The sequence below is a fragment of the Saccostrea cucullata genome, unplaced genomic scaffold, assembly GCF_032062105.1.
Source record: "Saccostrea cucullata isolate Sc308-1 unplaced genomic scaffold, CSIRO_AGI_Scuc_v1 ctg113, whole genome shotgun sequence".
Lineage (NCBI taxonomy): Eukaryota > Metazoa > Mollusca > Bivalvia > Ostreida > Ostreidae > Saccostrea > Saccostrea cuccullata.
This window is the reverse complement of record NW_026927961.1, coordinates 140,027-284,205: the sequence shown is the minus strand read 5'-3', so window position 1 is coordinate 284,205 and position 144,179 is coordinate 140,027. Positions and strand designations below refer to the sequence as shown.

Sequence of the window (144,179 nt, the reverse complement as noted above, 5' to 3'; positions counted from 1 at the left end):
CCGACGTTTGAGAGGATTCAGGAAAGTTGTCTTCAATCGTGAGTTACCTTGCTGTGCACTCATAATATTTAGATCATGGTTTATTGATCTAGTCAGAATGTAACGATCATGATTTGTTGACCTAGTCAGAATGTATCGATCATGATTCGTTGACCTAGTCAGAATATATCGATCATGATTTAGTGACTTGGCCAGAATATTAAGATCATAATTTGTTGATCTAGTCGGAGTGTTTTGGATCATAAAATGTTGAGAATATTCTGATGATCATGGTTTGTAGATTTAGTCAATCTGTGTAGATCATGATCTGTTGACCTAGTCAGAATGTTTAGATCATGAATTTGTCACATAGTCAGAATGTTTTAGATCAAGATTTAGTGACTTGGTCAGCTCCTTCATGATTTGTTGACCTTGCCGGAGTGCTTAATCATGATTTGTTGAAATATTTCGCTTCTTCTACAAATACTGCCTATTCAGATTAAATTGTTCCGATCATGATGTTTAATTTGTTGTTGATGTTCATTAAGGAATGAACTACTTTATTTCGCGATTTACCGAAAATAAACTAATTTGCGAATTTATTTTCGCGATCAATCCTTTTTAAAACTGTTTTAGTAGAAAAAGAGACTATAAAATATTCATAACTTAAAAGTTGGTTTACAGCAGTTTACGCTTTATAAACCGCGAAGAGGTTTATAAAAAAAGCGTAAACTGCCCCAAGTTTTGTTATATCGTATAACATAAGTTAAAATTAGCTTTATTCTTTATAATTTAATTTCAATGTAGACAATGAGACAATTTTTCCTCCAGAATAAGGCTTCAAATTTAGCATTATTTTAAAAGTAACGTCAAGCGGAGTAATACGTTTTTTACGTAACTCATTGTGACGTAGGCAAGTTATGTTATACAAAATATTATATGTTCCTCTGAATGATTCAGCCAATGAAATTGCTTGATACAAGTGAAATTAAATTATATATAAATGATTTGTTGACCATGTCGGGTTACTATATGATTTGTTGACCTAGTCAGATTGTTTCTTACATGATTTGTTGACGTCTCTCGTTGGAACAGACGGACCTTGTACGAAGACCCTGATTTCCCGGCAAGTGACAGATCACTCTTCTATAGTTACAGACCAAACATAAGACCCATCTTCTGGAAAAGACCGCATGTGAGTACCATTGGAAGGTCAAACAATTTTATATTTCAATCTGTTTTGTGTTGAAATTATGTTTAAGGATTCGCTCATTCTTTAGGAAATCGTATCATTCCCTAAATTCACTGCCAATGGATTCAGTCGATTTGACCTGCTACAAGGAAAGTTGGGTAAGGGTCTTATGTATTTTGGTTGTCTTTAATATATACACTGTTAACTCGGTATATGGTTTTGCCACTATGAAGTTGTGTTCGATTCTAGGTAACTGTTGGTTGGTTGCTGCCTTTTCTTGTCTTACATTGGCTCCAAACTTAGTTAAAAGGTGCATTCCAGAAAACCAAGGATTCACCAAAAAGTATGCAGGAGTCTTCCACTTCCGGTTTTGGAGATACGGAGAATGGATTGACGTTGTCATTGACGACCGTCTGCCGACCATCAATGGTAGATCATGATTATAGCTACTGAAAGTTTTAAGAATTCTGTACTGACCATACACTAAAAAGTTTTTTTTGGTAATAAAGTACGTTAATTAACATTCATTTCTTTACTTAGGAGAGTTGATCTATCTCAGAAGTTCTGATAAACAAGAATTTTGGCCTGCTCTGTTTGAAAAGGCTTATGCAAAGTAAGTAAGAGGGTAACTTGATGTGTTATTGCATTCTACAAAGTACAAAATGAGCCTCTATTACATACATCTATATTGCATTTTGCAAGATTTACTAAAATCCATTCTTATACAAATATTGAAACACAGATAGACAGATAGACAGGCTGATACTCTGACACGGAGTATTTATGTTCCTTTATCAATGTTTCGGCGTTAATTTACCAAACATTTTCAAGGACTAGCTAATGGTTGAAAAAGCTTTGTTAGCAAACTTAAATTTTTTCTATTTTAACTTTCAAGCATTTTTTTCTCCATAACATTTTAATGAAGCAATACACAGTTGTATGCACCTCTTGTAGATGTTACGGATCCTATGAGAACATCAGTGGGGGTCTGACGAACTGGGCCCTCCAGGATCTGACGGGAGGGATCACAGAGACCCACCAGGTGTATGAAAACCCCCGACTGATACAGAGGATACTGGACGTATCCATGACTAACGCGTCTCTTATTGGAACCTTCATATCTGTACGTACAAATTACTCCTTCTCTTCTTGGTACCTACATATCTGTATGTACAAATCACTGCTTCTCTTATTGGTATCTATATATCTGTATGTACAAATCACTGCTTCTCTTATTGGTATCTACATATCTGTATGTACAAATTACTGCCTCTCTTATTGGTATCTATATATATATCTGTACGTACAAATCACTGCTTCTCTTATTGGTACCTACATATCTGTATGTACAAATCACTGCTTCTCTTATTGGTACCTATATATCTGTACGTACAAATCACTGCTTCTCTTATTGGTACCTACATATCTGTACGTACAAATCACCACTTCTCTTATTGGTACCTACATATCTGTACGTACAAATCACCACTTCTCTTATTGGTATCTACATATCTGTATGTACAAATCACTGCTTCTCTTATTGGTATCTATATATATATATCTGTACGTACAAATCACTGCTTCTCTTATTGGTAACTACATATCTGTACGTACAAATCACTGCTTCTCTTATTGGTACCTACATATCTGTACGTACAAATCACCACTTCTCTTATTGGTAACTACATATCTGTACGTACAAATCTCTGCTTCTCTTATTAGTATCTACATATCTGTACGTACAAATCACTGCTTCTCTTATTGGTAACTACATATCTGTACGTACAAAACTCTGCTTCTCTTATTGGTCTACATATCTGTACGTACAAATCACCACTTCTCTTATTGGTACCTACATATGTATTGGATATATGCCGAATACAGTTCTTTGTATGAAAACCCCCGACTAATACAGAGGATACTGGACGTATCCATGACTAACGCGTCTCTTATTGGTATCTACATACAGTCAAACTTGTTTTAAGAGGCCACCTTTGGGAAGTCTGGAAACTGGCCACTTAAGACAGGTGGCCTCTTATCCCAGTTTGCCCTCAAAAAGACATCCGTGAATAACCAACATTAAGCATATAGTTAAATTAATCAAATAATAAAACAGGTCAATTTAACAAAGGCTTTTTTGTGTATATATAATAATTCAAGCTCAATAAAAAAAAATATTAAAGAATTAGAATTTTTTAAAAAAGTTTTTGTGCATGTTTCTGTTCCTAAATATTAGTTAGATAAGAAATACATACAGTGCCTGGTTATTATCCTTTTTTATAAAGAAAAAAAAATACACAAAATACATTTTAGTGGTAAATAAAATAAATCATAGAAATTTGAATAAGAATATGTCAATAAAAATTCCACTTGCATATGTTCAAAAATGGTCAGCAGTGTAACCCCCCCCCCCCCCCAAATAATTCATCGGCAATTAACTTACTTGCTGAATTCATTCATTCATGGTAAATTTTATTGTTTATAAAGCTGTCAGAATTTCTATGTAATATACACAAACACACAAATAAAATTAACCACTTGACCAGAGAGATGTATTGACGCAGTTGAAAATCATTCCATAACACAGGTGTCATATGCAGTGGAGCGTGACTAATCCCTATCGATTGTCTGTTGATTGAGAAATTCACGAGATAATCATGCCACATGAAGCACTTTGTTTTCACAAGAGTAGCAATTAGGGTTTCTACATGGAATCAAAATCTAAAAGGTGTGAATTTCTTTAGGTAGAGGAAAGTATCAATTGTATTTAAATTCTGTTCATTTTTTAATCGGCGATCTTGAAAAATAATTACAAATTCATCTAACAGGTTTTTTTTTCTCATAAACACAGAGTTCAGTGTATCCAATACTAATTTGTTTAATTGCATTAATAGCTGGGTTAAATTGGCAATCGGGATATAATTACCCGAGCGAATGAGTTTAAAAGACGTAATAGAATCGCAGCAAGTGACGAAATGGCCGCCTATTACAGTATCAATAAGGCTGTTGGGGGAGGATTTGAGTGGCCGCTGGCCGCGTTACACAGGTGGCCGTTTATTCCAGTTAAAATATATAGGAAAAATCGTCGGGGGGAACTGCTTCCGCAAGTGGCCGTTGATTTCGGGTGGCCGCTAAGACAAGTTTGACTGTATCTGTACGTACAAATCTCTACTTCTCTTATTGGTACCTACATATCTATACGTAAAAATCATTGCTTCTGTTATTGGTACCTATATCTATCTGTAAGTACAAATCACTGCTTCTCTTATTGGTATCTACATAGCTGTATGTACACAACACTGCTTCTGTTATTGGTATCTATATATCTGTATGTACAAATCACTGCTTCTCTTCTTGGTACCTATATATTTATACGTACAAATCACTGCTTCTCTTATTGGTTTCTACATATCTGTATGTACAAATACTGCCTCTCTTATTGGTATCTACATATCTGTACGTACAAATCACTGCTTCTCTTATTGGTACCTACATATCTGTACATGCAAATCTCTGCTTCTCTTATTGGTATCTACATATCTGTATGTACAAATCACTGCTTCTCTTATTGGTTTCTACATATCTGTATGTACAAATCATAGCTTCTCTTATTGGTAACTACATATCTGTATGTACAAATTACTGCCTCTCTTATTTGTATCTACATATCTGTATGTACAAATCACTGCTTCTCTTATTGGTACCTACATATCTGTACGTACAAATCACCACTTCTCTTCTTGGTACCTACATATCTGTATGTACAAATCTCTGCTTCTCTTATTGGTATCTACATATCTGTACGTACAAATCACTGCTTCTCTTATTGGTATCTACATATCTGTACGTACAAATCTCTGCTTCTCTTATTGGTATCTACATAAATATCTGTATGTACAAATCACTGCCTCTCTTATTGGTATCTACATATCTGTAAGTACAAATCACTGCTTCTCTTATTGGTAACTACATATCTGTACATGCAAATCTCTGCTTCTCTTATTGGTACCTACATATCTGTATGTACAAATCACTGATTCTCTTATTGGTTTCCACATATCTGTATGTACAAATCACTGCTTCTCTTATTGGTATCTATATATATATCTGTATGTACAAATCACAGCTTCTCTTATTGGTAACTACATATTTGTATGTACAAATCACTGCTTCTCTTATTGGTATCTATATATATATCTGTATGTACAAATCACTGCTTCTGTAATGGATATAAGCCGAAACCGGTTCGAGAGTGATGTCGAGATTTTTAGAACCCCCAGCGATAAGTCCGATAATGACACTGATACCATTTTGAATGACATTCTTGATCTGGAGAACTCCCATTTAAATTTTGAATTACGCGCTTCTCCGTTATTCGTAAAAATTTTCTGACATATCGGACTTTGAAGGTGATGACTTGTCATTAATAAAGGCTTCCCAGGAGATTGAAAACAGGGCGTCGACAAAGGAATGTGTTTCAACTCGTTTTTCAAAACCCCTTCAAGAGGCGGATCTGAAGAGGTTAGTCCAGTCTACGAAATCCAAAAACACCGAAAATAAAGCTAAATGGGCTGTGAATTTATTTGTTGAATGGAAAGAAAAACGAAACAAAAGTGTGCAGATTACGGAAGAACTGAATTCGACTTTTGTAGTGGGAGAACTTATGACCATATGTCGTTAGACAAAGCTATGCAGTTTTTCATCGCTGAAGTTCATAACAAATCCGGCGGAGAATACCACCCAAACACCCTTTATGAAATTGTCATTTCTGTACAACATTTTCTGCGAGCTAGCGGGAGGTTTGTTAGCTTTCTGGATGATACTGACTTTGTTAATATGCGATCAGTATTAGATGCAGAAGTGAAAGAATTATCAAGAAAGGGAATCAGGATCAATCGTAAGCAAGCAGCTATTATTTCAGCGGAACAGGAAAACGAGATGTAGGAGCGTGGGATTCTCGGATCTGACACTGCCAAAAAGTTGGTCGATACTCTGCTATACAGTATCGGATTAAACTTTGCTCTCCGTGCCGGGCAAGAACATCGGAATCTTCGAATTGGTACCAATTCATAGTTATCACTACACATCTCCAAAGATGATTTGAGACGGTACGTCCAATACACAGAGGATGTATCCAAAAGCAACACCGGAGGCTTAAATCATCGCAAAATTGCGCCAAAAGTCACAAGGGCATATGAAAATGTGGATGAGCCTGAACGTTGCCTTGTTAAAATTTTTGAGAAATATATCAGTTTAAGGTGAGAATATAGCTATCTGGATATTATTTCGAACAAGAATGTCTTATGTTATTTAAAAAATCATGTATATTATCTTGATGCATGCAGTTCTGAAAAAATGGTTTGTAAAGTTGCATATTCCTCTTTTTTGCGTACTATTCATATTATTTCCATTTTTTTAGACCACTTAATAGAAAATCGACGGCGTTGTATCTAAGACCCAAACAGAGGGCTACGGAAACAGTATGGTTCGACGACGTGCCGATAGGGGTTCATCAGCTTCAGCAAGTTGTCGGAAAATTGTGTAAAGCAGCTGGATTTCATGGGAATTTTACCAACCATTCTTGAAGGGCTACCGCTGCTACAAGACTGCATCAAGCCGGTGTTGACGAACAACTAATTGTTGAAAAGACGGGGCATCGCTCGAATGCGGTCAGGGCCTACAAACGTACATCAACGGAGCAGATGAAGGAAGTGAGTGACGTTGTGCAATCTAAGGCGAAGAAGAAGGTTTCCGCTGAAAATGATGGAGCTGCTGCTTCTGAAAGGAATAGTGCTTCCAGGGAAATAAATATCACTGCTGGCGATGTGTTTGTGCGTTTGTGATTTGTTGTGATTATTCCCGTTTCTGTATTTCTATTAAAATTATTTCAATGTTCATGTATTTGTTTTCGCTTTTCATTTCAGTTCACTCCACTATTTTCCAATCCAAAATTTTGTTAAATATTGGACTGATCGGACAAAGTATTGGATTGGTTGTATAAAATATTGGACTGATCGGACAAAGTATTGGATTGGTTGTATAAAATATTGGACTGGTAGGATAAAATAATGGACTGCCATACTTTTAAGGGGACATTCTTAAATATACTGGATAGAAACAAACAAAAGGTTACGTCACAAAAATGTTTTAACTTATTGGTAACTACATATCTCTATGTACAAATCACAGGTATCTATATACTTAGTATATATATCTGTATGTACAAATCTCTGCTTCTCTTATTGGTCTACATATCTGTATGTACAAATCACTGCTTCTCTTATTGGTAACTACATATCTGTACGTACAAAACTCTGTTTCTCTTATTGGTCTACATATCTGTATGTACAAATCACTGCTTCTCTTATTGGTACCTATGTATATATCTGTACGTACAAATCACCGCTTCTCTTGTTGGTACCTACATATCTGTACGTACAAATCACCACTTCTCTTATTGGTACCTACATATGTATTGGATATATGCCGAATACATGCAGTTCTGTATTTAAAACAATATCAGACAGTTTGAGGCCCGTTCGGGCCGAAAACTGTCTGATATGTTTTAATACAGAATTGTACGAGGCATATATCGTACGGTCAGAAAAATCAGTCAGAGAATACATGTAAAAGAATATTGGCCTTGTCATGATTTGGATTTTGCTCGTTTAAAGAACTTATTATTTTTTAATTTTTATTATTTTCTCATAAGAAATATTTGAGAGTGTTACTTTTATTTGTTTATTATTTTGTTCTTCGGGTTTCATGCATTTCGCCCGGTCCAGTAAATCAAAATTATTACCGGTATATATAAGTCATTTTGTGTCTAAACATATCATACCTAAAGAATTTGATTCATAGGCAATGAATTTTAAACAAATAGAAGGGGGGTTGAGATCTTTCACCGTCAGAAAAATCAGTCAGAGAATACATGTAAAAGAATATTGGCCTTGTCATGATTTGGATTTTGCTCGTTTAAAGAACTTATTATTTTTTAATTTTTATTATTTTCTCATAAGAAATATTTGAGAGTGTTACTTTTATTTGTTTATTATTTTGTTCTTCGGGTTTCATGCATTTCGCCCGGTCCAGTAAATCAAAATTATTACCGGTATATATAAGTCATTTTGTGTCTAAACATATCATATCTAAAGAATTTGATTCATAGGCAATGAATTTTAAACAAATAGAAGGGGGGTTGAGATCTTTCACCGTCAGAAAAATCAGTCAGAGAATACATGTAAAAGAATATTGGCCTTGTCATGATTTGGATTTTGCTCGTTTAAAGAACTTATTATTTTTTAATTTTTATTATTTTCTCATAAGAAATATTTGAGAGTGTTACTTTTATTTGTTTATTATTTTGTTCTTCGGGTTTCATGCATTTCGCCCGGTCCAGTAAATCAAAATTATTACCGGTATATATAAGTCATTTTGTGTCTAAACATATCATACCTAAAGAATTTGATTCATAGGCAATGAATTTTAAACAAATAGAAGGGGGGTTGAGATCTTTCACCGTCAGAAAAATCAGTCAGAGAATACATGTAAAAGAATATTGGCCTTGTCATGATTTGGATTTTGCTCGTTTAAAGAACTTATTATTTTTTAATTTTTATTATTTTCTCATAAGAAATATTTGAGAGTGTTACTTTTATTTGTTTATTATTTTGTTCTTCGGGTTTCATGCATTTCGCCCGGTCCAGTAAATCAAAATTATTACCGGTATATATAAGTCATTTTGTGTCTAAACATATCATATCTAAAGAATTTGATTCATAGGCAATGAATTTTAAACAAATAGAAGGGGGGTTGAGATCTTTCACCATGCCAAGAAAACTTTAGCGTTCTCTCCGTATAGCAAACTCAATAAAAGCCGAATTAACATTAATCTGTGATTCTTCCCCTGGGAGACGTGCGGAAGCAATTAATGTCTGCAGTTTTGAGGGAGGGATCTTAAAATTTACTGGGTTAGAATTATAGGTAGAATATTAGTTATTTAGAAGCCTTTGCCCCCCCCCCCCCTTGTCTTTTTCGGGTGGGGGGGGGGTGAACTTAATTATAGTAAAGTAATTCTTTAATAAAATAAGCTGCCTTTCAATTTTTTTTACGTAATTCAATTTCAAAATATTTTTTCTCAGTACAAATAAATTGACATCGGGTAGTTGTGGAAGTACCGCGTCGAAATATAAATAAAAGAGTACCAAATTTCCGGAAGTTTACATCATTTCCTGGTTGAGTTCAACCAGGAAATGATGTAAACTTCCGGAAATTTGGTACTCTTTTATTTATATTTCGACGCGGTACTTCCACAACTACCCGATGTCAATTTATTTGTACTGAGAAAAAATATTTTGAAATTGAATTACGTAAAAAAATTGAAAGGCAGCTTATTTTATTAAAGAATTACTTTACTATAATTAAGTTCACCCCCCCCCCCCCACCCGAAAAAGACAATGGGGGGGGGGGGGGGTGCAAAGGCTTCTAAATAACTAATATTCTACCTATAATTCTAACCCAGTAAATTTTAAGATCCCTCCCTCAAAACTGCAGACATTAATTGCTTCCGCACGTCTCCCAGGGGAAGAATCACAGATTAATGTTAATTCGGCTTTTATTGAGTTTGCTATACGGAGAGAACGCTAAGGTTTTCTTGGCATGGTGAAAGATCTCAACCCCCCTTCTATTTGTTTAAAATTCATTGCCTATGAATCAAATTCTTTAGATATGATATGTTTAGACACAAAATGACTTATATATACCGGTAATAATTTTGATTTACTGGACCGGGCGAAATGCATGAAACCCGAAGAACAAAATAATAAACAAATAAAAGTAACACTCTCAAATATTTCTTATGAGAAAATAATAAAAATTAAAAAATAATAAGTTCTTTAAACGAGCAAAATCCAAATCATGACAAGGCCAATATTCTTTTACATGTATTCTCTGACTGATTTTTCTGACGGTGAAAGATCTCAACCCCCCTTCTATTTGTTTAAAATTCATTGCCTATGAATCAAATTCTTTAGATATGATATGTTTAGACACAAAATGACTTATATATACCGGTAATAATTTTGATTTACTGGACCGGGCGAAATGCATGAAACCCGAAGAACAAAATAATAAACAAATAAAAGTAACACTCTCAAATATTTCTTATGAGAAAATAATAAAAATTAAAAAATAATAAGTTCTTTAAACGAGCAAAATCCAAATCATGACAAGGCCAATATTCTTTTACATGTATTCTCTGACTGATTTTTCTGACGGTGAAAGATCTCAACCCCCCTTCTATTTGTTTAAAATTCATTGCCTATGAATCAAATTCTTTAGATATGATATGTTTAGACACAAAATGACTTATATATACCGGTAATAATTTTGATTTACTGGACCGGGCGAAATGCATGAAACCCGAAGAACAAAATAATAAACAAATAAAAGTAACACTCTCAAATATTTCTTATGAGAAAATAATAAAAATTAAAAAATAATAAGTTCTTTAAACGAGCAAAATCCAAATCATGACAAGGCCAATATTCTTTTACATGTATTCTCTGACTGATTTTTCTGACGGTGAAAGATCTCAACCCCCCTTCTATTTGTTTAAAATTCATTGCCTATGAATCAAATTCTTTAGATATGATATGTTTAGACACAAAATGACTTATATATACCGGTAATAATTTTGATTTACTGGACCGGGCGAAATGCATGAAACCCGAAGAACAAAATAATAAACAAATAAAAGTAACACTCTCAAATATTTCTTATGAGAAAATAATAAAAATTAAAAAAATAATAAGTTCTTTAAACGAGCAAAATCCAAATCATGACAAGGCCAATATTCTTTTACATGTATTCTCTGACTGATTTTTCTGACGGTGAAAGATCTCAACCCCCCTTCTATTTGTTTAAAATTCATTGCCTATGAATCAAATTCTTTAGATATGATATGTTTAGACACAAAATGACTTATATATACCGGTAATAATTTTGATTTACTGGACCGGGCGAAATGCATGAAACCCGAAGAACAAAATAATAAACAAATAAAAGTAACACTCTCAAATATTTCTTATGAGAAAATAATAAAAATTAAAAAATAATAAGTTCTTTAAACGAGCAAAATCCAAATCATGACAAGGCCAATATTCTTTTACATGTATTCTCTGACTGATTTTTCTGACGGTGAAAGATCTCAACCCCCCTTCTATTTGTTTAAAATTCATTGCCTATGAATCAAATTCTTTAGATATGATATGTTTAGACACAAAATGACTTATATATACCGGTAATAATTTTGATTTACTGGACCGGGCGAAATGCATGAAACCCGAAGAACAAAATAATAAACAAATAAAAGTAACACTCTCAAATATTTCTTATGAGAAAATAATAAAAATTAAAAAATAATAAGTTCTTTAAACGAGCAAAATCCAAATCATGACAAGGCCAATATTCTTTTACATGTATTCTCTGACTGATTTTTCTGACCATGCCAAGAAATCTCGTCCGATTTCGACAGCGATGGAGTCAATAAAAGTGTAATTGATGCAAATCACCCATATTCCCAAAACGCCAGCAAGACAATTTACGGCAGCAGACTTCTGGGGGTGGATCCTAGGTTTTAAGCTTTCTTAGTTAAAGAAAAAATAAAGTTCTACCCCAGGAAGTGGTACAAATACCTAAAAAGTTACTGTCAAATATCTTTATTTACAAAATACGTTTATTTTAAAAAAATATTGGACTGAAGAAAATAAGAAAAAAACAATCAAAAGAAAATATTCACTTTAAAATGAAAATATACACATAGCCAATCGGGTAACGTCTACCCATTCAGTACTCGTCTCCATCTTGTTCAACCAGGAAATGATGTAAACTTCCGGAAATTTGGTACTCTTTTATTTATATTTCGACGCGGTACTTCCACAACTACCCGATGTCAATTTATTTGTACTGAGAAAAAATATTTTGAAATTGAATTACGTAAAAAAATTGAAAGGCAGCTTATTTTATTAAAGAATTACTTTACTATAATTAACTTCACCCCCCACCCCACCCGAAAAAGACAATGGGGGGGGGGGGGGGGGGGGGGGGGGGGGGGGGGGGCAAAGGCTTCTAAATAACTAATATTCTACCTATAATTCTAACCCAGTAAATTTTAAGATCCCTCCCTCAAAACTGCAGACATTAATTGCTTCCGCACGTCTCCCAGGGGAAGAATCACAGATTAATGTTAATTCGGCTTTTATTGAGTTTGCTATACGGAGAGAACGCTAAGGTTTTCTTGGCATGTTAAAACATTGCTTTTGATTTACCTGAGACAGTCCGATATTAGAACAAAAGACAAAACAAAGGTGTTAATGACCACTGAAGCAATTCTTTCAAGAATGCAGGCTTAAATGAATAGTACTCGGCTGCACTGTAAAAGGTATTTGAAATAATTTTATAAGGAGAGTGGGGACAAATTTTTTCTTCCTTTAAAACATATACGGAGATTAAAGCAGAGCAACGAATTATAATACAGACAATCTAGTGAATGATGAATTTGGAATGGAATAGAAAATGCAGATATGAAGAATAATCACAGAAAATTAAGCGGATGCTGGAGTTACATTTATTAGTCCATTTCATTTTGTAATGATTAGCGTCTATATGTACCTCTTTTACAGAAAAACAAACATAATCAAGGGGGTTTGAGGGAAACCTTGAAATGAAGTTCTTTAAATTTCTTTCAAAATTTGTTGCGAATCTGTCGAATTAAGTATTAATTATCATATACTAGGCCTAGCTACCTTGATTTTGCTTAGGCATTTTTTTTTCTATGAGAAAATGAAATCAAACTGTTTGAATGTTGTTCTTTGTATTGTCTGAAGTTTTTGTTTTATTTTGAATTTATTTTTTGGGGTTTTGAAAGTTTTTGTGCTTCTTTGGTGGCCCCGAATGCGCCTACTCTTTTTATAAAACCAGGGAAAGGGGTTGAAACATTTTTTTCAAGTTTAATAAGTTATTAGAAATTTACCAGCTTTGCTTGTTTGTTTGGGTTTTTAGCTCACCTGAGCCGAAGGCTCAAGTGAGCTTTTCTGATCACATTTTGTCCGGCGTCCGTCTGTCTGTCTGTCCGTCTGTCCGTCTGTCTGTAAACTTTTCACATTTTCGACTTCTTCTCAAGAACCGCTGGGCCAATTTCAACCAAACTTACCACAAAGCATCCTTGGGTGAAGGGGATTCAAGTTTGTTCAAATGAAGGGCCACGCCCTCATTCAAGGGGAGATAATTGGGAATTAATGAAAATTTGGTTGTATGTTTTAAAAATCTTCTTCTCAAGAACCACTGTGCCAGGAAAAAAGAAACTTATGGGGAAACATCCTCAGGTAGTGTAGATTCAAGTTTGTTCAAATCATGACCCCTGGGGGTAGGGCGGGGCCACAATGGCTGACCAAAGTTTTACATAGAAATATATAGGAAAATTCTTTAAAAATTTTCTTATCAAGAATAACGATGCCATGATTGATCATATTTATATGGAAGCATCCCCAGGTAGTGTAGATTCAAGTTTGTTCAAATCATGACCCCCGGGGGTAGGGCGGGGCCACAATGGCCGACCAAAGTTTTACATAGAAATATATAGGAAAATTCTTTAAAAATATTCTTTTTAAGAAGGACAAAGCCATAATTCATAATATTTATATGGAAGCATCCTCAGATGGTGTAGATTCAAATTTGTTCAAATCATGACCCCCGGGGGTAGGGCAGGGCCACAATGGCCGACCAAAGTTTTACATAGAAATATATAGGAAAATTCTTTAAATATCTTCTTTTTAAGAATAAAAAAGCCATAATTGATCATATTTATATGGAAGCATCCTCAGGTAGTGTAGATTTAAGTTTGTTCAAATCATGACCGCCGGGGGTACGGTGGGGCCACAATGGCCAACCAAAGTTTTACATAGAAATATAGAGAAAAATTCTTTAAAAATCTTCTTCTCAAGAATGACAAAGCCATAATTCATAATATTTATATGGAAACATCCTCAGATAGTGTAGATTCAAGTTTGTTCAAATTATGACCCCAGGGGGTAGGGCGGGGCCACAATAGTCGACCAAAATATTTACATAGAAATATATAGGAAAATTCTTAAAAGATCTTCTTCTAATGAATAACAAATCCATAATTGATCATATTTATACGGAAGCATCCTCAGGTAGTGTAGATTCAAGTTTGTTCAAATCACGACCCCCGGGGGTAGGGCAGGGCCACAATGGCCGACCAAAGTTTTACATAGAAATATATAGGAAAATTCTTTAAAAATCTTCTTCTCAAGAATAACAAAGCTATAATTGATTATATTTATTTGGAAGCATCCTCAGGTAGTGTAGATTCAAATTTGTTCAAATCATGACGCCCAGAGGTAGGGCGGGACCACAATGGCCGACCAAAGTTCTACATAAAAATATTTAGGAAAATTCTTTAAAAATCATCTTCTCAAGAATAACAAAGCCATAATTGATCATATTTATTTGGAAGCATCCTTAGGTAGTGTAGATTCAAGTTTGTTCAAATCATGACCCCCGGGGGTAGGGCGGGGCCACAATGGCCGACCAAAGTTTTACATAGAAATATAGAGGAAAATTCTTTAAAAATCTTCTTCTCAAGAATGACAAAGCCATAATTCATAATATTTATATGGAAGCATCCTCAGGTAGTGTAGATTCAAGTTTGTTCAAATCATGACCCCAGGGGGTAGGGCAGGGCCACAATGGCCGACCAAAGTTTTACATAGAAATATATAGGAAAATTCTTTAAAAATCTTCTTCTCAAGAATAACAAATCCATAATTGATCATATTTATATGGAAGCATCCTCAGGTAGTGTAGATTCAAGTTTGTTCAAATCATGACCCCCGGGGGTAGGGCGGGGCCACAATGGCCGACCAAAGTTTTACATAGAAATATAGAGGAAAATTCTTTAAAAATCTTCTTCTCAAGAATTACAAAGCCATAATTCATAATATTTATATGGAAACATCCTCAGATAGTGTAGATTCAAGTTTGTTCAAATTATGACCCCAGGGGGTAGGGCGGGGCCACAATAGCCGACCAAAATATTTACATAGAAATATATAGGAAAATTCTTAAAAGATCTTCTTCTAATGAATAACAAAGCCATTATTGATCATATTTATATGGAAGCATCCTCAGCTAGAGTAGATTCAAGTTCGTTCAAATCATGTCCCCTGGGGGTAGGGCAGGGCCACAATGGTCGACCAAAATTTTACATAGAAATATATAGGAAAATTCTTTAAAAATCTTCTTCTCAAGAATAACAAAGCTATAATTGATCATATTTATATGGAAGCATCTTCAGGTACCGTAATGTAGATTCAAGTTTATTCAAATCATGACCCACGGGGGTAGGGCGTGGCAACAATGGCCAATCAAAGTTTTGCATAGACATATATAGGAAAATTCTTTAAAAATCATCTTCTCAAGAATTGCAAAGCCATTGCTCATGGGACTACTTTTGGATTTAAACTTGTCAATAATAAACCAATTTCTACTTTTTCCTAGCCCCAGTGCTCAGGTGAGCGATGTGGCCCATGGGTCTCTTGTTTTCTGAATGATCTGGTCTGCTGCATTTTCTTCTTCCTGTTACAGTATATTCGGTGTGATTGAAAGTTTAATTTTTATTTAATTTTGCAATTCTGTAAGATCATTGTTTCAAAATCATCATTGTAGTGAGAAATTTAAATTGCTGTTTGGGGTCCTTCGGATGAGACCTTAAAAACTGAGGCCCCGTGTCAGCGGCAGACGTTGGCACGATAAAGATCCCTCACTGCTCAATGGCCCTGAGTGCCGAGTAAAGGTCAAAATTTGAAGCCCTTCACCGGCATACGGTGACGTCTCCATATGAGTGAAAAATTTTCGAGAGGGACGTTAAACAATTTACAATCAATCATAAATTGCTGTTTGTTAATTAATCACATTTTTTATTTCCGTAACAGTAACAGTCCAATTTTGCAAGATATCAGTACCGAAGCAGTCTGATATTACGATTAATATCGGACTGCTCACTAATATCGGACTGCCACAGGTAAAATTTTAGACTGCAAGAACAAAGGAATGACATCACAGCAATGTTTAACTGTACGTACAAATCACTGCTTCTCTTATTGGTACTTACATATTTGTACGTACAAATCTCTACTTCTCTTATTGGTACCTATACATGTATATATATCTGTAGTTATCTGTACATACAAAACACTGCTTCTCTTATTGGTACCTATATATCTGTACGTACAAAAGACTGATTCTCTTATTGGTACCTATATATCTGTACGTACAAATCGCTGATTCTCTTGACGTATTTTATGCCCATTATTTAACGAAATCTATTACAAGTACAAGCTTTAAACAACAGAGGACATTATGTAGCCAAACCCATTAAAGCAGTCCAACTGTATGATAAATTCGATACTGTAAAATTGATGAAAATGGGTACACGAGACAATTTCACTCTACATAAAAGTTGATAGATATAAATGAAGACTATTTTACAGACAAATATGACCCAAGGCCAGAGAAGAAGATTATCCAATGGTTTAGTGACGGGACACGCCTACAGTGTTACAGGCTACGCACAAGTGAGTTTATTCAAGGGCAATCACACCTACAATATCAGGTTGTATGCATGCAAGTTCCTTCAAGAAAAATGAATTATAAAGGTAATAGACAGTATCAAATATTCAGGCTCTTAAGTCCATTTAAACATCATTACGAAAAATCAGGAAAGATGCAAACATGGACCTCAAAAACATCAGAGGTGAATTCAGGTGACATGAATGAGTAAACATCCCCTTCCGGCCGGTTACACCCACTAGGTGCTCCTTGTCATGATCAGGGAAAAACGGAAAATAAAATCCCTGGGGCAGTCCAGTGTGTAAACAATTGCCTCACAATTATTATGAATATTTTCAGTCAGCATTTGACTTACTGATAGATTTATTTGCTGACAAGGTCATTGTATCGACCATAGAACTTGCGAAATGATTACTTTAATCGAGACTGTATTTACTTGTTCCGTCAACTTGTCTGTAAATAGCTTGAAAGTTGTTCATTCGTAGAGAATGTTCTCGATTATCGAATCAACTGAAAGACATAAACCTAAATACAGGTCATAAGGATAAATTCCTTCATAAGTCAAGGAAGTTGACGATTGAAAAATTGAAGTCATCACGTCTATCATATAGCTTCGAGGTTAGCTTACCACTAGTGTCTTTTTCTTGTATTATTATAGTAACCTTATATGAAATGAAAGTTACAGACTCAGTAGTATCTTTTATTTCAAGCTTATTGAGATATATTGAATCCACATATGAATAGACGTCGTCAATATATCTAAATGTCGAGTGGAAGGCAAGTGTTTTCTTCTCCTCATAAGCTTTTGAATAAATTCTACTTTATATAAATAGGAATAGAGGCCTAGAAATAATTGGTACCCATGTGTATTCCGACATGATGGAAAACATAATTTCCAAATTTACATAGAAATTGTCAACCAGAAAGCATCTTTTTAATACCGTACAGCGAGTTTTCTTGGCGGGTGTGAAATTTGTCGTTTTGCCTGATCAAAGGTATGCAATTAATTTTGGCGTACTTTAATTTAGCGGACGCAGGGTCTCCGCTCTTTGCAGATGGACACTAGATAGATTTTATCTATTTTAGCGATTAAAATTTTAGCGAACTATCATCAAAACGCCAAGATAATCCAAAATTAGCACCCCGCTAAAATAACCCGCTATACGGTATCAACATCAGAGTACTTGTGTGTAAAACCAGAATGTTTGTTGCAAATGGCCAGTACAAGGTAAGTACAAGGTAAGTAAATTTACGAAATCCATTGTTAGTGAAAAAGCATCAGTGATACAAAAGTGCCTGGACATTAATTGATCGTGGAAAATAGTTTAACGAAGTACTGGAAAAGTCATACGTTTTGATGCTATTGATTTAAGCAAAATTTGTTATTTCAAATTTTCTCAAAGTTCCTGGGAATTCTGAGTACCAGTATCCACAACAGTTTTACACAACTTCTCGAAAATATTGTTGTACTAACAGTATTTAAGCTTAACCCTTGATATTGCTGATGGATAGATGCAAAGAAATGTTCACAAAATTTGAACAGTAAAAGAAGTCAAAATAAATACATTTTTATCAGTTCTTCGTAATTTTTCTCCTTCCCAAATGAAAGTAAAAAAAAGTTAGATTGCATGATTGCTAATAAGATTGTTCTTGAATTTATTTATAGATTCCGGTGAAAAATGGCATGATCATTTTGATTCGCCTGAGAAATCCGTGGGGACATTTTGAGTGGAACGGGGCTTGGAGTGATGGGTACCCATCTTTAAACGTCAAATAAAAAGAGAAAGCTGTATCATAAATATGGTTATTGTTGTTTGTGAAGTGAAGGTTCTTGATTAACATTAATTGTTTGTTTTCTTTAATTTCCTTTTATTTTTGTTTAGATCACCACATTGGGGAGCTTTAAGTCAGGAGGTTCTACAAAAACTAAAACCAACAAATTCCGAGGACGGAGAATTTTGGTAAGAATAGAAAGAACTAATCTTGATATTAAATACTGACAACCATTTTGTACACTGTTTCCAAAGTGGATCATTTGAAGGAGAGAATTCCATTGATTCCCTTAGTTTTTATGATGAAATTTTTATTTAATTTTTCCAAAGACAAGCAGATAAACTTGTGAAATTAGGTTTAACACTATGAAAATGTAAAAAAAAAAAAAGACACTTTGGCTAACTAAGAAATTTAAGCCAAAAGTATTCAAAATACAAGTACATGTAATAACCGTTTTAGTTATCTTTCTTTGTCGGTTGGATTGTGCCATACACATGTAGAAGTACAAAGTAAAATGCAGAATAGATCCAAAATTGACCACCTTTTACTAAAATAAATTAAAAAGTAATTAAGCCCAAAAGTACAAACGGGAGAAAGAGAAATCACGGACACTTTGTAATTCTTAGGATGTCGTTCGTTGATTTTTCCAACATTTTCACAATGTTGGAGGTGTGTCACCTGGGTCCAGAATGCTGGAAATGTGAGCCCTTCATCCAGCACCGAAAGTCGTGGGGAGCCGCTGTAGGACACAGAGAGTGGAGGGTGGGGTACAACGCCGGAGGGGCAGCCTCCTCACGTCAGTATATCTCCAGAGTGTTCATGATTCATAACATATAAAAGGTGTTCGAATAATTTATAACATGTGAAGAGTGTTCGAATAATTCATAGCATGTTTAGAGTGTTCCAATAAATCATAGCATGTTTAAAGTGTTCCAATAATTTCACAATATGTTTATAGTGTTCCAATAATTCATAGCATGTTAGGAGTGATCGAAGAATTAATAACATGTTGGGAGTGTTCTGACTGAGAGTGTCTGGATAACTATGATCAACCTGAGAGTGACGAATAATGCATTTTTAACCCTCAGTTTCTTTCTGATTTCAACTAATTGTATGATTAGTGTCTTAATAAATATTTATTCATACCCTGACATTTTTTAATAAACAAGTTATTATTCTTTTTTATTGAAAAAGCTCCGTTCACTTTATGCATAAAACGGCCCTGTAGGTATACGAATTTATAGACTAACATTTCATGTTCCATATTAAACATCAAAATAAAGTAGAGACTTAATACTTTCATTTCCTATTAAAAATTTTCTCTGAAACTCCAGATCTTGGAATACAGTCTTTATGGAATTGCAATGTTCTTGAATTTTATTGTAAACAGATATATTTGATTACTTTCAGAGAAGAAAAATATTGATATGTCATATGTCTTGTTATCCTTAGAAACAGTTCTATCGCTTACTAGTTGCTTATTTTAGATCAGAGGTTGCGCTTTATATTAAATATTGAAAAAAATTCATTGACTAGCAAGAATATTACGTCATTTTTGATAGACATGCAATCTCCAAAGATTTAAATGATATTTAAGGAGGCTAGGGGGACAACAGATTATTTTTTTATTAACCACCAGATAGAACTTATCTTTTTTTTAGATATGATATCTTGAGCTGTCAACTATCATTTGGCAAAGAAAAATTTCATAAATTTTAGTTTTAAAATTTGATCATTTTATCATATCTTTATGTGGAGCTCTTCTTCTAAAGGAGATCAAAATAGTCTAAAAACGGCCACGACCACCCGACCTCTTTAATGCACTGTTAACAAAAATTATGCAGTTTTTTTTAATTTTTTTTTTTTAGAAATACACAGGGCCAAAAAGCCATAAATGAACCTTTTTCTTTATGAACAATTTTATGAATGATTCCTGTTTTATTGCAATATAAAATGTTTGGATGAATCATATCACCTGTTATCCCATGTTTACCCCTTTATCCCGCTGATATAGCTCATGTGATATCGTTTTCGTATCCCACAGTAATGACGTCACAATGGGTTTTGCTTTAGCGTAATGAAGTAAAATAAAGTGGAGTCCTACAAAACAAAACAGTGTAAAACATTGATTGTGGTGTATAAAACAAAATGTAAAACATGGGATTAAAAGAATCTCATATGATTTGTAATTGGATATGATTCTTATCCAACTCGTTGTGTGTTTTTATCCCCTCGCCAAGGCTCTGGGATATAAAACACACAACTCGTTGGATAAAAATCATATCCAACTACAAATCATGTGAGATCCTATATATATCTTGAGATCATTTGAAGGAACGATTTTTTACGAATTTTTCGTTGTTTTGTTCTATAGAGTGTCTGTTTGAAAGATTTTTAACCATGAATATTCTAATGATTTTATGATTTGGGGATGAATAGGTTATAAATTTTGTAATTTTTTGTAAGTCTTCAGATAGTTAATATTACAGTTTTTAAAGGAAGCAACATTATAGTATTCTGTGTATTCCATTTACAGCTCTACTTTGGCACAACAATCAATTTTACCTCGAGGTGCCGTCTGCTTGTTGCGTCATCATCTCCCTTATGCAGAAGTATACATTATGTGGTGACGTCAGACAATTCTTGTCATGTGGATGTCTTATTTATCAGGTTAAAATCTAATCTGTTTCCTGTAATATAGCTTTACAATATATCCGGTGTTTTATGCATATATATAAAAAATCAATATTATTTGCGATCAAATGATTCATATCATTTTTTGGAAATGAAAAAGGCGAAGATAACGAACGGTGATTGATCTAAAATTCTATGAACAATTAATACAACTCTGTGAGTAGGTATAAAATATGGGCCATTGGAAATAAAACATGGACCAACGGAAATTCTACATCAGAGATGGGATCAGTTGACTAGATGGAGTAAGCATCCCCCGTTGGCTGGTCACACCCTCCCTAAGCAGTAATGATGGGATAGACGGAATGATCCACAGTCAAATTCAGCCAGTATAAAAATGAAGATGGAATATTCTCTGGGGTTTTCATGTTACAGAAAAAAACTGTTCCTCCAAGTACAACTTCAAATGGAGTTAATATCCTCAAAAAGTAAAAGAAAAAGAAAAGAAACGTATTGTCAATTAACAATGGTTACTTCCATTTTTAGGTCACCTGAGTAAACTCAGGTGACCTATTGCTATCTGTTTTTGTCCGTCGTCGTCCGTCGTCTGTCGTCCGTCGTGCGTTAACATTTAAATATTTTCAGCTTCTTCTCTGAAACCACTGAACCAATTTCAACCAATTTTGGCATATAGCATCTATGGGTGAAGGGGAACAAAAATTGTGAATTTCGTGGTCCCTGCCCCCCTGGGGCCTGGGGGGGTGGAGCAAAAACCACTAAAATTAGTGCAATCTTTAAAAATCTTCTTCTTTACTCCCGGACATCAAGCAGTCAAACTGTTGGTATGATTGTAATCAGCATTGAGTCCTCTACCAAAATTGTGAAATTCATGGCCCCAGGGTCAGGGATTCTGGTGTTAGGGCGGGGCTCTATTGATTATATAGTGAAAATACATGAATTCTTTGAAAATCTTCTTCTCTGCTCCTGGGTAATAAATAAACTAACGAAGTGCATAGTTATGATGAGCAAGAGTGCCTCTACCAAAATTGTGAATTTTATGGCCCCAGGGTCAGGGGTTCTGGTGTTAGGGCGGGGCTCTATTGATTATATAGTGAAAATGCATTAAATCTTTGAAAATCTTGTTCTCTGCTACTAGGTATTAAATAAACTAACTAAGTACATAGTTATGATGAGCAAGAGTGCCTCTACTAAAGTTGTGAATTTTATGGCTCCAGGGTCAGGGGTTCTGGTGTTAGGGCGGGGCTTTTTTGATTATATAGTGCAAATGCATTAAATCTTTGAAAATCTTGTTCTCTGCTACTAGGTATTAAATAAACTAACTAAGTACATAGTTATGATAAGCAAGAGTGCCTCTACCAAATTTTTGAAATTCATGGCCCCAGGGTCAGGGGTTCTGGTGTTAGGGCGGGGCTCTATTGATTATATAGAGAAAATGCATTAAATCTTTGAAAATTGTCTTCTCTGTTCCTGAGTATTAAATAAACTAACCAAGTATATAGTTATGATGAGCAAGAGTGCCTCTACCAAAATTGTGAAATTCATGGCCCCAGGGTCAGGGGTTCTGGTGTTAGGGCGGGGCTCTATTGATTATATAGTGAAAATGCATTAAATCTTTGAAAATCGTCTTCTCTGTTCTTGAGTATTAAATAAACTAACCAAGTACATAGTTATGATGAGCAAGAGTGCCTCTACCAAAATTGTGAAATTCATGGCCCCAGGGTCAGGGGTTCTGGTGTTAGGGCGGGGCTCTATTGATTATATAGTGAAAATGCATTAAATCTTTGAAAATCTTCTTCTCTGCTTCTGGGTATTAAATAATCTAATTAAGGACATATTTATGATGAGCAAGAATGCTTCTACCAAAATTGTGAATTTTATGTCCCCGGGGTCAGGGGTTATGGTGTTAGGAATTGGCTCTATAATGATTATATGGTGAAAATACATTACATCTATGAAAATCTTTTTCTCTACTCCTGGGTAATATGCAGAATGAACTATTTACATAGTTATGATGGGATGGGCTCTTCTTCCGGAATTGTGAATTTCAAGGCCTCTGGATCAGGGATACCAAAATGGGGGGGGGGGGCTCTACTTATATCCTGAAAATGAATTGTTTGAAATATGCTCCTTGGTATTAATCAAACATTTTTGATAAGCAAGTGTGCCTTTTCAAAAATTGTGCAATGTGTAGACCTAGGGTCAGGGGTTCATGTATGGTAGGATTATTGCTGAATATTACTGATTAGTTGACATACTTTTTGTTCCCCTACCCTGCTTATCCATATTAAGTAAACAAACTGAACAATTGCTAAGTGTATAATTATGATTAGCAATGGTGCTTCTTTCAAAATTGTGAATGCCATAGCATCTAGCTTAAAACATGAACCAAATTCAATCATTTGAAAGTTGTTGCATGATGCTCAGGTGACCTATAAGGCCCATGGGCCTCTTGTTATGTTTTATGCACTGAATTGATGACGGATTTTTCCGTTGTTTCCCGATCATGTCAAGGAGCTCACGACGGGTGTGACCTGTTGGAAGGGGATGCTCACTCCTCCATGGCACCTGACCCCACCTCTGATGTTTTTGAGGTCTGCGTTTGCTGAGCTCCTATTTTGTATTGTTTTATGGACTTTTGATCTTGAATACTGTTCGATTTTATCTCCATATATTTCACTGAAAGCCCTGTAAATCAATTTTTTGTCAGTTGGCCACTTTTTTGTTTTCTTTAACGTATCCTCTCATACGTACAGAATCAGTTGAGAGGCATCAACGTCATTACTGTTATGTAAAGTAATAGCATATCTCTAAGACGGTCAGTCTTTTTTTTTTATTAGATTTAGAGCCAAAGAAGAATACGCGTTTCACCAGTGAAGTAATTTCTTGCGTTTCTTTTCCCCCTAGGTTCCAAAGGATCAATCCTCCAGACTTACAGCGAATTTCTTCAATCACAACAGACTTTATGCCACTACCGGTTTTAAAACTGAGAGAGAAAACGTGGGTTTCTTCAGATTACCCGCCGGATATTACGTCATTCTGCCCGTAACAAGCTTCCCCAACGTAGAGGGGAAATACCTCATCAGAATATTTACGTCTGGAAAATGTAAAATGCGGTAAGCAGTGTCAGAAAAGTTTTGCCTTTCCTAGTCTAAAACACATCAATGTTGCCTGGCTTGATTTTTCGATAGGAAAACATCTGCATATTTCATGGTTGCCCTTTTATTTGATTTTCTTCGGCAGGTCATTCCTCATTTAACATATTTGATGACATATTTTGGAAAATATATTTAAGGAATAACTGTCTTATTTTTCGATTTCATGATGTGATCAATTGATTGGCTTGCGTGATAATTTGCATAAACGCCGAAGGCGTTTATGCATAAAATTATCACGCAAGCCAATCGATTGATCATCGTCATGAAATTGAAAAATCTGACAGTTATTCCTTATATTTACATGCTCTAAGACCAGCATCTGTCTCTACGTTTGTCCCGCCCCGCACATGATTTTTCTTAACCTCGCCTATGTATGAACCAGTGCATTCATGAAGAAATAAAGTACATTAACTATTTCTAATTTTATCTCGGACAAAGACATTGGAAATGTAAATATTCTGTTTTATGTATGTAACTGTTCTGCTTATGATATTTAGTTAAAATTTTTCAAAATCACTAATAACAGTAAACTGCATGTACAGTGTACAATCAAAACTGCAACCTGAAACATATTAAAAGTATTCTAATATTGAATACCAATTTCAACAAGAAACAAGATGTGTTTGTGAAACCCTGATGTCCACATCTGACACCTTATGGTGAAGGTTAGTTTTTCAATTGCAAGCCAAACTCATCTGTTCAAGAGATCAGAATGTAACTAAGGAGAGGTATTGACACAAGGAATATATGTAAAACTGTAAAAAGTTAAAGAACCAACTATTAAAAATTTATAATATATTTAACCAAGGCTAAAGATATTCAATAGTGGGTTGAATTCCAAGGTTAAAGGTTCAAAGTTTTTGGTACCCAAGGGAAAGCCATGTCACATTAAATATACCTTTGAATCAAGGAGGCCCAAACCATTCAAAAGTTATGACGAAGGTTAAAGTCTGGTGTTTGCAAAAAAGAGTCAAAATTTTAGAGGGTCAAACTCCAAGGTCAAGAGGTAAAAAAAAATTGATACGGTAGGAAAGATCTTTTCACAAGAAATACACGTATGAAATATGAAAGCCATAAATCCAGCCAATTAAAAGTAAGGAGAAAGTTAGGAAACAGGAAGATAATTTATTTCAATGTTTTATTTCTAGGGAGCTTGATGATGAAGATGCAATGCTGTACATACAGGTATGATCTTATAATACATAGTACTAGTACAGGGGTGTATACTGTACATGTAAATCAGTTCCGTAAATTTCTATTATCTTCAAATATAAAGGTATATCCTACGGATATACTTTAGTTATTATAACTTCATTCAACAAATATTTGCTTTAGTATAAATTTACCAGACACAAACTTTTTGTAAACCAGGTAGACTTATTCACAAGAGCTAGAAATATAGATTTTTTTGTAATACTGTAAACTCATTTTAATTCATGCGAGCGACAAATATTTAATTAATATTATAGGTATAATTCGAATACTGTAAAATCACATACTTCCGTGGGGTCAATTTTTTCGAGGTTTGAGAAAAAAATATTGGTTAGTGGGGATTTGATTTCATGGTTGAAAATGTTCAGTAATAATGCATATGAAAATCAGAAATTTTACATTTCGTGGTGGTCAGGAAGTCTTGACTTTCTCTATACCTCGAAAACAACGAAAAGTAACCCCAACGATAATGAGTGATTTCACAATATTCAAAAGATTCAAAAGTCTTTTATCGTTCTAAGGGATGTAAATTGTCGGGAAATGGGGATACTTTCAGGGTATTTTACGAACATGATTACAGTGAAATCTCTCTCTCATGTGTTCATTGCATGTTCAATGCTTGTTCATTAATTTGGTTTCAGCCAGAAGACAAATTTGCTGACCTGGATGCCAGATATACACTTCACAAGCGTTTTTGTGCCCTTACCAAGCAGGTAAAAGTAAACAACATGCTCCTCAATCAACAAGAGGAAAATCTAAAAATGTCGAACATCAACACAAAATGTCTAGATACTGACCTCAAGCTTCTATTAGTAAACAACTGTAAAGAACTATAAACATTTAACATAAAACGTTTACAAATGATTCATAGCTAAACGGAAATTATTTCCTCTGGATTTTTTTTTAGAGTTAATAAGATATTTTGCTTATCAAACTGTCATGCTTTTTTCAGTGAAATAACCGAGTCATTTCTATTATTTTTTTTTTAACATAGACAAATAGACTTGATGCATTGGGACTACAGAAACTATTGCAAACGCGCATGCGCTCTCCTTCCCATACTTGCTGCTTTCAAGTCACAAATAGTAAGAAGTTTATTCCATAACTGATATTTGGTTATGGATAATTAATTTTTCCATATATAGATATATTCTTGTCTACGAGGGCTGTTCAATAAATAATGTCCTGAACTGTATGGCATACAATACAGATATCATATGACATTAAGCTTGACTTTCTCTCATTATTGAATCTTTAATGAATTTATAACAGTTTATGTGACCACTTTTCATCACATAGTTTCATTGTGAGAAGCTGGAAAACAAGGGCTATTTGAGACACTGCATTATAAATGAATGGTAAAGAATCAGTAAACTAGAGTGCAAATAAAAGCTTCATTAAAGCTGCTGTAAAACTTGTTAAAAATCCCTAAGAAATATTCACTGAAATACGTGACATTTTCAGGAACCAGTGCCTGTTTTATAGACAAATTGAGCAGGTGGATTTTAATGATAAAAAATTATATAATGGGCATCAAAAATGGGTACCGTCCTTGCCAACAAAAATTATAACAACTTATGCACTATTTGCCAAATTTCAAAAAATAATATTTGATGATGTATCATTGACTTTAAGACACATAGCAAATTTGATAGACATCATTTCGGGAGTAGTATACACTATTTTTAAGAAACGTTTGACTGTAAAAAAGCTTAGTACTCAAAGGTCACCCTATATTTTGAAAAATGAGTGAAAATGACAGCGTGTACGAATGTCTTAACAATTATTTTAAATTATTAGTAATTGTAGTTATCCACGTTTGTTTGGTATTTAAACAGATAATAGAACTTGAATCTATTGCTTAAAACCCTCAAAACAAAATTTATCGTAAGATGTACTTGATAAAAACAGCGAAGGTCTGACAAGAGCAAAGAATTTCAAGAGCACAAAGACAGATTTATATGAAATTTTCTTAAATATTAGTGGTACTGTTGTACATATCCGTATTCAGGGAGACAGTTTAATTTCTGGAGGAGTCTAGAAAGCAAATTTTTTGCCAAAAAAAATCGAAAAGTTTATTAGTGGAAGGACCCACAATCGGGAATCCACTACATTAAATTTCTTCATGACAGTGTCCATACCCGCACGCCCTGAAGAGTAAAGGGGTTTCCGGGATATACGGAAAGTTAATGTTTTTTCACATTAACAATATTCGCCAGATCTTTGACCTTTTGACTTGTTTCTACTTCCAAACGTGAAAAAACATCTTTCAGAAGGAAGAAACAAGTCCAGGAAATCATTGGATCTGCCATTTTCCAGTATACTTAGGGTCATACCTAACAATGAGTTCTAAAATCAATCAAAAATTGGATAAAAAATATTACGGAAATGTGTTTTAATTGAAAGAGATTAATAAGTTAAATTATGAAGACTAAATCATTGAAAAGCGTCTTTTGCTTCTCTCCGAGCTCCAAGGACATTATTTATTGAACAGCCCTCGTACTTTTATGTTGTGATAAAATTTTAAAATGTAAGAATCATATGGTAAATTAACAATTACATACAGATCACATTAAAATAAACATTAATATAATGTTCAATATTTTTTTCTTTTACTTTAAACATAATGACAATCAAGCATTCTATTGTTTAAAATTTTTATGCTCCCCAATTTTACTTATGTTTTGAGCTAGAAAAGAACAACTTATCTCGATCAATGCTGGAACCTAGTCTGGAAGTTATTCAAGACCAAATATGATAATCAAGATCATAAAATAACTTACCAGCTAAAGAATTACCTTTAATATTTGTAATAATGGTTCAAACATGTAGAATCACTAAGTGTTTTCGACTGCTATTATCTGCAGTTTCTCAAACCTTCATACCATTTTCTTTTCTTTCTTTTTTTAATAGATTTCCACTTCAAACCGATAAAACTCTCACTGCAAGCATGTAAAGCAGCTATATCCATAACAAATGTATCCTTTGATTTGATACTTATGCAAGAGCACGTTCTACGTACAATTTCTAAAACCAGACATGCATTCGACAAACAAGTTATGAAAGATTCATTTAAAGTTATCAATTCGCAGGTTCTGTGTCTATACAATGACCTTGTCATCAAACACAATCTATCATTAAGTCGAATGCCGATCGACCGACTTTTTTTTAATAATTAATAATTCATAATGTACACAGAATTGTATACCGATTTTTCTATTTCCCGATTATGACAAGCAGCAAACGGCAGGTGAAACCAAGGGGCAAGGAATGCTTACTCCTTCATGGCACGTGATCAAACCTCTGATGTTTTGGAGGTCCATGTTTGCTCTGCTCCTGATTTGTATCGGTTGAATGGACTTTTGAGTGTGAATATTATACATTTATTGACTGAGTTCGAGGACATGCATTTTGTCAGACCCAAGAATAAAACTGTCTGCCCGAGGCCGTTAGGCCTAAGACAGACAGTTTGGTTAGAGGGTCGACAATACGCATTTTGCTCCCGACAGCATTTTTTGACATGGTTGTACTGTATTCCTTGATGTAACATCAGGTCCATCACTGTTAAACACAAACGAATGAAAATGATACTAAGCCCCGCCCATTCTGTGACGTAAGCGGTCCAACATCTCACTCAGCAGTCAAACATCGATTTTTTTATGCCTGCTCAGCCATACATTAGAAATATCAGACTTTTTCGTTCAGATTTGTACAGGGAAATTTTTTAGAGGTATTACAATGTTTGATATATTCACATTTTACGTGAGAACTGTTCAATTCTAAGGACGACTTCAGCTGTTCATTGTCAACTTTAAGAACCATCAGTTTTAACCCTGATCCTGATTCTTAGGGTTTCACAGCGTGTGACAGGTCGACTGTGGAAACTTTCTCCTCCTACGTATCTACAAAAAATGCAAATCTTTAAGCAGGGCATAAAATACTTATGCTTAGGAGGAGTATAAGCGACGATTAATTTCACGATCAAGCCTTTTTTAAATTTGTTGTTAAAAGACAAAGGGACTTTAAGGACCCCTTTGCGGCGAGAAATATTCGTGATGACGATGCTTTCGCCAAACTCGTGAATATTTCTCGCACGCGAATTTAAGTTGGTTTACAGTAGTTTGTTCTTAATATCAGGTAGATGGAATATTTCGGTTTTTTTAAATAAACAAAACCTGATCACATGTCAGTCATAACCAATGGTAGTTTTCATTTGTTAACAAGGTCATTATAACAACCATTGAAGGTTTCGATGTTGACCATGGCAAGATTGCTGATAGACCCGTCACATCACATTACTTATTTGTAGCCTGCCTCAGGTTAAAAATTTGATCCTTCTTTAAGTTTGTTGTTCCTTATATTAAATTGAACCGGGTGAAGTTAAAACCCTCTGCTGGTGATAGTGATTTTTCATAACTGCATAGACAGAGAAAGTTGACGATGAGCGAACCGATTCCGAATGGAAAATATGGAGATAGCGAACAGTATTCAAGCTCAAGGGTCCATTAAACAATACAAAACAGGAGCAGAGTAAACACGGAAACAGTCAGACTGTGTTTGACAAGAAATAGAGCACACGGCGGGTGTGACAGGTCAGCAGGGGATGCTCACTGCTTCATGGTACCTGATCCCACCTATAATGTTTTGGAGATCCGTGTTTGCTCTGCTCCTATATTGTATCGTTTTATGGACTTTTGATCTTGAATAATATACTTACCTACATTTATTTCACTTTTTATTGCATTTCTTTAACCCACTTCAAAAGGTTCACTTTTTGGCCATGAAATAATATCACATATTGCTTAAATCATAGTAAGATTTAGGGAATGAAATACTTTTGATTTTCATGTTCATCTTTTAATGCATCAGAAATCAAGAAAATGTCTACTTGAAAAGTGTTCCTTAAAATAATGAAGACCGATTTTAGTGGCAAGCTGAACTACGATGAATTCAGCAACCTGATGCTCAAAATCATGATGTGGCAGGTAAAACAACTGTTTCCAGGATATCTAAAGTCCGCAAAGTCCTCGAATTGGACGTTAAACATACAATCAATCAATCAATCAATCAATCAATCCAAAAGTCTTCTTTTAGTTTCTATTTTGTCACCTATTTGTATGTTATATTTGATTTTCATTCTCTATAAAATTTGACCGATGTTCCTATCCTTGTTTTACATACAGGGAGTGTACACTCAGGTCAGTGAGGATAAAGTAGAAATGGATACCTACTGTCTGAGGAACGCCCTGAAAACCTTAGGTAGGAGGAATTATTACGTAAATACAGGATACTGAAACCTTAGGTAGGAGGAATTATTACGTAAATACAGGATACTGAAACCTTAGGTAGGAGGAATTATTACGTAAATACAGGATACTGAAAACCTTAGGTAGGAGGAATTATAACATAAATACAGGATACTGAAAACCTTAGGTAGGAGGAATTATTACATAAATACAGGATACTGAAAACCTTAGGTAGGAGGAATTAATACATAAATACAGGATACTGAAAACCTTAGGTAGGAGGAATTATAACATAAATACAGGATACTGAAAACCTTAGGTAGGAGGAATTATTACATAAATACAGGATACTGAAAACCTTATAGGTAGGAGGAATTATTACATAAATACAGGATACTGAAACCTTAGGTAGGAGGAATTATTACATAAATACAGGATACTGAAACCATAGGTAGGAGGAATTATTACATAAATACAGGATACTGAAAACCTTAGGTAGGAGGAATTATAACATAAATACAGGATACTGAAAACCTTAGGTAGGAGGAATTATAACATAAATACAGGATACTGAAAACCTTAGGTAGGAGGAATTATTACATAAATACAGGATACTGAAAACCTTAGGTAGGAGGAATTAATACATAAATACAGGATACTGAAAACCTTAGGTAGGAGGAATTATTACATAAATACAGGATACTGAAAACCTTAGGTAGGAGGAATTATTACATAAATACAGGATACTGAAAACCTTAGGTAGGAGGAAATATTACATAAATACAGGATACTGAAAACCTAAGGTAGGAGGAAATATTACATAAATACAGGATACTGAAAACCTTAGGTAGGAGGAATTATTACATAAATACATGATACTGATAATGAAAGTGAATAAAAATTGTAATCGTTAATAAGAAATACGAGTTGTTATTTTTATATCAAACATTTGCCCATATAGTATTGCATTTACAGTCAATTTACTTGTCGAACAGATTATCCTTTTATTCTTTGACAACGTAAACCATGAGATGAACCATGTTTGAATCTGATGCAAGAAATGTGGTTGGCTTTTGTCTTTTGCAAAGCAGCATATACTAGTATTCTTGACTTAGTTGCTTGTAAATGATGAAGTCGAGATAGCTTTATACAAGCGTTTTATTTTCAGGTATAACTGGAAGTAATAAAACAATTGAGGCCCTTGTCATACGCTTTTCCTCTGAAGGAAAGATGTCCATGGAGAACTTCATTAATTGTGTAATAAAGCTCGTCACGGGCCATCGTAAGTAATTAGTGAGAGTCATTATTTTTCGCTCTGTTTCATTTCCCTTAGATTTTCCAATAATTTCACATAAACAATATTGCATTCTGAAAATGTTATTTATTAATAAATGTCGATCAATTTTTCCCCGACATGATGGATTAACGATTTAAAAAATTAATACCTAAACATCAAGGCATTTAAAAAAAATGAAATATGAAATGTATGCTTAGCAAATTGTTACTGTACTCTGTATCATAGAGAGAATATTGCCCAGATGATCAGCAACGATGCATTTCTTGCAATAGATGTAAATATTTTATAGCATAATCTAATATTAAACCAGGACCAAAGGCAACAAAGCATTGTGTACATAAATCTCGGGTTCCAGTGAAGTTGCGTGTCTTTTGGACTGCAATACAAATAATGATTATTGCTTGCATGTCCGACTTTTCATTAAGATACCAACTAGGAAAAAAAAGAAACGTTGACTATTGGAAATGGACCCCTAAACTATATTCAGTTGTATTGTGAACGTATTGTGTCACTAACGATCACCCTCGGGTGGTATCACAGAATATTCATCTATTGTTTTATTTTTACGCACCAAGGGAAATGATTATCTATAAATGGCGCAGTAAAATGGCGTCTCCCTGTCAATTATGATATGTCCATCAATTCCTCTGTTTCTGTATGCCTGGTCCTATTCAGTCGGTTACGTTTGATGCGTTTATCCTTCGTTATTGATTTCAGAGCTCCACAGACGTCGACTCAAAGAGAAAACTGCCACCAAACTGCCCTCATTACCTGAGGTAACAATCAATCCGGAACACAGAATTCCGCGATCGATATCGGTTCTCTTGCACAGATTCTTTTTCAATTTAGAACTCAAATCTCAATTTGTGAAGAATCGTATTCACCTGAAGTGAAGACCCTATAGAAAAACAATATAATTACAGATATAATTCTGTAAATCTTGCATTTTCCTTTATATTAGCGATCTATAATTATTGATGATTACTATTGAAAATCGTTTTCTATTATTTTTAAGGTATTATGTTCCAATATCTATGCATGAATGGAAGTTCAGAAAAGTGCAAATCGAGAAAGTTCAGGAGCACATGAGAACTGGATTTCTATACGCCAGCACACAGATGGACGGACAGACTGAGTTTAAACAAAGTCAAACAAATCTGTTCAGAAACGACCCTAACCCTATCTTAAGTAGTGTACAGAGGTGTTTTTTCTTTAAAAATCTATAACGTGTGTCGAGTAAAATGTAGCTAGTCACACATCCTTCAGCAACTATAATGCACCTCTATGCCAGAAAAAATTCTTACAGGACAGACCAAAAAATTCAACATTTATTTTAAAAGCTAAGAACGTTTCTTTCTTTATTTACCAATTTGATCCACAATTCCTGTTTAAACACAGATTACTTTTATATCACTACTAGTATGTCATAAATTATACAGTAAATAATGCATGCAACCTGACCAACATGCATTTTGAAAATTTCTGGGTTACCGTACGTTGTGTAAAAGATTGGTGGCTAAAAGCAAAACTTTAACTCTAATCGGTACCTTATCTTGTCATTTATACTTGTATGTTTATATGATTTCTCTTGTTACCTTGGTTGTGTCATGTTTCAAGGATGCATGTACCACAGAGTTTACTGCAATATAATTAAAAAAAAACAAAGACTGTTTTGTTCTCTAGTTTAATAAATATAAAACCCATATATAATTACAATTACTGATTTATTTTGCTCATTTATGTATTGCTATTTATCTATTGTATTGCTGTTGAAATAACGGTATGTTTTGTATGTATGCACATTTAAATTCTAAGGTTAGAAGCCAATGTAAAATTTCCAGCTTCAATTTTCACTGTATGTGCAAAAGATAAACTGCAAATTCCGCACTTCCTTATAGTATAGGAGGTATGATGAGTAAAAAAAAAGACAAAGTAAGTTTCTTGACAATTTAAAAAAGAGGTATGATCAGTTATGTCTATATTAAAATCCACAAACAGCTGTAAAAAAGCAAATATAGATAAAAATATACTAATAATTAAAATAATCCTAACTATTTACTGTCGTTTGTACATAAATGTATATGTATATATACAGCATCTACATATTCAGATCAATCAAAATATAATTCTACTGTCCTGTACTAATGTACAAATAACACAATATAACTGTGAAAAAAGACAGGCTTACAACAATCTTACAGGTATAAAAATCTGTCACTAAACACAAGGTGTACATAAAAACTCTTTGAAAATTGAATCAGCTTTGTGTCTTTGATTGAGAGATCAGTCCAACTGTTTTCGGCGCCTCTGGATTGGATATAGAACCGGAAATCAGTCTTGAGTACGCGCATGCGTTTTTGATCCACTTCTTTCCCTTTTATCCCATTACAAGTATTGCACCTCACGATTAAAGTGGCCCACTGATGTGTAACCGTACCCAGTCAACCCAGCTAATTAGCGTCATTAAACACTTCTGATCCGCTCCTATCAATTCCGCGCAGGTGGTGTCTACCACTTTTTGGGTGAAACGAGCATTTTGAACTTGAGAGATTTATTTTTATCATAATAATTAACAAAACATCTGATCGATACGTCTGCTCATTAACATTATATGTTTTGATAAAATGCATTCCATATACGTGGATTCCAAATGAATTTCCGCTTTGTTCTGACTACCATGATACAAATTCCAGTATAATTGTCGACTGATTCACCACAGTGTCAAAGATTATAGTTACACAAACGTATCGTCTGGGTCACGTGATCTGGTAGCGAAAAACTGCTCACTTATACGAGCACATTTAAAACACATAGAAACACAAGCAAATGTAAGTAAAAAGGCACCATTTACACAACATCTTACAAAATTCTGCTGCATCTGAAGGAGTCGTCTGCATGTCATTGTATCTGTAATGAGAGATTTAATGTCCCTTAAGTTACTTTACTGCAAGTTAGGACTGCTAAAGGCGGACTTGAGAAGCATATATTATGACAATACATGTAGTTGTGTAAAAAAGACACCACAGGGATGGGTTACTATAGAAACCAACACTATACTGTAAAAAGGAAGTTAAAGGCAAATATCCGTAGAAATGGGACTTGTTTCAACCGGAAGTTAACCTTAGAATAAAAAGGTAGACTTTACACATAAAACTTTTCAAAACTTAACATTAACGCCTTGATTTGGAAAATACCGCGTAGATATCATAGAAAATTTGCTGAACTGACCATTCACGCCTGGATGTCCCTTATTGCACAGCACAACACGATCGAAAAGATCATTCCCAGTATCTACAACATTACAACAAAACTCATGTACTCAGTAATCTATATAAGTCAATAATTATATCTTCAATGTACATCTTTATACTCAATAACATATGTGATTATTGGACTGACTGTTTCAAAGTGTAACAAGCACTCCATTTTATTAAAAACATATTCTGTGGAATACAATGCAAACAGATTTTTTAGATATTGACCAATCAGAAAGCTATTTAGATATTGACCAATCATACAGCTGTTTAGATATTGACCAATCAATGATCAAATGTCTCACCAAAACTACAGCTATTCCTATGGCGACACCAGCAACAATGAGAATGTTATCTTCAAACCAGGCACTTGCTTTATCTAAGCATCCCTGAAACAGAAAGTATTGCTGAAAATAATGTCTGAACAAAGGTCTTTCTGTGCTATTCTTAGTTAATATTATCTGTATGTCATGTAACTTGTACAAACATATCTGTCTAAATAAATCTTAAGCAGACAGCATAGTGCGGAGATAATGTCTGTTCTTCTGCGATAATTTTATCGTAATAAAACGAAACGAAATATAATCAGTAATATATAATGGTAGTACCTTTAGGAAATTAATTTTATATTTATTCTTTTTAAAGTTATCACTTATTACAGAAATAAGTAAAGTTTTATGTTATAAATGGTTTCATAGAGTTTCAGCATAAAAAACAATAAAATGCAATAATGTCCTTTTTAAGTTGTAACTAATTAGTAAAATAAGTAATATAGATGTATAAATTTTCTAACAGTCTTCATGATCGCTACATGTAAGATCTTACGTTTATGTTTATCTACAGTATTTATGATATCTGTAAGGTCTTACGTTGTTAATGTTTAGTTACATGTACATTGTAACTACAGTATTTATGATACCAGGACGGTTTTACACTGTTTATATTTATCTACATTATTTGTGATTTCAGTAGGCCTTACGTTGTTAATGTTTTCAGGTTTGCAGGGCTCTGACTTCGAGGCCTTACAGTCACTGAAAATACCGTAACTCTTCAAACCATCCACACCACAGCATTGGAACTGGGGATTAAAAAAAAAATACACGTTAGTTTAATATTTTTACTTTGTGTTTTACACAGGTTTTGCTTCTGAATGCAAAGAAGTAATCCATCATAATATAAGCATGAAGGAACTTTGATATGCAAGTGATAAGTTCAGAAGAAATGATTACCTGTGTTTGCACATCATCTAAGAAGTTGATGCTCTTTGAATTTGGATCTTTGGCATCGCATGCTCTGTCAATCTGGTTATTAAGGACATCTCTCACTAGGTCTTTGACCTATAAACATGGTAAATATAAAATTACAAATCGTAACATCCTGATCAAAATCCTTACAAATAATACTAGACTGCTGTCAATGAATTCCTTATATTTATGGACTATGATTAAGATAAGAACTGTATCAAAGTTGATGAAGGAAAACAATGCATGCCATTATTCTAAACTGTATATACATGACGATATACTCACGTCATCTTTTGCTATGACAGCCCAGATTCCTGCGCCGAGAAGTACAGCAAAAATGAGGAATAGGAGAACGAAGAACTACAGAATAGGACCAGAATTAAAATCGGGATTGCCACAAACATTTCTACTAAACAATGTAATATATACTGAAACCTAAAACATTTTATGTTTTCTCAATCCCCCCAAAAGTACAATGGTTTCTTTTATTTTATCTAATTAACTATTCTGCATAATTAAACAGTTCAATCGAGTACTTCTCAAACTTGCAATGACATTCTGTTTTAACAAGAGGTAAGTTCATTTAAGCATAGACCTATATATGCTTAAACATATTGTATCATTACAATTTCTACTTTCTACTGTAAAAGAAGTATAATGGGACATCCTGAACATAGTATATGATTTCTTTTTTAAGACATTTAGTTTGAATACTCTAAGAATTTAAACACTTACACATCCCAGCATGCACTGACTTTCTCTGATGGCACCACAACATCCTAGAAAGCCGATGATCATAATCAGCGCGCCAATAGCCACGAGGATGTACGCTCCAGTATAAATGAACCCCAGCTTCTCGTCAGCATCGGAGTATTTGGAGAAATCGTCACTGACCAGGAGCCAGATCCCTACCCCCAGCATAGCACATCCTAACAGCTGTGGAAAAATAACAAATGGTCATAAACATACAAAGATAACCATCCAGAGTAAACAGTTGTACAAGAAAAGTGTAATTTTAAAGTTTTAAGACACATATAGGTGAAATATATGGAGATAAAGAACAGTATTCAAGCTCAAAAGTTCATAAAACATACAAAGTAGGAGCAGAGCAAACAAAGACCTCCAAAAAATCAGAGGTGGGATTAGGTGCCATGGAGGAGTGAGCATCCCCTGCCAACGGGTTACACCCGCTATATGCTCCTTGTCACAGTCGGTAAATAACGGGAAAATCCGTCGTCAATTCAATGGCCTACAATTAGTAGGATAATCGTCAGTCATCATTTGACTCAATGATAAATGTGTTTGCTGACAAAGTCATTGCATCAACCATAGAACTTACAAAATGATGATTTTAAACGAGACTGCTGATATTCTTGTTTCATCAACTTGTTTGTCAATAATTTACATCGTAAGGTATACTGCTGCATAAGTAAGGGAAGTTGACTATTGAAAAGTTAAAAGCAACACGTTTATCATAGAGCTTGGTTGTTACATTACCAATAACGTCTTTAGGTCTCTCTAAGTACAATCAACACTCATCCATTCATACAATCATTCAGAAGTTTAAAATCGAATACTAGTATCTCTGTTTACCACTCTTTCAAAATAAATACTACTCGTTTTAGTAACTGTCACTCGCAAAGAAAAGAAAAGTGTTCTTCTGAATATTTCAAAGTACAGAGCAAAAGCTGGCCTTCCTGTTGTATTAACATGAAGTGCTAGTTATAGACTCATTTTGTGGGTGGAAATCTAATCTGATAGATTGCTCACTCTTTACTGAAGATTTAGCGTGTTACAAAACATGCAAGTGTATACGAACCTACTATAGCATCCTTAGTTAAGTCTTAAATACATATTATGTAAATATTTTATTAATTTGCATTCCAGAAAAAAGTTCTACAGTAAACACAATTTTCTGGCCCCGCCGCCACCAAAATTATACCGTACTCAGCCTCAATTCACTACTCAAGCGTTGAGGCCATCCTCAACAGAGGACATTCTCAAATCACCACCACCAACAAAGTTGAGTATGTACTCTGTTGAATATGAATTTTTAGGTTCTCAACTCTACTGAGTACATACTCAGTCAATTTTTTTCAATGATCTAAGCGGTATCACGAAATATACGAAGTACACAAAATTTGATGAAATGTTTGTTACGTAATAAACAGGTATTGCCGTCTGCTTTGTTTGTTTGTTTTATTCACAAACATGGATCTTGTCGAAGTAAAACTCCCGACAGAACAAAATAATCCTAAGAAAAGGGGCACCAATTGGACTCCAGAGGAGGAGATCCTCCTAATAGAAGAGATTTTGAAGTATGAAGAGACCCTCTTAAAATGAAGGGTTCGAGGGTGAAGGGTAAAAATTGAAAGAATCTACGTGGAAAATCCGAAATCCATCTCAGAAACCCTTAACTTGTAAGTTCTGTTGTTGTTGCATATTCAATCAAAGCATTTAATTTTTCTACACTTAAAAAATATTATAGCTTATTAAGTTTTTACTTAACTTTTCCTTTCCAACTCGTAAATAAAGTTTAGTAGTTATCTCCCTTCAGTCTTTACATGGGTAACTATTCATTTCGACCCAATACTGTTTGGATCGTGACGGTTTGACATCCATTGTGTATGATGACAGATGTGCAGTTGTATATTTAGATCTAAAGTTAAAAAAAATACGATGCGGCTTTTTTTTTATAGAAAAAAAAAACGTTTTAGATTGCAGAACATTAACTGACAAGAATGAAAACATTTCACATTTGATTCGTTGTATATAAGAATTTTCTATCCATTTCATTATGAATTTAATTCTTATAATAGCTTACACAAAGAATTTTCAAATTGCTTAAATGAAATCAACAATTTTTAGAAACGGAATTAAATTCGTTATAAGGATTAAATTCATTGAAATTGATACAATTAATTAACAATTCATTTAACAATAATTTATAACAAATCAAATTATACAATATGAATACTCACTCAGTATTCGTTACATCGGATTCAGTGATATTTTTTGATATGTCCTAATTGGCGATCTCAATAAACTTCTGACTAAAAGTAATTGTTATCCATAGTTTTCTCATACGATTGTCTGACCAGTTGCCACCCACCCACCCCCCCATTTTTCCAGTTATGTTCTGTGGACTTAAATTAAGTGTTAAAGCATTTTCTAAAGTATTCTTTATACATTCATATACTATTAATTATTATTGTATAAATATAGAGAATATCGTATTGAACACCAAAGTCGGTATAAAATGCCATCGTTTCCTTATTCTTCTGATTTTTTTTCGATGGCTTACTTTTCTAAATACTCTCGGGCGGTTGATATTCAAAATGATGGTGTTGTAGAAGCTACAAAAATGACAGAGACAACGATACAGTAAAGAAAAAATTTAACAACATCAAACAAAGAGGTATCAATTTTTTTAACAAGCACTTGGGGTATGGACCCCCCTTTCCATATACATGTACATGTAGACGAATAAGGACTGAAAATGAGAGTAAGACATAAAAATTAGAAAATACTACATATACTGAAATATTATACATGCATAGTATGCTCGCACATTATTGCAGCTTTCAGCAGTTCCTTCATGTAAATATTAGGGGTGGGACGATACACAGATCTTGCGATACGATACGTATTTTGATATATTGGCACGATACGATACGTATCTCGATATTTTGATAAATTATAAAACTATTTTTAAAAAATTTATATTTTATTTCATTTCTTGTCTTGTCATTAAATCAACATGATAAATTATAAAACTATTCAACAGAATTAGTACTTTATTTATTTCATTTTTTGCCTTGACATTAAATCAACAAATTATTCTATATCAAATCATGTGTGCTTTAAACTTAATACTTAAAGTTCATTAATATCATTCACTAAAAAAACTTTACAAAAACAAAAATACATGCACGTATTATTATTACCAAATTACTTTTAAGAAGTTGTTTACAAATAGTTGTGTAGCTCAGCAGAGAACACTGACTAAAATTCATTTAAAAACATCAAATTTACATTTTTATTAATTGCTGAAAGTCTGTAGCAAAGCTGAGATTACCAAAAAAAAAAATACGAGATGGACTAACAATTAATAATATCAAACGCTCTGGAAACGATGCTTTCTGCGTAAAGCACGCATTACATACTGAACTTTTCTTGTCCAATCTTCCGAGGCTGCTTAAAAGTGAAAACATTTTACCCCTAAATAACGACTTATTAGATCTAAAGTGTGTTTATAATAATCAACACCATCTCTTCGCTTCGTACATTCTCAAATTTCTGACACAATGCAGATTCGCGCCATATTCGGCTGTCATGAACGCTGCCAGGCCATTTCGCACAAATACTTGTAATCGCAAACAGCCTTTAAAAAATTTCATGTAAAACGAAACACAATTATACAAGTATAGCGTTGAGGCTGCTTGATTTTTAAAATGTGCGTTAATTGATCGACAACATCAACATGCACGGAATTGATGGGGGCAACCGCCAGTGTTTTACAGTAATAAGATTAATGAAGCGACTTTGAACCCCCTTCTATTTATTTAACAAGTAGGATTTGGACATTTTTTTTCTTGAATTATTAATTCTCACTCTAAAAAGTCTTAAATCCGTGCACATTTTTTTTAAACATCGCAAAAAATATACTTGTACGTTCAACGAATGGAAACCTGTACGATTGAAATAAGCAGTTTTGTTGTCATTAGGGGCAATAATTAAAATAAATGTGCCATCAACACACCCTAAAACGTTTGGAAAAAGCATGCATGGTAAGTCTAACTCATTTTTTCGGATTTAAAAAAAATAAATAAAAAGGTATATTTTTTTTCTTCTGACACATGAATGAAACTACGTAAACCGTAGCCGTTTGTGTAGTTCTATAAGTATCTCTTACATGTTGAATGTTTTCAAACCAAAAAAATCTGTGCCGTCCATATGAAAAAAAAGCTTATTTTAAAGTTATTTGAGTAGATATTTCTTAATATTTCCATTTCTAATTTTTTTCTCTATGATAACTCTTTGAAAGTTAGGGGAGTTTATTTCTTGATAATTCTGCCGGAATGTAAATTAGGGCATGTCGAGATGCTGTTCTTCGTTGTATTATGCATAATTGCTGGACTGATTTTGTCCAAAATATATAGGATAGTTGGTGTTCTAAACCTATACCTATCAAAAATCTCATCCTCAAAATATATCTCTAATGGATTCATTCGGTCTCGTATGACTCTTTTTGAAATTCTACGAATACGTCCCATTTGTCGCCGGCGGCGCTGTTTATGTCGTCTTTGAGCAGCCATTTGTATTGCTTGAGCATTTACTTGAGAAAGGTCAAGATCTACCTCAAATAATTTGAGTACGTAATCAAATTTTTGATTTGAGTATGTACTCAAATATTTGGTGGCGGTGACTTGAGGCTGAGATTATGGGTTTGAGAATTTTGTCAGAGTTGAGCCTGAGTTTTATACTCAACTACTTTTGGTGGCGGTGGGGCCTGAACTCTGGGTCTAGTTTTAAAAAAATTAGTTTGAGTGGTCCTACCCTTCCCCTGGAGGTCATGATTTGGTTCTGAATCAATCTACAGAGCAGATTGTGTTTTAGAATTATCTACACAGGCTGGTGTAAAACGTCAATAATATGTCAATTGTCAATGCTGTAGTACTCTTATCAAGTTTTCTCACAAAAGTAGAAAGTTTTAATCTACACAGACTAATTAGATGTACGTATGTTTTATGCACTTGTCATCTGACTGTTAGTGTGAGGTGACATTCATTGAGCTCCTTTACAATACACTTCCTTAACAATTTTATAAATGCATTCGGTTAACTTAATTTTTCTGAGGTCTATGTGGTGCATCAGTGTAGTGTAGCTCTTAAATGACACATGCATTTATCTCTCTTTTCATCAAAATTATTCATGTCCGTTTTATTTCTACATCTAGATAGATAAGTGATAGGAAAGACCAGCATAAGGAAAGATGACACATACAAAATTTTATAAAAAATAAAAATGAAGAAGTTTAACCTCATATATTCTAATTTTTTTATTCAATATTTCACAAAAATGCAATGTGATTTTGAGTGACAAAAATGTACAGAATAAAAAGAAGGGCCACAGAAAGGTAGACTTTTGAACATCATAGAAAGTTTATAAATTCTTAATACATGTATTTTCGAAATTTATTTTTTGCATCATTTACGATGAGAATAAGTTTTAAAAAAGGCCCATGGGCTACATCTCTCATCTGAGTAACTTTGGCCATGCTGTTCTTAACAGATTTCCCCTTGTAATACTTATTGTGACCCCAAACTACCACCAGGGGTCATGATTTGGACAATTTAGAATCTACACTACCCCAGGATGCTTCCACATAAGTTTAGCTTTTCTGGCCCAGTGGTTCTCGAAGAGAAAGTTTTTAAAGCCATGTTAGCTATAACTGACGGTAAAATTTTGCATGCTAATCTGTCCTGAAACATTAAACATTGTCCCTTATATATTTCAAGGTTAAACTAAGATTCCTTGTTGTGGCCCCGCCCTATCCACCGGGGGTCATGATGTGAACAATTTCGTATCTATACTACCCCAAGATGCTTCCACGTAAGCTTTTCTGGACCAGTGGTTCTAAAGAAGGTTTTTATAGATTTTTCCTAGATATTTCAATGTAAAAGTTGAATTCCGTATGATGGCCCTGCCCTACACCACGGGTTTGAACAATTTAAAATCTACACTACCCCTGGATGCTTCCACGTAAGTTTCAGCTCTTCTGATCCAGTGGTTCTTGAGAAAGTGAAAAAAAATTCTGCGAACTTTAAGGATTTTATTAGATTTTCGTCAAATAAATGTGTCAAATTCAAATTAAAGCTGAATCGTTAGAATTGAAATTGGCCGTTGTGTTTGCCCTTCACCTGAAATAAAATCGTGATCTTTAACTTAAGCTCATATTCTTTGACTTTCAAATCCTAGGAATATCTCTTTCATTACGTTCATAATGAATTAATTTATATTAATAACTTTGTGTTCTAAAATTTTTATCATATTGTTTCTGAAGGCATGGATAATCAAATGTGTTATATCTAAAGAACCAATTAATATTTAATTAAAATCTATCTTAGATCTACAGCCTAGAATGTTTTTTTTTTTAAATATTAGAGTGAATCAATACCATTTCTTACATTACAATACTTTTTTTTAAAAAAATCATTTCCTGTCGATTCCATCAGATGACAATTACGTCATCAGATACCCGGATCACGATGGTCTAGGACGACAAATGTCTCATCAATGATTCACTAACATCGCTCTGCAAGTCTAAGTAGTTACTTAATATTGATTGTCTTGTACAATAAGACTATATAAAGGGCTTCCATTGTTTCGAGGAAAACGTAATACTTAGTTTTATCGAATATGATGCCATGCTGAATAAACAGTGAAAGTACAAAACTGGGGATGTACAGAACATTCCGAGAGAGCACACATTTCTACCTTTGATTGTAAATCGATACAGGTGATGCAGAAAATGGCTTCGAATTATTCATGAGGCTATTGTTACACACACGTTGGAGAGCTTAGTGACAAGGTTTCGTTGCAAAAAACAGATCTAACGGGGTAATTGTAAGAGATCCGATCCCCCTATCGCCGTAAGACAGGGTCCGGAGTCAGCTCATAGCTCTCTCTCCTATATATCCGCCCCAGAATGGGAGAGGATCGTACGTCATGACCAAGGTTTGTGACGGTAGATCCCCATTTCATCTTCATTAATATTCCATTAACAGTAGTATAAAATGAGTCAAAACTGTAAACATCGCCAACCCCATCTCCAATTCTTGAACACACATGGAAAATTACTAGCATATTTACATGAAGCTTTGAAATGATTGACATACAAAACTAACTGTAGTATTTCTGCTTCTGGTTTTATAGTTTACTTATTTATTTGTTACTTTCTTTTGCTGGTTTTTAGGAACAGTGTTTTAAAGCAAGCTGTACGTGTGTACAGTACTTTGGCCAAATGATTTGTCAAAAAACAAAGTACAGGAAAAACATACACTTTAACGATATCCCGAATAAAAAAAATATGAATTCATATGTTTACTTGAGAACCTTCTCATTGTGCAAACGAATGTTTAAAACAAAGGCCCTAGCTCTGCCAGCTATATTGCATCACTATAGGGTAATCCGTGAGTAGCTTTTACAACTAGATTCTTTGATAATTTCCTGGTACATTCTTATGAAACAATGCTTGTGATCCCGACAAGTCAAGAATGTTGTTGAAACAAGTGAACTTGATCTCAGGAAAATGGGCTCCACGATGTTTAAAAATCTCTAAATTCTGTCTCTAAAAGTACTGAAGAAGAGTATATAATAGGAAAATATACATCTACAACCAACTGTAGAAGAAACTACCTATTCTGAAAAAAGGATAGAGATGAAAATAAAAATTAAGGTATATACACTAATTATAGATAAAACTCATGAAAAACGCGAAAACCTATGATGTGTTTTTAAATGCAATCTAATAAAAGTCATATAAACATGATAAACAATTGCTTTCCATAAAATATCTTATTTAGAGATATTTCTCGCTGAAGAATAGGGATGTTCCTAAAACCAGTGTAGAGATAAAATCAGAGAAATGGGAATTGGTTTATTGTTTGTTTTCAGCTAAAACATTTCCTTAACGATCGGCAATAAATTGATAAAAAATGAACAAACTTTGCAATAACTTTGTTATGAACCCGGACTATTAGATTAGATAGATTGCAGGGGATCACAAACGCATTAAAAGACATTCTCGTTTACATCCCATTTCCATTTGTGGTTTAGGCAGGATAAAATTACAGATGCAATTACGCTGGTAAGATTTTGTAAGGGGGTTTATAATTGTATGTCACGGTCCAGTAAATTCTGAATAAGTATTATGACTTTCAACGGATCATAAAAGTAAGTAATACAGTATCGAATACAGGTGTACATTGCAAAGGCAGAAAAATATTCTGCGTTTATATTGTACATTCTACAACCAACGTCAGACAACAGAAACTGAAAATCGGCTTAATATACTATTCCACAATACAACTGCTGCCTATTGATGTACGAAGAATAAAAAATCATTTCTACTTTGAGAGCAATAAGAAGAGTAACATGGCGTAGTAAAAAAAAAATAGAAACAATCTTAATATCACAACATCAAAGAGATGTTTAGTTTGTTTTCTTGATGGCATAGCTACAATCTTCAACTAAGCACCTGTCAGGTGATCGCAATATCAACCGTGTATCCTGTGTATTGGTGATGTCAGTTAATACCGGCAAAAATAAAATAATTCTCAATAAGGACACATATATTGTCTCGTACATGTAGCAATGACCTTAACTGGGTTAAGTGGCTCTCCTTTAAGAAGAACATATTTCTCTAATCTTGACCCTAACTGGCAAATATTAAACCCATTGATTTTTCTTGAATAAAAGGTGTATAATCATAATGATCTTGGACCATATTTGCCGACAGAGATCAATGTGAAAACATTACTTTTATAGTTAGAGTACATGTATATGTTCTCTGTCTAAGGACCAATTTGGCCATATACGCAACAGTGGTTGTAACTTTCATTTAATTTTACGTCCATTCTTTGTCCACATAAGAAGTGTGTGTGTAAAAAATCCTTTCCAGAACATATTTATTCTCTCCTCTGCCAAGGTTGTGTAGTGACCTTAGCAAAGTTTGAAGGTCAGATGTGAAGTCTTTTTCTAGAATATTTACTAATAATTCTTGTTCTTGACTACTAAGTAACAAACAATAAAAAAAAAGTTATATATCAAGGATATGCAATAAACTTTCAACGTTTACAAGTTCTCCTAATTATGGCAGCTTAATTTACATATGTATTTTATAAAACCAAACTGGTTACCATCTTAATGCTATGTTCTTTATATCTATGATCTGATATTTTTGATACATTATGATAATGTAGGCTCTGTGTCGGATCATGAAATAACATCCAAAGAAAATGCTGCAACTGTTCACTTTAGCTTATAGCTGTGTATTTTATCCTATCTGAAGCTACAATTCATCCTATTACCTCTGCACTGTTTCTAGAGCTAAGATATTTAAAGTATTTCTTATATACGATTAAATTGAAGGTTTTCCTACTGGAGAATTTTATATCAACGTAAACAAAAAGCTGGCTAAGCTCGGCTGGATGGGCGCAAACAAAAGGCCTGGGGTGGTTCTTTTGTTGTTTTATATCTGAGTCGTCAGAAACGTCCGCTGTGGAGTCAGTAACGACAGGGGCTGAATGAGTGAAATCTGACCTGACGCTGGTAAAGGTCAGCGGAAACCTTATAGTGGGGTATACCTCCTTAATGTAGGTATTACATGTAAACACCACCGAGGACAGTCAAGGACGCCAAGTCTAACAAAGGAAATGAAATGTCTGCAAAAAATAATCCTATCAAAGGGTTTTTAAAATAATCCACTTTGCAATACACAAATATTTGGACCTTGGTTAATAAATAAACTTCCAGGATTGAAATTTCTTAAATGAAGCCTTTCAAAGGAGTGCAATTTTTCAAAGTTGAAGGACGACTGACATAATATTTAAACACAGTTTCCTGATTTTTGTGAAGTGTCCACAGAAATAGAATACCAAACATGACAATAGCATGCACTATAGAAACATAACTCCTTTATATAGGAATGTTAACAGCTTGTTCATTCATTGTAAAAATATCTTATTCATAACTCTAAGCTGACAAAAGAGACTTTAAATGTGTGTTTAGTTTCCAATGTTGAACGACCTCGGCACATTTATTGTAGTAGCTCTCAACATTTATAATCAGATGCTACGATTCATTGCTACTATGGTCAAATGGTTATAATGACCCTCGAGTTTCCGACTGACAGAGCGTTAAACGAGAACAGATGTAGCGATGATAAAGTCCACAAATTAACATTATGTCCATTAAAATGTGCCCCAGAGAAACGAACCTACGGGTTAAAAGGTGTGGTCAATGCGTGACGAACAGGAACTTCGCAGCTGAAGCAGGCCTTGTAAAATGCAGATTTCTCATTGCAGTAGCTATTTTCTTCTGTTTGTACTGTAAATATTACATAAGTTAACGTTCATTCATTTCTTTGTCTGATACAGGGCAGTATCACTCTGTAACTCAAAGGGTGATCAATATCGACACCTCCCCAATCTGTCAGAAGTTTTGATCAGCATCGATAACCCAGCAATCTGTCAGAGGTATTAGTATATTTACTCCCACGAACTCATGTAAGAAAGCGTGCAACGTGCTTTGTAAATAATGCATTTTACAGCGCACGAGACTGAGCTATCGTTGTGAAATAAAGCCTACAGGTTCCCATGGAGCATGCATTCCAAAGTTGTTCAAATTCCACTTGTTATAGACTAATAAACGTCCTATCCATCAGCCGGTGTCGTAACATGCAAACAAAGCTGCTTGTTTATCGGGGGTTGTAGGTGTTTAGGTTCCGGGGCTCAGGAAGTAGGGGAATTATCCGTGGGGGGTGTATCATCACCTGATAACGAAGATTAGAAACAAATTCCTCCCTCGGTTACCAGCAGCAGCCGGGAGGTTATTTATAGCACAGATTTCCTTCTGCTCAGATGACAGAATTCCCTAAGGAAGTACAATTACATTAACAGCGTCAGATTTACACGCGGCCATCTCCAGAATCAGATAATTCGGACTCCTTGTTTCTGTGACCTTAATTAAAAGCTTTTTCCGTCTCGACATCAAAATGTATTATGTTGGATTGTCAGATCGACCATATTCTCTACCGAGCAAGGGTAAAGGTTTTAATGTTAAATATTGAAGAAAAAACCAATGTTCTACTCAACACACGCACACATAAATACATGTACGTGAAAACTGGTAAACCCTGTAGTATTTGCTTCATAAGTATATCTACAAGTATATGATATACTCTGTACATTGGCGATGCAAGGGTTGGAACCCCCCCCCTTTATATTTGTACAGAGAGAGAGAGAAAGAGAGAGAGAGAGAAAGGGAGAGATTTTTCCTGTAATGTAGATATTTTTAATAATTTGAAGGAAAAAAATCCTGTCCTTTCTGCTTGCTAATCTGTAGATTTTCTATTTGCTTCCCTTCTTAACACACCCTGCACACACCAAGTAACATGTAGCATGGTAAGGAAAATACATAAACCATTTTTGTGTTCACTAACTTTTAGAAGTATGATAAACTTCAAGCATTTGTAAAATGTACTACAGGAAGCCCCCTACCCTCCACCCAAAAAAAACAGATTTAAGAGTGTGGTGCATAGGTTTTTTTTTTTTTTTTTTTTTTTTTTGCTAGTCAAGCTAGTCAACTGTTTTTGGATATAAATGTAGCTATATGGACTTGAAGTATATGATAGAGCTACTCTGTAAAAATTGCTGGACATACAACATCGCTTGCGAGATATTATTCGCTGTATTTGAGTTCCTGTTTATTTAAGCCTAATTGCTTGGAACTCTGCCCTTGATTTATAACTCAGCTCGCCCATTTCTCTGGTTTTGGAATAATTTCTTATTGATTATTCGCTGTATGATCGCACTAAACTTAATCCACCGCTCGGGTCGAAGGTGTTTACATTTAACATTTATGTACTGCAGACTTCAAAAATGCAGTAATCCTTTCGTAAAAATTATACCTTTTGATTTCCCTTCTCGTGTACGTCTCAAAGTAAGAGCGAACACAAACCGCTGCAGATTTATGAATATGCATGAAGCACGTCCAAGATATAAACAGAAAACATCCAAGACCAAGACTGTAGTTTATAAGAAAACTTACCCAAAACAAAAAGTTAAAGGCGAACATCAAATACTTGATGCATGTGTGACAGCTTCCTAGTGCCATGTTTGTCTGAGAATGTTAATCCAATGAAATAATCCACAAAATAGATCCCTAGTCGGAGACACACCTGACGCTGGCGTTCGTCTATCTGGCCGATAGCGGGTTCCGATCTGCTTCACTGAAGACGAACAGCAAGTTCGCGATGAGCCTCGCTTGACGTGAACGCCCTACTTACTGAAAAAAAAATTAATCTCGTTGATCTTGTGTTCTTTTTGAAGGATGACCCTAAAAACTTATAAAACGGTTTATTACTCCTACATAAAGTGAAACTGGATGTTTTCCAGTGATTAATGCAGTTGTGATGCACCACAATCAACACAGCGGGGTCAAGTAAGGACAGTATTTCTGTGGAATATTTCAACCACTGACTGATGACGCGGAATTCATTTACGTTATTTGTTCCCCTAAGTTCTGCAGACGCTTCACACTTGTAAAAGTAACTAAATATACATGCGATTATACATGAACATTCCTTGGTGAATATACACTCTATATGTATATGCATTACACGGGTTTTATACAGTTTTAAATGTGCCCTCTTTTCCGATGCATCATTCGGATGACAAATTCCTTTTTGGATACATCATTGTGAATTATAACGTTATGAATTTTATAACGGTCAGAAAGTACAATATAATTACGGGCTTAAACTTTTTTAGCCTCGGTAATCGAAGATTCGGATTATATACAAGATATTTTATTTACCAATCAAGGGCCTCGAAGGGCATTTCAACATACATAAATGTACAATTTAAACATTTTTTTTACAATATAATTTTTTTAATAAACAGTTATATAAATGACCAAGTTACATAATAATATTGTTCTCAGTGTCAATGATCATACATGATACAAGTGTCCAGAAGAATGTCAATGATCACAAAACAATACAAAAATGTGATGCTAAACATGTATACATTTTTAAACCAGAAGTCTCTGTCGAGACTGTAGCTCTACTGGTTTATACTTAAAACAAAGGAAGAGAAAAGTAGCAGTTGGGACTTGAGACTTTAAATCAGCAATATAGAAAAATGATCCTTGCTACTCATCAAAATAAAAACCAATATACAGAATTATGTATCTTAGTATAGTCTACTTGTGTGCCAAGTTATACTGAAATCAGACCAAAACTGCAGGAGGAGTAGCATTTTGAAAGAATTTCACAGAAATTTCTATTTTTAGTAACCATGGCAACACCGTTCATTGCAATAAAAACCGATGCATAGAATTATGTATCTTAGTGTAGTCTACTTGTTTGCCAAGTTATATCAAAATCAGACCAAAACTGTAGGAGGAGTAGCATTTTGAAAGAATTTGACAGAAATTTCTATTTTTAGTAACCATGGCAACACCGTTTATCGAAATCAAAAACCGATGCACAGAATTAGAACAGAACAGAACAGAACATTTTATTTCTAATTTAGTGCCCATAACAGACAAGTATGAAATTGTTACAATTTGAAAGCAAAACAATTATACAATTAGCAGTTGACATAAATCATTTCAACAATAATCCTGTCTAAAAGGAATACATCAAAAATGCATGTGTGTGTAAAAGACTAATGGTACTGAATTATGTATCTTAGTGTAGTCTACTTGTGTGCTAAGTTATACTGAAATCGGACCAAATCTTTAGGAGTAGTAGCATTTTGAAAGAATTTCACAGAAATTTCTATTTTTAGTAACCACGGCAACATCGTTCATCGAAATCAAAAATATGTATCTTAGTGTAGTCTACTTGTGTGCCAAGTTATACTGAAATTGGACCAAAACTGTAGAAGGAGTAGCATTTTGAAAGAATTCGACAGAAATTTCTATTTTTAGTAACCACGGCAACACCGTTCACCGAAATCAAAAACCGATGCACAGAATTATGTATCTTAGTGTAGTCTACTTGTGTGCCAAGTTATATTGAAATCAGACCAAAACTGTAGGAGGAGTAGCATTTTGAAAGAATTTCACAGAAATTTCTATTTTTATATCGAAATCAAAAACCGATGTTATGTATCTTAGTGTAGTCTACTTGTGTGCCAAGTTATATTGAAATCATGTAGGAGGAGTAGCATTTTGAAAAATTGTTTACATTTAAAAAAAAAAAAAACTAGGCTTTTGATGTCACAAAACTCCGAATGTTTTAAATTAAATGCCGACTGACGTTTTTCATACCAATTTCCCTTTATTTCCTGATCATGACAAATACCACACAGTGGCTGTGACCGGTCGGCAGGGAATGCCCACTCCTCCATGGTACCTGATCCCACTTCTGATGTTTTGGAGGTCCGTGTTTGCTCTGCTCCAATAGTTGAGTTATCATGTTGTAAATTTTGCATTTACCTCCCCCTAGCTGCCCTCTCCGATTTTTTTTTTTTTTTTTTTTTTGGGAGAGGGCTAAATTTTGCATCTCCATACCTCCCCCTTTCGGCTCAGTCTGTAAACGGCTATTTTATTTATATGTCAAAACTTCCAAAATGTAGTTATCCCAGACATAAATAAATCCAAAAAATATACAGAACAATCCATATATCAAAATTATTTTTTGTGTATGTCAACATCACAACTTAAATTTATCCGCCATGTTTACTGACCTTGACAGATTTTATTTTGGGACAGCCAATGAGATTAAGGATCTATAGTTTCTTATTTCCATATTTTTCATTCCACAGTTGAACCTTATTTATAAACCCTTTATTGTTATTCGAAATTTCAATCGCACTTCTTGAACTGTCATGGCTGCCGAATAAGGACACAGATTTATTTTGCATGGTTTTCGCGTGTAACGAGCTATGATGTCGACAGTGAATTAAAATTTCGTCTTATTAGAAGTAAGTTGAATGTAAAAACAATTTATTCCATGTCATATTAAAAAAATATTTTTGCTTACGTTATTTTCTCCAAAAATATCTATCAGAAAGTATATTTTCCATGCTATTTGTATTGTTTTATTTTGTAACAATTGAACCTCCCATTGTTCCGAGAATTTCCTGTTTTTTTCCAGTTTATTATTTTTAAAACCAAGAACCTGTTTTGCAAGTGTCTCTATTTGTGGTATGTTGTGAATAATCAAAAGGCTGTTCTGTTAGTAATGTACATTTCACTGCAATTTTTGTAATCAGACAGAATCATTTTGAACAAAATTCATTTTGATGTTAAGACCTTTTATCACATCACATACAAGTTGTCCCCAGTCCCTATTTATAGTATGTCTCTCTCTGTTTGTCTGTCAATCTATTACGCAATATTGATATCAGGGAATTTATTAGACTCAAGAGACAAAAATTGATACGGCTGTCTACGAAAATAGATAAAAGCTTGGTTATAATGCTATTGGTGGACTGGGAATCAACATTCATCTCTGTCACCCTGTAGGTGTCATTACAAAGCTTCTGATCTATCTGCCAAATGGGAAACTCAAAATTCTGTTAAAACGACCTAGCCCCAAGACTTCATCTATCAAACAAAATTGAAACCAGAAGTCTCTGTCGAGACTGTAGCTCTACTGGTTTGTACTTATAACAAAGGATGAGAAATGAAGCCATTACCACCAGACCAAAACTGTAGGAGGAGTAGCGTTTTAAAGGAATTTCACAGACATTTCTATTTTTAGTAACCATGGCAACACTGTTCATCAAAATCAAATACTGATGCACTATGTTATGTATCTTAGTGTAGTCTACTTGTGTGCCAAGTTATATTGAAATTAGACCAAAACTGTAGGAGGAGTAGCGGTTTAAAGGAATTTCACAGAAATTTCTATTTTTAGTAACCATGGCAACACCATTCATCGACATCAAAAACTGATGCACTTTTTCATGTATCTTAGTGTAGTCTACTTGTGTGCCAAGTTATATTGAAATTAGACCAAAACTGTAGGAGGAGTAGCGGTTTAAAGGAATTTCTCAGAATTTCTATTTTTAGTAACCATGGCAACACCGTTCATCAAAATCAAAAACCGATGCACTATCTTATGATTTTTAGTGTAGTCTACTTGCATGCCAAGTTATATTGAAATCAGACCAAAACTGTAGGAGGAGTAGCATTTTCAAAAATTGTTTACAGACAGACGGACAGATGGACGGACGACGGACACTTTACTATCGCATAAGCTCTTCTGGTCTCTCACCAGTAGAGCTAAAAATTACTTTGTATTTTATAGATAGTAAGGACAAAATAGACCAAGACCTCTTTTGACCCCAGATTTTGGGTGTCTTTCAGAATCATGCAACAGTTTATCAATAACCTTAAATGAGTATTGGTTTGGTTCTATGTATTGACATACACAGAGGTCAAAGAGAGGTCAGAAAATAGGTCAACTTTCAAATTTTCTCATTTTTATGGACATATTCATCGATTTTACAGCACATTTTGTTTCGGAAAACATAGAGCACAAGCTTTCCTATTTACCAAGTTTATATATTTTAAAAACTAGTATCACATGTATTTTATGTGTAAAAATCTCAGATAGGCAAGTTTTTGCTTTACATTTTCCAAAGAGAAAAGAATCTCAAATATGATGAAATTAAACCAGGATTAAGGAAATTCGGGAAAATGTCCCACTTCTGCACCCTCTAGTGGCCTCCATGTTTGCTTTGAATCCAAATTAGTGCTGGTTTTGAAGCAAGCATCATTTAACTTCTTGATTACAAACTATAACCATTTTACCACTGTTCTGATTTTTAGCTCTACTGGTCAGAGACCAGAAGAGCTTATGCGATAGTAATGCGACCTTCGTCCGTCCGTCTGTTTCATTGCATTGTTATGTTTGGTGGATTGTGACGTGTGCGTTTGCATACGCCACCTCTGGAATTTTTATGCCCTATTTTCAGGTTTCTATTGTCTGTTTGCGTTTTTATGATAGACCACTGTTCATTATCGGTTAAATCTGCAATATATTGGATATACATCTAAAGACCTGATATCCTTCTAAGGAGAACTTATTGCTATAAAGTAGTTTAAACAGTATTTTATAATGAATGACAATGCAGTGATTAAAGTCCAACAATACAAACTAAGAATGGAGCAAACCCAGACTCCTGAAAGCATCAAATGTGGGATAAGGGTCAAGGAGAGAGAATCTCAACCTCTCATTGAAGGGTCACACCCGCCCTGACCCTTTATACTTGTATCTTTATTGACTGAAAGGAATTGTCTTGTGGCAATTCACACATCACATGGTCATCTGTTGTCTATTTTTTTCATATTTGGATGTTAATTTGACTGACTGTACACGATAAGGGTCATTTAACAACAAATTTTTCGATCGTAAACTTTCCTCATTTGTAAAAAAAATAATCATTTTATGTTCCCTACCTTAATTAACACGCAAAAGAATATCCTGAGGCAGGCTACTAACAGAAAAATTAATGTTACAGGGATTGCAATAACCTCATTGAAAGTCGGCATTTCGTACATTCTATGACCGTTAAGTATTGGGAGAGGAAAAAAATGCAGCTGACCAGAAATCATCCACCCTTGGGTCGTATTTTGACCTACATATTTCATTCGAATTGATAGGCCTTTGTTTGATTTTTACTTTATTCATGAAACAAATGGAGATGAAAACGTGGAGAATAGTGAGCAGTATTCAAGATCAGAAGTCCATAAAACAATACAAAATAGATATAGATAAATGTCGAGTTGAAAGCCACAGCGAGTGTTTTCTTCTTTTCACGTATAAGATTTTGGACTAAATTCTGCTTCATATGAATTCAAACATAGGTCTGCTAATAACGGGGCGAAATTAGTACCTGGGGGAATCACAATAGATTGTTGGAAGACCTGGTTTCCAAAAACCACATATGTATTGTCAATAAGAAACTCAAGCATACTTGTGTTTTCAATCAGTGTTTTTTTTTTTAAATGATTTTGCAAATGACCAAAAACAAGGTAAAATAAATTAACAAGTTCCATTTTTATTGAAAAGCAGCTGTCAATGATATCAAAATGCCTGGACTTTAATTTATCGTTTGTAATGGTTGTGTAAAAATTTGAAAAGTCATAAGTTTTTAAGCTGTTGATTTTGGTAAAAGCTTGTGTTTCAAAATGTCCAAAAAAATTTAAGTATCCACATCTGATTTACACCACGTCTTGAATATGTTGTTGCACAGTACTCTTGAAGTTTCTCCTTCACTACTGTTGATATCTTAGGGTGGAGTAAAGAAAGAGGCTTGGTTGAGCATTTACTTGAACCCGCTATCTATCATTGTTTGTAAGAATATTTATGAAGGTTCTGTATTTTTTATAGATATGGTACTTCAAATTCATTTTGCTCTTTGGGATCTTAAAAATATTCAAAAGTGACATATGAATTTGAAGATTTATGGAATATTCTGTCTACCTCATCATTAGAAAGGGCTCACAGCGAGTGTGATAGGTCGTCAGGGGTTGCTTACTCACTCTTACTTCTTCTAGGATAAAAACTTGGATCGACTTCTTTAGGCATTGGATCAATGTGTACTATAACTCCCCCGCGTGGAGCAGTGGTCAGAGCGTCTGCTCTAGAGTCGCGAAGTAAGGAGTTGATCCTTATGTCGCGGGTTCGAATCCCACAGGGGGAAGTGGAGATCGATCCTTCGGATGAGACCTTATAAACTGAGGTCCCGCATTAGGTGCTGGCACGAAAAAGATCACTCCCTAGTCAATGGCCCTGAGTGCCGAGCATAGGACAAAATTTGCAGCGCTCTACCGGCAAGTGTTGGCGTCTCCATACGAGTGAAAAATTCTCGAGAGGGACATTAAACAATCAATGTGTACTATACACAGTTGTCGTCTTTTACCTTGCTATATATAGGCGACGTCATAGAGCTAATTATAAAAGATGGAAATTTTTATTTAAAAATTACTTGAACAGATGTACTCAGTATTTGTAGCATACAGTATAACTTTACACCACTAACTACACACCATATATATACTTTCTTATCATGTTTATCACTCTTTTTATTGGGTCATTCAACCTGTATTTCATTTTTTTGGCAATATTGTGTTTAAAAAGCAATTCTCAATTAACTAGTAGTTTTGTTTGTCTGTATGCTGTTTAACGTTTCTCTCGAGAATTTTTCACTCACATGGACAGGCCAGCATTTACCAGAGGAGAGCTGGCAGAAAAGCTTTTCCCCACACTCGGCACTCATGGCCATTGAGCAGTAAGGTATCCTTTACATGCCAGCACCTACTGCGACACGGGACTCTAATCAGGAGGATCGCGTTCCACAGTGGAATTCGAACCCGCGGTGCAAGGCTCGACTCCTCACTCCGCGCCTCTAGAGCAGACGCGCTCTAACGACTACGCGAAATAATCTAGCTGTAATTAATATGTATAAATCCTGAAGATTCAAATAATCACAATCAGCCTGCTATACTGCCAATAACTGAACAAGTCCCCCAAAGCAGACTTCATCCATACAAATTCAAGGCGGCTTTATAAGATATTGAATTTTATCTTATCGGAAAAAAAATTTTCGACCTAAAATGTGCTTGGTGTTTTGACCTGCTTCAGTATCAAACGCGCTCTTTTTTTGTGGTAAATTGTTTGCTTCTGAATCTTTTGCACAATATTGTAACTGATATGGGGAAATTTATTGGCCACAAGAGACCCAAAATGAGACGAATAATAATGAAATGCATAAAAAACAGAAAATATTGTTATAGGCGGGCTCGCGGATCATTAATCGATTTTAAGGGCTTTTTCATGCCTAACATTTATTTGATAACAAAAACAATATGGTTTTTTAAGATAATTTAGAAAATGAATTCAGGATCCCTGTTTATTTTATGTGCTTGCTATACGGCGAGCTAAGGTTTGCAAAATGAATACGCATGCATATAATCGAGTCGCAGAGCTTAGTTGCAAAGCTTATAGTTATGTCAACTTTAGGCATACAATAAAAAAAAGAAGAAATAATCCGTAGTCAATATTAGTATGTATCGAAACGCTGTCTTACGAATACAGAATTTTTGAAATATTGACTTTTATCGAAAAGGATTAAAGCTCTGTAATATCATCTTAATTTCCAGTTTCTACACCTTGTATTGAAATAAATTCATTAACTGGGAAGACTTGAACATAATAAATAGAGGGGTGGGTTCTCTACTGTGAGGTGTCTACTATATTAAGGTTAAGTATATTTAAGGATGAAAAGTATTCCTCTATTTTTTGTTTAAAAAGGTAGAGTAGTGGCTAAGCACTCGCTTCGTTTCGAGATCTTTTCTCCGGCCTGTCGGCTGAGAACTTAAAATCAAGTTCCACGCCACAGTTAACATTAACATGATTATTAACCCTCAACGGCTACTCTAAGACATATTATCTTTATAAAAGAGGTGTACAGGCTTTCACCACCCGATGTTAATGTAGGTAGAAGCCCGTCCAAGCCTCTATAAGAGAACACTCTAACACCCTGAGTGCTGAGTTTAAGTCTAAATTCGAAGCCCTTCACCGGTACATCGATCTGACGTCTCTATTTGACATTAAAAAAACACACTATCAATCAAACTTTTCGTTGAAGAACCGATTGAAGTCAAGAAATTTCTTTACAAAATTGCATTTCCCTCGTAGATAATGTCGAGGCCAAGAATATACCAAGAGCGATAACTCTAAATCGACACTAGCAGCATATCGAGACTTTATCATTCATTTGTAACATAAGGTACCTGCCTTATTTCCGCAGGAATGTTCAAAGAGTAAGACAATGGACTATTTGTGGGTAGAAATCACTACTGTTTACTTTGTTTAAAAAGGTAGTTGCTCTACCAATTGAGCTATCTGGCCACCGGCGATCGAACCCGGCTGACCGCCACACTTACATTGGGAAAAGTAATGAAAATTATGAATTCAATTTCTTATTCTTGGGTCGTCCGTGTGAGGCAGTGGTTAGAGCGTCTGCTCTAGAGTCGCCAAGTAAGCAGTTGATCCTTACGTCGCGGGTTCGAACCCCACTGTTGGACGTAGAGACCGGTCCTTTGGATGAGACCGTATAAACCGAGGTCCCGTGTCCCAGTAGGTGCTGGCACGAAAAAGATTCCTCCCTGCTCAATGGCCCTGAGTGCCGAGTACCGGTATATGACAAACTTTGCAGCTCTCCACCGGCAAGTTTTGGCGTCTCCATATGAGTGAAAAATGCTCGCGAGGGACGTTAAACAATATATAATCAATCAATTAATCGTATCTATGGCCGGTCTGATATACTGCTAAAAATATTTCAATCTATTACATGTTGTATAATTGAAAATAAAAGCAGCTAAGATGAACACATGGATGGTGTAAGCACTTGTTTAACACTTTGCATCGAGGCTTAATTGATATTGGCTAAACCCAGGTCCTTGATGGGTTTTCATATTAGTTTGGTTTTGATACTGGTACGCTTACAAAGTAAAATGAAGCTGTACATTAAGACGTAAGGAAGTCTATATAAGTCTCCCGATGAGTCTAACTGGTGTGATCGTGTATTAAGCCGTAAGGAAGTCTCCCGATGAGTTTTACTGGTGTGATCGTGTATTAAGCCGTAAGGAAGTCTCCCGATGAGTTTTACTGGTGTGATCGTATCCTACGACCTTGATCTCTGTCCCGCCAAAAATGACCTCCAGGTCGACTGCGCGCTCCTTGTCCCCCGTCATATCCGGCATCTCCACCACCAGACACCCGCACTTCTCCACGCTCTCCTCGTCCGTGTACTGAACGTTCTTCTTCCCCGACTTAAAAAACTCGAATATGATCCCTCTCTGATTGGTGATGATGGGTGTTTATGTTTCCCGCAGTTATGTTGCAACTGGTGGCACATTTAAAATGTTCAATGTGAGCGTAAATTCAGGTCATCACTTTTGACGTTGCTCTTGCGCTGTGTCCTTCGTTTGTCAGAGTGGTTTTAGTTTATGAATGATGACTAATCACAAGATCTGAAAAATTCCGAGTTCTGTTTTGATTGATGAGGCAGTTGTCTATGATACCAATAAGCCTAGTTTTAGCGACGAGGAATGGTCGTATAAAATGTAGAAAAGCCGTCCGTTTTGATGAAACTTTTCGCGATTTTAAATTTTCTAAAAGTTCTTAACTCATTTAACTCATCTGAATAACTCTATTTCTATAGTTTGCAATTTAGCATAGTTTGTCTTAAATTTTTCTATAAAAATTAAGAGCATAAATATTAAGGAGTAAATATTGTAGCTTGGTATACCATTTGCTGGGCCCAGCCACATTTCTTTGTTTATAATGAATTTCAACGTCGAAAACCCTTTTCTTTCTCCTTCACACGTGGGTCCATTCATACCACTTCGCTCGTTTCTCATAAATATTCATTCAATTTATTGTCCAGTGAAATAAGCCGTTATAGGTAAGCAGACAATTTGTTCCTGGCTTGTTTGTGATACGGTCATATAAAATGGTTTTTCTAGCCATTGTTGTGCAAGCGAGGTTAACTCTAAAATTATCACGCAAGCCACTCGACTGATCACATCATGAAACCAAAATATTAGTCTAAGAGAGTTATTCCTTAAATATTGAATTATTAAAATAGTTAACAAATTTTTTGTCATTTTCAAACTTAATTAGATATCATTACATTGAATTGAAAAGGTAAAACAATATTTTTCTATAGAGTTCACTTGTGCTATTACCATGACATGCTGCAATTATTTTTGTTGTAGAATTTTACTCTCTTGCATTGCAACAGAGTTGCTGAATGAAATAAAAATTGAAATCCTAAAACCGCATTCACTTTTAAAGACAGTTTCAATATTTAACATGGAGGCATTATTTATTTTGACAGAAAGTGTTTCTATTTGTGGGTAGTTTTGGAAGTTTGCTTGCTTTTTTGTGTATTTGTTGCTTAAAGCACTCTCGACTGTTTACTTATGTTTTGTCCTAACGAGAGAGCAGTGAGAAAATACTGCGACACTGGACCTGGGTTTTAGGGTCTCATCCCAAGGACCGGTCTCCACGTTCAGTGGGGTTCGAACCGGGACCTTGAATTGATTTAGCCTCATCCGAAGAACCAGTCTCCATGTCCCGGCGCCGCGGGTGACTTGGTGTTTGTTTGTATGTTCTTTAACGTCCCTCTCGAGAATGCTGCACTCACATGAAGACGCCGCCACTTGCCGGTGGAGAGCTGCAAATTTTGTGCTATACTCGGCACTTAGAGCCATTTAGCAGAGAGTCAGTTGCTCTACCAATTGACGTCCAAGTATCTGGCCACCTCGCGACTCTACAGCAGACGCTCTAACCACTGCGCCACGCTGGCGACAGAAATCTGATGACGTAACAGCTTCTGAATTATGGATGTCATCTCCGATAGACATTGGTAGAACAAGTCTAAAATTTTATCACACCTTTCACATTGGGAAATTTATAGAAAAATACAAATGTAAAATTATGAATTCAATTTCTTATTCTTGGGTGACCTATTGTATCCGTGTGTGTTAGGCAGTTTCAACCAAATTTGGTATACACCATCTATGGGTGAAGGGGAACAAAAATTTTGAATTTTATGGTCTGAGGTGTGGAGCCAAAACCAACAAAATTATTGTAGTCTTTAAAAATCTTCTTCTTTACTCCCGAACATCAAGCAGGCAAACTGTTGGCATGAATGTAATGAGCATTGAGTCCTCTACCAAAATTGTGAAATTCATAGCCCCAGGGCAAGGGGGTCTTATGCTAGGGCGGGGATATATAGATTATATAGTGAAAATGCATTATTTTTTTGAAAATCTTCTTCTGTGCTCTTTAACTAACAAAGTACATAATTATGTTGAGCAAGAGTGCCTCTTCCGAAATTGTTAATTTTATGGCGCCAGGGTCAGGGGTTCTGGTGTTAGGGTGGGGCTATATTGATCATATAGTGAAAATGCATTTATTCTTTGAAATTCTTCTTCTCTGCTTCTGGGTATTAAATAAATTAACTAAGCAATAGTTATGATGAGCAAGAGTGCCACTTCGAAAATTGTGAATTTTATGGCCCCAGAGTCAGGGGTTCTGGTGTTAGGGCGGGGCTCTATTGATCATATAGTAAAAATGCATTAATTCTTTGAAAATCTTCTTCTCTGCTTCTAGGTATTAAATAAACTAACTCTGTATGTAGTTATAATGAGCAAGAGTGCCTCTTCCGAAATTTTTAATTTTATGGCCCCGGGGTCAGGGGTTCTGGTGTAAGGGCGGGGCTCTATTAATTATATAGTGAAAATGCATTATTCTTTGAAACTCTTCTTCTCTGCTTCTGGGTATTAAATAAACTAAGTACATAGTTATGATGAGGAAGAGTGCCACTTCCAAAATTGTGAATTTTATGGCCCCAGGATCAGGGGTTCTGGTATTAGGGCGGGGCTCTATTGATTAAATTGTGAAAATGCATTAATTCTTTGAAAATCTTTTCCTTTGCTCCTGGGTTTTATACCAATGATCCAAGTATATATATATTTCTGATGAAGAAATGTGCATCTAGCAAAATGGTTATTTTTTTTATGCCCCCTCCCCCCTGGGTGGGTGGGGGTGGGGGGGGGTACATAGTCTGAAAATAAATTAATGCTTTGAAATCTGCTCTTTAGTATTAATCAACCATTATATGATAAAATTTGCAAAATTTTGAAATATGTGGCCCCAGGGTCAGTGGTTCCTTTGGGGTGAAGTGCACAACTGGTTATAAAGTGGAAGTGCATTTTCTCTGTTACTCTGATCTACCTCTGGGTATTAAGTAAATAGAGTAAGCATGCTAAGTTTATAATTATGATAAGCAATGGTGCCTCTTTCAAAATTGTGAATTGTGAATTTCGTGGCCTCTGGGGTAAAACATGAACCAATTTAAATTGTCTGAAAGTTGTTACACGATACTCAGGTGACCTATAAGGCCCGTGGGCCTCTTGTTATTTTTAGGTTATCCAAAGTAAATGTCTAAGTAGATTAGTGGGGGATGAACGTTCTCACGGATTTTGTTCAACTTTCGGTCAATAAGTAGAGATAAGAACCATAAAGTTAGCAGAACAAGTACATCATTAAGGCTCTCGTCTCTGTCAGATTTATTGTCCTCACTTTAAGGTTTCTGATTTTGTTTTCAGAATGTCACCTCTGAAGCTCTGTGGCTCGGAATGCATGCATACTCCTACAGTTTTGGTCCGATTTCAATGAATCTTGCCAAGAAAATGACTAAACCAATGATCAATTTTTATATTAACTTGTATATGTACATGTAGCCATAAGCTCTAAAACACAAATGTTCCACAACGAGATCATGATAAGCTGAATACTGAGTATCACTGAAAAAAAAATCTAGTAAAAGTCACTAAGAAGACTGGTAAATTTACTGTCCGTGCAATCACTACCTTAGATGTAGTTTTACTAGGTACTGGGTAGATTTACAATATAATATTAGTAAATCTAGAATTTATAAGTAACTTTACGGAGTATCTATACATCCCCTGCTTCAAGGTACACCTACTACTCATTGCCATAGCCAGTAAACAGAATGGTTACTTATCACGACGAACACACAAGTTAAATGAACTAGGTATTTCTTTTGGTGTGTGTACTCCATCTATATACAATGGCTCACGGCGGGCGAGACCGATAAAGAGGGGGTGTTTACTTTTCTAAGACATCCGATCCCATCTCTGGTGTGTGGTTTGTCCTGTTCAAAATTTTAATCTTTGTTCTAGTTTTGAGATTTTTACTTAATGTCATATTATATTCACATTTAGTTTTTGAACATATATAATTGACAATCAAAAGCAAAAGAAACATAGTTTTATCAGTTTAGAGGACTTCTAGAAATGCCGACTTTGACGGGGTATTAAAACCACTGTAACATTAACATATATGTCAGTAGCATGTCCCGGTTTCTCTGCTTAAATATAGATCGTACCTGGAGTATGCTCTTGAGTATGGCATAAGTTGGGATATTACTACAAAAGTAAGTAAGGTTGATGGAAAAGCTGAAGTCATGTCCTTCTTCATATAATTTAGTCGTTATTTAGTCCTTATCGTTAAAAGTCCTTGAAACAACCTTCACAAAAATATAAAAATGGTGGGTTTTTTTTTAATAATTTGGGGGAATCTCTTTCCAGTTGGTTATGTACTGCGGGATGTGGAGACCGGTCCTTCGGTTGAGACCGTATAAACCGAGGTCCCACAGTAAGTGCTGGCACGAAAAAGATCCCTCCCTGCTCAATGGCCCTAGGTGCCGAGTATAGGACAAAATGTGTAGTTATCCATCGGCGAGTGGTTGCGTCTCCATTTTAGTGAGAAAAAAAATCGAGAGAGGGACGTTAAACAGCATCCAAACAAACTTCTCAGCCGTTTATATTTGTTGAAATTAAATATGTCAACATTTTTTTGTGTGTGTGCTAAGAAGTTGTGCTACACGAATTTCTAATTTTATTTTAATATATTTTTAAAATTCATCTTTAATTGATGTTGAAATTTCGAATGAAAGTTTTCCCACCTTTCTACAGACTTAATTTTTTAACCGAGTCAGGAGAGGACAAACAAATATTATTTTAAAGATGTACCAATATCTAACAATATTTAACAATTATATAATAGTTGTACAAATAAAAAAAAATATCACTGAACGAGATAGCTTTGTTCCCAGTTTTTGCTCTGTTTTACAATCTCAAACTATAAATGTAGAGATTAGATATATGCACATTATGAATCCTGGTACAAATTGGTTTGTTCAGGGATTAGATGCAACTGGGGAATGGGTGTGTAACTTGTATCTTTAATAGTCAAGGTAAGTGAAGGTTTCCGTGAGACTTTTTTTAAGCTCCTGGTTAATAATATATTTCTTCATTTGTAATAATCTTGTAACTGGGGAAGTTGGTGACGATCATCCTATATAACTGTAAAGCGTCTACTTCCGGTTTATTTTTCCCTTACAATATTGCACATAGCAAGACTTCCTGCACAGAACCATCTAACTCCCTATCATCGCGGAAGTATTTGGTCAGGGAAGTCTGTTCCGTGTAGGGATTACAGCTCGGATTACAACAAAGGACTCCCACGAAGGTAAGGTTACTAAGGTATATAAGGTGTGAAGGAGTTTACTAGATTCTGTTCTTGTGTGTATTACATTTTCTTTTAACACTTTGGGTCTCGTGATTTCATTTTCATTGAGATTCTCGTGTATTTTTGGAAAAAAAAATATTAGAAGTTTGATTGAAAAGAAACCTGAGATTACGAAAACGTTATACAGATAGCCTTACAGGTTTGGATTGGGGATGGATCGGGTGTGAAGTTGATGCATTATACGTAGGATGGATTGGGTGTAGGGTTGTATGTGATGGTATATTGGAGGACTGTGCTTTACCTCTGTAACAAGCCTATTTAAAAATGAATTCAAACGAATTTTAAGTTTTTTATGTGTTTGTGGGCTGGCAGTATTCAACTGTATGATTCCTTAAACTGGCTTATCATTTTGTGTAAATATCTCAAGGGATAACAACTTCTGTAGAAGTAAGATATGATATGGTTATGTGCACATGTGCAGCCGTGCATCTCTTAAAACGCATTGTAATACTAACACATACATAATATGACGTCGCAATGCCACGCAAGCAATCAACACACACTTGTTTTAAAGCTTAATACAGGATACAGTAGCTAGATCTCCAGGTCTCTGCGTTTCATATGGCTTGGTCTGAAGAAGTTCTTTCTCCATATTTTCATGAATGCTGTCACTTGCGATCATTTAAGTTCTTTCAATGATAAATTTTCATGGAATCTTTGTTTATCAACATGCCCGTTCAATGCCTGTATTTCGTCATATTGTTTTCATTAACCATGTAACAGGATTTACATCAGTTGTGAAACACTAATCTCCACGTGTATGAGGTTGGAGGCGAGGGTTGAAAGTTCTAAAATGCAAATCAAACTCCAAAGGTCAATATTGTTGTCTTAAGGAATACACCTGTGAAAATGAAAGCCCTTGTACTAACTTTTCAAAAGTTAGGACCATTTGGTATTATATCAGTTTGGACTTTCAGTAAGGCGTGGCATTTTCGACTCTACCTAATTAGCTTTTGAAATTTACACACCTTTTCTACACTGTTGAAATATACATAGGATAGAATTTCGGTCGAATGTCAACTGGTGTAGTAAATAGCCAATTAAAAGTTCTCTCATGGCACAGAGGTGGGGCATAAGTCGTCTCATCGTTGTCAACAACAATTTAAAGTTCCTGATGTTATTAATTTCTTAACCAATGAGAATCAATACGTCTAGTATTCGCCATTACGTAGCGCCGAGAATGCCACGCCCTACTGAAAGTCCAAACTAAGGCGATAATGGTCCTAGGACTAAGGTTAAAGTTTTATTAAAAAGTGGGCCAAACTCTTAGGCTAAGGTCAAAATTATTTATACCCACTGAAACGTCTTGTAGCAATGAATACGCATGTGAAAGACCTAGCACCACCTGTCAAAAAGTAATGGCTAAGGTTAAAGTTTGGAAATTTTTGGTAAAATTGGTCAAACTCCGAGGTCAAGAGGTCAGATTGAGTTATACCCGAAGAAGGGTCTTGTCACATCTGTGAAATAAAAGACATAGCTCCACCCTTTTAAAAGTGATGGACAAGGTTAAGTTTTTGCGTACAAATAGACAGCTAGACGGGCAGGGCAAAACCTATATGCCCTCGATTTTTAGCTCTACTGGTCAGAGACCAGAAGAGCTTATGCGATAGTAATGCGTCCGTCCGTCTGTCCGTCTGTAAACAATATTTTTCAAAATGCTACTCCTCCTACAGTTTTGGTCTGATTTCAATATAACTTGGCACACAAGTAGACTACACTAAGATACATAATTCTGTGTATCGGTTTTTGATTTTGATGGGCGGTGTTGCAGTTTTAGTCTGATTTTATTATAATAATTTATTGCTGTTTTAAAGTTTCAATTCCCATCTGCTTATAAGTACTTTTCTCTTCCTTTGCTACAAGTACAAATCAGTAGAGCTTCAGTCTCGACAGAGACTTCTGGTTTTATTATGGGACCATGTATAAATGTACGACTAAATCATTCTAGCTTTCTGAACATTATATTTGTCAGTATATCAACAAACAACATGTTGAGCAAATGTGTATAAGAAACATTGACATTCCACGAAACTACTATAATGTTTTACCATGAATATTTCTTTAAGAGCATGCAGAGGAGATAAAAGTATCAGTGTAATAGCGCGGAGATGTGTATTAACCAGTTAAGGTGAGATAGCGAGAAACCTGTGAGTGTTATACGGAGACTTTTTCATGCCTGTTTTGTCATTTCAAGAACAATCCTTTGAAAAAAAAAAAAAAACAGATTTTAAAAATAGAAAATGCTTCGCTTAATCAAAACAACAAATCTCCATAAATATCCTATGGACGGGATCTAGCGTGTGAAGCGTGACAATGCGTGTGTAATGTTGTTTAATGTTTTAATGTAGCCTGACAGGATGTTGTTTGGAGCTTATACAAATGACTGTAACGGGACACCATATAAAATAAGATAACCAGGCGGTATCTCACAGAGAAACCATTCATACCTATTTATTGTGGTCTTTTAAATGTTTATCAACACATTTAACTGGAATTATTTACATTCTACAGAACTTTAGTTTTATTATGAGTATGTGTTTCGTTTGTTAAATGAATGGAAAATTACTAATGTGAATTAATTTTTCTTAGTATGGTAAGTTGATATTTTTTTATTTGAAATTTTATAAAATGATTAATTATCCTTAAATGTGTACATTCATTCTCTATATCATTTGTTTAAGAAATCAAACAAATTATTAAATCTGTAAAGAAAATGAAACTTTAAAAGTATGGATACCATAATAATAAAATCCATTATTAATTAAGGTTTCCTTTTTCATTTAAAAACCGTAAGAAAAAAAAAAAGATTCTCCCTGAGCCCCTGTAAAACATTGATAAGGATTTAATTAGAACACGCGTACAAGGACAATATCGATCTGACGGCGTGTCGTACACAGCACACTAAGTGGACACTGTAAAATTGGTCTAGTGCTAATTGTTCAACGTTCGGCATTAACGCCTAAATCCGGATTCTGTCAAATTGCTACTATATACCAGTTAGTCATAATCTTGCCTTTTCATTTCAATCACAGATAAGTATTTTCAAGCAACATACATAATAAATAGACAGCAATAGAGGAAGAATCCCCTGCATTACCTCGTAAACTGAAGGACAAAGAGCTGTTCGATAGAACAGATCAAGGGGTATTAACGTAGATAAACTTATCCGACAAAATGTGATGCACCCCGAAAACGTTCCTTGGTATTCGAATCAAAACATGCCATTGGCTATTTCATGTAATCTTCCCAACTATATACATGTACCTTAGCTATCTTTTGATGCAGGTGTGGTACATTGTCTTTGATTACATGGAACACGGGTTGGTCCAGTAAGAAATACCCCTGTGTCAATAGAGCGTAGCTTTATATACGAGGGCTGTCCGTAAAGTTCGTGGACAACATTGATACTTACTGACAAACATTGACAAAATATATAAAACTATTATTTTCATCAAATTCGTGTTTCATTTTATAAATATGCAAGTTTTCAACAAAAAAAAAGCACAAAAAGTTTTATTTTTATCAGATTCAAAAAAGACACACACTCATACCTGGAGCACTAAAACGAAAATTCCTGACGTTACCCGACGTCAAAAGCTAAATACGAGCACATGTAACTTTTCTCAACATAGTCAGCGTTTAACTCATTAATTGCTTATGTCGTTTTGACAAGTCATAAAAATATGCACAAAATGTTCAGGTTTCATTCGTAAAATAATATTTAACAATGCCTGTCTCATAAATTCTGCAATCATCCAACCACTGTCCGTGTAAAGACGATTTTATTTACGTAAATACGGAAAAGTCATGATCACGTTACGAAATTCGTTTTTTACAGCACTGCAATCTCGGAATGATGGTTTTCCTTCACGCATGTCATCCTGTAAACTATTCATTCCGTCCGAAAATATTATATGCCACTTAAATACTAATGTACGGCTTCTTTTACTATGTTTTCACGATTGTTTACAGAATGTATTGGTCTCCGTAGGTGTTTTTCCGATGTTTACGCAGAATTTTATCACTGTTCACTGCTCCATCTATTCCGGAAACGTATCTTTTTTTTTAACAATTCCAATCCTGTCTTTATATGTTCTAACTTTGAATACTTAGCCGTTTTGAAACTTTGAACGTTCAAATTTTGCAGGTTTGAGGTGATAAGTTCTGTCAACCTCATAATGTAAAATTCTCTCAAATTTCTCAAGAATTTTATAAAAAACGAATGAATTTACAAAGTGATAAATATTTTTTTCAATTAAAATTTTGCGGTGCTCCGGGTCTGCATCCCAAGTATAATTATGAACCCATAATTGTAATTAAACAATTGAAATTGAATAAATTTTTACATTTTTCAATTCACATTTAGTAAAGGATTACAAATATGCCAATAATAAATATCAATGACACAACTTTTATTAAATTTCAAGCTTGTTCACGAACTTTACGGACAACCCTCGTAGATAGTATTACAGTCTGACATCTCCCTTGCTATCCCTTTGTTGTGTCATTATTACAGATCACAGCTATCCCACACAATGTCCTATACAATAAAATATTTAACGACTGGTCATTTATAAAACTCTATTATACCTACATGTACAGTCTCATAGTTACCTGTCAAACAGTACCATAATGACATTTTAATCCTTATCTATTAAGTACTGGCCTCTGTTTCAGAAAATAGTACTATTGTCACAAAAGAAGACCAGAAAGTTTTACTTGTTAAATTCTTGCTGTTAAAGTTGTGTGTAGAGGTTGTCGATCAATGGTTTGTTCTGCTATGTCCACTGACAGAGCACTGTTATAGCATTATTTATGGCGACCACCATTGATCCCCGCCTTACTCGACATTCTGAAATGATGACACATGAACGCAGGTTCCCGTCAGTGTCTGATCGTACATAGTATATTGATCACAAGGGAGAGGAAGTTGAGAGTTTTCACAGGTAAGTGTGTGAATTGTGTGGTACAGTTCTGATTTGTGATTTGAGCAGGGTTTTCCTTGTATGGATTAATGAATGAATGGGAGAAATCTGGACCGCCGTATGTTTTGAAGTCCCTTGTGGAAAGAGGCTGACCTTAATACAGTCACGTGTCTGATGTTTTTCTTTACTATTTGTCAGTGGGTAAGATTTTTAAGGTATTTTATGGTATTTCTACCACACCTTTCAAATGTTCTACATCGGACTTGAATAATTTCAGAATTTCCCCCCCCCCCAAAAAAAAGGACATAAATTAGAAGCTAACGTTAGAGATTTGATCTGACTCACAACACCTGTACTGTTATAGTAATAGATGCAAGCAGGTGTTTGAAATTAACTTGAATTTTCGTCGACCTGGATGTAGACTGTATCATGGTCTTGTAATAGAAATGAACTGATTTCGTGTTTTATACTTCATGGCACGTGCTATATATAGTATACACGTGGGTTAATGCCATTTTACTAATTGTTCTGTTTTACATACTTTGAACTTCCCTAACGAACGTAAAGCGACTTACTCCGACAGTCACAAAGATGTTTCCTTATTTAACAACGTCAATATGTGTGCTGTACTTTATTTGAAGCGTTTTAAAAGATGTGTCACCTGCTAATGAACGCCGATAATTACTGATAATTAACGGAACACGTGACATTCCAGATATTGCATTGCTAGGGGAATCAGGAAGGTGCTTGATAAACTCCGTCCACGCCCAATACCCCAAGTACTGATAAAGGAGATTGATGGTGAATTAAAGTTGATTACATTCAATTAGTTATCCGTTTTTAAAGGTCTTATTTCTTAAATTTATTATAACTTGATTGCATAGTTTAAATAGTTATGCTGAAAGCATTGTTTGCACTATAGGTGTTGACATTTCTACACAAGTCTTATATTGTGCAATATGTTTTTCTAGCCATAAGCAATAAGGCAATGATAGATCTCGATCTATGATAGAATGATCAGGTTTTCCCACTCAGTTTCCCTGTCGTCTCATATTCCTCCGCGGTGAGATCCGGTTGACTGTTTGTTCTGTTTTTAAGTTGAAATCCAGCGTCCAATTGCACTATTTCTTTTTCTATCCTACTTGATTAATACAAGCTGTCATTCAAAAATCTCCGAATGCATATTGCACTCTTATCAGACAGCAGTTTAAGCTGATATTTCTAACAATCAAAGAATTTAATTTTGTCATGATTTATTATGAGATTAATGTAAAGCATTTAATGGATAAAATCTGACATCAATTCATTGCATGTGATTTACTTTTTTTTAAATATCAAAAGAGGTGCACTTTTATAAATGATAAATCGATATTAATGCGAAACTGAAGAAGATACTGAAAAATGATCAATATCAACATTCTTAAAAACGACACTAATCGGTGAACAGGGCATATAACATGGACCCCTGGGAATTTCCATGAAGGAGTAAGTTTCCGCTGTCGACTGCTCATTGTCGTAGTGAACTCTTTGTGTTGATCAGGCCAAGAACAACCTGAACATTTTGGCACTCAATTTTAAAAAAAAAAATAATGGCCCAGTAGTAGGTATTACACATGTCAGTAAAAATACCACCCAGTGATAGGTGCAAACAATATCAAAATACTAATATATATAGACCATATTCATTTTGAAACGATGACTTCCAAAGTGATTTTCGAAATCCCTTCATCATCAAATTGTCAGTAGCCTTTTTCAGTTTAAAATTAATTGGTTGTATTCAGATTATACTCTTGCTTATCAAATTAACTTTAATGAAGGATATGGAGATAACGAACAGTATTCAATATCAAAGTCCATAAAATGAAGATGATAATGAAATATTACTGCATAAATTAGGAGAGATTACATCATATGCATGTACAGTGTAGTTGTCATAGTTTGCCGTTATCGTCTGCAGTCAGTTAAACACGTAGATGTGAATTGTTCTGACAGATCAATCATGTCCTGCATTTCGAGTTCAACGGCATATATCAAATATACTAGTAACTTGTTAGGTTACAAAACGTCGTTGACATAAGTATCGTCGAGTTGAAGGTCACAAATAGTCTAGGAGTGTTCATGAAAAAGATTTTGAATACTGGACACCAAACAGGTTGGCTAATATAGGAGCACACTTTGTTTCTACTGGAATTCAAAAGATTGTTATAAGGCATTGTTTCCAAAGACTACATTTATATGCCTTTGAGGAATTAGAGCATCCTTGGATGTCAGTTCATAGAGATTCTGTGTAGATTCAGATTGATTTCCAACAAAACTTTAGGTGACAAATTGCAAGATATGGAATTTCTGAGGGGGGGGGGGGGTAGATGTAGCTCATCTTGACAAGATGACATAAATTGGCGTCCCAAACTAATTTTTGTGCAGATTCCTACGCACATTATTGCACTTAGGTACTTGGTCTTTATGTTTCATTGTACTGGCCAGGTTTCAAATGCTACGTTTTCAAGAAATATTTTCCATAAGAATAGCCAGGTAAACGTTTAGGTATTTTAGGTAATTCTCAATTAACTAAGCCCTATTGTTTTATATACATACTACTTTAAACTTTGAATGCTGGATCTAAAGTTTCTTTTCAAAATTAATAAAGAGAATATGATGTTGAAGATCCATTCTATTTCATATATAAGCTCATGTTGAGTGTTTTATTACATACAACCTCGCTAGCGTCGAATGCTGGATGAAAAAGAAAGAGTGGTTAGAAAGTTGCTTTGGAGGCGCGGAATAAGTTTATGATTGCGTCGCGGGTTCGAGGGACGTGGGGACTGGTCCTTCGAATGAGACCGTATAAACCGAGGTCCCGAGTCGTAGTAGGTGCTGAGTGGCAAGTATAGGTCTATAATTTGCAGTCCTCCACAAACAGGTGGTGTCATTTATTACTTCCTGATTTCATACCGAGTAAATTGATCTTACATATTTCTGAAGAGAGGGGGGGGGGGGGGAGGTATTATATTTATTTGACTGCCTGGAACATTTTCACAAGAAATAAATGATTTTATATTTGTGCTGTTCGGGTAAAGCAGTTGTAAAGCTCTTGTCTCGTGTGAAAAACTATTATCCCCTATTAGCGCCTATAATTTCACGAGGATCGGTAGGTTATTGACGATCTATAGGCTACATGCCAGCAGTTCTTACGCAATATGTGGACACAATCAATATACGGTAAACATTAACCTGGTAAAAAACAATATTGATCCACATCATAAGGGGGTCAGTGTACTCTTACCAGCTGGGGCAAAGACGGATAGAAGTATTTCTCCCGTATATTGCATTTAACAACGTGAAAGCAAATACGTAATGAGGTTATTTCTAGATGTGTACAATTTTTGGTCTTTAATTAATATACCTGTAGGGACTGCGATACATTCAGTCATTAACAACCACCCTGTGACACGTTCTTTTACTCAGTGGCTGCTACATTGAATACTTTCTTGCAGCCACTGTTTACATATTTTACATTTTGTTTATCATTGGAAAATCAATTTACAGATATTAATAGATGACTTTATTGATATCTACTCTTTGAACATTGCAGTCTGACACATATGTTTCATATTTGGATATTTTACTTGAAAAAGACGTTAATGGTAATCTGACAAACAAGCTCTATGATAAACGTGATGACTTTAACTTTTCTAACGTCAACTTCCCTTACTTATTGCAGCAATATATCTTCATCACCTGCATATGGAATTTATATAATTCTCAGTTGAATCGATACGCAAGAGCATACTCTACGTATGTACAATTTCTAAAAGGAGGAAAACTATTGACAAACAAGTTGATGAAACAAGAATATCATTCAGTCTCTTTTAAAGTCATCATTTTGTAAGTTATATCGTCGATACAATGGCCTTGTCAGCAAGTACAATTTATCATTGTGTCAAATGCTGACTGACGTTTGTCATACTAATTGTTAGTCCATTATTTATACACTGAATTGACGATGGATTTTTCCGTTGTTTCACGATCATGACAAGAAGCACACTGTAGGTGTGACCGGTCAGCAGGGGATGCTCACTCCTCCATGGTACCTGATCCCACCTTTGATGTTTTGGAGGTCCGTGTTTGCTCTGCTCCTATTTGTATTGTTTTATGGACTTTTGATCTTGATTGCTGTTTGTTATTACCATATGTTTCATCCTTTTACAGATGTGAAATGAAACACCTGTTTCCGGTCTGAGAATAGTGACGTTATCAACAGATGCAGCTTCCTGTATGGACCGGAAGGAAGGAACGACATGGAATTGTACACACCGAGCTTATGGAGCAAAAGGTAAAAGGAGTCAGCATACACAAATGGGAAATAAAAATGTAATTTTAACTAAGGTGTTTCATGTTACTGATTCAGTAGCTGAGCAGTTGGTCAAAGCAAAAGCAAGCTCTGTGTAAAGTAATCTTTGACAGATACATAAAATTTCCCCTAGATTATTGTGATGCGTTGATATTTTCCTTCCTTGTTCTACTGACGACTGAGACGTTGAAGTTAGTATGCTCAACCAGTACAAAATTGTATAGCATGGAGAGACAATATCACTTGAAGAGGTGTTGGATTTGATTGAATTTTTCTACAGGTTTTCATATTGCTTTCCCTCCGGTTATTACACACAATAGGGACATATATAGGGAGCTGTAGATATTGTATATCCCTTGTTATTAACGATCTATTTGATGTAATAGAATCCAGTTTAACATTAAGGCCAGCAAGGAAAAGGACTGATGAATGAATTGACACGCCTTCCTTTTGATTTACCTAAAATTATTCAATCGGATAAAAATGCATTAAGATACATGTATGCAACTAAAGGAACAGTTTTTATTCTCTTTGATAATTAGTAAAATAAAGCATTGATGACACCTATACGTATTGTGATTGTGAAAAGGTCATGGTTATTTGTATTTACAACTGTTTATTTATTGACTACCTGCCCTGGCAAACTTAAAAATGAAATAAAGTGGAACATGCATCTTAACTGTTTTCTGTGTTTAATAAATTTATGAACTGCCACTCTTTTTTATAAGCTTATTTTATTTCAGACAGTCGAAGGCTTCTGTGATTAAGAGCGTGCTGTCTATTTACTTCCGGAGTCCAAAGCGAGCTCTCCTGTTGACCCTCCTCCTCTTCTCCGTCATTCTAATACTCAGCCAGGTATGGGGGATCATGGGACCTCAGAAGTTCGTCTACAAGTGTTTCGAGGATTATGGGTATCCTCTGAATAAGACTGTTGTAAACCCGCATCCCTACAGATACATAACTAATGTGTCTTCAACGTGTAAAAATATTCCGGAAGTTTACGTCATAACCCTCGTCAAATCCGCAGCGGGAAATTTTAAACAGAGGCATTATATACGAAGTACTTGGGGAATTGACGCCAAGAAGAGAAATCTTAGACTGGTTTTCCTTCTCGGATACAATAAAGAGAACCAGTTTATGGTGGAATATGAACGAAACATGCATGGCGACATCGTTCAGCAGGATTTCCAAGAAAATTATTATAATAACACAGTTAAGGTTACAATGGCGCTACACTGGGTTAGTACCTTCTGTAAAAATGCCAAATATATCCAGATAGTTGACGACGACATGTTTCTTAACTTTCAAAACGCTCTAGGATTCCTTGAGGAAAAAAAGGAGAGTGCTCGATTTCATCTGTATGCGGGCTATCACATCCGGGAACCCATACCAGACCGGAACATTAAATCTAAGTGGTACATACCTCACAACCATTACTCCTTTGACTGTTTCCCATCATACATAGCGGGGGGATACGTCCTCATGAACTTTCGAACTGTCTTAGCATTCCAGAAAATCATTCCGTATATTCCAAGTCTCCCCTTTGATGATGTATATTTTGGCATTGTTTCTCAAAAACTGTCAATAATTCCGTCCCATATAAATAATTTGGATGTGAGCAGAATACAGGCATCACGGGAGAAAATCAAGTGCCTTATAGCTTTACATGACTATAAATCTCTCAGAGATTTTATGTATGCTTACAACGTTACGCATAATAGATTTTTAGAAGGAAGATGACAAAAAGTTTCATTAGATATTGAGTTAATTACATTGAAAAGTATATGGGAGGGAGGGAAGGATTGTACGTACATGTTATAAATTTGGACTTCTTCTTTCGGCGGGGGGGGGGGGGGGGGTCCTGGAGAGGTACGACAGATGGGAAGCTTTTTGATCAAATTTTTTGGGGTCTATTTTCGTTGTGTATATATACAACTTAACCCTTTCATTTAATTCTACTTATTTGCAAACATTATCCATATTTTTTGGGAAGTAAATTTGAATTAAAATTTAGTTACACTTTTTAAATGAAATGGCTATTGTATTGTCTAAGAATAAATCTACATTACCTTTCGGTTTCAGAAGCCAAGAACTGAAATCAGAATGGGAAGTAACAATGCTAGTACCTCGAGCAAAGTTAAAAGTTATGTACAATTTTTTTAATGAAATACTTGCAGGTGCAGTCTAGTCATTTTTGATAACTTTACAGAAAAAAATATCTATGAGATCACACAGCACAGATGAACATTGTGTTGCAGCAGGGGTCCCGGTTGTTAATTAATTTTTAAAATAGATTTTTGATCAGCATAGTTTGATCTCAGCTGGTGGACTTTGAAATTAAGAAAGTGAATGTACTTTTTATACATATTATTTTTATACTTATAACTTTTTACTCACTTGAGATTGTTAATGTTCCTCGATGACAATATGACGGGAGACAAACAACGACATTTAATAATAAGACCCAATTAGGTCGCTCTTAAACTTCTGTATTTGTATCATTATTATTTTTTAAAAACAATTTTACATATTCGTTGATTTTTTTTTTTTACCTTATGCGTTCATAATTTGGCAGTCATAAAATAATGATAAAATGCGACCCACATTTTCCAAGCTGGGTAGGTACATAGGTAATTTTTTTTTTTTTGTTAAATTTTGTAACAAACTGATAATCGTTATTAAAATCAGACTCTATTCTAATTTCATTTTTTTTCTAATTTTATATTAAATGATGTAATAGTTTATACAGGTAAACTATTTCAAACACTTTCAATTTGGAAAGCGTCTTTGAAAACTGATAAAATCCGACCCACACTTTCCATATCTTCGCTAGCCAAAGGTTTCCGATCCGAAATCTGTTGTAGAGTAGATTTCGGATCGGAAACCCTTGGCTAGCGAAGATGCCCTTTCCAAGGTGGGTAGGTACATAGGTAATTCTTTTTTTATTTTTTGGTTAGATTTTGTAACAAACTGATAATCGATATTAAAATCAGACTCTATTCTAATTTCATTTTTGAATTTTAGAATTTTTTAACAATTTTATTTTAAAATTTTAAATTAAAAAAAAATATACAGATAAACTCTTTCAAACACTTTCAATTTGGAAAGCGTCTTTGAAAACTGATAAATCTGAATCTAAATTCTCAGCGCATTTTCGCTATTTTTTTATTTCAATCAAAAGATCTGTCCTTCGTGTGCCTCTTACAAGATTTCATGATGGGTCTTTATTTCAGTGAAACTATATTCTCCTGTTTAATGAGAAATACACAGTATGTTGATTACTTCCACTATCTATTAATCATCAGACGATTCTACTAATTATGTATCCTTACTAATGTGATTGACCAATGTAATTGCTTTCAACAATCAATGTGCAATAAATTTTTATAACTTGCTTTGTTGTTAAACTTGACGTGCCAAAAGAGTTTGAATAGAACGGAACTGAGAAATTCAGAGACTTTTGTATATATTAACTAACTTGTACAATTTCCTTTTCCATTTCAATTTGTCCAGGTTGTAATAATTTTTTACATGTTTATTACGTGGATTTTGTATAAAGAATTACCGTTTGCACCTGTAATTAGAAATCTACTGTTCACAGAAGAGTTCTAATACACGTATAGTCTTGTCCCTGGATTCCCGGCACATAGTGAAGTGCAAGGTCTATCCTCTGATAATGATATGAAATATATGTCCATTAGATTTGAATTCTACAGTAAATGACATCATTTGAAAATAATTAGAAAGACTCGGTATTCGTTACGTTATAAATATTAGGCATTATTGGATTTGTGTAAGAGGATTTTCACGGCTATTTGTACAATGATGTAAAATCCACCTGTGATGTCATTCTTTTGTTTGAGCGCTCCATTACTTTTAAGGAATGGAGAGTTGTAACTTACATTGAAAACGGAATTTGTTATGGTCTTATTCTCCTTTCCGTGCCTCTATCAAAGAGAGAACTTAAAAAATTTATCATGTATTGTATAAGTTCTGGACCAAAATTTTCACGGTTATGTTCGATATATAATTTACCGTGAAAATTTTGGTCCAGAACTTATACAAGATGAGCATAAGTATTTTCTATAGTTCACTGCTATTATTTGCAATAGTAATAAAAGCTTTTGATTACATTATAACCGACATATTTCCTATCAGTTGATAAGCTGAATACTGAGTACACTGAAAAAAAAAATCTAGTAAAAGCTTTCGACCTTGGCCACAACTTTTGAACAGTAGATACTATAGGACTTTCATATTTCACACATATATTCTTTGTGACAAGACCTTTCATTTGATATCAACAACCTTGACCTTTTGACCTTGGAGATTTTTCTTACTTATAAAAAACTTTAACCTTGACCATAACGTTTGAATGGTAAGGGCTAGGGCTTTCATACTTCAAATATGTAATCCTTGTGAGAAGTCTTTTCATTGGTGAGAAGTCTTTTGATTGGACACCAAGAACTTTAACTCTTTGACCTTGGAGTTCAGTGATGATTTCTAGATAAATGACATATGATAGGGTGTTCATATTACACACAATATGTCATAAAAAAAATGACATCTCACCCGCAAAGATACCGCAAGCGGGGGATCGCAATTCCTTGAATTTGCTTGTATATTTTTAGCTCTACTGGTCAGAGACCAGAAGAGCTTATGCGATAGTAATGCGTTCGTCTGTCTGTCTTTAAACAATTTTTCAAAATGCTACTCCTCCTAAAGTTTTGGTCTGATTTCAGTATAACTCCACACACAAGTAGACTACACTAAGATACATAATTCTTACTTATCGGTTTTTAATTTCGATGAATGGTGTTGCCATGGTAACTAAAAATAGAAATTTTTGTAAAATACTGTTAAAATGCTACTCCTCCTACAGTTTTGGTCTGATTTCACTATAACTTCACACACACGTAGACTACACTAAGATACGTAATTCTTTATATCGGTTTTTAATTTCGATGATAAATTTTACGGTTAATCCGTAGTCAAAACTATTAATATGAATATTAAAAGCCTAAAAATGTAAACTATTCATATGTGATTTTCTAGTCTAGGTTGGATTCTGCGTGTACCAAGGATTCATTATCAGGACAAAATGTTAAGGACATTAAGCACACGGATATTTTTTAGCTAATTCATAAGATACACAGCAATTTAAATCCCATTAATTTATAGGGTTAATGAGAAAATTAAAATATTTACGGTTAGATCTTAACCCTAACAAAAAAAATACTTTTGTTTACTGTATTAACTATAGTAAATCAAAGTTCCAAGGTTTTCACTAAAGTAAATCAAAGTTCAAAAGTTTTCACTATATTATAGTAACTCAAATCTCCAACGTGTTTACTATATATATAGTAAATTATAGTTCCAAAGTTTTCATTATAGTAAATCAAAGTTCCAAAGTTGTCGCCAAAGTAAATCAAAGTTCAAAAGTTTTCACGATAGTTAATCAAAGTTCAAAAGGTTTCCCTAAATTTTATTAATTTTTTTCATCAGTTTAACAACCTACGTATTTTTATTTTATTTTTGATTATTTAACCGTTTTTAGGGGGTGGTTATGGGGTTGGTTGGGGCTAGTTCTTGCTGCACTTCTTAATTTATGCAAAGTAGTTAATTCAAATGCAATATTTACATTTTCTAAAATAAGAAAATGTTGACGAAGTAGATACTTTGATTCTAAATGACGCAAATGTTATTTTATAGTACAAGTATTTTTTTTCTCCATAAATAAGACTTACGTAACAACTGCCTAACATTAAAATTAGATTTTTAAGAAAATATTGCTTATTTCTTAGCGAAAGAGACAATCTTTACATTAAAATTCATTTCTTGTATACCTTATTCTTTAAAGGGAAGGATCGGATTTTTCTAAAAAGTTTTTTTTATGAATCTTAAACTTGAAATGTAAAATTTAAAGAACGGGAATCAGAAACACACTTCCACGGGTGTATTGTTCTTAACCAAAGTTCCAAAGTTTTACTATAGTAAATCAACGTTCCAAAGTTTTTACTATAGTAAATCAAAGTTCCAATTTTTTTACTTTGGTACTAAATAGTTAACTATAGTAAACTATTGTATTTTTTGGTTAAAGTTTGCTTTAGTCCGAGACCCCACCCCCATCCACCACCCCATTATGTTTTGAGCATAGAGAGTTTTCTCTATTTCCTATTTCCACAACTAAAACGATAATCATAATAAATTAGACTTCATTTTAATTTGGACTCATTAATAATTGCGTTGTGAGTTATCGAACAGAAAAATAATCCTTCACTTCAAACAGTATGACATTATTTTACCATTCTAAGCGGGGAGAATCAGACCTCGCCACGAAATGTGTGATTTCAGATTTAATTATAATCACAAACAAGTATTTAATGTGACTGTCAACTCAACCCAAAAGCCGAAAACTTTCTTTAAATGTCTGGAAACAATTTCTTGAAATGTCTGAAAACAAAAACGTAAATATTTTACCCGCGGTTGTCCTTGGACAGCTTTGAAAATCAAAAGTACTTTAAAAATAATCCCGTATAAGGTTTATGTATGGATTAGGGTAGCCTTTCTACCCCGCATTAAATACTTTTCTACATGTATCGACTACACGAGAGTGAAATTTGGGCGCTCCAATTGATGGTATGTCCACCTGTAGTCGTCAAAATGTGATACTTTCTTCCTCCCGATCTCCCCTGTTCTCAGTGAGCGTGATAGTGGAACATTGAAATCTGTGTCTCTATACGACAGTAATGATTTAGATGGAAACAGTGTATCCTGATTGTGTAGCATGACCCCGTCCAAATAATGCTTCGGATGGAAACAGTGTATCCCGAATGCGGAGTATGACCCCATCCAATGCCCCCCTCATCAAATGCCACAGACTGCCTGGACAGGAAGAATGTCATGGAATCGTACTCAAAAAGCTTTTTGAACAAAGGGTAAATCATTATTAATGTTTCAATACTTTCTCATTTTCTTCGGTGAATACATGTAATACGCACAATTTTGAGAATAATGGGGCCAAGATCCTCTGCAGCTTTTTTTCAAGATAAATGAGAAACATAGCTATGAGGCGTCGTTTTGGTTTTTATTGCCATTTAGTGATATAACCAATTCGATTAAGTGAAACCACTCATTCAAATTCAATATTTGATATCACCTATTTGAAAAGGTGATATCACTTATTCAAATGGGAGATATCACTTTTTCGAATTGATAATATCACCTATATGGAAATGAATATGTGATATCACCTATTCGAATACTAATAGGTGATATCACTTTTTCGTATTCGAAAAATTCCATTGTCTCCAGAGTTATAAAACGAAAGTGAAAGTAAATGAGACCTTCCTTTAGCCTTGGGAGCAGTCTTTATTTCATAAATAATTTAAATAGGTGAAATCACCTTTTCGTATAGGTGATATCACTTTTTGGCAGTAAATATCAAAACGGCGCCTCATAGAAACCGATCAAAGAAAGACTGAATGATTTTTTAGATCGATCACTGTTATCTTCATCTTCATGTCAAAAACAGAATTCATGGAGTGAGGTGTAATTTTAAATTTCTTCGAAATCAGTTGTTGGTGAACCCTAGCTATATCATAAATTAATCGAATAACCTGCCTCCGAGTGGACAATTGTTCCTTGTATATCAAGCACGATGGTCTTGTTTGTAATTAAATGCATTTACAATGCTTTAAGTATATATATATATAGTCTTTAATTATCACATATTATTCATATCTTTGTTCAGCTAGATTCACTAAACTTGCCAAGTTCAAAAACTTCTTCAAGAACATTGAATTCAAGTGTCAGAATTCTCACGTAATTTACTACACTTACAAGTGCTGAGCTATAGCAGTCGGTTCAATCAAGAGCTCATAAAATTGCCAACTCTCAAGATATCCCTTTTTTGTTGTTCTTTTCAGACAGCGGAAGACCTCTGTTGTAAACAGTGTGCTGTCATCTTACTTCCGGACTCCGAGGCGAGCCCTGTTGTTGTCCTTTACTTTCTTTCCGGTTCTATTACTACTGGCGCAGATAAGTGTGGTTCTGTTCGGGTCCCATAAGTTCGTCTACAAGTGTAACGAGGATTATGGGTATCCTCTGAATAAGACTGTTGTAAACCCGCATCCCTACAGATACATATCAAACGTGTCTTCAACGTGTAAAAATATTCCGGAAGTTTACGTCATTACCCTCGTCAAATCAGCAGCGGGAAATTTTAAACAGAGACATTTTATACGAAGTACTTGGGGAATCGACGCCAAGAAGAGAAATCTTAGACTGGTTTTTCTTCTGGGATACAATAAAGAGAATCAGTATAAAGTTGAATATGAACAGAACATGCATGGCGACATCCTTCAACAAGATTTCCATGAAAGTTACTATAACAACACAATCAAAGTAACCATGGCGCTTAACTGGATTAGTACCTTCTGCATTAATGCCAGATACGTTCAGATAGTTGATGATGATATGTTTCTTAATATTCAAAACGCCCTGGATTTTCTTCAGGACAAGACCCAAAGTGTTCGATATTATTTCTATGCGGGTTATCGGATACGTGACCCAATACTAGAACGAGACATCCAATCCAAGTGGTACATACCTCAAACCTATTACTCCTTTGACTGTTTCCCATCATACATAGCGGGGGGATATGTCCTCCTGAACATAAGAACTATCATTGCATTCCAGAAAATCATTCCACACATTCCCAGTTTGCCCTTTGATGATGTATATTTCGGCATTATATCACAGAAACTCTCAATAACACCGTTTCATATAAAGACTTTGGATGTGAGCAGAACCCCAATGTCACGTGATCGAATTAAGTATCTAATAGCCTTACATGACTATAAATCACTAGAGGATTTTTTGTATGCTTACAGTGTAATACACAATATATTTTAAAAAGGAAAATTAGAAAAGTTGTCATTAAATATACATGTAATTGTTAAATTATTTTCATAATATGAGAGACGATAATTTTCAGGCTGTAATTTTTTCTAAGGAAGGGGTATGTCCTTTCCCCTTGAGCTTAATTTACTTTTTATATACTTTGGTAAGGTCTCTTTGAAATAAAATGAAAACGGATATGTGTCTCATAGTCCGTTATTTTATTGTAGACCTTCAATTTACTTTATTTATAATCTTCTCGGTCTTCAATGCTTAATTGATTTATTGAAACGGTTTAAGGTAACCAGCAGCCAGTAATCTCACAAACCTTTAAACTGTAAAATGTATGATCAAGGCAAAATCAAAGACCGGTGTCAGCTGGTCACCCCCGCCAGTGGCACGGCTAATCCTGGCACACGGTTAATCCGTAGTCAAAACTAATAATATAAATATTAAAAGCCTAAAAATGTAAACTATTCATATAAGTCAAATTCAGACCAAACCATACTTTTTTATGTAAACAAAGATTATTATAACGATTTAATACATTTCGATATGATGAATTTTATTGAAACTCTTTATAGCACTGAAGTATCAACTTATGTATCAGCAGCTAAGTTTATCAACCATCAATTCTACTCACAAAATGATTTATAGTATGAGAAGCAGTTGAGAGACAACGATCATATGCAGATGGCAATGGAATACTTAAAGGCATTCTTTTTCTAACCTACAATTTAGTTAAATTTTTAATGTTCTATTGGCATCGATATTCGGTAAAATATCTAAATATGTATGTTCCTCCGTTGTCAGCATTTCATATTTACATGTATTTATAGAAATTACCCCTTTGTATGGTGATGATTGTACTGCATTCTATTATTACATCATACATCTGTATTACATTAATATCATAACCAAGACAGGCTAATGACAAATATATAGATGTTACATGCATGGCGTTCAACATTCAGAATGTGACAAATGCTATGATGTTATTTGTAGATACAGGTTTTCTTTAGGTTTAATTTTCCCAGGCGTCTTCCAAACCAGTCGATAGGTTTAACGCTGCTGTTCTTTGGCCTCTAACCCCACTTCTGGTGTGTATGGGAATTCAGGGGTCCGTCCTCTTCTCACGTGTTTCATATCAGATATACAAGAAATTTTGACAAAATTGAAAAAGAAATTCCAATAATATATTTTTATTACATGGTGATGACAAAATGTGTTTTTTTCAAGTGCAATGTACTTCACAAAACAGTCCAATAATCGAGCTGGGAATTTTATCAGGAGATTCTCGAGAACTTCCGTGTTTTTATCAGAATCTGTCAGAGACCTTAATCAGTAAACGTCTCCTGCATGTCAGGCTGATCTTAATCCCTGGAATGCTTGAGATATTGGTCTCCTTAAAACTAGAGCCTCTTTAAAATATTTCTTGCTTGTAAGTTACTAATAGTAACGTGTGTTAGATTTCAGATATCTCAGTCAGTTCAAGTAAGAGGTCTTATCACATGCTTTAAACTTCCTATTTTTTTCTTTTTGCGGCTTACAAATCAGACTTAATCTTTAGATAATCTCTCTCTCTATTTACTATTTCTCTCGCTCAATCTCTCTCCTTGTCTCTCTCTCTCATCCTCTCTGTCTTGCTCTCTCTCTCTCTCTTGTTTATTGCAGAAAGCTTTATCAACATTAAAACGGCGCCTGCTGGTAATTAAGTTCTGATGAGGCGTTCCTCCTTTAATTAATATTGTTCAGAAAATTGCGTCCTCATACAAACGGACAGATAATGGTAGCTACAAAGTTAGTCACTACCGGCGAGGACAAAGAACTCGGAGGTATAAACTGCAAGTGCATGATAATCAATGCTCATTAAGGCTGAAACCTGCCGTGTACAAGAAAAAAATCAAAGCCTGAGACAAGAATGACTTAAGGTAACAATCAGAATAATCAATTCCCTAAGACCCTGGGCCCAGTACCTAATTACAGGGTTTTATCTTAATAACCTTTTCAAATTAAATACTGTATGGTGTAGATATACACCAGTTGTTGGTCTACAGGGCTGTATTTTCTTCAGCACTGAAAGAGCACGCAAAATCATTTTATACCAATAATACGTTTTTATAAAGGAAACCCTGTTTTTCGAGAGGGTAAGTTGTATACGCAACAAAATCTTAACTAAGACGGTGCCATTGGCTCGCGACTCTTTCAAAGATGCGTCTCTCTCAAAACGTGACAAGTGCATGTCCATTTCAAAACTTGACAAGTATGCATCTGTTTTCTGTTTTTGTGTCTGTATTTTCCTGTTATTGCCAGATCATTACATGGAGAACAAGGCGTGTGTGACCGATCAGCAGGGGATGCTCACTCCTACATGACACCTGATCCCTTCTCTAAAGTTTTGGAGGTCCTTGTTTGCTCTGGTGCTGATCCGAATTCATTGAATGGACTTTTGAGCTTGAATCTGTTTGTTATATCCATATTTTATTGATTCAGACGAGCGTCATGGTCAGTGAGCAGCTAAGTGTGATTTATAGTATATATACTGTACATTTATTCCACTAATGAGTTACTTAGAACATCTGGGCCGGGATCATTTCCCTGGGAAGTATTGATGAGATGCATTCCTCTGGTGACTGGAGGTCTAACATTTATTATTCATGTTATCGTCTTTACGTTAGGCTGATTCGGTTTAATATGGAGAAGTTTATTGAATCCATTTCCCTCAAGTATTTGGTATTGTTAAAACGTCGGTCTTAAGAGGGGTGTTTTCTTTAATATACTATTACTCAACCTCGACTTTTGGGCAGAAGAATGTATAACGGAGCACTATCCATGCCTACTTCAGCTGTTTAGTTAATTTCATTTATGCATGCCATTAAATATATATGTTAATAAAACAATTTTTCTACCAACCAAATTCAGATCTCCTCATAAGATTTTGCATGTAAAGTAAATATTTCTGATTCTTAAAGAGGCGTTGGCAAAAAAGAATACAATGCATGTACCAATTTCGTGTCTCTGTTAAGACTAACACAAATCCCAAAGTTAACAGTTATCACCGGAAAACCTCTGACGTCCAGAACATAGGGTAGGAACCGGGGGGACTGGGGGCTTAGCCCCAGCCACCACCACCACCACCACCCCCCAACACACACTTTTTCCCCCCAAAGATAGACTTGTATAGCAATTGAACATTGCGGCGTAGGTTTAGCCCCCCCCCCCCCCCCCAACTTTCAAAATTAATGTTGCAGTATAGGTTTAAAAATGTGGAAATTGATAGCGTGTGGAAGAAAATTTGGTAATGAAAAAAGTTTCATTGAAATTCATGGTGAAACTTTGGAGACCCAAGAAAAAGCCCACTACCCCCCCCCCCCCTCTAACGCGGTTCTTACACACACACACACGAAATAACGAAATAAGATTTTCGTGATTGGACAGTTGTTATGGCGTTTAGGTTTCATGCATTTCGCTTGGTCTAATAAATCAAAATGAAGTCATTTATTTTTGTGTCTAAATATATTATAATAAAAAAAATTGATGCACTGGGCAAAGGCAATGAAATACAAACAGAAATACAAAAGGGGGAGGGGTAAAGATCTAAATAAATCATAGTAAAAGAATTCGATGCATTTGGGCATTGGCAATGAAATACAAACAGAAAGGGGGGAGATCTGTTACGTCTGTATATAGATGGTTCCTGAATTGAACTTCAATTTCAGAGTTTTTGATCTTTAAATTTTACGTGAGTCCATGGTCAAGATTCAAATAGATTATACCGTTAATGACTTTTTGTATCAAAATACTAGTATCCAAATGTGAAACAATTTTTTTCAGACTGCACGATATTCATAATTTCACTGCGATACATCGAATCGATCGCGACAATGGAGTGATCTATCTATTTTGAATTGATAATACGCCGTCAATATATCTAAAAGATGATTTGGAGGCCACAGCAAGTGTTTTTTTTTCTTTTATGTATAAGATTTTGAAAAAGTTATGCTTCTTTTGAATACGAAACTAGGCCTGTAAATAACGTGCGCAATCGATACCCATTGGAATCCCGACAGAAGAACTGGTTTTCAAAAACAACATAAATATCGTCAATCTGTTATCATCTTAATATTTCTTGTGTATACAATCAGAAAGACATGCATCATTACTTTAAAATATCCGGTATTATTTTAAAAGGACGAGGCATTTTGCTACACGCTAAGCCAAGATTGGAATATTTATTATCACAACGGTTTTTTCATTATATTAACAAAACATTTGATGTAATTTGTGATGTTCTATTTAATTTTTTCCTGTAAGAATCTGTTCAAAGAAATGGTCAACGGTCCATAGTTTTCTAATCAAAAGAAATATTCACATCTTATCAATTTTGGTTCTACTTAAAATCATGAAATTAATTTTAAAATTCCAATCGCAACGATTTTCTCCAGGGCCACAAAAAGCATTAAGGAGTGGTATGTTTGTTAAGAGCTGTAGAAAAGATGAGCGTGTAGAAAAATTACATTTAAATTCACTCGGTGTACATTTTATGAAAAAGCTTATTAAAATTAGAAATCAATAACAGATCCTTCGGCCGCGTAGCTCACACAGGAATGTAAATGAAGAACTCTCAAGACTGGCACTTTAATTGCGTGTGAGAGTGAATGCTTCTAAATGTCATAGAACTAGATACTTAAAATCCCGTGAAGTACTTCTTCAGTGGAATGAAGTCCTACAGTAATGACGATATTTTTTTTTACAAAAATTCTACACTGATCAGTGCTAACGTACCTGGTTATTTTGAAGTTTTGATAAGACTATGTTTTCAAAGGTGTGTTCCCGTTTTGCACACATTTTTTAATTAGGTATAGAACAATAAGTGTGAAATGTGTTTTGATAACAATTATAGTCTGATTTCTGGTTAGGATTTACCAAGGGCTTACCTTGTATTTTACCTATGTATAATTGTTCAGAGGAGGAATAAATATTTATTTAATGTACATGAATATTTATTGCAAAAAATGAATTTATTGAATATTAAATTTAATTATGTTAATTATTATATTAAAAATATGACTGCCATTTCTGAAAAAGAAACATTTTTTTAAACGATGATAATTCTGAAATCCCTGACACCGATTAATATTCATTATCATAATGAATTATTTAGCATAAATTTCTATTTTGTTATAAAAGTAAAGATGTAAAATTATTGAAAACTTGTAATGCACATAATAATTTTTTTGTTGTTTTAATCTTTAGTTTTATTTTCTTCAATAAAACATCCAAATATGAAACAGAAGTGTCAGATTCAGTGGAGTTGTCTTTTAATATAACATTCACTGAAAGTGTTTTCTTCCTTTCATTCAGAAGTTTCAGAATAAATTCTGCATGATAGAAATATAAATCCAGGTCGGCAAATTAAGGAACGCAATCAGTTCATATTGTTTGATGAAAGACTTCCAAATGCATTAGAAACCCCTTCATTCAATTGAATTCAAAGACATGTAAATGATTTGAATGAAATATAATGAAAAATTAAACAGTGATATAAATTGGGTTTCCAGCCTTCTACAGTAAGATATATAATGATATTGTTAACAGCATGTAAACATCTTGTCTGCTGGGACTATGTTGTTCATGTATAAAAGTGTATATCTCTTTTCACATTGAAAGGTTAATATTAAAACATGTAGATATATATATATAAAAGATATATAAAACAAATTTTTGAGACAAGAAATAAGTAATGCACAATCCTGTCTCAAGATTATATGCATGTTAAATACAGAAATGTCCATTTCGATTGTTTTCTTTATAAGAATTAAACTTCACAAACAAATATAAATTATTAATTTCCACACATAGAGTAAAGAAATAATTTATTCAAGATTTTTTCAACAAATAATTTATAAACAGCACATTTGTTTGGACCAAGTTCATAAAATTACAACTACAGCAAATAATGGACGGCTTGAGAAAACAATAAACTTGTTCAATACATATATCACTGATCCTTAAGGGAGAGAAGAGGGTGGGTCTGAGTCACAAAGCACAGCTTGTGAAGTCAAACAAAAAACAAAATGAGTTTGTCACCTAAGTTGATGATTAATTATTCACAAAAAATCAAACAAAAGACAAAATGAAATGATTTTATGGTGCTCTCATCATAAACAAAACTGTAAATCAGGAGTAGACAGGAACTTTAAAGTAGCATATAGCCAGAAATGTTCCCTCAATTTCTCAACATAATTTTCTTTGGATTCATTGCATTGCAACTTCGCATACAACACTAGCACTTTAAAACATTTTAAAAACTACATGCTGGCATGTAAAATGACTGCATCATTTTTCAAAACAACTTTACAAAAAAAAATTATTTGAGAAGAGTACTTGAGACAAGAGTACTTATTAAGTGACTCATTCTTACTATTCTTTAATCACTTCAGACACAATCATTCATATAAAGGGACATCACTACTTTCTATAATAATTAAATTATTATTTTTACTAAAAGATCCTTATGGTCCTCTGTTGTCCCCTGTATTAGTTTTCTCAGGACTGAATCAACTCAGCCCCACATGACATTAGAGCTCTGAATTCATGCAAATCTTACAATTTGAAAAGGACCATTGGGTACAAATTTTACCCGATGAAATAAAAAGATTTAGAAAGGTACACAGTATGAAAAATGTTCACTGAATGATCAACAGAACTCTGCTCTGGGGTCTAAATTCTGGGGACAGAGTGACTCAGATGACCTAATAGAGCAGTACAATAGCATTCACTTGACCAGTGTTTAACTTGTGCCAAGTGTCAGAATTCTAGCAGAAAACTTAACATAAAATAAAAAAAATTATTTCTAATACAATTTTGGGAATGGGTGCAAATTTTCTGTTCAGCATGTAAAGCAAATTTGCAAATAATTATCACAGACAGTTCTGAGGTCAGTTGTCATGTACATTCCTAAACTGAACTATTTTTAGAATCTGGCTAAATACGTTGGAAGGAATTCATCTTCCAGGGTTTGTTGCTCTCTGTAGTCTTTAGCTATTGTATGTATCTGTGTCACGCCCGACTCTAAACAGATCAGCTGTAAACAATAAACATAGATATCATCAATATATAGCTAACTGCCATCTTTACAAATGAAGAAATAATTTTTCATATTCCTGATTTTAGGATGTTATGAATTGAAGGCCTTACCATTTGAGGATTTCTGCCTCCATGCCCAGCTTGACGGACATCTGATGTAAAGGCTAGACAGGTTACCCTATAATAAACCATAAAGAATATCAGTGATGCAGTTAAAAGTCAATTATTTAAAAATCAATTCCATAATTCATTGACAAACAGAATGTATAGATGTACAGATACTGGAGAGAGAAAAAAATCGCCAAATGATAATGTTTTGTGATAGCAAAAACAATGTCGAAAAGTACTGTAAATGTACACATGACTTTCACATTTACAAAAGTTATTCCCCTTTGCAGGGTCAATCCGGGGTCAATCGGCATAAGGCACTGTTTTCCCTCTATAACCTTACCAACTTTATGGGTCAGTATCTTAGAAATAAAATCTGTACAAATATGTTCATTATGTTTTTCATGTTGCGTCCAAACTCTGGCAATACAGGTACAGATCGAAAATTGCCCAATAACGTTTGAAGATTTAAAATATTTACAGGTAACTTGCAAAGGACAAACTGGGAAAAATGAGCGTTATGCCAACAAGGGAAGATAACTCTTAGGAATTTGAAATTCATCTATTATATTTATCATATACAACATTTGGAAGAAATTGACTTTTGACCAAGTTAGCATATACATGTACAGTTAATTCTCGATAAACCGCCACCTTTTGTTATTTAGAAATCATGGCGGTATAACGAATTTGGCGATGAATCAAATTTCCCATCTTTTAGAAAACAAGAAGTAGAGTTACAGTTCCTAGAATACCATTTAGCGTTTCTATTCTTATTATTACATGTACATGTATATAAAAAATATTTCTGATTGAAAATACTTCGTTATTTCTTTTAATGTACAATTTCGCTAAAACAAAATGTGCAGTTATGAATTAAAGACAAGTACATGTGTATGCATGTAAATCTGCACGTCTGATATTGAAAAAAAAAAACAATTCTGGGTCGTCGTGGTGATATATTGCCGATAGTACGTAAAATGAATTCTTGAATGAATTCATTGTTTATGGCATCATTGTTAATGAAACGTTCACAACTTATACCGTATCACTATTTTTTTCAGCAAACTTTGCATTGTTTAAAGCAGAGATCATCAAAATAATATCGTTATCGGAGTACTGTAACAACCACCGCTTTCATGGCGAAGCTGTAATTAAATGATTTTTATTAAACAGAAAACAGAATTATAACAGTTCATGTTAAAATTATTGTTTATTTAATTTTTGTTTAATTATTTAATTGCATGTACCTTAAAATTGTCTGCCTTTGCATGCTTTACAACAGGAATAAGGTCAACCAATTAGCCGCGCTTCACTGACCACATGCACCTGTGGCGGTATTATCGAGATAATTGACACTTAAAAATGGACGTTTGTTGTGAAAACAGGGTGGCGGATGGCGGTATGCGAATTTGGCGTTATAAAGAGAATTTTATATAGCAGGAAAAACGTTCTTGGGAAATCATGGCGGTATTGCGAAAATGGCGATGAATCGAATGGCGATAATTCGAGAATTGACTGTATTTGATCAATTGCATTTCTGAATATTCTTAATTAGGCTACACCAATTTATTTTCTTGTTCATCGGATATTTGATGGAAAAAAGTACGAGTGGGCAAGCGGTTAAATAATAATATTATTACTTTTTTGAAGGTAAAGTTTTTAGGCGGAGCGTGAAAAAATTTGAGCGGACAATTATATTTTATCTGATTTGCAGAGTTAGCAGATTAAACAAACGATTAATGGAGCGGAAATGGAACAGGAAATAGCCCATAATTTTTATGGTGCGTGAAATTTAAATTAATATTATATGTATAGTTTTGTTTAAATACGAGCGGGCAGATCCGACGAACAAGAAAATTTATTGGCGTGGCCTTACGAATAAATGTGCAGTACATTTAGCAGTGTACTTGAATTTGCGGAAGTTTCTTTCTGCCAAAAGCGTAAAAAAGAATACACAGGCAAATGTTATGTGTAAACAGTATTTCCAGATGACCTGCAACACCTTGCATTTTTTGTTTTATTTGAAAGAATTTCTATTTCTATTTCTTGTGATTTCTTATAATTTGACAATTTCTATTTTGGTCTATCTTTCTTCAAATATACACTGTACCTGGCATCATTTGACAGATTTTCTATTTTTGTATTACCTTGCATCATTTGACAGTGTCTCTATTTTTGTCGTACGTTGCATCATTTGACAGTGTCTATTTTTGTCATACCTTGCATCATTTGACAGCGTTTCTATTTTTGCAGGCATGGAATCCCCCTCCAGCAGATCAAACGTGTAGAGTCGACTGTTGTCGTCTAAAACGTAGAACACACAGGGTCGGCTCGGGGACCATCGCGCACACTTGACCCCCGTGGTGCCCCAAACTCGGGACGGCCAGGACACCAGAGCTGTGTCTAGAAATAGATATAAATCATTGTAGGCAGTCAATCGAAGCACAAATAACATTACTTCCTATACAGCTTGTAACACAAGGTTTCATTGGTTAGGAAGCTGGGTGTAAATTTCTGTACACCTGACTTCAGGTAAATAATGTGATATCACAAGGCATAGTTTCTCTATCACAAAAAGCAAATAACATGACATAATGATGCATTGTTGCATGCAGCAAATCTTTCGACAGTTTAAAACCCAGGCGATACATTGTATTATGTATTAATCCTTTCCAAAAATCAAAGTAACATATGTTTACAAATGAGGTTTCAAAAGAGAGAGGCCAGAGTTGACCTTGATATATTTTGAATAGACTTTTTTATTTTACCTGTTTTTGTGCTGAACAAATGAACATCACCATCTCCTGTTGTTACCTGCAAATAACCAGTCAGGTTTAATATTTATATGTTTAATCATCTACAGTGGAGCTTCTTTTATCCGGACGCTTTGGTTCCTAGACAATTTGTCTGGATATGTGAAGCATCTGGATACCTGAATCACCAGTTAAACAAGACAAAATAACATTTAGAAAATCCGTTCCGATGAAAAAAACGTCCGGATACTGAAGCATCCGGATATCTGGCGTCCGGATATCTGAAGGTCCACTGTATACAAATACAGTATAAAATTGAATCACAATGATACTATTGCTGTAGTAATCAATTCAATGCATAAATTACCATGATGACTTGATACAATTTCTATATAATTGAATTGAATAAAAACTTACCAAGAAACAAGGATGACAGAATGGAGAGAAATCGACTGTTTTAATATCCACAGGAGCATCTAAAACAAAATCAAAGACTTTTATACACTGAGGTAAAGATCTAAGAACTTTCTACTCTCTGTTGCTGTTAAATAAAACTACCAAGGGAAATCTTTTATAGAACTACTTACCATTGAGAGCAGTAAAAGTTCTAGGGTAAGCCCTTGATCCAAACCGTAAGCCATGGTACACAAAACCCTATAAAAAAAAAACACGTGTTCAGCAATAGCTAATTACAGAACACATGCATAAATGCTAATTTAAAACATTTTTTTTCAAAAACTTGTCCATAGTTATAATTCTACATCATGTAAAGTATTTGTTTATATTATGTAATCGAAGTGTCCGCAGAGCGGCAGCTCCCAGGTAGCTGCTATGTATTGGCAGCTCCACCGGAGCTGCCCCTAACATGTATATATAGGGCATGCACGCACGCGTGCTAAAAGGGAAGATAGGGATATAGAGACAGTCAGTGAGAGACATATAGTTTGTGGATTTGTGAAATTATATTTTTGATTATTTGTACATAATGTGATTGTGATTATTTATTAAAACATGTAATAAACTTGTAAACTTATAACTGGAATTTTTATTACGCTACCAAAGGAGGAATTTAATTAATTCTAAGGAGGATTTTAAAATAGCAAAAAGGACCGCATGCTCGGTCGCGCTACAATTACAAGATATATTTTTCTTTTCTTAAAAGCTGTTCAGTCTTCTTAATAATCTCATTATTTTCTTTTCCTTCTACTTTTTTTTTTTACTACTTTTAAACAACTCTGTGTATATTTTGTGTAGGATATCAAACTAAATATTTAGTCAAAAGCTTGACACAGCTTATGTTATTTGCTGTAAACCAACTCAAAATAATTTTTTCTATACTTTGTCAACCAGAAGACTGAGGTCAATACTTTGTTAACCTGTAGACCTAGGTCAATACCTTCTCAGTTCCCACGTAGAAGTGATTCAGGTCTCCCGGAGATAACTGTAACTCAAACGATCTCAACGCTCCAGACTTCTCTCTGAAATCGTAAAATATCCAATGACTTCTCTAGGGAATTCGCTATAAACAAGCACTACTCTTGATGAATCTGCTTTGTTTCCTTAATTTCTGGGTGTAATTTCATATAATTTCTGTACAAGAGATAAAGCTCCCCAAAAGGAACATCAGGAAGTTTGAAGATTCCTAAGTAGAGACTCGGTCAATAATTACAAGAGGGGGTCCAGCAGATAAATACTCAAGGGAGGTCTTAAAATAATGACCTGAGGGGATTCTGTAGATAATTACCATAGAGGGTTTTGTAGATAATTACCTTAGAGGGTTCTGAAGTCGGATGGAGGAACTCAGTACCAGTTTGATTCTCCCTCCTGGAGCCAGACCAAGGTCAAATTCTGATCCGGCCATGTCTGGATTAGAAATCTCTGCAACAACCTGGAATTCAGTACACCAGTTTATCAGAATCACTGATATTGGCCAATGAATACAGTTTAACAAATCTTAAAACTAAGCTTTCCTTGTTTTTCTAGATATTGCAATATGCCATATTGATATGTTTCACTATTCATATAATTAATATACCCAGAATTTGAGAACTCCAAGCTCTTCACAGGACACAAGCTGGAAGCTCAGACCACCAGAGGAATCTAAATAAACACAGTGAATGGAATGAAAATCAAAGCATATAACGTAGATAAATCATGTAAATGTGACCTAATTTTAGTATTAAATTAAGACTGTGTAAATGTATGATTCTTACCCTCATGTGTGTCATGTGAATCTGAATCACTGTAAAGAAATCAAAATACAGAATAATATCTTTAAAAAAGGAATTCAATAAAGATATATAAGGAAACAGCACAAACTGATACCTGTTCTTTTGAGACACCATTACAATTATTTCAGACTGGTACGTACCTGTCTGTGTAAGAGACTACGGGACTAAGGGTGGTGACAGGACTTTGATGATTATCTACCTCCCCTATACCAGCTGTATAAATATAGAATAACGTGTTTAAAAGATTTCAAGCTTAACAAATCCTGTCATTCCTTAGATCAGATCAGTTTGAAATAAAAACTTTAATTTTAAGAATTTTAAGTGGGTAGTTATTATCAAAAATCTATTAAAATGAGATGTTCCTAATCTGCTACCGCTTTTCAAAACCTAACAACATACTATATCGTACCTGTGTTATAGGTAGGGTACCGCAGTAAGTGGTCCGAGTTTTCATACTTTATAGATTTGTGTAAAGCTGGGGGTTCTCGGAGATCCCAGGCACACACTGAGCCATCCACCTACAAACACGACCAGCCATTAACATGTAAACACACAGGAATGCTTTCAGAACGGAATTTATTTAATGTCATCTCAGCTATTTACTGCCTCCAAGTAACCATTATTTTACACATTAGATATTATTTCTGTCAATTGATGGTTCCAGCAAGTGAGTTAATATATTATTATAGATAAGTATTCCTATTTACCATTCCTGCAAAGACTAGCGTGGTCTTGTAGGGACTGAAACAACAGCAGACTGGCTGGGATTCACAGGCAAGGATCCTATACAGGAAAATAAAGCAAGATCACTCATAAACCAATATAGCTATTATATTCTATATAAATGGAGACTTAATAATTGATTGTCAAAATTTTTGTTTCACCCAGTTTACATTTGAGTAATAAAATACTAGTATTATCAAACAAGAGGCCCATGGGCCTTATAGGTCACCTGAGTATCATGTGGCAACTTTCTAACAATTGAATTTGATTCATGTTTTAAACCAGAGGCCATGAAATTCACAATTTTGAAAGAGGCACCATTGCTTATCATAATTATACACTCAGCATGCTTACTTTGGTTACTTAATACTCAGAGGTAGATCAGAGTAACAAAGAGAAAATGCATTTCCACTTTTTGTGTATGTCAGGGCCCCCGGGTCAGGGTCTCTTGTGTTAGGGCGGGTCAACAGTTGTGCACCCCATCCCACAGGAACCACTGACCCTGGGGCCACATCTTTCAAAATTTTGGAAATTTTATAAATTTCATCATGTTGATTAATACCAAAGTGCAGATTTCAAAGCATTAAATTATTTTCATACTATGTTACCCCCCCCAAGTACCTCTGTCCCAGGGGCCAGGAAATAAACCATTTTTGGAAGAAGCAGGTTTCTTTCTCGTAAATATATACTAAGATCATTGGCATAATACCCAGGAACAAAGGAAAAGATTTTCAAAGAATTCATGCATTTTCTTAGAAACATTAGAGCCACGTCCTAACACAAGAAGCCCTGACCCAGGGGCCCTGAAATTAAAAAATCTCAAAGAGGCATCCTTCCTCCTCGTAACTATGTACATAGTCCATTGGTTAAATACCCAGGTGCAGAAAAGAAGATTTTTAAAGAATTTATGCATTTTTACTACATAACCTATATAACCCCGCCCTAGAACCCCTGACCCTGGGGCCATGAAATTCATAATTTTGGAAGAGGCAGTCTTATTCAACATAGCTATGTACTTGGTTAGTTTATTTAATACCCAGGAGCAAAGAAGAAGATTTTCAAAGAAATAATTCATTTTTTACTATATAACCTATATAACCCCGCTCTAGCACTAGAACCCCTGACCCTTGGCCATGAAATTCATAATTTTGGAAGAGGCAGTCTTATTCAACATAGCTATCACTTGGTTAGTTTATTAAATGCCCAGGAACAGAAAAGAAGAATTTCAAAGAAATAATGCATTTTCACTATATAACCTATTTAGCCCTGCCCTAGCACTAGAACCCCTGACCCTTGGGCCCTGAATTTCATAATTTTGGTAGAGGACTCAATGCTGATTACAATTATACCAACAGTTTGACTGCTTGATGTCCACCCAGGGGGGGCAGGGATCATAAAATTCACAATTTTTGTTCCCCTTCACCCATAGATGCTATATGCCAAATTTGGTTGAAATTGGTACAGTTGTTTCAGAGAAGAAGCTGAAAATGTTCAATGTTAACGCACGATGAACGACGCACGACGACGGACGAGAACGGATAGCAATAGGTCACCTGAGTTTACTCAGGTGACCTAATAATATACTGTAGATTCCTAAACATACGCGTGGAATTAATTATCGCGTTATTTCGCAAGAAGCACCACACGCGAAATCAAATTACTCGCCTTTATTTTTATGGTGCTGAAATCTATGTTAAAACTCTTTGATCAACCGTCCATTCGCGAATTCTTATTATCGTGATTTGCTCTTGAAGAGACCATTCGCGATAAAAAGTACTCGCGAAAAATAAGGAATCTACAGTACTCAATGATTATGGACTATCTGGTTCTATTTGGGATTGTGTAGGACTGTGTAGAACTTTAAGGACTAGCACAACTATGTAGGACTAGGTAGGACTATTGTAGACTACGTAGGACTATTGAGGACTATTTACCTTTGAGGATAAGAAGGCTCGTTTGTGTTCCAGACACAGATAATACCCTTCCTGTCCACAGGATTGGACTCTGACATCTGAAATAAACAAAACTTGTAACTCATTTTATATTTAGTATCTTGAATAAAAAATGGTATCTTCTTATTACAAATCAATCCTTAGACTCGTAGCTGAATTTCGTATAATGTTGTCTAATGGTTTTAGCAATAAACACAACAAAGTACCCCTCCCCCAAAGAAAAACCTCTCAAAATAGAATATAAAGCTAGATGTGGTGGTTTTTTTTATTCAGTACGTACCTCTGCACACTTGCTATAGGCGGTGAGTAAGTAGTTTGGCTGGGTGGGAGAAAAATGGGCAAACTCTACACAGCGTCCTGAAAAACAGAAACAGTAACAAGTTTTAAACCAACTTTCAGCACCAGTATGCAATTCATTTTATGTAAAAAAAAAATTGCAGTAATCAAGAATCATCCAGAGAAAATGAATATGTTATAAAAATCTTTGACATTTATATATTGGTCAGCCTGGAGGAAGTCACAAAATGAATCTCTTGCTCAGATTTATTTATGTACTCATCCACAAGTACAAACAGCCAACTCAGCTGTGAGAGTCCCCTAATAGAGATCCGACTTGCTCTTAATACAGAGAAACAAGTCTGATATAACCTTAAGTATAGGACAAGGTACCTCTAAGTATCCCTCACTCTGTCTCTGACTTAATCTTGAGTATAGAACAAGTTACCTTGTAAGTCTTATGAATATCCTTCACTCAAGACTCAGATATAATCTTAAGTATAGATGGACAGATTCACTGTGAAAACTGCAGACTCAGACTTACCCTTGAGTATAGACACACGAGTCAGCTGTGAGTATCCCTCACTCAGACTTACCCTTGAGTATGGAGAGACAAGTCAGCTGTGAGTACCCCTCGCTCAGACTTAGATTTGTTCTGTTCTCTGCTTTCTCCTGCCTCTGTTGATCTTTTTCCTCATCAAGAAGAATGGCAATAACCTGCAACATTCATTCTTTAATTTGATACCATTTTGAATGAGTCAAATTTATCACTTATGCTGAGAAACATCCATTCAGATCTTCAACAAGTTCAAATTTGTAAATTCTTAAATTCTCAACAAGATCCCAATATTGAAGCTTCTGCCATACACAAAATGTACCTTTGAAAATTATTTCCTATACAAATCTTTATTCAAAAAGTTGAAATGTAGTTTCAAAAATTAAAGTTATAAGTACATGTACATACTATCAAGCTGTGAAATAATTACAAAATATCTGTCCAAAATGTATTTCAAACAGAATGTCTCTATACTGCCCAGCCTTCTGTATGAACAAGTTCAGTCGCTCCAGTATGTGTTATGACACAGTGTGATTGTCTACACACAGTGTGATTACAATTAATTGTCTATACACAGTGTGTTTACAGTTAAATGTCTCTATACCTGGCTGGCCTTCCGTATGAATGAGTTGAGTCACCCAGTATGTGTTTTGACATGATGTGATTACAATTAATTGTCTCTATACCTGCCCAGCCTTCTGTATGAACGAGTTCAGTCGCCCCAGGTCCTGCTGTTTGTTCTGCTGAGCTGATTCCTCCTCGTCCAAATCCTTCTCTCCATCACCCCCTGTAACAGCATGGAATCATACACTTAGGATAAAACAAACTTAGGATAAACACACTTAGGATAAAACATTAAATGAATTCAAAACAATCACAATCACCCCCGTAAAAGCAGGGAAGCACACATACTAAGGATTAAACAATAAACAAATACAAGAAAACTTCCATGACATATAGGTTCATGACATTCAGGGCTATGTAGATTGCAAATTGAAGTTTAGATACTGAAAATCCTTAAATTAATGAAATCTTAGAGAAGCTTCATCATTTATTCCTAACTGTAACATATCTGTATTTAACCATCTCCCCATTTATGTAGTAATACAATGTGGTTTGTAGAGGATTTGATAGTTTGATACATGATTTGATAAATGGACACATTTGCAAACTTGACTCCTCTCTTGTTCTTTGTTTAAATGACCACTAATTGTCTGTCGGTCAGTAAGCCCTAGTGTCAGTCCTTACGTCCACAGCCAGTGAAGTCTTCCGCCGGATGCTGCGTCCATTTCTGTCGGACATCGATCTCCTCCGTCTGGATTTCTCGCTCAATGTTGTCATCATTTGTCTGGACATAAGCCTACAATATCAGGTCAAAATATTGACTATTTATTTAAAATATAAAGTCTGTCAGTAAAGGAGTAAAAATTTCAATTAACTAATTGCATATATTTACAGGTACATTTGCTGAATACCTTAAGACAGTCACACACATGTATATTATACTTTAACATTTCAATATTTATCATTCTTTTTTATTCATTATGATTCAATATAAGCCTGTGTTGACTTTTCTGACCTGTTTGGTGTCTGTGCGACCAAAGCTTCTTATATACAGTTCATATTCTTTGACCGGTGGAAGGTCAAACAGGTCGTATGATGAGACATCGAGTTCTATCATCTGAAGCAGATCCTGGGCCCGCTTGGCCGTCTTACTGTTAGCTTTACGACTAATGGCTCGCTGCCTGGCCCCCGTGAAATTAATCAAGCCTCGAGTGACAGGTCGAGCAGTTTCTGAGTCTGAATCCTGATCATCATACTGTTTGTTGTATTGATTAACTTTCTGAAATAAAAAAATTAAAGGAAGGTCCAAATAACTATACATCTACATGTATATTCAGATAGGACAGTTCCTAAACAATTTAATATGGTCAGATGGATTTTACATTTAATCTTATTCTTTCATCAAACATTTTTATACTACAATCTGTCATTCAATATAAATAATAGTTATTGAAATATTTTCTACCTTGAAGGTCTTGTCATCAGATTAAAGCGTCAAAGTTAACACAAAAATGAAGATTAGTTTTAGGACTTACCGGTGAGTCATTGCCTTGCCTGGAGTCCTGGTACAATCTCTCATTCTCTTGATCAAGGGCTCGTAAGACTTCATCCATCTCGGAGTCCTGTTCACAACAAGTAGACTTGAAATATCTTGAATTAGCTTCACAGAATTAAAACTTTGCTTAGGTACAAGTGCATGTTCATGATTGTATGTGTGTGTATAAGGCATCCAAAGACTTGTTGCTTGAGAAAGTGAAAAAGGACTGACAAGCAAAAAAAACACTAGCAGGCTGCACCATCATCTTTAAAGTAAACCATAGACATCATAATCTACAGTAAAACATGTTTATAGTGAACACGCTTATAAAGAATTGGTGTTTACAACAAAGTGTTTTTAATTCCCAGTGACTTTGAAATATATTATAAACTATATGGATATAACGAATGGAAGATCGCCCTTCCCTGGCACTTCATTATATGTGTCTTTTATTGTACATAAAAATACTTTATAATTTAACTTTAATTTTTATCTGTGTCAATAGTTTTTAATTATATTGACTGCTTAAATTCATAATATATGTAAGAGGCATAGCATATATGACATCAAGAGACTTGTTCTATAGGATAAAAGAACTTTAAAACAGGTAGATAAAATGGTACATTATGATACGACAGGGTGTTTTTCTGAGGTTTTGCATGCTTAAAGTGCCAAACAGAAAATATCAACCAAGTGACAAATCCAAACATATTACATCAATTCTGTCATTAAATTTGAAAAAAATCCATCCATTCGATAGTATACTAAAATTAGTTAGATTTTATAAGTGTATTTAATCCTCCATAACATAAATTGTTCTCAAATACACAGAGGCACTATAACTTGCAAGTTCTATGCTCATTTACAACATTTGGCATTTGCGATCATTAATGCTAATTTAACGGTCACAAGATGAGTTGTACTGACAGCACCTAAGTGGAGCCCGTAAAACCTGCTTGCAACCCTTTACATTCTAATGCAGTCTATGCATTTTGATTGATGTTTATGTATTATTTTGTTGTGATTTTTTTGTATGAAAAATGTCATTAATGGTTGGTTTTTGAGTTGTTTAATCAATATGTCCAAAAATAATAATTAACTGCTTCAAACATCAGTCCATTAGCCAATCAAAATGTGTTTTAATAATTGTATCAGAATAAAGTTTTACATAATTAGTTTGGATTTACACAGCTGTGATTGATGCCTGACCACACACACTCCATACATAAAAATATTTACTGAATAGTCCAGGCCAGCTCTGCCTTTACGTGGGGTCTTTTGTAGATCATAATCGGACAATTGCTACATAAATAAAGGCATATTCTTAGACAGAGTTTGGACATGCATAAATAACAGACAGTGTTAACTTTGGAAGCCCTTTCTCCATTTATACTGCGACCAGTAAATTTTTACACATAGAGACTACGAACACAAAATAAAGAAATACTATGGCCCACCTTTCCTTTGACAACTGGTGTGTCATCCTCTTCATCCTCAAAATCATCTTCATAATCCTAAACAAAAGAGAAGATAACAGTGTTAAATGCTACAGACTCAAAAAAATATAAAAGAACAAAGTATATTGAGGTGAGTCAATATATTACTAGTTCATAGTATTGGGGTTGAGTTAAAAAGTTACAAGTCTAAGATCAAAGTACTTGGGAGCATGACCTTTAGTTTTCCCTTTTAATATATATTATATATATTTACTTAGTTAATCTGTTTGTAAGGAAATTGATACTAAAAAGTTAAGACTGACCTCAAAATCGTCCTCATAATCACCGTAGCCATTTTCTTCCTCCTCAGGTTCATTCTCCTAAAACATTTCAGATAAATTACTCTTTCAGTATATCATTGTCATATTTCTTTTATTAATTAAAGATTGAATTGTTGGTCTTACAGAGGTGCATGTAACTGGTACAACTATATAACTGTATTAATGTTAATAATCAATACATGCTTACACTGAAGAAATTTTCATTCTCTCTAATTGTTCTAAAATGTATTAACTTCTCATTTATAACATTTATAAACAAATTAAATGTTCATCTCTAGCATTTTGCTATAACAGGTCTGGACGATTTCTAAATATGGAAGTCAAGAACGATAACCGAAAGTTGCTATAAATGGACATCAAGTACACGTAATTGTTTTTCTGTCCAATCAGACAACAGCATTTTTACACACCCAAAAACATATTTTAAAAGAACAAAAAGATAACACGTGATTTTGTTTTTTTCCTCAAAAAGATTTTTTCAACAAAAAATCTGTAGAAGTAAGATGAAAACTTTTGAAGAATAAGGTATTCCCCACATTTTTACCGTGAACAAGCTTGACATTTTTATCTCGGTAAAGAAAAAAAATAATGCACAATAGAATGTAATCGTTTACAGAGGTATAGATCGCACCAGCAAGTTTTTATCAAGTTCAATTATAACATTTACCAGAATATATTAGATGATGGTAAATATAATTTTGCTTAGCCGTCTGATTTTCATCGAAAATGCTTAAATTCCATGTGTATAGATCAACTTACACAAGTGTTTATCGTATGGAGTATACACATATAGTTTTGCATTATCACGGGATTCATGAGCGCCGAATACTTAGCTATGCAGACTTTAAATGGGCATAAGGAAAGGCGTTTAACGTGGAGAAAAGAGAATCCTGTAATTATACAATGTACATGAATGCATTTTATCCCAATATCTTACCTCGCATATCATAAACTGCATGGACTACTAGTATTCTGTAATAAACACTCAAAAGTAATAAAGACTGTTATCTTTTCGATAAGATTTTTATGTCAGGCTCTAAAAACTGAAAATTTACCGTATTTATATCAATTTTTTAACGTAGGTAAACTTTTGGAATTGCTAACTCCGAGAGACAGATTTTTTTTTATCCCACTTAAAACGTATTCCAAGCTTTCAAGTCGTGTATGTTCACGGTAGAATTGTCATAAATATTATATTATTCCCAAATGCGCATAAAGTTTACAAAAAGTTTGTTCTAAAAAAATCTTTTGAGCAAAAAACTTAAAAACCACGTGTTTTATTTATTCTCTCATAGGTTTGTCTAACTGCTGTTATCTGATTGGTCAGAAGGATTGGTGCCTTGTTTATTCTGTGTATTAATAGCAATTTACAGTTATCGTTCTTGACTTCCTTATTTAGAAATCGTCCAGACCTGTATAAGCATGATTAACTGTTTATTTCTATGTGGAGGGAAGTAGATACTGCAGATCATCAAATTTTTGTGACACCTTTTTTTTCACAAAGTAATTTGATACATGTATTTAAAATTAAAACTAAATTTTCAAGAAGTTTGGACTTCAATTTGATTTATCAATAAAACTATGCAAGAGAATGAAAAATTTGCATGCGTACTTGTCTCTTGTAAATACGGAAAGTAAAGTTTTCATAAATAGAAAAGATTCACAGTATTTTTCAAGATTTAAGTCATAGTAAAGTCACCAATTTTGAAGGTAGATTTATAACACTAAACATTTAGCATGCACATTAAGCCATTGAAAATGTAGCTAAGCATGCAATCTATTGATGCAGTGCATTGTAATACATTTTATATTTTTTATGAATTGTCACACATACATATGCATTTATATATGTAGGGGTCAAGCAATCATCATTTTGTGTGCCCTTTTACCAATGTTACACAATAAATACCCAACTTAATTATTCAGAGTTAAATCTACCCAAGGATCAGTTACAAGGTTCATGCAATATAATAGGAGGTGATACACTAATAAGGGGTATACAAAAAGCATATAACTATAGAAATACCAGTTTCAAACAGGACTTACTCTCTTTCTGCTGGGATTGGCTGATTTCCTCTGAAACATGAGTCCTTACATTAAACTTTATACACAAATTTTCTGTGGAAATTTCTCACAATGTTCTTAAAGTGCATGTAAGACATAAAATGGTAATAAAAAAGTTAGCTTGTATAGTTTGAACTAAAATAGTGATTTTGCCACATTATGTTCCCACAGAAAAAGTACATATTAAGAAAAACCTTTGCAACCTTCCTGTGAACTCTGCACTACATATCTGACACTTCAAATCAATACTTCTTATTACAGGGATGAAAACAGACTTAAAAGTTAGGATGAATGACCATTCTGAATGGAACCTCTCATCGGGTCAGATGTAAAAATGTTTTTTAACAGATGTGACAATGAGTTACCTTTTCCCGTTCTCTTTCTTTCTCTCTTTCCCTCTCTCGTTCCTTTTCTCTCTCTCTTTCTTTCCTGCGTCTCCGTTCTTCTTCCTGTAACAAACAGAACACTTCTGGTAAATAATTATATAAACAAAGCTGTCAAATAGCTTGTAAATCATAATTACATCTTAAAGTTTGTTACGCTTTGCTGACTACAAGAAAATAACAACCTGAGCTTTGAACTGGGGCACTTTTTATGCTTTAATCCCACCTTTCATCCCCATATCGCTTTATTACATGTACCATTATATTATTACATGTACCATTATATAAACATCATTTGACATATTTCTAGTGATTGGCATATCTGTGAATCAAATCACCCCATCTCTAGAATACTTACGTCCTCCTCTCGGTGTCTACTTTTACCCCCTTCCTTGGCTTCTCGTTTTTCTCGTCTCTCTTTTCTCTGCCTTTCTCTTTCATCCTGTTTAGATGAATGAATTAAATAAATGTCTTATTACATCATAAAAACTGAGAGACTTATAAATATCAACCATGTGGACTGGCATATGATGTATATCTTAAACTTTATATATCAATCAATGATTGCAACCTTCAAGATGACCTCAAAAATTGTTTCAATGACATGCTCTCAACAAATATCACGTTATCCAAAGTCTGGCGGTCATTCAGATCTAGACAGGTTTAATAATCAGATTTTTTCCTTTCTAACTTAGCTAAGTTATGATAGTCCACCTTTAAAACTAATGCCTTATTTATACTTAGCTAACAAAGTACCCTTCAGAACATTTAGTTCTCCAATAGTTACTTACTTGATGTATTTTCAGAGACAGTTTTTTTTATCAATCTGAAGTGAAACTTTATAACATGTTTGTCCTGGGAAAGATGGATAAATAAACCCCCAAAAATAGAGTAACCTTATTTCCCTTTGTTGTTTAATTTACTAAAAAAAATCAAATATTATATATACATATAAAATGTGAAAAAAAGAGGGTGTTCTTTGTGCTGTAAAACTAATTATCAACAATAGTTGTCGATACAAATCAGTGGGTAGTGGCATCAATAACATGTAGCTGGGTTAGGGCTGATGATGAAATTGTGACTTATAAAATTCTCCATTTATCACTGGTGCAAGAATCAACATGCCGTTTCAACAGGTGACCACAAAAATGTCTGTGGGTACTCCATTAAAGTAAATGTCCAATGTGACATCAGAAAAGCATAAACAAATGCCAACAAAACAACAGCAAGCCGAAAGACCTCGTCTAGAGTTTTCTCCCCTTTCTTCTCTCTCTGACGATGTTTTTCTCTTTTATGACCCTGAACAACAGTCACACATGTCTTATTGTTTAAAGGTACATTTCTTAAGGAAAATACAGCTTCTGAAGGGAAAATAACATTACAGCTGATCCATTCTTATAAACACTTTTTACAATCTGGATATCAAGGAAGCAATGTAAACCTTATCTCTACCTTTTGTTAACACTAATGAAAGACATTCTTACATCTTCATCTTCTCTGTGTCTCTCTTTCCTTCTTTCTCTTTCATCCTGCAATGGAAATGCAAATCATTACCTGTCTTTAAAGAAAAAAGGATTTGTTGAAGGAAAGTTGATTTATTGACACAGATTGACCACACCTGCAGTGGGAGCATATTCTCACCTCATCCCTGTGGTGTCTTTGCTTTCTGTCGTCATCCTCCTCTTCTTTCCTGTGTCTTCTTCTTCTGTCTTCTTCATCCTCTTCCTTATGTCTCCTCCTTCTATCTTCTCCATCTTCATCCCTATGTCTTCTTCTTCTGTCTTCACCATCCTCATCTCTATGTCTCCTCCTTCTATCTTCCCCGTCTTCGTCTCGATGTCTTCTTCTTTTGTCATCATCTTCCTCATGTTTTCTTCTTCTATCATCTTTTTCTTCCTTCTCCCTGAAAAAAGGGGAAGTTTTTCTATGTTAATGCAGCTCAGAAAGGAATCATAATAAATACATGTACACTGAAAAAAGCAAACTAGCCATTCTATTGCGAATCCTAAATAACTCCCTTAAATATCGTGATTTTTAAAGTTAAAATTCATGAATGTGACTCTTTTCTTGTGTAGCTATAAATTTGCTGTTGTGTAGTGCTATAGCTAGAACTGTACCTGTGTCTGTCGTCCTTGCTCTTGTGTCGTTTTTCCCTCTCCGCCTCTTTTTCCCTCCTCCTCCGTTCTCGCTCTTCGTCTCGATTCCTATCATTGTGACTTCCATCTTCCTCGCGATCTCTGTGTCGCCGCTCCCTGCGATCCTCGTCATTATCGCGATCTCTGTGTCGTCTTTCCCGGCGATCGTCGTCTTCGTCTCTGTGTCGCCGCCTATCCTCGTCTCGTCGCTTGTCATCAGACTGAAATCACAACAACCAGCTTACATATAAATAACAAGGACACATTCACTGTTGCAGAAAGCACTTCATATCTGAGAGATTTTAACAGAAAACTTAAGCAATAATTAATAGGTGAGGATAATTCCCATTCCCAACTTATGAATGTATCCTTCTTTGATTTTTATTTAGGGAGGGGGGGGGGGGGGGGGGGGTACAAGTAAATTCGGCACCTGGTGAATTCGGCACTCAAAGAAAAAGTGAATTCGGCATCTAGTGAACTCGGCACCTAGTGAACTCGGCACCAGAATCTGGTTAATTCGGCATCAGATTCTGGTTAATTCGGCACCTTTCATTAATGAATCGAGATATGTATTATTACTTGATATTTCCTTGTGACTATTTGTTGATTAATGAATTTGCTTTAAGAGTTATTTAACATTTAACTGAAATTCATGTATTTGTCCTTGATTTGCAAACACTTGTTTGAAATTATAAGAATTCCGTAAATATTTTCTTTTCTTTTTTTTATATATATTTTTTTGTTAATGCGTTTTTGGTGACATTTCATTTACTGATTTTTTTAAAACTAATTAATGTCTTTTTTAACGGATTGATGCGTATTAAAGGGATAATGTCGTTTTTGATGGGATGATGCGTTTAAAATAAAATTGTTATGAAATAAAACTGAGTACAAATTATATACATTTATATCTAAATTTCAGTACTGGCATTTTCTTTAAAATTTTGATTTTAATTCTCAAAGTCATCGGTAATTTTTATGAATTCTTTTTGTATAAAGTCCCTTTTCAATGAAGAATTTAGAATTTTAATTCGAACTTAAACGTACATCATTGAATATTGTTAAAGTCGTATGTGGCATATTTTTGATAGGTACAGACTAGCAAAAATTAAGATTTTTTAAATTTGTTTTGTTACTTTGTAAAGACAGGGCTTTCCTGTAAATTACACCATTTAAATCAATATCCGAGATCCAACACACCCAACCAACCTTTTCCCGACTCGGCATTAAATATCAGAAACATCAGTTTCTAGAAACGTGGGGATATTTATGTTCCAATGCGGTGAAAAATATAATTTGATAAATAGTAAATATCATGTAAATCTACACATAATCTCCCATTTTTATTATTATTTTTTTTTTTAGCTCGAATACGTTAATAGCCATTCTCTGTAACCACTTAAACTTCGTTGCCACGCATGTCTGCTAAATGGCTGTGTGATGCGTACAGTGTGTGTGTCTGTCTGTGTCTGTGCTTGTCACTCTCGCTTTCAGCTCCACCCCTGGCTAGCAGCTTGCTGTGAAAGAGTAAGCAAAATATGTAAGTCTTCTCTGCCAGGTATAGCCTCTCCACAGTTAGACCAATGTGGCCCAGATATGGGATCCTCCTCGAGGTAGCAGATGGTAATTGGGTACCTTGCGGCCCCAAGCAGAACCACAGGGTCTTGGAGGAAACTAGGCCCCTAAATGCAAGGTATGCATGGCCCAACGGCGTTTGGATATGCCCTGATACCTGCAAACCTAGTTCCCAGCTATGGGTTAAATAGTTCCACTGCCTTGTGGACGGCTTGGGAAAGTCAAAGGCTATGGAAGAAAATCCAGACAGAAAATCTTAGAAAACCTGGAGAGAATGGCTTCATGAGCTATGGCAGGCAACCATTCTAGAGGAAGGCAACCTCGATTACAAATCCCTGGTCCACCAAGTTGGAGGTTGAGCAAGGGGGTAATCTCCCCTTCTCGTGAAAACTGAATGATTACGGATACGAGGACTAGGAGAAATTCATCCTTTCTCGAGGCATCAGAATACCAGCAGCCATCTGCGTGTATGAATGCAGCCAGTGAAAGCCAACAGGAAGCTGGTCGCATGAAGAGTATACTGAGCACGAGAACCAAACTTAAGATCGGCTTCTGGAATGTCCGTACCATGTACGAGGCAGGAAAGCAGGCGCAAGTAGTAAGAGAGATGAAGAACAACAAGTTACACATACTAGGAGTAAGTGAATGCAGATGGACAGATTTTGGAAAGATCATGACAAACAGCGGTGAGGTAATCATTTACTCAGGCAGAAAAGATGGTAGACATCACGAGGGAGTAGCAATTATTCTGAGTAAAGCAGCAGCGAAGTCACTGATAGAGTACCATCCTGTAAGTGAGAGAATGATGAGAGCAAGACTCGACACAAAGCCTATTAAAACATCCATCATACAAGTCTACTCTCCTACTAATGAGGCAGAAGATGAAACTAAGCAAGACTTCTACGAAGCACTACAAGCCGAACTTGAAAAGATTCCCAAACATGATTTAACCATCATCATGGGAGATTTTAATGCAAAAATAGGCCAAGACAACACCGGATATGAAAGAGTCATGGGAAAATATGGCTGTGGTACCATGAATGAGAATGGTGAACATCTGGCAGAGTTTTGTGGTAACAACAACATGGTTATAGGTGGGACGTTATTCCCACACAAGGACATACACAAGCTCACATGGATATCACCCGGAGGAAGAGACAAAAATCAGATAGACCATATTGTTATAAATGGTAAATGGAGACGATCTCTTCAGGATGTGAGAGTAAGACGAGGTGCAGATGTAGGCAGTGATCATCACCTTGTAACTGCAGATTTTAAACTTAAACTGATGAAAAATATACCAAAGTACAGCTGGAAAAGATTCGATGTTGGCAAGCTTAGTGACACAAAAACCAAGCAAGATTTTAGATTAGAGCTGAAAAACAGATTTTCTATCTTGCAAGCTAGTGATTTAGATGAAGAGCAGATAGACGAACACTGGCTGAAAGTAAAAGATACATTTAACAATGCAAGTGAGAAAGTTATTGGCTTCAGAAAACAGATACACAGAGAATGGATAACACCAGGTACATGGAAACTCATTGACAGCAGAAAAGAACTAAAGAAGAGGTTGTGCAACACACACTCAGAAAGAATAAAAGAGAAATTAAGAGAGCAATACTCTGACAGTAACAAAGAAATAAAGAAGGCCACAAAGAGGGACCGTAAGAACTTCATTGAAAATATGGCACAAGAAGCTGAAAAAGCAGCATCAGAACAGAGAATGGGCGATGTTTATCAGATCACCAAGAAGCTTAGTGGACAAAGAAGAAATGCATGTATGCCAGTAAGAGACAAGCAGGGCGCAATGATTACATCTGATAAAGACCAAGAACAAAGATGGAAGGAGCATTTTGAAGAGATACTAAACCGCCCAGATCCAAGAAACAGAGCAGAAATACCTGAAGCAAACATTGACTTAGATATCAACATAAATGAACCATCAAAATTAGAAATAATCACAGCAATCAAGAGTTTAAAGAACAATAAAGCACCTGGGAATGACAACCTACCAGCTGAAATATTCAAAACAGACCCTATCCTTGCAGCAGATATCCTTCATCCTCTTTTCTGCAAGATATGGAAGTACAACATGATACCAACAACATGGTCTGAAGGTAGCATCATCAAACTACCAAAGAAAGGAGACCTCACACACTGTAACAACTGGAGAGGTATTACCTTACTCTCTATACCAAGCAAGATATTCAGTAAAATAATTGTAAGCAGAATAAAGACAGCAGTGGATAAAAAACTAAGGAAAGAACAGGCAGGCTTCAGAAAAGGAAAGAGCTGCTGTGACCAAGTATTTGTACTAAGAAACATAATAGAACAGTGCACAGAGTGGCAAAGAAAACTCATCATAAACTTCATTGACTTCGAAAAAGCTTTTGATAGCATTCACAGAGACAGTTTGTGGAAAATCCTGAGGCACTACGGTATACCATCTAAACTAGTTGACCTAATAAAAGCATTTTATGCAGAATTTAAATGCTCTATTGGTAGATCATCAAACACAAGCTTTCTTGTTAAGTCAGGAGTGAGACAAGGATGTGTGATGTCAGCTCTACTGTTCATTATAGCAGTAGACTGGGTAATGAGATCAACCCTTAGTGATGAGAATACCGGCATCAGATGGACTCTTTTCAACAAACTAGAGGACTTAGATTATGCAGATGACCTGGCTTTATTATCTCATCTGGAAACACAAATGCAAAGAAAAACATCTAATTTACAAACAAATGCCAGCAAAATCGGATTGAACATCAACATAAAGAAAACAGAAGTAATGTCCCTTAATACAAAAAGCCCACCCAAAATACAATTGAATGGAGGAGATATCAAAAATACAGATTATTTTACATACCTGGGAAGTGTGGTAACATCAGATGGCGGAGCTGACAAGGACATAATATCAAGATTAGGTAAAGCCAGAGGAGCCTTTGTCAAGCTTAAGAACATATGGAAGTCAAGCAGTATTAGCAGACATACTAAGATCAAACTGTATAATAGCTGTGTCCTATCTGTTTTAATGTATGGTGCTGAATGCTGGAGGATGACTGAAAGTGACATTAAGAAACTATCAAGTTTTCATAATGGGTGCCTCAGAAAGATCTTGAGGATATTTTGGCCAGCAAAAATAACCAACAAAGATTTGCATGAAACAACTAAAACAACAGACATGAGGACCTTACTAGTAAAATATAGATGGAAGTGGATAGGCCATGTCTTGAGAAAGCCCACAGATGACATCACAAGAGTGGCACTCAGATGGACCCCAGAAGGGAAGAGAAGGAAAGGCCGACCAAAAACAACATGGAGGCGAACAGTGGAGAAAGAACTAAAGGAGATAAATCTCACCTGGGGAGAGGTGGAGAAGATTGCAAAGAATAGAGAGGAATGGAAATCCCTAGTCCTTGCCCTATGTGCCTCCGGGTGCAACAAGGACTAGGTAGGTAGGTAGCCACGCATGGTCGCCGATTTTGATGAAACTTCACCCATGCTTAGTACTTGACACCAGAAACATGTATCAAACAAAATTTCGTTGCTAAGTGTCTCGGTTGCTATGGCAACAGCCTGAAAAGTTTGAAAAATTGAGATTTTCAGCCATTTTAAATCCTGACTGTGGCTTAATAAAAACTAGAAAAAGCAAACAAACCATTCTCACAAAAACATGACACCTTGATGTCACTTATACTGTGAAGAAACTGTTTAGAATATATCTCTAAGTAAGTGGTAACCAAGGGTACATTTGGAATACATTTAAAATGCTGAAATATGCTGAAAAACACTCCATATTCACTAATGGTAGGTGTTACATGCTAAAACTCAATCATTGACTTAAGAAAAACAATGAAAATGTTTGACCTTAAGTATATAAGTATAAGCAATATTATTCTATAAATAACTTTTATGGTTGCCATGGTAACACAGTGTAACCATGCAAAACCAGTAACTGAGATTGGGTTAATGCTACTGTTTTGAGGAAAAACATGAAAATTCAAGACTGGCAAATATGCATCCTTAGGACCTTGCAACACCAAAACCATAAGAAAAATTGGGTATAATTGCTACTTTGTAGTGTTACAATGGAAACACAGCACTGGTGCTTAAAAATGATTTTTTTTCCGCTGCATTAAGAATTAAATTGCCATTTAATCAAGAAACAAATTAAAGAGCTCAACTGGAATTGTCTTATCTGTTAACACAGAAGTTAAATATCATATATTGATAAAATTTGATGAATAAAACAACACTGTTGCTATGGTTACCAAGAAGGGAAAATGTTCGATTTTGTGAACTTGTGATTAACATTTAACCCTGTGTGCCAACTTCTTGCATCCACTTACAGATTTGATGATAGTCAAAATTAAAAGTCAGGTTAGCTGTTAATAAATATCAATAATAAAAGTTTTGGGAATCTACATTTAAGGGTACGTATCCAAGGAAACAAAATATTTTTCAGGTTTTTAAGCACATATTTTCTGCTTATTTCCATAGCAACGCTCTATTTAAAGAATCTAATCTGAATTTTTTGAAATGGGAAAATTTGGAGGACACCAAGATCTTATAAAATTGATCATTAGTTATGAGGAAATGTGCTTTTTTTAAAAGATAGGATCAGATTAAACATACATAGTGTTACTTTGAAGGCTCTCTGGGGCATAAAAACCTTGGCAACCATTGCCAACCAAAATGAAATAGCATATTTTTTCTTGGTATGTGTTTCAAAGCTCTTTTTCTATTATTTGGTAACATTTCATCCTATAATTGCTTCTCATTTTTACCTGTATGACTTCATAAATTCAATGAATATTTTTTTTTACTTTTAAACACTTTGTTACCATAGTAACGTATGTAATAGTTGATTTACCAAACATGTTTATCATGCATTTGAGATATCTTACCTTCAACTTTTGGAAACAGTCATTAACAATTGTTTGCTTTGCCGCAAATGTTAACTAAGGGGCTCTAAACATGTTAAAAAATGCCATTTTTCGAACTTTAAGACATGTTGCCATGGTAACTATAAAACATAGCAACCAATTTTTGCCTGATTTCAGTTCAGGGTGTCAATACCTTTTATCATAGAGAGTGTGGAGAAATTCTGAGACTATGCGTGCCACAGCTCCTATATAAAAGTTCAAGTCATTACAGAGAATGGCTCTTAAATAGTTTTTTTTTGATTCTCAACAAAACGGGATGAAATTCTCACGATATAAAGATATGTTAATGGTTAAGACAATATGTCATGTTCATCTTGCATGACGTAGTTGATATCATTGTAGCTTTTATAATTCTTTTATGAAATCCTTCGATACTGAACATATTTTTTAAAAAGTCTTACAGGAATTAGGCGAAAAAAGGGAGTTGGGGAGAGTTTGGGGAACATCCGTTACGGTCCCTGTTATATTAACTCTAGTTGTTAAACTATTCAACGAGTCCGTATTCAGCATTTATTTACTTCTGCAGTGACCGCTCCCACAAAAAACTTTAAATGTACTATACATTTTTTTTGGTCATCATTATATTTGTAACGTATTAGCGTAAGATAATCCATTTGACATCTAATTAAAATGTTCTACACTCGGTAATAAAATACATCTGGTTATTAAACATGCGTTTACAACCCTAATTACACGACCTCATGTAGATTCCTACCATGCCTGCTGCTTTGAGAAAATTTTTATTGAAGTGAAATAATAATCATTATGTTAATTTCTTTTTACGAGGGTTGTCCGTAAAGTTCGTGGACAAGCTAAAAATTTAGCAAAAGTTGTGTCATTGATATTTATTATTGACATATTTCTAATCCTTTGCTAAATATGAATTAAAAAATGTAAAAATTTATTCAATTTCAAATGTTTAATTACAATTATGGGTTCATAATTAGACTTGGAATGGAGACCCGGAGCACCACAAAATTTTAATTAAAAACGAATGTATCACTTTATAAATTTCATTTGTATTTTACAAAATTCTGGGGAAATCTGAAAGAATTTTACATTATGAGTTGACAGAAGTTATCACTTCAAATCTGCAAAATTTGAACGTTCAAAGTTTCAAAACGGCGAAGCAATCAAAATTAGAACATATTAAGACAGGATCGGAATTGTTCAAAAAAGAGACCTTTTCGGAATAGGTGGAGCAGTGGGCAGTGATAAAATTCTGCATAGGTATCGGAAAAACACCTACAGAGACCAATACATTCTGTAAATAATAGGGAAAACATAGTAAAAGAAGTCGTTTACTAGTATTTTAGTGGCATATAATAATTTCGGACGGAATGAACAGTTTACAGGATGACATGCGTGAAGGAAAACCATCATTCCGAGATTGCAGTGCTATAAAAAATAAATTTCCTAACGTGATCATGACTTTGCCGTATTTCTGTAAATAAAATCGTATTTACACGGACACCTGTTGGATAATTGCAGGATATATGAGACAGGCATTGTCAAATATTATTTTACGAATAAAACCTGAACATTTTGTGCATATTATTATGACCTGTCAAAACCACATAAGCAATTATTGAGTTAAACTCTGACTATGTTAAGAAAAGTTATATGTGCTCGTATTTCGCTTTTGACGTCGGGTAACGTCAAGAATTTTCGTTTTAGTGCTCCGGGTATGAGTGAGTGTCTTTTTTGTATCTGATAAAAATTATAACTATTTGTGCTTTGTTTTTCTTGAAAACTTGCAAATTTATAAAATGAAACATGAATTTAATGAAAGTAATAGTTTCATATATTTTGTCAATGTTTGTCAGTAATTATCAATATTGTCCACGAACTTTACGGACAACCCTCGTATATTGACTTATTGATGAATATATGGAGCATGATGATCTGTCAAAAATCAAATATAATCAATGTTAATTTTTTTTTTCAAAACGCGAAAAACTTGGAAAATAATGCTAATACATGTATTGTACATGTATGTTCCTCGATATTAGTATATAATTTGCCAAGATTTTGATGTAAGAAAATTGCTATTTTATCATTCACTATCATTTTAATAGAAAACAGTTATGAAGATCGATGATATTAAAAATATTTCCTTACAATCACATTTTTTCTTGATTCGTGCCGTGTATTCTTTTCCTTGTTTACTTATATTGTGAATGTTTTGCTGCTGTATTATTTTAATTTTTTGAAACTTTATATCTAGAGAAAGATTTTTAAAAAATCTATAGTGTGTATAAATTGCAAAACGCCAATTAACTCGCCCCTTACATTAGAAAAATTGAAAACATTGGCAATGAAAAGATAAAAAAATAGGTGAAAAGTAAGTCGTATAATATAGGTGCCGAATTCACTAGATGCCGAATTTACCAGGTGCCGAGTTTACTAGGTGCCGAATATACCTGGTGCCGAATTCACTTTGCTTGGTGCCGAGTTCACCAGATGCCGAGTATACCAGGTGCCGAGTTGACTACAATTCGGGGGGGGGGGGGGGGGGGGGGGTAACTGGATTGATTTACCTTGGAGCTTTTTCCTTCTTTTCTTTCTCTCCTTTCCCTTCTTTGGGCCTCCCTATCATCCTTAAACCACAAATAAATTTCATATATGACATGTACTACAGTATAGGGACTTTAAAAGAAAAAGTTAATAATATGTAATCAGAGATTACATAGCTCACCTCAACAAATGTTACCATAAATAAGGCACCAAATGCATATTTGTATGTACAACATGATTTATTAGTTCCATGCAAGTCTATGCCTTCCATTAAATAACATGTGATCACTTGAAAATACTGTAGATTGGCAAATAATCACGGTTTTAATTTAGCTATGTTCGCAATTTATCATTTTCCATGAAATTAAACCCATCATGAATTTTATTATTAGTTCTTAGAGACGCTTAGATACTTATACAAAATTAAAATTAATTTCTTGCAGCGTGAAATTAAAAACATTGCAATTGGTATTAAAACGACTTACAGTATATCACTAAAATATATGTCATTTACAGCATCTTCTCTACAGTGGTGTGTATTGTCTTTAGAGGCATTATGCTTTCAAGTCTGGGTAAAGATAGGGCTTAAAGCAAATTAAGAATGGACCTGTTCAGTCCTTAAATTAAATCTAAATACTTATCCTCCTACATGCAGCCTATACTTATAGATTATACTTGTTATATGTACCTCAGTTAATCCCTCTCTTTTACTTTCTCTGTGTTTTTTCCTGTCCTGTAATTATAAATATCAATCAAGGTTACCAATCATCAGCTTTTGAATTACAGAAATGGATGAATTTTGTTAATAATTAAAGCTACAACTAAACACGACCCGCTGACCTCGTCGTCTCTATGGTGACGCCTCTCTTCGCCGTCTCTCCTGTGGCGTCTCTCTTTCTCCTCTACAAGACAAGCTTTCTTTTATCAGTAACTTTTTAATCATGTATACGTGTTCAGCGTTTCCTCAAATAAATACACCTAACAGAAGTTTTTTTATAGAATATTTTATTCTTAACCCTAACCCTGTTAAGACTAATACAAATACATGTATTATATGTTACCATAATAATTTATAAGATATCATTAATATAAATCACTGGTGTAGATTTTGTAATGATAACACACAGATATATATTTACCATAATCATTAATATCTTCCCCTTTTCCTTCTCTTCTTTCTCTCTTCAATCTTTCTCTTTCTTTTCTGATCTCATCTTTCTGTTAATATCCAAATTTGCTCATTTTAACCAACTTATAAGAAAACAGTGCATAAACCATGATAAACTGTTAAGTGTAAATATGTAAAGGAAGTGTACACCATCTTCAGTGTTTCTTCTTAATCATATTTCTTCGATAAATTGTAAAGTTCATGAAAAATAGGAGAAGGGCACCTGATAGGGAATCTGTTGTTATTAAAAAATTGTGACATTCTTTAGAGTACTTATTGGTTTAAATTTAAACCATCCAAATCAAGATAAATCATGAAAAGAATTTTTATCAATTCTTTAATATAAAAAAGTTTGCTGGATGCTGAAATTTTTTTTTACTCAAAACATCATATGGGCAGGTGATTATTTGTATACACAAGACTGATAAGTACATAATTATAGTTAAATGAGCTAGGTAGTTAATTTGTAAAATTGCTAAAAAATCTTCTTGGAAGCTGTTTCTGCGGAATACACAGTACCTTTTTAATTATTTATAAATTTGGCTAAAATTTGCATTCAGTGGGATATTAAATGGTTCTTAAGTGGGAGCAAAAAGTTCTAGAATGACCTCTGTAAAGAAAAAATTAATTAATAGCTATAAAATTTTTCTTTCTTACATTTAATGCCTTTTTGAGTTCATTGGTTGTCCATGTGTCTTCCTTTGAACGTGTCTACAATTATCAAGAAATCAATTATGATTTAGGAAACCAGTGCTTGTTAATTTAAAAATATGTAACACTGAAAGGAGAAAATGTCTGTTTGGACGGGAAATTGATCAAATGACCCCTGAATCACGAGTCAGGTGTTCTACTCAGACCAATATCCACAGTCTAAACCATAACACTCCTCCTTCTTTGAAAAAAAATAATGATAAATTCTTGTGTAAAAGGAGGGGAGAAAGTGTATGGCTGGACTGGAAATCGAACCCGGGACCCTTCCATCTCCAGTCACATGCTCTACCAACTGAGCTACCCAGGCCGATATCCACGGCCCAAACCATTACATTTCTCCTCCTTAAATGGTCTTTGGGCTCGATGACCAACTGTCTGAACAACACAAGTTCTTATTACCCCCTGGCAGGACTTTCACCTGCAGTTAATGTGGTGGTCAATGGCACCAAATCTGTAACAGGAGAGTGAGAAAATGTATGGCTGGACCGGGAATCGAACCCAGGACCCCTGCATCTCCAGTCAGGTGCTCTACCAACTGAGCTATCGAGGCCGATAATCCACGACCCAAACCATTACACTTGTTTAAAATGATAAAACCTAACAGGATAGTATTCTACATTTAAAATGTCATTGTGGATTCTGGTCACACATAAATCAATAAATATGGAAATGCTTTGATTTGAAAATATATTGCATAAAAGCGTTTAAGGTTTATTTTAATCAACATTTTTTGGACATTTCATTTAGGCCATAATAAAAATATTCCAAGATTCTCATCCCCGCCCGCCCCGATTTTATACCCCCGCCTCGATTTTTTTTATTTCTGGTTTTTTTTTGTCTTAATACTGATCGGGATTCATCTACCATTCTACTTTCGTTTTAAATCCCGCGAAAGTTAGTCTCGTTCAACAAGACCCTCGGCTGTCTCCGTAAATCTCCGACCAGCCAGAGGCTGCTGGTCGGAGTTTACGGAGACAGCCGAGCGTCTGGTTGAACGAGACTACGCGAAAGTCGACATGATTTTGACAGCTGAAAAGATGGTATATTGCTGTAATTAATACATGTGTATATATTTTAAACAAGGGTCATTGGTTGAAAAAGATCGGTGATGATGTGAAGTAAGAGATTATTATTCGGGTATTGTAGATAAAATTACACCGATTGACCAGGTCATTAAAAATCTGCAAAATTGAAAAAATAAAAAATATAAAATGAAAGCCGCCCGCTCGCCTCGATTTTTAAAAATATTCGGATGAGAATCTAGCAATTTATTTATTATGGCCTTATTTTGGTATTTTTAGTGTGATGAATTGATCTGTTTACAAATACCCCAATCGAACCAAGTTCTTTTACATATTATCTGCATGGCATAAAATTGTAGCAATCAGCTTAACAATTATTGTACACTTTAAATGTTTTTACCTTCTCTGAAGGCATTTTCGGTTGCCAAATCAAACGCTTAAACCGGTGATATGAAAGCTATTTTACCATCACTAACGCCGCCATTTTCAAGCTTTCCACAGGTATGTACGTAAATCGGAATGTGTAACGACATACTTTGACATGTTTGAGAAGGATGAAATAGAATTCTTATGATAATAATTTGAAAATCAGCATTAAAAATAAATGGTAATTAAATGAATATATTTTTAATTCAATATATAACTTTCTAACAAGAGATATGATTTTACGACATCAACATTTTCGCCTTCTTCCAAAAACTCTTCACAGCGCGAGATTGGAAAAAAAGTTTTGGCCACTTCCTAGTTTCTGTGTTTGGACAACATTTATACAGTAACACGTTTGGATGAATGCAAAATCTTATGAAATAATTCAAGATATGTAAGTTCTTATCATCTATTTTAGTGTTTTTAAATCATATTTAGTACATTACCTTACTTTTCATGGTTGGTAGTCGAGTAAATTCGAACGGTTACAGATTTTTAGCATTTCTAATGTACACAAGATGACATTTTTAGTGTATTTTATTTACAAGAATATTTTTTACATGGATTATAAATATTTGCTTTTTTCTTTAAAACAGATTGTCTATTCTGATAAAAAGAATATGTGGAGAATTTTGATTCTCCTGCTGTTTGGTGGAGGTGGTGTGAGAGCCTCTGTGAGTATCCAGCCCGGAGTGGAGACGCCATTAGATGTGGTGGTTGTAGGAGGGGGGATAGCAGGAATGGCAGCCGCTAGGAAACTGACCAATTCTCCAGAGAAGTATTCTGTCAAGGTCCTTGAGGCGTGCAAGAATAGATATGGTGGGCGTGTGTACACCGACAGAAAAGGGAGCGTTAGGGGTAAGAATAGTACTGAAGTGTGTTTGACACATTTAAATTATTTTTATTTTTTTAGAATAAGTAAACTGACAACAAATTCATATATTTTCATTCGCTGTGTTTTTTTACTAAGCCAACAGTGAAATTGATTTGAATACCATTTTCGTGTATACTCACATGTAGAAATATACACGGAGAAACGTGCGTTAACGTGATGTAACAATGAGACTGCAGCGACTTTAGTAAAAATGCAACGATATAGGGCAGCAAGAAATTGAAATAATTAGTATATTTTAGTTGCTTCCAAACATGTGAAATGTAAATATAAGGAATGTTTTAAAGGAAACGTCGGGTCTAGAATAACTTTTTGATATTTCTTTCATTGAATGGTCATTAATGAATTTTACTTTACACTGCCATTTGTTTTTACTTAATTATAAAGTAATAAGACATCAAAGTTATGAATGTACTGGCTGCTGGAGGCTGCCTTGTTGAGAGATAAAGTTATCGCGCTTGCTAAATATTTCCCACAATCCTCAATTTTATGATGTCTTTGGGGTACATTGGCTCTAAGTGTAAACATTATCATGTCGGAATCACATTGTGAAAATGTGACAACTAAGTGCTTGCAATTTCATTTTGGATCTGAATGTAATAAAGGAAATATAATTTCACATTCGTATGCTTGTAGTGTTTCAGAATTCAGGAAATAAAAGAAGGAATTAATAATAAAAAGCCATAAACTTGATAAACTTGCCGGGATTTAACTTTAATTAAAAAATAGCTGCAAAGGTTGTATATTTTACCTGATTTTAATTCAAACTTTTTAAAGTTCAAATGTACCTGAAGGATGATTCCATATAAATCTCACTAAATCATAGTGTGAATTGAAGTACTTGAAAAGAAGATTTTAAAAGGTTTCTCTATATATCACACACTATGTAAAACATCTGGCATTTAATCTGGCCCCACCCTAGCCAAGGTTTTCATGCTGCTCCAATTAAGCCAAACTTGAAATTTAACTGCTGTTATCTGCAGTGCATGATTCCACATGAGTTTTCTTTCCTGGCCCAGTGGATCTTCAGGTGACCTTTTAAAGATATTTCCTATATATTCGTGTGTTGTGTGTTGTGTGTCGTGCGTCGTGTGTTAACATTTAAACATTTTCAGCTTCTTCTCTGCAACCATTGAACCAATTTCAACAAATTTGGCACAAAGCATCTATGGGTGAGGATGATTCCACATGAGTTTCATCTTTCCTGGCCCAGTGGTTCTGGAGAAGAAAACCATTCAAATTTTTGCATATATTTAAAAATTTCTTCTTTTTTGGACATCAAGCAGTCAAACTGTTTGCATGATTGTAATCAAATTGAATCCACTACCATAATTGTGAAATTCATGGCCCTGGGGTCAGTGGTTCTAGTGAAGAAGATTTTTTAAATATTTTTCCTATATATTCCTATGAAAATGCATTATTTCTTTGAAAATCTTCTTCTCTGCTCCTGGGTATTAAATAAACAAACTAAGTACATACATGATGAGGATGCTTCCAAAATTGTGAATTTTCCTGGCCCAGTGGTTCTGGAGAAGTTTTGGTGTAAGGGTTTTTCCTATATATTATATATATAAAAAACATGAATTCTTTGAAAATCATCTTCTCTGCCCCTGGGTATTAAATAAACTAACTAAGTCTACACTACCTGAGGATGATTCCATAATTGTGATTTTCCTGGCCCAGTGGTTCTGGTGTGAAGATTTTTAAGATTTTTCATATATTCTATGTAAAATTTGGATTCTCTGCCATTTTGGCCCCAAATTGCCTAAGTGGTTATGATGAGCAAACTTGACTCTACACTATTGGATGCTTCCACATGAGTTTCAAGGGTTCTGGTGTGTGTGGAGAAGAAGATTTTTTAAAAATGCCATTAATTTTTAACAAATTTATGATTCTCTGCTCCTAGGTATTAAATAAACTAACCCTGAATAGTTATGATGAGCAAAGTGTCTCCTTCCAAAATTGTGAATTTTGTGCCAAGTTTGGTTTCTGGTGTTGGGGGGGGGGTTCTTGATTATATAGATGAAAATGTGAAAAGTTTAAAAATCTTCTTCACTGCTCCTACGATTAACAACAACAACTAAGTGCATAGTTATGATGAGCAAGAGTGCCTCAACCAAAATTGTGAATTTTATGAGCTAAAAGCCATAAACTTGATAAACTTGTTGGGATTTAACTTTAATTAAAAATGTAGCTGCAAAGGTTGTATATTTTACCTGATTTTAATTCAAACTTTTTAAAGTTCAAATGTGTCCAAGAAGGATGTTAATAAATCTCCTATAAATAAACAATTGTGTGAATTAGCTTATTTCTGTTATAAGATATTAATGATTGTTTTTTTTATATAGTGAAAATACATTAAATCTTTGAAAATTTTCTTCTCAAAGCGCTTTACAATACATATATAGTACCCCAGCAGACCTTAACAATCCAGAATTGTGAATTTCAGGCCCCAAGGGTCAGTGTCAGTGTAGAACACTAACATTCTGGGGGGGGGGGGAGGGGCTACCCCTTATATACTTGGGTGGATGAATTAATTGTTTGAAATCTGCCCTTTGTAAGGACAAACATTTATTTATTTTTTGCCAGGCAATTTTAAGGGTCACAACCTTTGTGCAATGTGTGGACCTAGGGTCAGGGGTTTTTGTCACAGTGTTAACCACTGGACTAGTCTACCGCTATTTCTCTGCAGTCACAAACACACTGACTCTATACATCTGGCATTTAATCTGTCTACACTACATCAGCAACGGCCATGATAAGGTTTTCCCCATGCTGCTCCAATTAAGCTATCAAAATCAAATTTAACTGCTGTTATCAGCAGTGCAGTGTTATATGATGCAGCTTTTCTTTTTATATGAAAGGTACTGTTTTATATATAGAAATTAAAATTCTGACCCAACGTTCCCTTTAAGTTTACTGTGAATTATTGGTGTGAGAATCACACAGACTTGCACGTAGGCATATTTTTCAATGAAGCGCGCTAATGCCCACGTGACAAGTCTGTGTGATTCACACACCAATAACTCACACAAAACTTAAAAACATTCCTTAAGTAGACTTAATCATGTTAATACAAAAGATACATGTACTTTTACCTGTGTTACTGTGTATTTTTGTTATTGAGGTGTGGAAGGAGATCTTGGAGCTAGTTTCTTGAATTCTGGAGTCCCTAACAACCCTCTGTTGGAGTTAACAAAATCTTTGGAGATTGCTGTTGAGTTGACAGGATTTGTACAGCTGTATGCTCCGAGTCAGAATAAAGTATTTACTCCTGAAGAAACTACTCATGTCTTCTCAGAGCTGCTCTCGGTAATCTCACTTTATTTTTACATTAGAATCAAAGTTAAGGAATTTAAGTATAACCAAGTGTGAGATCAAGTTCATTCAGATAATATAAGTATTTAGATGGAACGTTCATTTGACACAGGTGGTAAGGAAAGCTGTTGAAAAGGCATTTGTCAAGGGAAATGATCGCCCTCTTCCAGAGGCTGTCAAGGAGGAGTTGTCTTCCTTTAAGACTGATGTTGACAAATCTGTCCTGTCTGGACTGATATCCTCCCATTACGCTTTGTCCGAGGGAAACTTCTCTACAGTGATGTTTAGACCAGAGAAAGACTTTGGCTGGGACAAAGTAGTTGTTGATGGATTTGACCAAATTGTTGATGGGTATGTTCTGGTTCTTGGGGGAAAAGTATAAGAGTAGCATTAAAATTATTTTAAAAGGTTCAATAGACCAATCCACACTTTACAAAAGTTGTTTCCCTTTGTGGGGTCAACCAAAAGGTCAAAAGGGAAAGAAACAACATTTCTCCTCTTTATGCTACCAAACATTTGGGTGGGCTATGATGAATCCACTGTGTTTAAATTGTTTTCTTTGGATGTGTGGGTAGCCCCAACATCGGGCAATCAGTATGCACTATGCAACGATTTTTCCCAGTCAAATGACAGAGTTACAAACCTGAAAACTACAAAGGGTACTGTGAGGATTCTATGGGTTTATCCCCTAAGATGGCGGCCAAGGGACATAACTTTTGAAAAGTGTGGATTCAACTATTATAATTTTAATAATAATGTAGAGAATATTTGTGATAAAGAGGCCAACCCTGCAAGACATACATGTACATTTTCCACCATTAGACTGATTACTAAGTATAGCTATGGATTTAAGTTGGACTAATTATTATATGTCTTTAAAAATACTCATATACAAAACTCTGTACCATTTTAGTAGTATTGCATCTTTATGTATGTGTTTTTCTTTCTCTTTTAGTATTGTCAGTGGTGAAGGGACAGAATTTCCAATTGCTGTTGAACTAGAAGCCATCGTACGTCAAATCACATACGACAAGAAAACAAAAAAGTACAAGGTTCGTACGTTTAATCGGGAGCAGCACGAGGCCGACATAGTAATTGTGGCAGTACCACTGGGAATTCTACAGAAGGGGGAGATCGTGTTTGGTGATCCTCAGAAAAAAAGTAAAAGTTCCGTAGCTAATATGCCAGACACATGGCACGATACCATACGAAACAAGTTAGGTAAGAAGATTCTTACTGAATGCACTTAACATGCTACAAAAAAATATTGTATGTGTACTTATTTTAACTTGTTAAGCATTTTAGAGAAAATGTAGGTTTGGACAATAGATGAACACAGTCTATTGATGGATTTATTGTTTACAGTTTGTTCACAATTTTGACACTGTACCACTTTCTGATAACAGGAGTAAGTTTCTCCAACAAACTTGTGGTGGAGTTTGATGACATCTTCTGGCCTCCTGATGTGGGTGTTTTCACCATGGCAACAGACGATGAAAAAGAGGCTGGTTTTCTCCAGACCTGGTTCAATCTACACAGACTTATCAATAAACCAGTGTTGATGGGGACCATTGTGGGACCTATTGCTAAAAATTATGAGAGCTGGACTGATGATGAAGTTAAAAACAAAGGTTTGGACCGAGATTATTTTTATTTTCCTGACCGAAAGACTTATACTTAAATGTTTTTTCATCCATAAAAAATCACTCTTAACAGACTTCAAGAGAAGGAGATTTCATTTCAGTTATGGAAAACCTAGAGAAGATTTTTGGAGCACAAGTACAGAATAAAAGTATCAAACAGATAAAGAGGTCTGCCTGGCAGGAAAATGTAAATACCAGGGGGGTCCAATCATTTCCAAGAGTAGGTTAGTAGAATAATGGTTTGTTCAGATAGACTTCTGGATCTATGATTTATTTATAGTGATGAAACAAATCTCACTTATATTAACAAAATACAGTCTTATTATAACCCTTAACATCAATTTCCTATGGTAAACAGTGTCTGTCAGTGCATTTTGAAGTGTTTTTCACTATTTATGACTTGGATTGTACTGTAGGTTTCTAATTTTATGGGAGGAATTAATTATCGCATACCGGTAATTTCACAAGAAGCATCAGTCATGAATTAAAATTACTCGCTTTATTAGTCCCTGATATCTGAATCACAAGTTAAACAAGACAAAATAACATTTAAAAATTTGGCATATAGCATCATTGAAAAATCGTCCGGATAAGCAGTCAAACTGTTGGTATGATTGTAATCAGCATTGGTCCTCTATTGTGAAATTCATGGCCCCAGGGTCAGGGATTCTAGTGCTAGGGCATATCTTTATTATATAGAAGGTCCACTGTATTAACAAAATACAGTCTTATTATAACCCTTAACATCAATTTCCTATGGTAAACAGTGTCTGTATATATATATGTGCATTTTGAAAATGTTTTTCACTGCATTTATGACTTGGATTGTACTGTAGGTTTTGAAATCTGTTCTTAATTTTATGGGAGGAATTAAAAATTTTATCGCATACACAACTGGTGGTTATTTCACAAGAAGTAACCAAATTAAGCATGCTAAATGTATAGTTATGATAAACAATGGTGCCTCTTTCAAAATTGTGAATTTCAAGGCATTTGGTTTAAAATAGTCAAACCAAATTCTTTATTTTTATAGTGCTGAAATCCATGTTAATTCTCTTGATCAACCAACCATTTGCAAATAATTATTCTCATGATTTGATGTAAAAGAGCCATTTTGCCATAATAAGTACCAGCGAAAAACAAGGAATCTACAGTATGGGACACAACCTAAATTTCTATTTGATTATAAAAGAACTTCATTTACCTGGGCAAAAGATAGAAATTAGTGACTGTAATCTGCTTAGTACATTATACAATAATGGAAGTTAATTTTTTCAGGGACTACAGCAGAACACCTGAAGATTTTATCAGAACCGCGATGCCCGGGACTTTACTTTGCTGGAGAATACACTATAGTGGAGCACCTGAGTACAGCCCACGGGGCCTATATGTCTGGTATCAGAGCAGCAGACCAGGTTCTGTCAGGGTACTGCCAACAACAGGAGGAGGAGAGGAAGAAGGCAGAGAAGAAGAAAAAGAAGAAGAAGTCGGAGAAGGGAGAGGAAGACTCAGACAAGGAGGAGGAAGAGGAGGATACAGATAGTGAGGAGGAGAGGGAAGTATCTGTCAAACCAAAGAAAAGTAAGGAACGGATCATACTGTCTGAGGAGCGGAGGAAGAAGGCCCAGGAGAGGGATGAACTGTGAGAGATATGGTCAAATAAAAGGAAGTGTTTACAATGAAGGGAGATTAGTAGGGTGTGATTGTTGAGTGGGGGAAAATTATGTGTCAGGTGATATATGGAAGTACCCATTTGATTTGTAGAAATATTGACTTGGTTCATGAAGCATCATAAAAAAATCTGTCATTCTGAGTGCCATATGTAACTCTTCCATGATCTTCATACACTGATCTGCTTAATATAGAAATCAAGAAATTCTAAAGAAAAAATACCCAGAATTTGTATTTGGTCAAAATCTAAACTAGAATTACAGTTAGTGGTACTAGTATTTAAAGTCGTTTTGCAAAATTATGAGAGGAAGAGTTTTCATAGAAAACTTAAAAGAAAAAAGAGTTTAACAGTACTCACAGCAATACAAGAATACATAGAAAATTTGTTCATTTTTTAGAATATACACATACCGGTATTTATTACAAATACCAGTAGTAGAATGACAGTTCTGAAAAGATTTACATATATGTATACATTTGATTTGTGAGAGAGGACTTGAATACTTATCATGCCTGAGGCAAAAGAGAGTAACTGTTGTTAATATTGTTCCATTTTTCCTCGGTGTGGGTTGTGAGTGCTTGTATTACTACTACTTACATTTTTTATGTACTTGATTTAGCATTTATCAGGACGCATATGTTCATTTGTGTGTGTGAAATCTACAAGTAATATTCATGTAATCCGGAATTTTTCGTAATTATCATCTTTTCATTTCCGACATTTTTTAGTTTTCATTTCCGACATTGTTTTGCTTTCATTTCCGACATTTTTCTGATAGTACTTTTAGTAACAGATTTGAAGACTTAACCTATGAAAAATTTAAAGGAATACAAATCACAAATTAATCATTGAAATCCAATTTCTAAGTTTTTGTAAAATCAATGAAACGACTGTGAAAATGGAAAATGCCTAATTAAAGTTTGAGCAATTGATTCAATGATGTTAACTCTTCGCAGATGTAAAGCAGAAAAAAAGACTTAGTGCCACATGTATGCAAATACACGTGTATGTATAATAAATGGATTTATATATATATTTATCTATACGAGGGCCGTTCAAAAATTATGCGTACTTGTTGCACAGAAAAAATATTTGACAACATAATGGGGCAAAATGTCACACATAATATAAAAGAATCTTTACTTGTATGGTCTTCAAAATTTCATATCAAAATATTGTAAATCGGTATCAATTTTGAGTGATTTTTTCAGGACATATCATTGAGTCACAGAGCAGCAAAATCTTCGATGTCACAGGCATTATAAAAAAAATATGTGATTGAGCTTTCATTTTCTCAACATTTTTCAAAGAGTATCTGTACAGTTTGAGTTACCTTATCTACTCAACATCCAAACACCATTTCTTGTCATGACAAGCTTAAAATCTATTAAACAAGTAAAGAATATTTTTTTTGTTTTAAAACCAAAAACTATGTATTATTTAGAGAACTCGACAGGTTCTGTATCGTAGATACAAATTTGGGGGCAGACGAGTGCGGAAGCAAAGTCTCCGCCCCCAAATTTGTATCTACGATACAGAACCTGTCGAGTTCTCTAAATGATTTGTGACACGATCAATCAAAAATAGCTCCGCCCACTTTATAACTTTGCAGCATCCAAACTTCCGCCAGAGTTCTGTAGATGAGGCCCCGACGGGGAGTACGCATCCGCAGTATATATATTTCCACGGAAAACGTAAAATTCGGTCAGATTTGTTTTGACAATTTAAGGGGGTAGACGTAATCGAGTGATAGTCAGTCTTGATGGATAAATTGGAGGATTTAACCGTAATTGTTGTGATCTATTGTTATAATTGTAGATGGAGATTTATCATAATTTATTTCAGGGGTCTTAATCCCGGGTTAACTAGATTTACAAAAACAGGATTTACAGAAAATTCTTCGATGGACTTTGATGTCAGGGATTTTTATTTTCAAACTGAATTGCGACATTAAAAACGGAGTGAAAGAGACGTGTGACTGTCGTCAGCGAGAAGGATTTTTTCCGTGATAGCGAATTTTCTGTTTCGTGTGGATTGTTCAAAATTAGGTACAGAGGATGTTTTCCGTTATTGCGATTTTTTTTTACTTTCGATCGAAATTACGTGTAGATTCTGTGTGGAATAAGTTTTTAGAAAGTGATTGAGAAATTTTGACATTCTACATTCTCAGGAAAATACCGGGTATTTCTTAAAAATTAATAATAGGAAAACATCAGTATTTATTATGTGTACGTGCTAGCTTTGCTAAATTGAATCAGATTTATTTTTAGACCGTGCTGTATTTTAGATACAGAATAGTTGGCAAATACAATACTGTATACAAGGCTAATGCAGAACGGAAAGTAGCTCCGCCCACCACAGTCCCGTTCTGTATTGCTAATACAGAACAGTAAACTTCAAAGAAAAACACCGCTATCGTGTCACAATTATGAGATATAGTGTGGCATTGGTGACTCTCAATCACATTCTTCACAGTCCGGATAAAGTTTACGTCGATAATCTTCTTCCCGTCCTCCCATATATAGCCTAAACAGAGTACGATAGAGTACTTTAGAGTACGCTAGAAAAATTATGCTATTTAATGCAATAAAATTGTTTATTTATGTATGTACAACTTGATTAAACATTATTATAAACTTATATTGCAATATTTGTTTCAAATATTTGTTTTTAGCGATATTTTGACAAGAAAATAACATACATAATTCAAGGCATTCAAGATTACTAATACCCCAATCTCGATTACTATTTTGTTTCAGACTTACTTACTAAAGACTTGCAACCAAGTTTTATCAAATATTGAATTAATTGCGTGTGTTAATATATTGCACATTCACAATGAAACATTTCAACATGTTCAAGTTAAATTAGATCAGGATCAAAGTTACAATGAACCGTAACCTGAAATCAAAAATGTGAAATAACTATGGATGGGTATCGCCAAAAATTTCGTATCGCGATATATCACGATTTTTTCCCACAATATCACGATAATATCGTGATATTCTTAAAAGCAGTTTTTACAATGATTTTATATGAAAAGTAATTATTTTTCTAAAAAATATGCTAGAAAAACAAAATTTTACTTTCTTGAAATTTTTATGTATATTAAATCAATTATGTTTGGACAGTAAGATGCCGTCCTTTTCACTTTTTACAACATTTTTTATACTTTCTGTAATTGTAATTTGAAAAATTGAACAAATAAATGATTAATTTCGGGACTTTATAATATGTACCTAAAGACCGGTATTTAGATCTCCTTATCACAATACGTATCACACAACAAAAAATCGCGATACACCGGTATACCGATAAAATCGCACATTCCTAGAAATAACTCCTAAAATAAGGAAAACGTGCACATTTTATTTAAAATATATATTCAATATGTTAAACTTAAGTAGAAATACATACAAAGCATTTTAATTGCATTAAATTATAAAATATTACTAGCGTACTCTAAAGTACTCATTCATACTAGCGTACTCTGTTTAGTAGGACTGCCTTTTTACAGAGGTCTAACAGTCTAAAATTTCAATTTGCTATTTGTGGACGAATGTCACGAATACCCTAGTTTACTACATGTTTTATTATGCATATTTTGGATCTATGTTGGCGATATCTCGAAAATTACACAGAATTTAACAAAAGTGTGGTGTGCCGTCAATTCAGGAGACGTCATTTTCACAGTCGTTTTCATGGGAATCGCATCAGAGAAAAATCACTATATTTCTGTTAGTACTTCAAATATCACGTCAGAAATCTAAATACATAATAAAAGAACAATTTAAAGATACATTTGAAAAAATTGTCGAAAAGTATCGCTAATTATTGAAAATTAATGAGTTAAATTTTGGATTCCGCATGCTTTTGCTTCAAATTTTTTGTCATGCTCCGTACCTCTTCATCAGCGATATCAACATACCGATAATTTTAGTAGAATTTTTTTAAAATAAGAAAATTTTGCCCAAAATTTATTGGAATCTTTAAGATACATATTTCTCTGAAATTTCATAATATATGACGTCTATAAGAGTAAATAATAGCACAGTCCGCGTAATTTTTGAACGGCCCTCGTATATATATATATTAATCAATATCTTGCAATAAATACTTTTAAAATTTCATTTTTGCTGACTAGGAAAACAATAAATTGCTGCACAGGTAAACTCCGGAAATGAAAACAAAACTATGTCGGAAATGAAATTTTAAAAGAATGTCGGAAATGAAATTAAAAAAATGTCGGGAAATGAAATGCAGCAAATCAGGGGAAGACCACAATTTTTTTCTAGATGTGGAAAAGATAATTCTCAGGTGATTTAAAAGCATTTCATTATAAACACTCGTACTTAGACATATTTATACTAAAATTTGTCAATACATGCAAGAATATGATTTAAAATAATGAAAAAGAAATGATTTTTCATTTAAAATATTTTTCACATAAAGGTCTAGAATGAATAGCATTTTTATGCATTTAAAATGCTTGCAAATTAGTGTTTAATAATGAAAGGTTTTGCAGTTTAGGGATGGCATTACTGATAATGTATTTTGGGGGATGAAAGCTAAGGCATGTGTTCTACAATTTAAGTTTATGATGAACATGAGTATCAATGAAATTATTTTGGATTCTTCTATGGTTGTTTACTTGCTGGGTTTATTGACCTCTCAACCGAAATCTAGTGTTTCTAAAATATGTGTTCCATAGAATGTGATATTGCCATTGTTTATTTAATTTGATATTAACTGTTATCACACAATCTGTTATTTACAAACCAGATACAGTAATCAAGATTTTGTCATGAATTCTTGAAATAAATAGAAATCATGTATACCCGTACATATTGTCTGTTAATGTTTCCTCAGTGTTATTTGATAATCAGTATAATGAGTGTGGTACTTCTCCTCTTGAAATTTTTTTTTAGTTTTTACCAATTCATCTGATTCCTTAATGTTGCCCCAGAGACCATTATTTGAACATGGACTTGCCTTTTTTCCAAAAAAAAAAGAAGCTTTTCCCAATATATATATCCACCTGTAACAGCTTTACCTTAATGTGACTCACCAAAATTGAATAGACTGTGAATCGATTTTCAGGACATGTCCAAGATGCTTGCATATATTAAATATGACTATTAGTGGTTCTGCTATTCTTGAGAAGAATACTTATAAGTATTCGAAATTAAATAATAAACTACATGAACCCAGTAAACACACTTTGAAGAGGGGCACTACCCTTCTTGAAAGGGTGGAGGGAACTTGCATCTTTTTCATCCATGGATACTTTGTGCAAGGAATTCCTAGGTACTTCAAATTTCATTCATGAATTTAAGTCACATTGGTATGGTATGTACAAGATACAGTTACAAGTATGTTGACCAATTTATTTGGATATTGGTGCCTAAATAATGGGGCTACTGAAGCAAGGTACCACTGACCTTGAAATCATTTTAATCATACTGACATATTAAGGTTCCTAAAAATATATTTGTTTTAGAATTTTTTAGTTAAAGCGGCACAGTGAGTCAAAATCATATCTTAATTTTAAGATTCTGTAGCATACAGAGAAAGACTTACGAAAATTATGAGTATATAGCGAAGATATGACAATTCAACTGCAAGAATTGACTGCACAATATAAGTGCCGGAAAAACAAAGGTTGTATTAACCGTTTCGTTGTTTCGTATGTGTCAAGGTCACCCTACTCTTATTTTTAGCTCAAACTTGTAAACAAAATTCAACTGGAGCATGCAAAGGTGAGAAATATGTTCTAACAACTTTTTAAAAAGATTGCATCAAATTTTTTGATTTACTTATATTCATTCGTGGATACCTGAGACCATGGTAACTATGGAAACTTATTAAACACTTTTCTGCGCACGCATATGATAGGAAGGAAGAAGTACCAGGGTATTTTGCAATATTTTCGTTCTGGGGCAGACAGAAATTATTTTTACTTTTATTTTTCCCCATAAAATTTTAATTTTTTGGTTCTGAAACCTGTAATTTTCTGAAACCTAATACTTTAAGGAATTGAACAAAATTTACAGAGGTCATGCGAAAATTCTACATTTGTCAATTTTCCCCCTTGTGCGTCACTGTGCCACTTTAAGTTAATTAGTTTAAATAAGAAATAAGGTATCAATTTCTGAGTTTTATTGGGATGTTAAAAGGGTTGGTCACATGATCAAATCCAATAAAGCCCGAAGGTTTTTATGGAAGATTTAATTGATCATGTCCCAACCCGTTTTACATCCCAATAAAACTCGAAAAGTGATGCCTTATTAGGTATAATTCATACCGGTACATGTATTTACATTTGTGACTGATTTATTACAAATAGTAAGGTACTTAAGTTTTAAATCCATAAAGGATTTATTTTTTCAAAACTCAACAGTATAAATTAAATGTGTTGAACACTTTGATCACTTACATGTATAACGTCACTATGAATTAAATTACGTAGATCGCTTATGACTAAAAGATCAATTTATGATCACATGATGAACGTGTTTTACATTGGTGTAAAAATGCCATATTCAAACAGTTTTATACAAAGGCAAACACTTGCAAATGTAAATATAAGCATTGAATTCATATTTTGGGATGTCTTCGGTCCTATAACACACCTGGCCGTGCCGACAAATTGAATACCGCGCCGTATGATAATTTGTTGGCACGGCCAGGTGTGTTATAGGACCACAGACATCACAGAATATGAAATCAATGCCTATATTTATATTCTCTAATTTTTCCTCTTCTTAATTGTTATACCCCCCGCAAACGAAGTTTAGGGGGGGTATATTGGAATCACCATGTCCGTCTGTCCGTCTGTCTGTAGACGAGACTTTGTCCGGACCATTACTCAGAAACTATTGGAAGGATTTGTCTGAAAATTTGTACACATTTTATTCACCATATGAAGTTATGCACCTGATATTTTTCATCTTGATTGGATTATTATTTTGAATTTTACAGGTGTTTTTTCATTTTTATTTTGGGGTTTTGTTTGGACCGTTTCTCAGAAACTATTGCAAGGATTAATCTGAAAATTTGTACAATTATTATTCACCATATGAAGTTGTGCACCTGGAATTTTCAACTCTTTTTGTTCATTTTTCTGCATTTTACAGGTTTTTTAAAATTTTAATTGACTTGTTCATTTTGGGCTCATGTATAAGGTTTGAGACATAGAATCTAGAATATCTGTACAAAAACATGAACTACAGCTTAAAACTACTCATAAAAACTTAAAAAAAAGAAACATCAAGTGTTAAAAACAGTTTTTACATTGCACAGAAGATAATGTAATTTCATTTGTCTCTTGGGAATAATGACTGGACATGCATCCAGTTAAAGATAAATTAATGAGTTTGGTGTTGGAAGTTGTTTAGGCATATCTCTTATCAAGTGTGTGTGTGTTATCAAATCTTCAGGGAATAAGGCACAAGAATTAAAGATCTCTCTTCTCTTATTCTCTTAATTGTAATTTATTGTCTGTCAAAACACTTCATTACTGGATGACCAGTTCTTTATTTTTAAAATGCATTTCAAATTGATATATCAAGATTAATTTGATTTTGTATAATGGTTTCTTTTTTCAACAATCAGTTTGCAGAGTGACATAACACATAATTGCAATATATTTTTTTAATGCAGTAATGAAGAAAAATTAAATGATAAAAATAAAAAAAAATGTTACAATGGAATTACAATGTATTAGTATTGATGTTTCATTTGGTTGCACCTCCGTTTCATTCATAAAGAAACATGATGAGCAATTTTATTTCACTGCAAATTTTTTTAAGTAAATTGTGAACATCTCTAGATCCATAAAGTATTTTTGAATTAGCACCTTCTCTGAAAAACCCAGCGGGGGGTATTTGTCCCTATTGGACAGTTCTAGTTTATTTTGGTAATATAAATGTGGGTAATCTAAATGTGAATTTAGCGCCCTTCAAAACTGGTGTGCTTTATTGACACAAGAGCCATTTGTGATGTTGCAAAGTGAAATAACGCAAACGAACATTGTGAGGAAAAAAAGTTGAAAATTACTTTTAAATGCACCTTTGTGACATGACCCGGCGAGTTTTCCTTTGAAGTCAAGCATACTGTAACTGCGATACAGAACACTTTTTGTGGGCGTTTCTTATGCAAATGAGCAGAAACTGTACTGTATCTGCAAAATATCAACGATACAGTACGGTTTATTTTTAGTCATGACGGAAAGCTGTATCTGTAATATACAGACACAAAATCGTTCAATTAGCATGATACATGTAGCACTATTAGTATTTACTCAAAATTTGAGGTGAATTAAGAATAAAATTTTACAACGTAAATTTACTAGTGTCGGATTCAAAAATTTAAGATAAGAGTGAGTGGGGCAGTTGTTCACAAAAGACTACTTTTATCCCCCCCCCCCCCTCTAAAAAAAAAGAAACAATGGAAAATCGTATTTCGTGGGGTTAGATTTATACTTAACCAAGACACTATGTGCGTGATATCGTTACTTGTTGATAAATTAAATAGCGTATGTATACAAGTTTACCAAATATCATTTACGAAAGCGAAAAAGAAAAAAAATCAAGGAGGGTGGGATGGGGGGTGGGCACCAGTGATTACTCGGATCCCCATTTTATTAAAAACATGAAGTTAAATATGGATGGGACCCCTTCCTTTCATCTGTTTATTTCAGTTTAATATATGACGACCGGAGGAGGACATTGTCGGACATTTCTCTCAGATTACGTTCTCCCCGAAGCATTTTTGTTTAAAAATATTCCTCCAAGTTCCTTATATATCAAAATGTTTTGCATTAATTAAGTCGAGGCTTAAATTAAAAAAAAATGTCAGCAAGAGCTGAATAGAGAAAAAAGGCACTAAGTAATAAAATCTAAATTCAGTTTTTTGGGAAACAAATTATATTATGCATCCACTAAATATTTTTTTTTAAATGATAAATACCTGCACGTCCACCTCACTCGACATTTCAGTTGCGAATGTTTAAAATGGGATACTTAAATCAGCTTTCTGCAAAATCATCTGATTGGTTGAGTGAATTGTACCCAAATACGCATGATAATTAGTGAGGTCATAAGAAAGGTCATGTCACAAGTCATTTAGAATACTCGTTTCCTACTGTATCAGAAATACAGGGCGGGGTCCGGCTCGAGCTATCGCTCTCGCCTCAAGCCCCGCCCTGTATCTCTGATACAGTAGGAAACTCGTACTCTAAATAATACTTGTTGTATTTTTACTTTAATTTAACAGTTAATTTATACCTGCAGTTAGTAAGTAAGATGTAAACTTAGGGCCATGAAGTGCTAGGTACAGATAAACCTTTATCTTACACTGACTGTGGCAGCAAATGCCAGCAATCATTCTTGATACCCAGAAGAATTACAAACGCTGATTAAAAAAAAAATATTAAAGTCACAGAATTTATTTCAGTAGCATCAAAGTTAATATATCAGCAATGTCAAGAACAGCTGAGTGGTGGAAATGTATACGTACCTTGTAATTTATTCTGTCATGCAGTTGCAAATCAACAAAGGAAAATAAATAACATTTTCAAACATTTCCATTACATGTAAACATTTCACATGTATTCCAATTTAATTTAAAAAAAAAAACACTTTCATAAAACTGTCTCATAAATAAAAAAAAAAAAGTAGGACATATTTCGTAGGGCATTACAAGGTTCTTTAAAATTTGACAATTTTTTTTCAAGATAATTTTTTTTTCATCTATGAAACTACATTGAATATGAAGATATTAGTTAATTAAACATAAAATAAATCTCTTGTTTATGTATAAGAACATCATAGGAGTTCAATGTCTTCTGCAATCTCTAAGACAAATACATGTGTACAGATGTATAAATATAAATATATGTACACCTCCCTTATAGAAGTCTTTTTAAAGGTACCAGAAATGACACAGTATTAATTTGGTATAAAATACGTTAATACTCACTTTGTTCGGAATGAGTAAATAGCTATTGTTTTTGACATCTTTTAAAAAACAAGCAATTCAAAGATCAATTAGTTCTATTTAGCAATATATATACAAATAGCTAAGTTGATAAAGGGCACCACATTAAAATGAGGAACCACTTGAGGTGGTGCATCATCTTCACATGAAACATCACTTCAAAGTTATTGCATCACATTTAAATGTCACTTTTATACAGTCATCTACTTTTGTAGGTCATGCACCACCGTCAAATTTGACAATACTTAATAAAATGTCCTTAGTGTTACCCCCCTAATAAATCAGGGTACCACCTCAGTGCACCACCTCTTCATGAGATACCATCTGGTGGTCTAACTTCTCCTCTGGTTCCTCCACTTCGTCGAATTTGATCTCTGGCGACACACATTCCTCTTCACACACTTCATCCGAGTCAATTTCTGACTTCTTCAGCAGAGCTATCTCCTTCTTCATCAGGGACACCTCTCTTTTGAAACCCTTAAGCTGGAGTCTCATTGTCTTCATGTGTTTATGAATGTCCACGTATGCGTTTTTAGGTGGGACCCCCTCGTCCCCCTTCCCACAAATCAGACACCCCCGCGTGCTCTCCTTGGCGTGTTTCCTGAAGTGAGATTTGAGGTCGTCTGCCTCGAGGAAGCACTCTCCACACTCCCGACAGCCATAGGGGCGATCCCCGGACGTTATCTTCACTCGCCGAAGGAGATCCATTTTTGCTGTAAATAAGGTTTTACAAGCATCACATCGACCAGGAATATCCTCGGCGTGCATTCTCTCTACTTCACAGTCCGCTGAGTGAATACGGAGGTGAAACTGAAGACTTCGCTTGTGGAGAAACTGCTTGTCACAAATACCACACCTGAAAGGCTAAAAACCAAACCCATATTACAGCATTACTATCAAAGCAGCATTCAGCCCAGGTTTATGAAATGTTAATTTTTGTAAAAGACTTTCAAATTTTAAAAGTAAAATGTTCATTTAGGCAATAAATACGTATACTTGTACAGTATAATTTGTCCAATCCGGCTACCGCCGGTTCCATAAAATTTGGCCGGATTAGACAGAATCCGGAGTGCAGGAAAAATGCAGGAAAATATAGATTTCGAAAATTTTCGTTGTTTATTTACAAGTACATCATATACATATTATAAATAAAATTAAATGATGAAATCAATTACTATTTTGGAGTCTAGAAATTATAAAATAGTCTCACATGACTGACTTTATTTTCTTATTTGTTCACGAAGTTTGAAAGTCGGGTGAAATGTTTCCTCAATCAAAATATACAGGCACGCATAATATAGGCCTACTAAGTATCAAGCGTACCGGGTTTCGCTTGTCAAAGACCTCATTCAATGTATTGACAGTAATGCACAATTATTTACGATTTGCTAATTATTATATTGAACTTTTAATTTTATGTAAAAATTTACGTCTTCCCCCACAGTGTCATGGCGCCATTTTGAATGCGTTCGATTTTCGATCCCGATTTATATTTTGATTTGTAAATCGCGTACATATATGTTTGTGTTTATGTTATAATGTGGTAAAAGGAGTTAAAACAAAGTTATTTTTTTTTAAATTGTAATTTAATCATATAATATATTTTTCAAGTGGACTGTGTCACCGCCGCATTTCACCGAGTTCGTCTCATGGCACTAATAATCATGCTAATGTAAACACAGATTATCACATTCCTCACGAAAGGTGTTAATTGCTTTGAAGTAACTCAGGTGTGGCCGGATTAGAGGGAATAATTACCGTTAATTATGAGCAGTAGGGACCAGTATGGCCGTTCGGAATACAGAATAGACAGTATCCGGACTACACAGAATTTTTTAAAATGAATTTGTTAAAGAAGTGCATGGGACTAAAATTTACGGACGGAATGGACAAAAGTCCGGAGTACTCAGAGTCCGGATTAGACAAATTTTACTGTATAATCTGATACAAAATAAAGATTTGTAATGTCTGTGAGCATTTTAAATGTTCACAGAAATTTTATCCTTTATGAGACAGTCTACTTGTATAGTATTTTCAGGTAATACCTTACCTTTTGCCCGGTATGTTTACTCTGGTGTCTGCACTTTACCTTTTGTCCGGTGTGTTTACTCTGGTGAGCCTTTAGGGAGTGGAGCTGTCGGAACGTCTCGTCACACACCCCACATTTGTATGGACGGTCCCCCGTGTGGAGTCGGACGTGAACCTTGTAGTTAGAGGAGTAACTGAACGACTTCCCACACTCCTCACACTTGTAAGGCTTCTCACCTGAAAGGAGTGACTACAACTGTTAACTAATAATGTGTCAATAATATTAATGGATCTCATAACTGGGAAAGAATAAAGTTCTTAAGGATTTCAGAAAAAACATGGAGATGGAAATAAGCTGGATCTCAAAAACTCTTTGATGTTACAATAATCTACCTGGTACACAGCAGTGTTTTCATGAATGATTGACGATGAATTTTTTGCTGAAAATAGGTGATTATGCTTACCTGCATGAATCCTAAGGTGGTTTTGTAGATGTTCATTTTTAACAAAGGTCTGACTACAGAACCAGCACTTGTAGGCAGGGTTAGTGATGTGGATCTTCATGTGAGCGGACAGGGCTGTCTTGTCCCTCACCGCCTCGTCACACACCGAGCATTTCACCGTGGAGGGGCGGTTATGAATCCGGAGGTGACTCTGAAGCGGACCCCTCCCACTGAACGTCTTGGAGCAGTGGTCGCAGTGGTAGGGCCTGTCCCCCACATGTTTCTGTATGTGCTTCTTCAGCTCGGACTTGGTGTGGAACTGGTCACAGAAGGCACACTTGTAGACGGGTTCGTGGCTGTCCTCGTCCACCGTGCTGACTTCCTCCGTCCTCACCACCTCCCCCACCTCCTCCTTCTCTTCCTTAGTTACCTCCCCCACGTGGTCAATAACGTGGTTCACTTCCTGGTCGACTGGACCGACTTCCTGGTTGGCTGGTTTCTCTTCCTGGTCCGTGTCCTCGGCACTGCTATAGGCCCCCTCCATGTCTGACATAATCTTCTTATGTTTTGATAATGACACATACTCGTGCTCAGTCAGCGGATCTCGCTCTCTCTTCAGTCGGTTTTTTTCAAAGCTTGCTTTTTCTTCACTGGCTATGATGCTATCTCTCATACCTGTAAGAATCATACAAAGTTGTTACATTCTTATTCCAATATTGCATAAAATACTTCATAAATGATGATGATGTTGAAATCCTAAATTGGGGGATAATTCATCTCAATTGAAATTTAGATGAATTAACATGCTGTTGTATTACATGTATTTCAAATCATGGAGGCAAATTTTTACGGATTAAAAAACAATCAATACTCATTTATCAAAGACAAAGACTACAAATCAATTATTTTGTTCAATTTTGGGACACAGTAATCACAAATTTGCAAAAATTGCACATCTCTTATATATCCATGATTTATTTAATACATGATATACCTAAACTGTATACAGTGACTTGGTGACTTGTAGATGAATCTTTTACATATATTTCAAAGATTATTTTGTTGAATTAAAACTTGAGTATTTACCTACACTCTATATAATGTGACTTGGTGACTTGTGAATAGATTTATGATTATTAATCTTGTTAATATAGAGTGACTTGGTAACTTGTCAGTGCAATATTTACCTTGTTAACTGTATAGAGGGACTTGGTAACTTTTGTGTAATTTTTTACCTTTATTGTATAGTGTGACTTGGGACACATGAGTACATTATTTGCCTCTACTGTATAGAGTGACTTGAATACTTGTGTTTTACCTGTACTGTATAGAGTGACTTGGTGACTTGTGTTATACCTATACTGTATAGAGTAAATTGGTGACTTGTGAGATATATAGAGTGATTTGTGAGTAGATGTATAGATCAACTTGGTGACTTGTGAGTAGATGTATAGAGTACTTATGAGTAGATGTATATAGTGACTTGTGAGTAGATGTATATTGACTTGTGAGTAGACGTATAGAGTGACTTGTGAGTAGATGTAGAGAGTGACTAGGTGGCTTGTGAGTAGAAGTAGAGAGTGACTTGGTGACTTGAGAGTAGACATATAGAGTGACTTGTGAGTAGATGTATAGAGTGACTTGTGAGTAGATGTATAGAGTGACTTGTGAGTAGATGTATAGAGTGACTTGAAAGTAGATTCAGAGAGTGACTTGGTGACTTGTGAGTAGACATATAGAGTGACTTGTGAGTTAATAATTTACCTAAGAGAAGACTGACTCCTTCTGTATCATGGTCATGAATGGAAACTGGATCAACAGTGTTACATTTCTCCACTGTTACAGGAGTCACCTGTCAAAGTTCAAAGGAAAATAAAACATATTTATTCACTGGTGTCAAAATTAAAATATTAATACAATGTATTTCTCTAGTCTGTGTGGGAACCTGTCAAATATCGAAGGTTAATACAGTGAAATGCTGTGTATTTCAAAATCTTCTCATAGTCCCTTTCAAAATTTCACTGTTCAAAATATTACTATCACTGAAAGTTGTATAATCCTCTATTTTCTGTGAAACTGGCTGCCTGCCCAGATTAGACAAGTTCAACTATACAATTCATTTCTCTCCTGAGCTGAGATCAAATTTCACAGGTTAATAAAATAATAACTTTTAATTCATTAAAACATCCTGATGATGAGCATCAAATTGATAAGAATTGTAGTTTAAGAAACTAAAAAATAAATAAAAATAAATGTTATTATTATTTGGAATAAATACAAACCTTTCCTTTGACAGATTCACTCAGCCCTGGTCCTTTGGATTCTTCAGCTTTTTCGCTGTGGGGAAAAAATTATAACTGGAGCAGTGTTCAAAAATCTAAATGAAATGACTTATTTCAAATATTTATCATTGAGTTTATGCATGTGTCACTTGCCAATGGTCATGTGCTGGTTAAAAATTCACTAGTCTCAGGGGTTTGGCTGTAGGATTTGTCTGAATGTCAGTCTGATAGTCAATTTCTCAAGAATAAATGTGATCATAATCATATAACGAGTCCGACAATTTCTCAAGAATAAAGCTAATGAACATCCCTATGCAGTGATGTACTTACCCAGCTGATGAAAAATTTCTTTCTGTGGAGTCAATCAGTCTCCCAAGTGCCTTTGAATCTTCAAATGAAGAGAGATGGTAAATAAATCTGTTATCTACTAAAACATGCATTCTGTGTTATCGTCCAATTCACAGCCATTGGTTACCATTTTTATAAATAAATTGCCAAATATGTGCGGATCCAGCCGTTTCCCCTGAAGCTAAGCTTTCTATAGATCACATCGGCAAAAACATGTAAGAAATTTCAATAATCATTGTACATTAACAGTAACGTTTGCCCCTAAGAGGTTAATCGATATTTAATGCTCAATGTTTAGCAATATGCTTCTACGAAATGTAGAACTGCAGCGTGTCTGCAAACAAACACTCACTATTTTAAAAATATGAGTACAACGTCGAAATGTTAACATTTAAATAATTAAATCTTACCCTTCCCTTCCATTTCTACATATAGGCAATGGTTTTGCTGTTGAAAACGACGGGGAAATGACAATTTTTGATAATAAAGTTAGGAAGGACCGCAAAAATTATCACCGGAAATGACAATGTACGAATAGCAAAAGAACCAGAATATTTATAAAGGCAAACAGCTAAAAGCCGGAAAGGGTCTTCAGAAGATGCCTAGATGGTTGTTTTACAAAATATATGTTCAGGCGCGGATCCAGGATTTTGAGTTAGGGGGGCGCCAAAATTAGGCAAGGGGTCTAGGGGCCGCCTTAACCAAGTACCTAGAGGCCCCCAGTTGGTCCAGGGCAAAGCCCTGGTGGGGGCCCAGGAAAGCCCCCGGAAGCTCCTGGATTCTAGAGATTTTGAAGGGTTAAAATGAGGTCTACCAAAGCCCTGGTGGGGGCCCAGGGGGCAAGCCCCCGGAAGCTCCTGGATTCTAGAGATTTTGAAGGGTTAAAATGAGGTCTACCAAAGCCCTGGTGGGTTTGGCCCAACAAGCCCCCGGAAGCTCCTGGATTCTAGAGATTTTGAAGGGTAAAAATGAGTTCTACCAAGTAGACATATTTGATTTACGCTAACTTTGACAATTTTAGGGGGGGGGGCGCGCGCCGGGTGCGCCCCCCCTTAAATCCGCCACTGATGTTTATCTACTGGTATGCAAAGAGACACTTTTTTACATAATACATATTAATAGACTAAGAACCAAGTACCTGAGGATGAAATTTAGAGATATCAAAATTGCAGTTATCAAGCTCAAATGTCCATTCAAAACAACAGGAAATCGGGAGCTGATTTAGTGATACACAAATGTCTATTTTGGTAATGACCGACCAAAATAAATCTTTCCCCAATCGCAGTAGAGAGGTCAATAAATCAATAAATTAAATAAATAAATAAATTATTCTTGGTTTTATATAAATAAAAATAAAGCCCCCCCCCCAAAAAAATTAAAAAACAAGATGTGTTTGTGAAACACTATGCATCCGGCGACAACAAAGTTCGAAAAAAGTTATTTTAGCATGAATTAATGTCAGTCAAGGTCACAGTTAAAGTCATTTAAAAGAACTTCATGAATTAATGGAGTATGCATACCAAATATGAAGTATCTATCTCCAGTGCTTCAAAAGTTAGATCAATGGTTCGAAAAAGCTATTTTTAGCAAATAGACCACAGTCAAGGTTACAAGGTCATTGACCTTGGTGTCGTTTGAAAGAGCTTAATTAGTGGAGTATGCATACCAAATATGAATTAGTCTCTATCTCCCATGGTTCAAAGGTACGTTATGGTGAATGTTAAAGTTGACAATAGACACTAACAGACAGATAAGCAGACAGGCAAATAGAGAGACAGACAGGCCAAAAACAATATGCGCTCCTGATCTATCGACTTGGCCTAAAAAATGGAGCGGGAAAAAAAACCAAGATGTGTTTGTGAAACACTGATGCCCCCTTATGATACATGTAGCTTATGGCGAGGGTTGAATATTCTCAAATGCATATCAAAGTCAATCCATGGGTCAAGGTCAAAAGTGTTTGTACCAAAAGGAAGGTCTTGTTACAAGGAATACACCTATGGAATATGAAAGTCCTAGTTCTAAGGTCAAAAATATTTATACCAGCTGAAAGGTCTTGTCACAGTAAATACGCATGTGAAGTATGAAAGCCCTAGCTCCAACTGTTCAAAAGTTATGACCAAGGTTCAAGTGTGGTAATTTTTAAGTAGGTCAAACTCCAAAGTCAAGGTCAAGAGATCAAATTTGGGTGTACAACAAGAAAGGTTTTGTCACAATTAAGGAATACACCTGTGAAATATGAAAGACATAGCCTCATAGTACA

General features: G+C 34.7%; 5 protein-coding genes across 10 annotated transcripts in view; 3 read left to right on the top strand and 2 right to left on the bottom strand.

The window, feature by feature from the left end:
- Positions 1-37,594, top strand: part of LOC134276019 (calpain-9-like) — a 48,313-nt gene extending 10,719 nt beyond the window's left edge. The window contains exons 18-37 of the mRNA XM_062758310.1: positions 1,075-1,174; positions 1,260-1,329; positions 1,421-1,600; positions 1,712-1,784; positions 2,126-2,294; positions 16,744-16,827; positions 18,489-18,574; positions 18,706-18,783; positions 19,222-19,391; positions 21,132-21,265; positions 24,155-24,363; positions 25,554-25,590; positions 26,259-26,330; positions 26,612-26,702; positions 28,531-28,595; positions 30,534-30,602; positions 30,801-30,876; positions 32,032-32,145; positions 32,878-32,936; positions 37,463-37,594. Coding sequence (XP_062614294.1) covers positions 1,075-1,174; positions 1,260-1,329; positions 1,421-1,600; positions 1,712-1,784; positions 2,126-2,294; positions 16,744-16,827; positions 18,489-18,574; positions 18,706-18,783; positions 19,222-19,391; positions 21,132-21,265; positions 24,155-24,363; positions 25,554-25,590; positions 26,259-26,330; positions 26,612-26,702; positions 28,531-28,595; positions 30,534-30,602; positions 30,801-30,876; positions 32,032-32,145; positions 32,878-32,936; positions 37,463-37,591 — 2,065 coding nt within the window. The 3' untranslated portion in view covers positions 37,592-37,594. The remainder of the gene's footprint in view (positions 1-1,074; positions 1,175-1,259; positions 1,330-1,420; positions 1,601-1,711; positions 1,785-2,125; positions 2,295-16,743; positions 16,828-18,488; positions 18,575-18,705; positions 18,784-19,221; positions 19,392-21,131; positions 21,266-24,154; positions 24,364-25,553; positions 25,591-26,258; positions 26,331-26,611; positions 26,703-28,530; positions 28,596-30,533; positions 30,603-30,800; positions 30,877-32,031; positions 32,146-32,877; positions 32,937-37,462) is intronic.
- A 26,787-nt stretch (positions 37,595-64,381) lies between these two features.
- LOC134276010 (uncharacterized) lies at positions 64,382-82,805 on the top strand. Its single transcript, XM_062758283.1, has 5 exons — positions 64,382-64,538; positions 73,733-73,856; positions 74,618-75,611; positions 80,724-80,812; positions 81,803-82,805. Exons 2-5 carry the CDS (start codon positions 73,822-73,824, stop codon positions 82,788-82,790), a joined length of 2,106 nt encoding a protein of 701 aa, XP_062614267.1. The 5' UTR covers positions 64,382-64,538; positions 73,733-73,821; the 3' UTR covers positions 82,791-82,805.
- Positions 82,806-88,653: 5,848 nt separating this feature from the next.
- LOC134276018 (cytoplasmic dynein 2 intermediate chain 1-like) lies at positions 88,654-119,369 on the bottom strand. Of its 5 annotated transcripts, none has more exons than XM_062758305.1 (37): positions 119,266-119,369; positions 117,790-117,843; positions 117,104-117,182; positions 116,805-116,866; positions 116,653-116,697; positions 115,988-116,047; positions 107,079-107,147; positions 106,904-107,036; positions 106,433-106,683; positions 106,276-106,320; positions 106,031-106,090; positions 105,150-105,233; positions 104,774-104,857; positions 104,391-104,420; positions 102,327-102,383; positions 102,025-102,081; positions 101,807-101,869; positions 100,566-100,652; positions 100,046-100,309; positions 99,715-99,826; positions 99,153-99,253; positions 98,507-98,627; positions 97,915-97,991; positions 97,617-97,693; positions 95,667-95,742; positions 95,369-95,477; positions 95,100-95,172; positions 94,942-94,970; positions 94,764-94,828; positions 94,498-94,616; positions 94,125-94,206; positions 93,316-93,382; positions 93,146-93,204; positions 92,744-92,789; positions 92,195-92,378; positions 89,976-90,042; positions 88,654-89,862 (listed from the first exon to the last, which is right to left on the bottom strand). In XM_062758305.1, the coding sequence occupies exons 1-37, from the start codon at positions 119,278-119,280 to the stop codon at positions 89,752-89,754; spliced, it is 3,174 nt and encodes a 1,057-aa protein (XP_062614289.1). In that variant the 5' UTR covers positions 119,281-119,369; the 3' UTR covers positions 88,654-89,751. The 5 variants fall into 5 exon arrangements, with proteins under 5 accessions (XP_062614289.1, XP_062614288.1, XP_062614290.1 ...); XM_062758304.1 differs by having other exon boundaries at positions 88,655-89,862; positions 106,433-106,694; positions 106,909-107,036; XM_062758306.1 differs by lacking the exon at positions 104,391-104,420 and having other exon boundaries at positions 88,655-89,862; positions 106,433-106,694; positions 106,909-107,036.
- Positions 119,370-119,667: 298 nt separating this feature from the next.
- Positions 119,668-126,794, top strand: LOC134276016 (uncharacterized). The gene is made up of 8 exons (XM_062758303.1): positions 119,668-119,685; positions 119,888-120,149; positions 123,311-123,495; positions 123,614-123,852; positions 124,457-124,722; positions 124,908-125,132; positions 125,246-125,368; positions 126,423-126,794. Exons 2-8 carry the CDS (start codon positions 119,912-119,914, stop codon positions 126,788-126,790), a joined length of 1,644 nt encoding a protein of 547 aa, XP_062614287.1. The 5' UTR covers positions 119,668-119,685; positions 119,888-119,911; the 3' UTR covers positions 126,791-126,794.
- A 9,454-nt stretch (positions 126,795-136,248) lies between these two features.
- Positions 136,249-142,448, bottom strand: LOC134276015 (zinc finger protein 271-like). Of its 2 annotated transcripts, none has more exons than XM_062758302.1 (7): positions 142,327-142,448; positions 141,899-141,956; positions 141,569-141,623; positions 141,051-141,138; positions 139,308-139,961; positions 138,905-139,080; positions 136,249-137,679 (listed from the first exon to the last, which is right to left on the bottom strand). In XM_062758302.1, the coding sequence occupies exons 1-7, from the start codon at positions 142,337-142,339 to the stop codon at positions 137,110-137,112; spliced, it is 1,614 nt and encodes a 537-aa protein (XP_062614286.1). In that variant the 5' UTR covers positions 142,340-142,448; the 3' UTR covers positions 136,249-137,109. The 2 variants fall into 2 exon arrangements, with proteins under 2 accessions (XP_062614286.1, XP_062614285.1); XM_062758301.1 differs by having other exon boundaries at positions 141,899-141,992; positions 142,327-142,441.
- Between the last annotated feature and the right edge of the window lie 1,731 nt (positions 142,449-144,179).

Coding starts and splice junctions, on each gene's coding strand:
- LOC134276018 (XM_062758304.1), bottom strand. Junction 104,858..105,149: donor GTAGACACCGAGAGGAGGAC/GTAAGTATTCTA, acceptor TGTTTGTTACAG/GAAGAAGAACGGAGACGCAG. Junction 98,628..99,152: donor TCATACAGAAGGCTGGGCAG/GTATAGAGACAA, acceptor TGAATGTTGCAG/GTTATTGCCATTCTTCTTGA.
- LOC134276015 (XM_062758301.1), bottom strand. Junction 141,624..141,898: donor AGAAATTTTTCATCAGCTGG/GTAAGTACATCA, acceptor TTTTCCCCACAG/CGAAAAAGCTGAAGAATCCA. Junction 139,081..139,307: donor CCACCTTAGGATTCATGCAG/GTAAGCATAATC, acceptor CACTCCTTTCAG/GTGAGAAGCCTTACAAGTGT.
- LOC134276010 (XM_062758283.1), top strand. CDS start 73,822: ATGGAATTGTACACACCGAGCTTATGGAGCAAAAG. Junction 73,857..74,617: donor CCGAGCTTATGGAGCAAAAG/GTAAAAGGAGTC, acceptor ATTTTATTTCAG/ACAGTCGAAGGCTTCTGTGA. Junction 80,813..81,802: donor AAAAGCTTTTTGAACAAAGG/GTAAATCATTAT, acceptor TGTTCTTTTCAG/ACAGCGGAAGACCTCTGTTG.
- LOC134276016 (XM_062758303.1), top strand. CDS start 119,912: ATGTGGAGAATTTTGATTCTCCTGCTGTTTGGTGGAGGTGGTGTGAGA. Junction 120,150..123,310: donor CAGAAAAGGGAGCGTTAGGG/GTAAGAATAGTA, acceptor TTTGTTATTGAG/GTGTGGAAGGAGATCTTGGA. Junction 123,496..123,613: donor TCTTCTCAGAGCTGCTCTCG/GTAATCTCACTT, acceptor CATTTGACACAG/GTGGTAAGGAAAGCTGTTGA.